General features: G+C 40.5%; 4 protein-coding genes across 11 annotated transcripts; 3 read left to right on the plus strand and 1 right to left on the minus strand.

Moving 5' to 3' along the window:
• Positions 1-16,564: 16,564 nt before the first annotated feature.
• ecel1 (endothelin converting enzyme-like 1) lies at positions 16,565-71,511 on the plus strand. 5 transcript variants are annotated; one of them, XM_026192231.2, is made up of 19 exons: positions 16,571-16,782; positions 24,605-24,839; positions 24,938-25,810; positions 26,755-26,823; positions 27,311-27,421; positions 27,531-27,623; positions 31,081-31,205; positions 47,463-47,685; positions 51,235-51,333; positions 51,929-52,003; positions 55,078-55,181; positions 56,166-56,224; positions 60,947-60,998; positions 63,965-64,032; positions 64,525-64,673; positions 65,815-65,880; positions 66,468-66,563; positions 69,648-69,724; positions 69,964-71,511. In XM_026192231.2, exons 3-19 carry the CDS (start codon positions 24,953-24,955, stop codon positions 70,061-70,063), a joined length of 2,424 nt encoding a protein of 807 aa, XP_026048016.2. In that variant the 5' UTR covers positions 16,571-16,782; positions 24,605-24,839; positions 24,938-24,952; the 3' UTR covers positions 70,064-71,511. The 5 variants fall into 5 exon arrangements, with proteins under 5 accessions (XP_080144769.1, XP_026048016.2, XP_026048017.2 ...); XM_026192232.2 differs by having other exon boundaries at positions 24,605-24,815; XM_026192234.2 differs by having other exon boundaries at positions 16,574-16,782; positions 64,549-64,673.
• Positions 71,512-82,606: 11,095 nt separating this feature from the next.
• On the plus strand, positions 82,607-88,085 carry xaf1 (XIAP associated factor 1). Of its 2 annotated transcripts, none has more exons than XM_026193473.2 (7): positions 82,607-82,767; positions 83,577-83,712; positions 84,536-84,592; positions 85,114-85,339; positions 85,435-85,499; positions 86,543-86,824; positions 86,915-88,085. In XM_026193473.2, the coding sequence occupies exons 1-7, from the start codon at positions 82,730-82,732 to the stop codon at positions 86,945-86,947; spliced, it is 837 nt and encodes a 278-aa protein (XP_026049258.2). In that variant the 5' UTR covers positions 82,607-82,729; the 3' UTR covers positions 86,948-88,085. The 2 variants fall into 2 exon arrangements, with proteins under 2 accessions (XP_026049258.2, XP_026049257.2); XM_026193472.2 differs by having other exon boundaries at positions 82,609-82,767; positions 85,432-85,499.
• An 85-nt stretch (positions 88,086-88,170) lies between these two features.
• On the minus strand, positions 88,171-93,214 carry tekt1 (tektin 1). Of its 3 annotated transcripts, none has more exons than XM_026193469.2 (8): positions 92,934-93,214; positions 91,303-91,477; positions 91,045-91,210; positions 90,750-90,878; positions 90,496-90,642; positions 90,100-90,325; positions 88,637-88,833; positions 88,171-88,500 (listed from the first exon to the last, which is right to left on the minus strand). In XM_026193469.2, exons 1-8 carry the CDS (start codon positions 93,003-93,005, stop codon positions 88,341-88,343), a joined length of 1,272 nt encoding a protein of 423 aa, XP_026049254.2. In that variant the 5' UTR covers positions 93,006-93,214; the 3' UTR covers positions 88,171-88,340. The 3 variants fall into 3 exon arrangements, with proteins under 3 accessions (XP_026049254.2, XP_026049256.2, XP_026049255.2); XM_026193471.2 differs by lacking the exon at positions 92,934-93,214 and adding an exon at positions 92,203-92,308; XM_026193470.2 differs by lacking the exon at positions 92,934-93,214 and adding an exon at positions 92,150-92,290.
• Positions 93,215-97,609: 4,395 nt separating this feature from the next.
• Positions 97,610-100,066, plus strand: LOC113036591 (uncharacterized). Its single transcript, XM_026193003.2, has 3 exons — positions 97,610-98,317; positions 98,931-99,095; positions 99,595-100,066. Exons 1-3 carry the CDS (start codon positions 97,744-97,746, stop codon positions 99,777-99,779), a joined length of 924 nt encoding a protein of 307 aa, XP_026048788.2. The 5' UTR covers positions 97,610-97,743; the 3' UTR covers positions 99,780-100,066.
• Positions 100,067-144,179: the final 44,113 nt, after the last annotated feature.

Below are 144,179 nucleotides of genomic sequence, written 5' to 3' on the forward strand. Positions count from 1 at the left end.
TTTTGCACATGTCTCAACTCTGTATATTTTTATATATTTTATTTATTGTTTACTCTATTTAATTTGTAAAATATGTGTACACACACACACACACACACACACACACACGTGTAGAAAAATATTTAGTATACACATCCAGAAATGCATATACTATTATATATTGTACATATATTTATTAGTTTCAGATGTAGCCATTCTTGTATTTTGCTTGTTTACATTATTGTATTTTGCACAACTCTGTTGCTTGTGAAGCTCGCACACAAGAATTTCACTCACATGTGCTGTACCAATGTACCTGCACATGTGATGTGACAATAAAAGTGATTTGATTTGATTTGATTTGATTAAATAATAAATAAAAAGTACAATGTAGTTATAGTGCTGAGCAACTGTCACAAAACATTCAGTAAAGCAGCAGTACAGCTTTTTTTCTCAGAGCTTTCAACTTCAGCTCATATTTCTTATCAGTAGATGGATTGTGATGACTTGTTTCCATTTATTTATCTTATAAAGCTGTTTGTTTTTGCTCTTCGTTAACTTTATTAAGGTATGACAGTATTTAACACAATATAATACCATTTGCAAATTAACTGTGGGTACCCTTACCAATTCATCTCAAAAAGTTGGAGCGAAACCAAGGCACAGTGAAGACGGGTACATTCTTGTTTTGTGCTATAAAGCCATTGAGCGGTGTTTGGTGTAAAAATGCAGAAGCTGGAGGAGCCTGCCAGTCATCTGGAAAATAATATTGTTTGTTTGTGCTAATTACAGCAGCATCTCCAAGGTAATGTGTTGCTGATTTCTTTAAGTTAGAAAAAACGGCTCCATGTACACCTAAGAGTTACTTGCTGTGATTTTCTTCCCAGTTTACTTTCCTCCTCCACGCTCCTCAATCCACCACTTATTCTCTCCCTCTCCTCATCTCTCCTTAGAGCTGTTGAGCTCTCTCAATCCATCTCTTTCCTTCCCACCATATCTCTCCCCCTCCATGCGTCTCTCGCTCCCTGGCTGTTTGAACGAGAGCTCTTTGAGGGTCCACTGACTTAATTACTGTAATGGGGTTTCTGACACTTGAGACTAAAGAAGTAAAAAAAAGATGGAGAAGAGGGACTGGGGAGGGGGCAAATGAAAGGACATTGTTATTAGTTTTATATAGAAGCCTTGGTCCATGAGCATAACATAAAGCACTCCAGGCCTCCACAGAGACACGTTCTTTTTGCAGCAGTTTGCTGCACTCTTCATCAGTCCTTCATTATTGCTGGTCTGTAATTGCATGTTTGCATATGTGTATGTGTGTTTTGTGAACATTTTCATAGAACTTCATCATTGTTCAGAAGAGTTTCTCAGAAAAACTATTAATTAAGCAACTATTCAACATTGCAGCCCTGTCTCACGGGAAATGTGGCAGCAGGTTATTTGAGGTTCTTGGTTTTCAGGTTGATTCTGGCAGCTGTTTTCATAGTTCCTAAAGGTCCTCGTGAAGATCAACTGGGATTTGTGCAAAAAATTTTAAAAAGTTTCTATTTTTTGCTATTATACCAGAAGTTAGCTCAACATTATGGGCATTAATGGGAATACTCCCCACAGAAGTCAACCTTTTAAATATCATATTTGGCTTATATCCTTAGCATAATGACGTTTTACACATCTCTGGTTGATTAACTGAATCAAACACATAGATTTCCTCTGAAATCTGGTTTTATATGTTTGACAGGAAAATGAAAGTGACCCATGTTGTCACCAGCCTCACAATCTGGCTTTCAAACTGAGATGAAGGCAGAAGAAATCGGGGGGGGGGGGGGGGAGACAGAAGGATCCAGCCAAAAAAAAAAAACATCAGGAAGAAGAAATGAGGAGGGGGAGGAGGAGGAAATGAGAGCCAACTTCTTGTCCATCTTCATTACGGTTCATTTCATTTTTTATCAGTCACAGAGACATCTCAGACGTCTGGCTCGATATACTGACACGAACACACAAACAAGGATGAGCACACAGATATTTAGAGGAGGCTCAATTCAGTTTCAGTTTAATTAAATCAGAAAAGGAAATTTCCTCAGGATTTTAAAAAGCACAAAACTTTCACCATGGAAAGCTTATTTGAATTTATAATTCCACAACAAGAAGAATGAATTCTCTGCCAGAAGTCTAAAATGCACATTCAAACTCCATTTTAAATTCAATGAACTCAAGAAACCCACACAAACAGATATTTACGGTCACGTTTTACAAATGCTGCATGTAAATATGCTAACACGTGGGCCCTTTCAAACCCATTTACTGCTCTTTCAAATCCCCCTGGTAGCATGAATGTGCTCTCCAGGTCTCATGGTAAATATCAGATAATTCTGTTATGTGTGATACTGTATGTTATACAACTTTACAATACAACTTTATTTATATAGCACATTTAAAAACCAACGGTATACCAAAGTGCTTCACAATAAAACAGCAGGTTAAAACATGAATAATATAAGATGATTAACAAAGTACTGAATATGCTAACAGGTCAATGGCAATAATTACACAAGAATAAAAGTTATATAGAAGATATATAGAAAGATAAAATTGGAATTGAGTATAAAATACAGGCATTAACTAACCAGGAAAGAAAGATTAAATAAGTGAAATCACATACTGTATGTTATGTGATAAGTGTTACTTTTAGGCCCATCTTATAATACAATTGAATCTGGCGCTCCATGGAACAGCACAAGAACAACCATTTAAATGCAAGGATGCAGTTTTAAAGACATGCTGTCATCTAAAGAACTGCTTAAGTTTCGATAGTGGGCCTCAGAAAGAAAAAGTTACTGGTTCTCCAAAGTCTATCCTCCTCTAGACGATATAGATGTCGATAGGGCTGGGCCATATCAGTTCACTGTAATACCGGTATAATGTTGGGCAACGATAAGAAAATGAAATATCGCGATAGAATATGGGTAAAACACACATGCGCAGTGCCTTTGTTTTCATACGCACATGGCAGCGACAGAGAATGAGAAGGGCGAAAGCGGATCGTTGAATGAAACGGATGAACCAGAATTGGTTTGTAAAAATGCTGCAACTTCAGTGGTGTGGAACTGGTTTAACTTTTGGTCAAAGGAGCTTGCAAAGAAAAGCGTCTGGACTTCTTTAAGTTGCTTGAAGACGTTTCACCTCTCATCCGAGAAGCTTCTTCAGTTCTAAGGTCAAATGGTGGAGAGTCCCAGATATAAACCTAGTGGGAGTGACCCCCCACAGAGGGACAAAAGGACCCCCTGATGATCCTCTAATCGCCTGAGCCAAGGTGGGAAACTGGGCGTGGGTCCCAATCAGCCAGAGTTTCGGGTGTGTTCATTGTGAAACCTGGCCCCACCTTATCATGCGAATTCCTGAGGTCAGATGGCCCAGGATGTGAGTGGGCGTTAAGGCGTCTGGGAAGGGATCTCAAAACTGGATTATAGATGGCAGAGACTTGGTGTCGTAAACCCCCGCCTCTGTTCAAAGATGGTCGCTCACAGTGGACATAGATGGCTTCTTTCACTCCTCTTTCAAACCATCTGTCCTCTCTGTCCAAAATGTGAACATTGGCATCCTCGAAAGAGTGTCCTTTATCCTTAAGATGCAGATGGACTGCTGAGTCTTGTCCTGTGGAGGTGGCTCTTCTGTGTTGTGCCATGCGCTTGTGAAGTGGCTGTTTGGTCTCTCCAATGTAGAGCATTCCTCGCTGCACTGTACAGCATACACCACATTGTTAAGTCTGTGTTTTGGCGTTTTGTCTTTCGGGTGGCTCAGACCTCTACATTGTTAGCAGCCTGAAGCGCATGCTCCGCGCTGTTTTCTCATAATGGCGGAGTATTCAGGAAACGGCAAGCCACGTCTCCCTGTCTGATCATTTCTCTCCTGTTTACAGGTTCGTATCGTGCCCGAAATAGAATATAATAGCAATCACATCCATTATATAGCATAGACTAACCATTACGGTTGGAAAGTGAAAGCGTACAACATTGTGTAGTACAGTAAATTACACTTTTGTAGGTATTTGTTTACGGCTTTAGCAGCATGCTAAGGTTAGCATGTTAGTTTGGGTCGCACACCTCCTATGCTCTGTGATGTTAGTGATCGGCTCCACCGTTATTCTGTATTGTTTTAGTATCTTGTTTCTGCCATAAAGTGTTTCCGTGAATTCAGTGCACATGTCAAGATGGTGCTGATTATACCATTCTTTCAAGCTAGTTGAGATTTATAGATTTGTCTTGTTGGAATTCATTTTGAACCAAGTCTTACAAGAAAATTGGTCATGTTTATAACATTTTAATGTGTTATGGAGAATGTGTGTGTGAGCTATGTTAAGAATAAGTAAATACACAGTTGTAATACTGTAAAAGTAATGAAAGGAGTGCATAATTGTGAATTTGAATAAATAATGGCGGAGTATTCAGGAAACGGCAAGCCACGTCTCCCTGTCTGATCATTTCTCTCCTGTTTACAGGACACATATATAGCTGCCTACAGGTGCTGCCACCCGGTACCTGTAACACATGCTAGCGGGCCGTCGTTATTACCGTGTTTTTGGAAAATACGGCACACTTAAAATCAATCCTTTGATTCTTCTGAAAATCGACAGTGCCCCTTATAATCCCGTGTGCCTTATGTATGAATTCTGGTTGTGTTTACGGACCTCAAAACTATTTTATGTGGGTACATGGCGCTCGAACATCGGTCAAATGTTTTAGTACGACTTTGCTAAGCTACGAAGCTGCACCGCTTGATGGATTGTCTGAGCATTACGACTGTCATAGGCAGGAGCCTCGCGGAGTGATACGTACTGTGCTTCAACATAATATTACCGTATTGTGTGTGTGTGTATAACCTCTTTTTGAGTTTTGTGGATATTATACATGGTTATGCTGAGGATATGTCGGCCAATTTCCACTGGAAACGCCTTTTGGTTAAACTGTCAGCAAGGAATTCGCATTTGCACAGTTAAATTTTTATATAACTTTAATGCACATAAAAAATAGCTGCTTGTTTAAGTGAAAATACATTGATGGTTTTTTTGCACTAATAAAGTTGTGGAGTTGTGAAGTATTTTGTCTAGTGTCAATTATATCGTCAGTTATATCGTTATCGCAAATTTTCAAATGTATATCGTGATAAATATTTTTGGTCATATCGCCCTGCTCTAGATGTCGATATGACATTTAATGTACTGGATTGTATGTATTGTGCTTTGAGACCTGGTTTCTAATTTTTGAAGGTTTTTTACAAGCACATGTAAAGGATGAGGACTCAGCCCAACACACATTGTTTATTTGTAGCTAATGATCCATTGCTGAAGGCCCTCACAAGGTCCCAATTTCACAATTTAGTTTGGGTTACTTTTTTTAATGAATGGTGAGCTTTATTCTTGTCAAGTTAGAATAGAATAGAATTCAACTTTATTGTCATTGCACATGCACAGGTACAGGGCAACGAAATGCAGTTTGCATCCATCCAGAAGTGCTTTAGTGATATAGATATATTACAATATATATTAGCAATAATATAGATATGTGAGTATATTACAGAAATGGGTCTATTATGGTATGTTATAATGTACACGGTATGAAGTATGTTGTGAATATTCTATAACTATAAGTATGTACAGGCTGTAGTGAGTACAAGCTATGTACAGGATATGAACAGGATATAAATATGAAAAACTATACAGAATATGAAATAAATAACTTTACAGAATCTGGGATATACAGCTATACAGAAATGGGAACTATGCAAGTTGTAAACAGTTGTAGGATTAAAGATTATCGAATGTACAGAATGATTATTTACACAGAGCTATACAGTAGTGCAGTTAAGATAAGTGAGGGTGTAGATAGTTTCTACAGAGGCTATATAAAGTGCTAGTGGTTGTGAGTGGTGGTTCAGTCCATGTTATTATTGTGTTTGAGGGTACAGTTGTCCATTGTGGGTGTGTGTATGTTCAGTCCATGAGTTTAACGTGGGTCAGATGTCAGGAGGCAGAGTTCAGGAGTCTGACAGCTGTGGGGAAGAAGCTGTTCCGGTACCTGGTGGTCTTAGTCCGGAGGCTCCTGTGGCGCCTCCCAGAGGGCAGGAGGGTGAAGAGTCCATGTGATGGGTGACTGGGGTCTTTGATGATTTTCCCAGCCCTTTTCAGACACCGCTTCCTGTAGATGTCTTTTATGGCAGGAAGTGGTGCTCCGGCGATGCGCTGGGCAGTTTTCACGACCCTCTGCAACGCCTTCCGGTCCGAGGCAGAGCAGTTCCCGTACCAGACTGTTATACAGTTGGTCAGGATGCTCTCGATGGTGCAGCGATAGAAGTTCACCAGGGTGTCTGAGGACAGGTGGTTCTTCCTCAGAGTCCTCAAGAAGAAGAGGCGCTGGTGAGCCTTCTTGACCAGCTTGGAGCAGTTGGTCGTCCAGGTGAGATCCTCGGAGATGTGGACTCCCAGGAACTTGAAGCTGCTCACACGCTCCACAGCCGTCCCCTTAATGTGGATGGGTGGATGTGGGTCAGCATTCCTCCTGTAGTCCACGATGAGCTCCTTGGTCTTCTCGGTGTTAAGCAGCAGGTTGTTTCTGTCGCACCACTCAGCCAGACGATCCACCTCCTCCCTGTAGGCAGCCTCATCGTTGTCACTGATGAGGCCAATCACCGTGGTGTCATCTGCAAACTTAATGATGGTGTTGGAACCATCAGCAGGTCTGCAGTCGTGGGTGAAGAGGGAGTAGAAGAAAGGGCTCATCACACAGCCTTGTGGTACACCGGTGTTCATTGTGATGGTAGATGAGCAGCGGTTATCCAGCCGGACATGTTGGGGGCGGTTGGTCAGGAAGTCCAGTAACCATTTGCAGATGAGGGAACTGATACCCAGGTCTGTCAGTTTCCTGATGAGTTGTGAGGGGTGGATTGTATTGAATGCTGAACTGAAGTCTATAAACAGCATTCTGGCGTAGGTGTTGTTGTTGTCCAGGTGTGAGAGGACAGAGTGCATTGCGATGGAGACTGCATCCTCTGTGCTCCTGTTCCGGCGGTATGCGAATTGGTGGGGGTCCAGGGTGGGGGGGAGACAGGATTTGAAGTGTGCTAGGACCAGTCGCTCTAAGCACTTAGTGATGATGGGGGTGAGTGCTACTGGGCGGTAATCATTGAGGCAAGATGGGTTGGAGTTTTTGGGTATCGGGACGATGGAGGTGGATTTGAAGCAGGCCGGTACCACAGCGTGGGCCAAGGACAGATTGAATATGTCTGTGAGCACTCCTGCAAGCTCCCCAGAACACGCTCTGAGAACACGCCCGGGGATGCCATCAGGGCCTGCAGCCTTGTGGACATTGATCCTGCTCAGCACCGCTCCTACATCGGTGGGGGAGAGAGTCATAGGTTGGTGGTCTGGCGTCATGTCTGCTTTGGTTGTGGTTGTGGGGTTCCCTCGCTCAAAACGAGCATAAAAGTTGTTGAGCTCGTTGAGGAAGGAGACATCAGAGGATGCGGGGGAGGGTTTGGTGGTCCTGTAGTCTGTGATGGTCTGGAGTCCTTGCCACATGCGTCGGGGGTTGGAGTTGGAGAAGTGTTCTTCTACCTTCTTTTTGTAATGGTGTTTGGCTTTTTTGATGCCCTTCTTTAGATTAGCCCTGGCTGTACTGTAGGCGTGTGCATCTCCTGACCTAAAGGCAGTGTTGCGGGCCTTCAGGAGGAGACGAACATCCCGGTTCATCCAAGGCTTCTGGTTGGGGTACATGGTGATCCGTTTCTGGGTGGTGACACTGTCTGTGGTTTTGGAGATGTAATCCAGTACAGATGAGGCGTACTGGTCCAGGTCTGTGTGGGTGAACATATTCCAGTCTGTGTTTTTAAATCTGTCCTGGAGCACTGCGTCTGTCCCCTCTGGCCACACTTTAATTGTCCTCACAGCAGGTTTCACACGTTGGATGAGTGGTGAATACCGAGGTGTGAGGAACAGGGAGAGATGGTCCGATTGTCCAATGTGGGGGAGGGGTGTGGCTTTGTAGGCTCCAGCCAGGTTGGAATACACATGGTCTAAAGTCTTGTCTCCTCTGGTGTGGCAGGAGACATGTTGGTGGAATCTGGGGAGGACTGTCTTTAAGTTGGTGTGGTTGTATGGCAGTAGGAAATTTTAGATGGGAAGTCATCATGACATTTGCAAAAATTACTGTCAGTCAACAGAAAGCTAAATCTACAGTTCTTGTGTGACCATTACGCTTACATATTTGCTAAAGTGAAATTCCAAAAAAAAAAAGATTATTTTCTAGAATTGATTAGCTTATAGCTCCCAGAGTATCTGCAGATAGCTAAGTTCTGCAAGAGTAGCAGGAGTACAGTATACCTGGCTAACTTGATCATTTCAGATGATCATTGCTGTATTGGAATTAATCAAAAATAGAATAAAAAGTGCTCCCTTTTAAATTAAAAATACATACATAATATTTTTCAAGAGGCACATTTTATTAATTGTCAGCTTGTCAAAGTTTTTTTTCTTATTTTCTTGTTCAAGGAGCTACATTTATGATTTCCAGACATTTCCCAGTCCTCAAATTAGCTACCTAGCATGTTGAGCTATTTCATATGTGGCAGAAGCTCGCTGGCCACCATTGACATGTAACATATTCGTTACATAAAAGCTAACCTACAAAAAATACAATAAAGAATCTTAAAATCAGGCTAAAAATGTTACTTTGATGGTGAAGCCTACCTGCTTAACATTTCATTGTGTGGCATTTTGATTTGTCATTGCCAGCATATAAATGTGTTCTAGTAGTTTTGAAAAAGGGTTAGGCTGAATAACCAAATACCACTTATAATGTGCCTTTGTGCTGAGGAGTTTTTGTTTTCTCTTCTCATACTGATCCCCTATCAGGAGCTCAGTCTGAGTAGAGTTCTCTCTTTCTCTCCTCCACTGCCCTATTGTGTTGTACATTTCATTGTTTTTCTTTACGCTACCTGTTCTGACCTGTCTCCCCAATGTGATGTTTGTGTGATGTATGTATGGTTGGAAGAGGTCCACTTTTGCTGCAGGCAACTAGGGCTGCCACGATTAGTCGACTAGTCACGATTACGTCGACTATCAAAATCGTCGACGACTAATTTAATAGTCGATGCGTCGTTTGAAGCTTTGTAAGATCCCAAAAGACGCAGGAATAAGTAGTAGGATTTAAGAGTGTAATAACGGACTGAAACAGAAGATGGCAGCACTGCATGTACAAGGATGTCAGCTGCCGTTAAACCCCGAAGAAGAAGAAGCTGTGTCCCAGAATTCATAGCGCGGCCGTGCTCAGTTTCCAACAATGGCGGCAGCTAGTTAGTTTTAATATGACTCTTATTATTCTTTCTGGGTCACAATAAACATTTAACAAAATTTCAGGCGAAATTGTAGCTGTGTAAACCTCAAATATCTGCTCAGTTTATCAAGACACCACATATTTTCAAAAGCGCTCCGACGTTTTCGGAGATGTCTGTTACCCACCAGCTCAATAGCTAGCCGGGGTTCAAGGCTCACTAGAGCCCGTGAGAACACCAGACTCCCGGCAAATCGTTTTCAAACCCACCGCAGTCTTTCACTGCTCAGGTTAAACATGACATATAAGTCACTTAGATAACTTAAAAATGTTATTGTTTGGCTTTTTTCATATTTTATTTGTTCCTGAGTAAATCGGTTTGGCTGAGATTAAAGTTATAGTTTTTGCACAGCTGAACAAACATCAAGGAGACAACTGATTATCAGAAGTGTGAGATGCTCGAGAATATACTCCAGTGTCCTGTTATATTTTAGATAGCAAGGAGCAGACGGCTGAGTTTATGCCCCCAACTTCAACAAACAATCTGCAAATTTCATTTAAATTCAATAAACTATCATCTTGTCTTTATTTTTAGTTAGCACATACCTTAAACACTTAAAGCTGTAAGCTAATGATAGTTATATATGAGCAGATGCATGCTGGTGCAATAAGCTGTACGTTGTACATCCAATGGATGCATGATGTGATTAGTCGACTAATCACAAAAATAATCGGTGACTAGTCGACTATCAAAATAATCGTTAGTGGCAGCCCTACAGGCAATTGCAAGTGACAAATAAAGGCTTCATCAATCAATTAATCAAGCTTATCTCTACACCGTGACAATGGTATTAATATACTGCATGTGGGAAATAAGTGCAGCAGTTGTTTGAAATATACAAACATACATGGAATTACAAAAAAAAAAGTTGGTGTAATTCTAATGAGCTTCCGAGTCAATATTTGGTATAACCACCTTTTAGACAAGCTCTCTTTTAATTTCAAGTACTCTTCTGGAATATTTCTCCAAGCTTCTTGATCTGCCAGTGCATGAAATTAATTTTGTAGTTTTTCTTTACCAAATTCTATAAAATAATGACCATGAAGATCACAGAAATACCTTATTTATCTGTGTACAGTATCATTGGGTGAATTATTATTTCCTGTCTTTTCACTAGCAAGAAAATATGCCACTACTACTATTCACCACTTCATGTTAATCTGATAATTACTTAGTCTTTTTGCAGTCCCTAAGCATCATCATTTTAAAAAATTAATTAATTAAATAAAAATAACAAGCACATGAAGGACTTTAACCGAATACTTTACAATCAGCCAAGCAAAAAGGTGTAATTATGAAAATGATCATTATTACTTATGAATAAAGTGATTGTTATTCTGTTTCATGGATACTGAAGAACTAATTATAACTTCATGAGTCATTAAAAGAGCTTCTCCAAGTCAACTCCAGTAACTCATCGTTGTTTATTATATAGTCCTTGATTCAGACGAATAAGATTAATAGATTTATTCCTGACCATCATAGTTACTCACTGTGTAACATATTGTAAAGTGGTATCTGAAACTTGTTTCTTATTAGAACAAAAGTACAAAACCACAGATACACACAGACACACTTCTATTTAACTCCAGGGGGTAAAATCGGCCTATAAGACAGCTGAGGTAAGGTGCCACTAGGGGGGTGAGGAATATAAATGGGACTCCCAGCTCCCCATTAGTCTGTCTGAGAGGATGATGTAGGGGGTGGACACATAGGGTGGGGTCAGGCTCAGGTGCTGAGCAGACAGGAGAAAAAACATCCCCTCATCCTCCTCCCGTTTCCTCTTATCTAAGTTGTTGTACCTTTTAGGCAAACTGCCTCCATCCATCTTAAGTCTGCTAAAGCTCTAAGCTACCTGGAGGCTAACTCGCTAATTCTATTACAGGCATCCCAGAAGAGGGTGGAGTATATATCATTGGTCATACAGGCTAATATGGTGTTGTAAAAATCAGCTGACTTTCCACTGTATATTATCATTTGTGTTTCTGACTTACTTTCCTTTGTGAAATGTCTGCTTCATGAGGGACCTTAATGAATCAAGTGAACCAGGACATAAGGGATATTTTTAGTCACTGGAAAAAATAGATTTGCAGTCTGCACCTCTTATAAACTCTTCAATTATTGTCAAGAGGAAGTGTTTGGGGAACACACACAGATGTGTGCATTCACTTGCCATCTTGTTGTTTGTATGTGTGTGAAGTAGAGCCAGAAGCGGCTGGGTTTTCTTGCCTATCCCCGTGGCAGCAGGTGTGTAAATAACACCCTAATATAAAATGAGGTTGAATCAAAGTGCTGAGGGACCAGAACGCCGCTCATCCACACACACACACCCTCCCCTCTCCTCCTCAGACTCCTGACACTGATCCCAGCTCATCTGCTCATCATCAGTGTCCCCCGGCTGCACTGCACTACCTCCCTTCCTCTCTAGTCTACTGGGGCACTTGTTATAATTCTGGGTCTGTAGGCCGCGAGTGTTGTGGCATAATTTTGCCAAGTGTTCTGCTTCTGGGCCGACAGCTGAACCCAAATCCACTGCTTCACTAAGCCGAATTATAGGCCAGTTTGCCTCGTTTCCCTCACTGTTGTTACCTGGTATTGAAATGTGCACGGGAACTGGTGGGGACGGTGGGATAAAATGGCCTCGAGCTAAAAGTAATCTGAATTAGAAAATCGCATCAATAAGAGCAAGGAGGGATGCACTGTGTACAAAGTGATTAGCAATTAAGGTAAATGAAAATGTAGGCAAAGCATCAGGGAATGTCTGTCTTTTCTGCAAATGTTAAAATATTATAGAAACTAATTAGCTCAGTATCAGCATCTCACATTAAGTGAACATGCAGTCAGTCATCTGTAATTAGCCAGCTCCAAACATATACACACACACATATTTGAATATATATATATGTATATATATATATATATATATATATATATATATATATATATATATATATATATATATATATATATATATATATATGTATATATATATATGTATATATATATATATATATATATATATATATATATATATATATATATATATATATATATACACACACAATCTGATGAAGATGGTTCATCAGACCAGGCTACCTTCTGCCATTGCTTTGTGGTCCAGTTCTGATGCCGTGCCCATTGGTGGTGCTTTCGGTGGTAGATAAGGGTCAGCATGGGCACCCTGACTGGTCTGTAGCTATGCAGATTCATATGATGCAAATTGCAAAGTACTGTGTGTATTCTGACACTTTCCTATCAGAACCAGCATTAACTTTGTCATAAGTTTGAGCTACAGTAGCTTGTCTGTTGGTTGGTCACTCCGCATGTGCATCAATGAGCCTTAGACTCCCATGACCCTGCCACTGGTTCATCACTGTTCCTTCTTTGGACCACTTTTGATACATGCTGACCACTGCAGTTTTGGAGATGCTCTTACCCAGTCGTCTAGCTATCACAGTTTGGTCCATGTCTAACTCGCTCAAATCCTTACCGTTGTCCTTCGTTCCTGCCTCTAACATCAACTTTGAGAATAAACTGTTCACTTGCTCCTTAACAGGTTCCACAATAAAGATAATCAGTGATACATACTTCACCTGTCAGTTGTCATAATGTTTTGCCTCATCACTGTGTTATGTATGTAATAATCCTATAAGTGGTGTTTCATAATAAACCAAAATTTCTATATGGCTGAAATTTTAAGTGCTGTTAATCCTATGAGTTTAAAAGCTCCCTTGTTTAAGGCAGTTTTTTCTACTCTTGGTACTATATGATGTCAACAAGGGGGTCATCTTAGACAGCACAGACAACCCACTTGCTTTTTAAAGCTTTTTATTCCTACAAGGCACAGCCAATCAGAATAAAGAAAGGCAGGCTCCAAAAGAAAGAAGCTTTGAATAATGCAAAGCTACCACTTGTTAGGTTCTTGCTTGTCAAAGTCTTTTTGCTCTCTCATTTCAAAATATTATGTAAGCTTTAAAGTCATTTTGCTTTATTATGTGCTAATGTGTTTGGGTACATACATAGTGCAAAACATCTGGAAAGAGTACCTTGGTCTTCTTATTGGCAGCCACCCCTCTCACACTGCCTCCTTAATGTTGATTTATTCAGTGTTTTCCGTGTCCAGTATTTAACCTGTCAGGTTAAATATTGGACACCTAATGTATATCTTAGAGATGCCTGATGTTTCCTCAAAGATGCAATTCTTGACACCCTGGGAAAACAGGTTCAAATATGTATAAATTTAGCACATTTTATTCATGGCCATCTGTCTTGTATTCTCTCTTTTAAGTCTGTTCATCAGAACTGGTGGAGCAGCTAACTTACACTAGCGTTTTTCTGCTCTCCTGTTGCTGGGTAGGGTACAGTGGCTTTATCAAAGTCTTTTCAAAGGAAATGCCTGCTCTAGATAAGAGAATTAACCAAAGCCACAGACTATGAGTCAAGGTCACAGTGAATAGTCGGTGCCATCTTTTCAGGCTTGAGGAGAGGCTGAAACTTGATCAGCACATAGGCAAGTGCAAGGTATCATATGTATGTGAGCAAAAGACCAAGGTGCATCGTACATGTCCTACTCAAGTCTCAAAATGTATCTAAAGTGCTTTAAAATTGTACATTTTTTGATTAAAAATAAAGAAACAACTGTCATTGCTCAACTTTATTATACTGCTGTGACTCAAATTGTAAATGGCCCTCCTAGCCTGACTCACTAGAACAGCTTGTTAATCACTCCAGATCAGGAATTGCAATCAAGCCAGACACATACCCAAACATACCTGCCTTTCAGACCTATTAACTACTTGATTGCTATAAGAGTGAATTTGAATAATGGTATCATAAGCAGACAAGGAAAAATGAAATGACTCAGTAGCCCAACACCTACTGGCCATCTCCCCTACTGCTCACTAGTTTACTTCCACTGGTTTAAAGTTCAACACATGGTACTTTAGGTTAATCAAAACAATAACGTTCAGAGCCATAAAACCAAAATGACTTTAATTAAATATTACAATAATATAGAAAATAATATTACAAAAATATTACAAAGAGGGAGATGAAAGGATAGTTTTTTGTCAATTTGTCACCATAAATTAACATTTATATGAAGGCTATCCCTTGGCACATCACTGGCAACTAAATGCTCGTGATGTTTTTAGGATTAATGAAGTTTGCTAGTTGACATCTGATAGTCAGCTACCTCATGGCCGACTAATGTAAACACATTAGCACCAAGAAGATGAAGGAGGAAGATTAGAAATATACTGATGTACCCCAATTGCTAGCATATTAGAGTACAAAGAAACAGACAAAACTTGAGAAATCTTCATCCAAGGTCAGTGATTACATGTTATTAAATGGGTAATGTAAAAAATATGAATTGTGCTAAAAAAAACCCCCACACACAACAATTAAGAGACTAAATAATTTTGCTACGCTCATGTCTGTTGAAAAAACAAGAGATAAAGCTTTGCAGACCATAAAAAAGACAACTTCTTTTACGTACATGCATTGTCATCACTTAACAAGCAACTATTCAATTTTATTTGTAAAGCATCAAATCACAACAGCAGTCTTTATAGGTACTTTATACTGTAAAGTAAAGCCCCAACAATGCAGAGAAAACCCAACAATCAAACGACCCCCTATGACCAAGCACTTGGTGACAGTGGCAAGGAAAAACTCCAGGAAGAAAACAGGAAGAAACCTCCAGCAGAACCACTCAGGGTTGGACAGCCATCTGCCATGACTGGCTGGTGGTGAGGGGAGTGTAGAGTGGTGCAAAAGGCAAAACGTTCAGCAAAAAGGGAATCAAACTGGGACTTCACTGCTGACTGTGTATGTAAGTAATGCTTATCTTATTGCATAATCTGAGTGTTACTTACAAAGTGTCTGAATGAAAGAAAATTGATTGGTGCACCTTTAAATCTGCCACTAATCAAAAATCAGTCTTTCCAGGATTTGTCATCCCACACCTGCTCAGCAGATGCTTTCAGAGTTTCCACTGTTGGCACACTTGGCTCTCATTAACAATTAATAATAAATAATAAATAATAAAACAGCAATTTCGATTCATGCTGTTCTATAAACTGGCTTTCTGCCCTCTGTTGTTTTTAGGGCTTTCCTGCTTAAGCCTTTTGGATTTCTCTGACTGTTTGGCCTTTCCCTCCATTGGCAAATGTAAATCTGTTCATTTACCTTTGACTTCAGTAGCAATTCTAAACTTCTAAACATAAACTCATCTGCTTTGGTGTCATTTTTAATTCACATTTAAACCATATCATATTTAGAGTCAAAGCAATTTTTAATACTGTTTTTGCTCATTATTAAAATATATTGAGAATTTTCTCCTGGGTTAATAAGTCAGGGACAAAATAATGAAATTAGGGTTCCAATCTCCAAAATCAACCATAAACCAGTGCTCCTCCCTTCCTCTCGCTGAACAATCACTGCAAGTGAACCGGACACTCAGTTACTCAGCTGATTTACATTATAATATTAGTGGAGCTTTTGGTTTGATTACTTTGGTTAGTGTGACTTTGAGGCCACGTGGAGATGAATGTTTCTGTAGCTCATGGTTTTAGTGGTTGTTTAGACCACAAGATTTATTCAAATAGACTTGGAGGCTCCGCTCAGCCTGATGGTATCAATCAGTGGAATAGGCTCCCTCATTTGGGAATGAGCTGATGTTCCCTCTCTGGGCTGGTAGAATCGGCGATTTTAATTGAAAACTCCTTCAACGCTGTGTGAGGGAAAGTTGAAAAGCGATTAATATTACAGCAAAGTGAACGGGAGGTCTGATGTTGTTTTGAGCAGGTTTCAGGTTATTTTAATGTGCGTGGAACTGCGCGCTACTGCATGAGTCAGCAGTGGCTGCTTTTTCTAATGAAATGAGAATTTTGTGACGCTCACTGAGTCTCAAAAGTCCATCTTCTTACATAAGAGATCAGAATTAACGGTAATTACTGAGCCAGTATATTAAGTTAAAGCATTTGCACCAGCATGAAAATGTACCGAGTGTGCTTCTGGTTTTATAATCACTCACCGGAGTAGTGATTATTTAAAAGTAGCGCCAATTAGAGAAAATGTTAAGTGGACTAAAGGAGGAACATCTGTTTGTGCCTAAGTGTTGATGTGTGTGTCTGTGTGGACCTTTTCTCGTTAATGGACCCCCTCCTCTTTCTCTTCTCTCTCTCCTCTCTCTCTCTCTCTCTTTCCTCCATACATCGGAGGCTGTGAGCTGCAGCGGCAGCAGAACGCGGTGCGGATCCCGGTGTGTGCCGATGTCCGGAGGAGGAGTTGGGGGGGGGAGTCGGATAATCTAGCCAGATCCTTCAGAGGAGTGGATCTCTTCCCTTCACACACACACATGCAGTAGCGTGTTTTTTTTTTTTTACACTCCCAGCAGGGATTTTAATTGACTCACCACAGGTAAGATCTTTTCTTGCACAAGTTTCCATCAGTCTGCGGATATCCACACCTCTAATGAGCGTTCTGAAACTGCTCCTCCCTCAAAGAGCCAGCCAGGGCGCACCGTATGTGTATGTGACGGCAGGCTGGGACCAGGGGGCTGGGTGGTTCTTATGATTCCAAATCTGATCATTTTGTGTGTTTTCTGAATTACGGAGAGCGAGGATAGGGCGGGAAAGTGCCACAGATTGACTTGGGAATCACGTCCAAGTAAGACACCCTTTCAGTGAGAAGTCTGCGCTTTCGCCATGCACGTGCGCTCCTAGTTCGCGGTGTGTCTGTGCGAACGTGGCCAGAAGTTTTGGTGGGCAAAAGTAAAAAGAGAGAAATTGATGCGCGAGATGCTGCGCGTGGAAGAGACTTTAATTGGCTGCTGACTGAGTGCGTTATTTTCCGGTCGAACGACGTGCGCTGGTCCGACAGGTCCGCGTGCCTCGCTGGCTCTAAATGCTGCCCGTATTTCCGGCTGAAATTAACAACGTGCACAAACTTACTAAGGAATAAACTTGGGAATAAATGACATGTGTATGCGTTCTCCTCGCGCACTCACAGCAGTTCATTCTGTGTCTTTACGCACTTTTTACTCACTTTTCGCAACGCCAGAAAGTTTTATTTGAATTAGCGCCTCTGTGCCAACAGCCACCCTGCAGACAGAGGTCTATACATGAGAGAAACTGCTCTGCTCTGGTCAGAATTTTCCATCTAAAATCATAAAAAACATTTAAAAAAAATCGTTTTTCTATAATGAAAATCTGGCACCATGAAGCACGATTTAATTTATTTGTTTATTTATTGTAGTTTAATTCTTTAAAAATATTGGTTCTTGGTTCTTTTCAGCGAAATCCACCAAAACTGCCTAACTAATAAAATAAAGCAGATCAAATAAATGTTTGCCTAGATCAAATTAAAACTGTAATAATCCTGATGTTTGAACTGTAGTTTGGCACAGTGCTGGAAAAGGAGAGCCTGGGGACTCATTAAAGATAATAGAGTTACAGTATGTGAGCACTTCATTCCTGCCAATGTGTATGTGTGAGAGAGAGAGAGAGAGCAGGGGGTGGGGTGGGGGCTACTTAATTTTTCTTCAGGATGACTCAAACTCATCTGTTTTAATAATAAAATAAGAATAAGGAGCCCAGTGTGTTCCTTAAAAAAAAAAGTTCTCCAGTAAGTCTGATGTGGGACATTTACTCCGTATACACAACACACATAGTTTTTAAAAGCAGCACAAAGGAGGCTTTGCTTGGGTACATGTCTAAGTCCCGTTACACTGCAGGACCCTTGAGCTGTGTGTCCAAATCTGTAGCCCATACAAACGCACCGCAGCACTATACCCTTGCCTCTGGCGACCGGCGATAAGGCTGGCTTCCACGCTGAACCTTCAGAGCACCGTGAAGCTTTTGGGGCAGGCTCTGTGACCACTTTGATTAAGGGATAATAAGTCCATTTATAGAATGCTTTCAGGTGACGTAACTTTCCCGAGCAGAGATAAAAGTGGCGGGGAGAGGAGAGGGTGCCGCTAAGCTGTTATTTCTGGGCAACACTAAATATCCTCACAAACTACAGTGAAGGTGCGGCAGGAAGTTTGTTCTGTGTCAATTTGTATTAATATGAAGGCAAGGTGGGTAAAAAGCAGCATCCGGAGTATGGTTTAGTTTTGTGGAAGACAAGTATCTCAAAATCCTGTGCCAAAAAAAAGTTTTCAGCTAGGAAATGAATATGAGGGTGTAGCTCTTTATGTATTTGTCGGTGGGGTCACTATTTTGCTGCCATTTGTTAATGGGTGAATGCATAACACTGGCAGAGCCGGTATTTATGGTTTTAATCTTGATGGTCTTCCTAGCAATCGTTTAAGCAACTTCGCAGCTCTGATGCCAGCCGATGTTTGCCCCAGGTGACATTCCATCTCGCTAGCAGCAAATCTGTCTGCCTCCTTGGACCACGGGGAACACTTTAGATCTGTTGATGTGTTAGTACAGCTCATGCTGATACACAATGAGCATTTGATATGCTCGTTTTAGGAAATGAGGAGTAAATAAATCTACACCAGTAAAATTGCCTGTCCACATTACTGAAATCAGTTAACTCACACCAGTAACTCCACATTCCAAGCCCAGTAGTACTTTGATCCATCTACAGTGGTGTGAACCTGACCCTGATATGATTGGAAGCCTCTGCTTATTGATTATGCATTGAGCTCCTCTCAAGGATTTATTATTAGCGGTGAGAAAAGCAATGGGAAGGTCCATGCAACCTTCTGAGTCTGCAGTTTGCTTAAAGGACAACTTCATAACTTTAAAATTGGCTCCGTGGTCCTGACAGTTCACCCATGAGGGCATTCACGGAACCGCAGTTTTATATGTAAACACTAGCACCTATACAAAAGCAGTTTTTTGTGCACACATCACTGAAGCATCTTTCTTACCAGCAAAACCTGGAATCAGAAATGGATCCACCTAAGCGCCGGGATATACTCAGTCAGAGTTAGTTTGTACAGCATGTTGCCTGGACACAGTGGAAATCAAATGTGTTCACAGCTGGCTCAAATCACCCTCAAAAAGAAGGAATAGACACTTAAAACAGACCTATTATGCTCGATTTAAACACCATGGTTTTATTCCTGGACTGTTAGAATTGCAAGATTCTGTCCTTTCTTATAAAAGACGTGCTTTTTTTTTTTTTTTGGCCTTTTTTGGCCCCTCAGTTCCCAGTCAGTTACAGTAGGTCGCTGCCCCACCCTTAGCCTCAAAAAGGGATTTCTTCATCCCCACCACTGCAAAGTGCATGCTTCTAGAGGACAACAAGATAGTTGATGTGCTCTCTTTAATGTATCGTCTTTACTTTATATTATGAAGTGCCTTGGGACGAATGCTGTTACCTAAATGGAACTAGATTGAATTAAAGTTCAGATTAATCTTCAGCAATTTCATACTGGGCCTTGGTACATCCCCACAGTTCATCTACTCTCTGAAACACGCCATTTCTCAGACTGCTGGTTTACTTGTGGTTCCTAAGATATTTAAAAGTAGAATGGGAGGCTGTGATTTGCTGTGATTTGGCTCTTTACAAAAACTGAATTGAATTGAATTTTATCCCCTCTATCTTGAAGCTAAGAGTTGGAAGGAAGGTGGGTGTGACTTCTGTGCTCGTAGTTAGAGCTGTGTGCCTTAGATGGCCATATTAAGAAAAACCTCTCTCTGTGATGTCATAAAGGTCCAAGTGAAGAAAAAACTGTCTGAAATGAGTGTTTTATAGAAAGTTGTAGAAATAGCTGTTTGGCAAATTTTGAAAACTAGAACTATAGTAGTTCTGACAGAATAAGCGTGTGTTAGCTTAATGTCCCCTTAAGTAAGATCCCAGTACTAGAAATGGTACCAGATCACTCTTAGAGAACCACAGCTATCAGAAAACAAAAGGCTATATTTTCCTTATAAGATTTAAGGGAAATATTTGACCAGTGACATGGTGCTATGCATCTGCATGGGTGTGCTTTTGTTACATGGATGGAAAGTGTGTGAGTGAGGAAAAAGAAAGGGTGTTTGTGTGTGTGTGTGTGTGTGTGTGTGTCTGCTGCTGTGTTAGTATACCTCTCAGATATTAGGCCCTGTCATGTTCGATAAATAGCCATTTATCACACATGCCTTTCTCTGCGATGGTACCCGCAAGATCCAATCCATTAGCCATAAGCTGGATGTCCACTCAGTGTGTGATGGTGTGTGTGCACATGTGAGTGTGTGTGTCATAATTTATTATAACGCGCAAGGAATTGTGACACAAAGAAGATGTGTATGTGTGTTCGTGTCTGTAGCTGAAAGAGAGAAGGGGAGAACTTGCAGGAGGAGATTGTGTGGTGTATAATTTTAACAATAATTTGATTTTATTTACATTATAATAAATTATGTGCATGAAGTGCAAGAGGGTAATAGTGATCAGTTACAGTTTTATAGATCCAGCATGTTTATGGTGTGCGTGTGTGTGTGTGACAAAGCAGAAGGTTGATGGATGATAAGTTACATTGATAGTGACACTGCACAGAGACACACAATACTTGGCTTTCACTTTCACCCTGTTTTTTCTCCTCTTTCAGCTCACTCTAGTTTGTTCACATCTCTGTGCACTGCACTAACCACCTGCCAGCTTTGCGCTGCACTAGAAAGATGTAAAGGCTGAGAGGTTGATGATATCCCCTCCAGCCCCCAGACAAGCTTTAGGGGTCATCTTTACCTTAGTAATATTTTCTGGAAATATTAGATTCAATTTCACTGTTATGCAGATGACACACAGCTCTATTTCTCTTCCCACTTCTGCTCACCCATCCACATCCATTTCTGAACATTTAAATGCAAGTAAAGTTTGGTTTACACACAATTTTCTTAAACTTAATGGTAATAAAACTGAACACCAATTTTGCACCGTCTAAGTCTTATAACTTTTTTAAATGTCTATTGATACCTCTGTCGTCATACCTTCCCCTCGGGTTAAGAGTTTGGGTATCATCCTTGACAGTAGTCTTTCCATCACGGCACATAAACAATATCACCTGGTCTGCCTACCTTCATCTTCACAATAATAACCCCTTTGTTCCTCACTTATTCTCCACAGCCATACCTGTCAATGCTCTTGTCACATCTCATCCTGGTTACTGTAATTCTCTTCTCCACAGTCTTTCTCATGAATCTCTCCATAAACTGCAGTTGGTTCAGAATTCAGCTGCCCACATTATATCCCGAACCAGAGTCACTGAACACATAACGTCTGTTCTTAAACAGCTCCATTGGCTTCCAGTTCACCTACACATTAACTTCAAGATCCTCCTTCTCACTTTCAAAGCCCTTCATAACCTTACTCCTCTATACTTATCTGATCTTGCTAATACTTACTCTCTAGCACACTCTGGTCCTCTTCAGCTTCTCTTTTGTCTGTTCCTTCTGCTGCATCTGACTGCCATGAGACTTAGAGCCTTTAGTTGCTCTGCCCCAAGATTTGAAACACACTTCTTCCAGATCTCCAAACCATAAACTGCCTCTATTTTTAAATCTCATCTCAGAACCTGTTCAGACTTGCATAGCCTTCATTGTAGCATGGCCTTTGTTACTGTGATCAGTTTTTTTTTTTTTTAAATAATTTTGCTTTGTGATTTTATTTATTTGGTTATTATAATTGTATATATGGCTTTAAATGCTGTATGTATACAAGTTTACCTTGAGATGTTTGAAAGGCACGTACACATGAAATGAATCCTAATTATTAAATTGTTAGAAAACCAAAACATTTATGATTTTAAAAAATGTAAAAAAAAACATTTATTTACCATCATGCACGTCAGACCAGCCACCAACCTTACATACAAGCTTTCAGAGTCAGGCTGTGCTGCAGGTAAAGCAGTTATAAAATAGGAAGTGTTCACAGCCACACTCAAAGGCAAAAGAAAAACGCTGTCAATCATAACGAGAGATATCATTGGGCGAATGACGCGCAACAACTCTGCTTCATTTTTCACAGCTTTTCAGCATCAATGTGAAGTGGATGTACACTTGTGCAAAAATTGTTAGACAGAAAAATGTTGGACAGGAGGATATTCACCTATTGAACATTTCTGATAAAGTACAATGTCCAATGTCGACTTTAGACCATCCCAGTAAACATTTTTCAAAACAATGTGTAAAACCAATCACAGGCTTTTGTCGTCACCAGTCAGTAGACAGAGGAGTGTAGCCAGATATTTTCCTCATGAGTTGGTACAGAAAAACAATGCTAAAAGAGAGTACTGGACAAAAGTTCCAAAATATGACTCCAAATAAATTAACCCTTAACTCTGGACACTGTGGACACTATGACCACATGTAAGGCTTTGTTTAGTCTTTGCTTTCCATTTTGCTATTTGGTGCTTGCTCCGATATCTTGCTGCTTCCTGCTACTGTCCCAAAGCATGAATCATACCTTTATTTAGAGTTATCCTGAATGCAGGCATAATCAGAAGTTAAGAGTAGATACCCTTCCAATAAAGATGGCTGTATTTGTTCAAACATGCAATTACTGAGACCGAAAGTCCACATCTCTGCAGTGATAGACAATAATGTTATCCCTGCACCGCGCATGCACACTTTCTACAGTATTGGGTTTTTTTTAGGCTGCCCTTTTCCCACTAAAACTCAACATTTGAACCAACTCATCATCCATCTGCCACAGAATGGGGAAAGCTATACACCTGTTTACCTATAAAGTCTTCTTTAGTTTATTTAAAAAATTTTGTCCTTCTTCCTTTTCTTGCTTTTTCTTTTCTTCTTGTCTACATACAGCATTCTTATAAGGAGAGCTGTTTAAAGTAATCAGTGCTGAAGTTTGCTATCCTCAGTGGAGATAACAGGGATCAATATTTACAGATAGCGTTCACAGCTTTCAGCAGGTCCATTGTGCCTAGCCACTAAAAAACAACCTCTGTCTCACTCTCACTCTCTCTCACACACACACACAGACTTGGGCACGCTTACAAGCTCCGATTGGGACACCATCCAAAAAACAATCAGTCAGTGTATCTTTCTAAAGACCGGTGATATAACTTAAAGGCTACATGTAGAACATAGCCAAAAGTGAAAAAGAATACATTTTAATGTGTTACAGAAATGCATGTTAAGAGCTTTATGAGTGTTTGTGTTAAAATTCAAATGCAGCTGCTCATCGTGTGAGAACTTGGTGTTCTTTTAAGTTCTCTGCAAAGGGTCTACCTTTTTTTCATAAACAGGAAGGCAGATTCAACACAAACATATATGATATCTGAAGTAACATTAAGAAAGAAAAAGACCTTAAAAGAAAATACCCTTCACTTTTACTTAGAATGACAAGAAACACTGGTCCACTCTTTGCTGGCGTATTAGCTCGGTCCACAGCAAGTCAGCTTGGCATGTGTGTGTGTCATCAGGTGATCAACTGTCCTTCTGCAGTAATAAATGTTTTGTGTCAAACTGGACTGACTCACCTATCTTTGTCCATCTGATGCTTAAATCTTTGTTCCAAGTCTTCTCCATTGATGTGTCACAAGTCGGTGGGGGGACATAGTTTCCCTGTGCGTTTACCATCACCAATCAATTCAACAACTTCAGCTGAAAAACCGACAGAGACAAAGTGGGGGAAAGTGTTGCGAAGCAGATGCTGTTTCTGTCATTCTCTGCTTTTGTACTTATAGATTCAATTTTCCGTTTTTCTGTCACCTTGTGTTTTACATTAACAAACAGGGAGTTGGCAGGCGTGTAAGTAAAAAAGTGACATGGAAACTGCATTTCTGCAGCTATATTAAGGAGGAAGGCATTTCCAATTCAGTTTTACTTCTTCAAAATGATCAGAAACATTGGTCTGCTCTTGGCAGGTGTATTATGATGGTCCACTCATATACGTTCGGCAAAACAGAGGTAATACATTTTATCTACCCATCTGCAATATAGTAAAATTTTACATCAATTCGGACTGAGATGGGCTACGTTATGGTGATTGCCACACCTATCTTTGCCCAGCTGATGCTCAAGTCTTTGCTCTCACTCGCCATTGATCTGTCCAAAGCCATAATTCAGTTTGGGAGGGGGGGCATCGTCTCCTTGTGGGTTGACTATCACCAATCAATCCAACAGCTTTACCTGACAAACAGACGGAGACAAAGTGGGGGGAAATGTGGCAAAACAGATGCTGTTTTGTCATCCTGTGCGGCTGTTATCATGGATTCAATTTCCCATCTTTCTGTCGACTTACAGCCCTGCTCTGTCTCATTTCTTTTTTATTTTTTTATCGACAGGTGACCTGTAACTGGTTGGAGAGAGAGAGAGAGAGAGCGGGGAGAGGAAAACAAATGGAAAGGGAGCAGAGGGGAGGAGAATGAGCGAGAGAGAGCGGGACCCGAGAGATTCCTTGTTAACAATGGAAGTCTCTTGCTCTGCTGGCTTTTGATTTAAAAAGAATAAAGGGGACTTTTCCTAAAGAAGGCCAACAGGATTATTTTGACATCAGTTGAGTGTTTTGCCCCATACAAGGTATTTATGCTTCTGCCTCGGTAGGAGCGGTCATAAAAGTACTCTGAACACAAAAATAACTCCAATTCCATCCCTTCCTCTTTCTCTTTGTTGACTAGAAACTCTACTTTAAGATGGAGAAGACGTACTCACTAACAGCCCACTATGATGAGTTCCAGGAAATTAAATATGGCGGTCGCTACAGCAGTGATATCCTCAGTAATGGTATGACTCTTCATTTGGGGGGCAGCTTGGACCGTCACATGGGACGAAGTCGGGGAGGGACCTGGTCAGGTGGTCGAAACAAAGATCCAGGGAGCACCGGCAACAGTGGGGGCCTCCCTCGATGGAGCCGGAGGGAAATCTGCCTCCTCTCTGCACTGGTCTTTGCTGCAGGCATGTGTGTCATCCTGGGAAGCATGCTGGCACTCAAGTACATTTCACTGGACGTCCACCAGGACATGCAGTGCCGTCAGGACTGCCAGCGGAAACGCTCCCTCCTGCGGGCTGCTCGTTTTGTTCAGGCCAATATCGACCCAACCATCCAGCCATGCCAGGATTTCTATTCCTTCGCCTGTGGTGGTTGGCTGAGGCGCCATGGCATCCCAGAGGACAAGCTCAGCTACGGCATCATTACTGCCATAGGAGAACATAATGAGGAGAAACTACAGCGCCTTCTGCTGGAGCCAATTCGGAGGCGTGGGCCCAACTCAGCAGAGCGTAAAGTCAAGGAGTTCTATCGATCTTGCATCAACATCCAGGAGATTGACAAGCTGGGGTCTGACCCCATGATGGAGGTAATAGACAGCTGTGGAGGGTGGGACCTGGTGGGGGCTCCCCCTGGTGCTGCAGGGTGGGAAAGGGAGGGTGCACCACAGAGACCGGACTTTAATGAGCTGCTCTATAGGACGCAGGGAGAGTACAGCACTGCTGTCTTCTTCTCCCTCACCGTCAATGTGGATGACAAAAACTCCTCAAGGAATGCTATCAGGGTGAGAACTTATGAGAAAACTCAGTCCATTTGAAAATGCTTGTTGTGTGAGTTTTTAATGGTATTAAAAAAATGTGGGGTTTTTTCCAAATACAGTGCAACAATGGCACAAAAGGTCCAATGGAAGTCTAAATTAGAGCTGAACTTGCCTCTTTACAGACATATTATTATCATTAGTGCTGTCGAAACTGGCCAAAGTCATATTAAATTATTTATTTATTAAAAAAAAAACTCTCATGGAATAAAACAATTTAATATTACATTATGTACACATGAGGGCAAACTAATAGAGCCAGGGATTAAACTACTCTCTTTCTCACCAATGGTGTGTTTTAAGGTAGCTGGATCTCGGCCCACAGCAAACAGCTGTTTCTACTTTGGCGCCCAGTATGGGGTAGATAGAACAGAAATCCAGTTTTACCTGTCAGACAGAGAGCCTCCAGCAGTGCTGCTTTTTTCTTTTCTTTTCTTTGGTTAATAATATTTTTTTTAGTATAATTTATAATTTTCACTTTCAAATGTCTAATTCTTTATTCTATTTGAAGTTTTTGGAAGCCCCTATTTTGACCCAGGATTCATGCATAGGTCACATGTTTAGATTTTAGTCAGAAGACTATAAGTGTGTGGAGAGTTTTGTTTAGTTTTTTTAAAACCAAAACTTCTGGATAGGATTTTCACAAAACCCAGTAATATTAGATGTCAAACATGTGCAGTTTAATAAAAGATGAATTACTCTGTGTGAATTATTCATTAAATGTTATAAATGATTAATGTTTAGCATACAGTGTGGAGAATAGTTTGTAAATGTTACCATTTTTTCAGAGTATCAAATATTAATCAACCCTTTGAATATGTACCAGTGGGGTGCTTAGTAAAACATATGACTACATGGCAGATAAAAACTCTCCTGAGCTTTTGACTGTATGTGTGCATATGTTGGTGCAGATTGATCAGGAAGGGCTCACACTGCCTGAAAGAAGTCTCTATCTGGGCCAGGATGAAGATAGTACAAAGGTGAGCTTTCTCCCTCTATTACCACCCACCAGTATCCCTCCACTTTTCCTCCTCCATTCCTTCTCCCTTCCTCTCATTACTTCCCTGATTCTTCTTCCTTTCACTGGCCTAAATTTCATCATCATTTCATCCCACCTCCTGTTTGACCCCAACCATTGCCTGCCTTCTCGCTTCTCTCTTCTCTCCTTCCTACATCATCTTTTTCTTTTGCTTTCTTTTCCACTTCTCTTTGCCACCCTCCCTTCCTCTTTCCCCTCTTTCCCCCATCTTCTCTCCCTCAGTCCTTTCCTCCTTCTCTCCTCCTCCCATCTGCCCTATTGACTCTTCATTCGCTCTTCTTCATCCATCCACCTGTTTTCCTCTGTCACCCACTGTGGTGTTGTTGTGCTGTCCACTTTGCCACATGTCACCGCCGTCTCCGGACATTATTGACGATGTCTCAGCAGCACCTCCTGTCTATTAGCGCTGATATCACTCTGCTTCTCAGATCCTGACGGCATACAAGGGTCTGATGGAGCGCTTGCTGAGCATGCTGGGAGCTCACAACGCCACACAGAAGTCCACGGAGATTATACAGCTGGAGACCCGTCTGGCCAATGTAAGCTGATTATGTGTGTGTGTGTGCGTGTGTGCGTGTGTGCGTGTATGTGTTTCTTTTTTCACATGAGTGTGTGCGCAGTGCTGAGTAAAATTTCCTCTCTTTCCAGATCACTGTGTCAGAATATGACGACCAAAGAAAGGACATCAGCACCATGTATAACCGCATCACCCTTAGGCAGCTGCAGCGTATTGCTCCCAGCGTGAGTAGTGCACGTGCATGTACAACCAGAACACATACATATACATATATATATGTAGATATATATATATATATATATATATATATATATATATATGTATATATATATGTATATTCTGGGTCGAAGCAGACGTGATGGATTAAGATTTGAACTCCAACTGTGTCACGGGCTGCGACGGCAGACCGTGGAGTTGTAGTGAAAGTAGGGCCCAAACGCGAGACTTTTAGTGAAGGGCAGTGGATTTATTGACAGGGGGTGGAAAACACACAACTATATACAAAATCCAGGCATTGTGGTCCCGTGGCGATTCTCCCTGAATCCCACACAGTGCAGACGTCCGTGAAAGGTGAAAAGTGGCGACTCCAAAAAACTCCTATTCCCACACCGTGACTTCAAAACACACTCCGCTCCAGATTCCTGGTAACACAAACACATTAAGGTTAGCAGGACATCTATTATCTCGAAGGTTTATACAAAAGTCCACGGCTGTACTGACGAGTTCTGACTCAAGGATCCAGCGTCGGCCTCCGCTCCCTTGACGAGCGTAATCTGCTGCAGCTGGCAGAGGAGGGCGAGCGGCAGGTGTAGCTGTCTCTAGAGCAGAAACACTTCCGGGTTCGCAGTCTCCTCAGCGAACCAAAACATCCAGAAGCTCACACGGAGAAACCAGGAGAAAAAAGGAGAGAAAACCAAAACACCACACAGAAAATATAAACATAAACATACACTAAAATACATGAGCCCTGGGTCCCTAGACCCAGGCCATGACAAACTGAGCATTTTAAGTAGTGTGGCGAGTGTGTGACTGTGCAGCCAGAGTGTGTGTGTGTGCTTGGGGAGGGTCGGTGCAGTGAAGCACTACATACACACAGATGTACACATACACACTTAGACACACACGTACATAGACACACCGAGGCCTAAGTGACTCACAAAAGCTGTCCCCCCAGCAGGGGTAGACGAGCAGATTGAGGGACACAACGAAAGAAGAAGGTAGAAAGAAAAGGAGAAAACCGGGTGGTGTTTTGGGGTTGAAGTGAGGGAGGGAGGTGAGAGGAAAGGGAAAGACACTGGAGACAGCGGGAAAGATGGAGAAAGAGAAGGAGGAAGCTCTTCTGTGAAGCAGCGTGTACAGTGACAGAGAATCCTCACTATGTTTCATGGCTGAGGGATGGCTGAAGGGGGAAGCTGGAGAGATGGAAACTGGACATATACTGAGAGGGAGATGAGCAGTTTGAGTTTTAGTTTCTCAGCCAAAAAAAAGAAAGAAAGAAACTCCACACACAGTTTGAACTTGAATGTGGATAAAAGGGGTGTGAGAGATGCTGAGGAGAAAAAAGAGGGACACATAGGAAGAAGCATATTAGAGGCTTGAGATTCGATCAGAGGCTGCTGCTAAATCACTTCAGTGTTTTGTAAGAAAAAATATTTGCTTTTGACTGGATCTGGAGTCCAGTCTTATGTTTCTTCAGTTTTGCTGCAGACATGCAATGCAACATTACACATTATTCAACAGCTGACAATAGTGATGGCAAGAAAAAAGTGAATGATGGGCGATGGGGATACTGCATTTTATCTTCACAATCTTAAATCCCTGGACCGCCAGAGTGCCCCATGTTTTATGTATGTTTTACATCTGTTGCCACAGTAAACTTTTTGGTTAGTGACCTCATCTGTGATGTTGCAATAGTGAATGGAGTCTAGAATTCCATCCGTCCATTCATTTCACCACTCCAAGAAAGGGTCGCAAAGACAGCCAGGCCTCCCTCTGCCTTACTGCCACCTCTAGCTCCTCTGGGATACCACGGCATTCCTGAGCCAGGCAAGAGAAATAATCTCTCCAGGTGTCTAACTGGGGTCTGCTCCCAGCTGGACATGCCTGAAACACCTTAATTTTCAGAGGTATCCTAGTCAGATTCCTCACCTCAAGTGGCTCTGTGTGATGCAGAGCAGCAGCAGCTCTTCCTTGAGCCCCTTCCAAGTCACTGAGCTCATCACACCACCTCTAAGGGTTTGCATATATCTGCACTGTTTTTCTTTTAGTCACTACTCGCAGCTTCCAGCCATAGGTGAAGGTAGGTATGTATACCGAGCATTGGACCAGGACTAGGTTTTACTTAGAGAACTGTGTTCAGTGTTGGTGTTTGGTTATGTGCTAGGTATGGGCTTCCCAAACTTACATCCTATTAGTATGAACTAAATAAGGTTTTTTTTTTCATATATTTTATTGCCAAAAGTATTCACTCACCCATCCAAATCATTGAATGTGTTCCAATCACTTCCATGGCCACAGGTGTATAAAGTCAAGCACCTAAGCATGCAGACTGCTTCTGCAAACATTTGTGAAAGACTGGGTCAGTCTCAGGAGATCAGTGAATTCCAGCGTGGTACTCTGATAGGATGCCACCTGTGCAACAAATCTAGTTGTGAAAATCCCTACCACTGTTATTGGTATAAATAGAAGCAACTGGGAATGACAGCATCTCAAAGTGGTAGGCCATGTAAAATTATAGAGTCAATGACTAGAGACCTCCAAACTTAATGTGGCCTTCAGATTCTCCCAAGAACAGTGCATAGAGAACTTCATGGAATGTGGTTCCATAACTATGGATTAAGAAAAGGATGTCACTCAAGTTTATATGTGTATGAATGCAGACAATCGAATACTTTTCATAGGTATAGTTTAGCAGTTAGCCGTTATAAAGTAGTCAAGTGGCCTCTTTTCAATTTGTTTGGTTTGGACATGGTCAGTAATTCCCCAAAACAACACTTAAATTTATTAACAATGTTTCACCATGTTTGAAACATTAGTCAGTGTTTAAAGCACTTGGTTGGAGCAATACTTTATTGCTGTACTTTTACTGTACATTCATGATGGATGCTTGATCGCATTTGACAGTTATACCTCATTTGAAAGAAACTGTTTACAGATAGAGAAGCATTTTCATCTTAGCTTCACTACCTGCACCAGAAGGCCCAGATTCCCTTTGAAATTCCACCTTGTTTGCTTGGTACTGCTCAGTCTGGAGCTTGCTGAACTGGGCGTCAGTTTGGTCAGCTTGGAAATGTTCAGTAACCACCAAAATACATTTCATTGCAATGTTGACCCTGTGCTAACTTGCATATGACAAATAAAACTGAAAACTGAAAACAGTCACCAAGCAACTTCTTTTCTTCTTTTTGCCTAAACCTAAATATTTACCATTAACCATTTACCTACAGCATATATCCAGTTACCAGTATAGGTTCTAAGAATAGGAACAAATTATTTAGATGGTTGTTTAGGTTGACTGGACTGAGTTGCTGATACAGGCCTACTTTGATTTTGAATAGCAATAGTCCCGTAGATCATACTATGTATTTATGCATAGTATGATCCATTTATCCAATTTTTTGTCTCTTAAAAGGTTAAACTGTATGATTACATACAATCTAAACCACCCTCTTGTTATTGCAGCTTCATTGGAAACGTTTGCTGGACAGAATTTTCCATGACAACTTTTCAGAAGATGAAGAGATCGTGGTGCTCGCCACCGATTACATGCAGAAAGTCTCTGAAATCATCAAGACCACTTCGAAGAGGTAAAGAAATCAGAGGCATTGGTGCAGGGTGAAGGTTGAGCGTGTGGAGCAGGTAGAGAAAGATGAAGGTGCTGAAATGTATGGAAAATCAATGAGATTAGACGCATGCATTTTAGAAGTGGTACTTTGAGAGTATGAGTAAGCGTTTTAGTTTGAGGTAGTTCTAAGTGTGTGTGTATATGTGTGTGTGTGTGTGTGTGTGTGTGTGTGTGTGTGTGTGTGTGTGTGTGTGTGTGTGTGTGTGTGTGTGTGTGTGTGTGTGCGTGTGTGTATCTGTGTGTGGGTTGCCTTTATTTGAGTGTTGTCACTATAGTTTGGGCTACAATGCAGTGTCACAAGGTGTATGGATTGGTTTTTGAGTGCTGCTGTGCATGTATTTGTGTACACATTAATGTGTGTGTGTGTGTGTGTGTGTGTGTGTGTGTGTGTGTGTGTGTGTGTGTGTGTGTGTGTGTGTGTGTGTGTGTGTGTGTGGAGAGTCACTGTTGAGTGAACTTCCAGTTCTACTGCAGCTGATTATTATTGATCTACCCCCACACCTTTCTACCTCCTGCAGTCTCAGACAGACGCAGACGCACATGGATGGACACAAACACACATAAGCACACACACACACACATATATATATATATATACAGAAACACACACTCTTTCCTTTCCCTTCTTCTTCCTGACAGACTCCAGGGGAGGCCTTAGAGGGCTGCTGTACGTCAGGATGTGTGTTACAGCCACTGACAGCTCGCCAATAGTCTCTGTGCTCTACACAAATACACAACAGCTCCCAGCCCTCATGCACAGCTGAATGGCTGGATGACTGGCGGGTGGATTACTTGCTTGTCATTTATGTCTGATACAGGATGCATGTCTGTCTGTCCAGCAACATAAATGTCTGAGTAAGTGGCAACGTAACTTACTCAGACATTTTGGTAATTTAATGACTCACCACTTCATGAAGTTGCGAGGACATTCAGTGCTGCTCCTTTATTACCACTGTTCACTGTTTCAGATTTACAAACTTTGTGACATTGTATTGTGAAACCTTTGATTGATTTTGTGCAAGTCATGGGCTTCACGCTGGTGTAATATTGATCAGTCTCACACAAGATTTGTAATCAATTGAAAAGTCAGACTGTAACATGTCTACTTTATTAGAGGTCATGGAGTGACATTGAAATAGTAACAAAAGTCAGCATTTCCACAGGGGTTGTGTTGGTCACAATGTCATATTGTCATATTGTCATACTATTCATGAAGCTCACAGATCATAATGTGCAATATTGACACTATGGTGGAAATGACTGATTGCTTTTGTTTTCTCAATTACGTCCCACTCAGTGTAGGTTTATTACCCAATTAATAGATTTTCTTTGCTTGTTAATCGGAATGAGAACAATACAATTCAGCATGAGTGTTTTTCAAAGTGAAGACCAAATTTCCTACAAGCCACACTTTGAATATCTGAGTAATTCCTCTGAATAACAGAGAGCTTGATCTAGTTGACTGTCCAGCTTTACGTAGATCTGAATTTCTCTGTCACACAAAGCTTTTTAGTTCTAGTCTGTATTAAGGCTCATTTGCTAATGATTGTGTGATTTGTCATTAAAAAAAAGAAATGCTGAAATAACTGACTGTGGTACAGTTTCAACCCACCCAGCTTTGTTACCTTCAACAGAAAACTTTTGCCCCCTGGAAGAATTTATAACAGATCTTAGGATATATTACATAAAAAATTCAACACAAAGTGCAACTCTACAAACAAGTAATTAGCTATCTGACATCCTGCAGCTTGGTATAATTATTAAAGTTTGCAATTACAAATCAGAATTGGTATGTATAAGGGGAATTAACCAATGCAAATTTGTCAGAATGTTATATGATGTTATAATGCCTAAAAGAACTGCTAGTGTTAGTATAGTTACTGAATAATAGTTATTCTTCAGTGACTTCAGCTCTTTAAGTGTTTTTAAACAGCAATATATACCAATCACTCATTTTACTGTAATCTGAAAAAATCACATTTTAATATTCAGACTGTACAGAACATTCTGGACACACCCGGCTGAAGGTACAGATGAAGCGCAGATGTTTGACAGATGGCAACTGCCTACATTAAACAGACTGAAAGGAAAGCCTGAGTTTCACTGTGAGCTTTGTATCACTCAGCACTGGTGATTTTTCAGTGGGCTAAAGCAGTCAGTTAGACGAGTGATGAAACATTTCTCCCACTGAAAACGTGACATCCAGATGAACAGAATCAACTTCCTGGGATTTCCTTACTTGGATGATTGAGCACGTATCAAGACATTTTGCTTCACTTTGGCAAGGACTGCCTAAAGCTGGTACATGAGTATGAGCATACGGCATGTAAGACGGCAGACTATAGCTACCACCTGAGATCCAGTCTCAGATGCAGACAGTGTGGGATTGCTCCTAAAAGTCTACACTGAGATCATCTGTCAAGGGCCACCAAGCTAACAAAGTCCTCCAGAAGGCACAGAGTCAGCTGCTAAATGAGCAGGTGAGACTAACTAATTTCTCCATTGATCAGGTGATGTGTTCAATTGAAAGAGAAACAGATCCATCAAAGACTTATATTACTCTTCAACAGGTGCTCAAATTTACCAGGAAGGGTCATTTAGCACAGAAGGAAAAGTGTAAGACCGGGCAGGATCTAGCTGTTGGGCACCAGAAACATCAGCATAGAGTAGAGAGTTTCCTTAACAACAAGCCACAGGGGTAGTGGACAAGTGGGTGAAGAATTTGTCTGACAGCAACTCACTCAGGTAGAGAAAGACATTATTCCTAAGGGGTCGAACTTTGCTCTCATGTAGAGGCAAATATGCTAGTAGAACTGATCACAGCCACAGAATCAAATATAACAAATAACAACACTGTAGATGCAGATACGAATGTTAAAGTAGAGCGATGGCGACAACTGCAACTGTGGATGAAAGCTTTAGCCTGTCCCAGTTATACAAAGCCTCCAGTGTCCAATATCAGCATCAAGAAGGCACTCACATCACACCAAAACATGGGTGCGCCATGGGTTCCCCAGTATCACACATTGTGGTTAACAGTATATGGAGACAGTGGGGAAAAGGCTCTGTTACCCCACCGAGTGATCGGTTCAGGTATGTTGATGGCACCTGGGTAACAATCAAATCTATGGATTGGGTGTACCACAATTCAAGGTTCACATTAACTTATGAGCAAACACATCAAGTTCACCACAGAAGATATGAAAAATGACAGGCTAGCATTCTTGGACTGTGAAATTTCCATCGGTAATGGGGGACAAACTCAACCTGTAAGATAATGCATTGCATAAACATCAGTATTTACCGTTTAACTCTCACCATCCACTGGAACACAACTGTGTGTCATCAGAACACAAACACCATCCCCACAGACACAGCAGCCATATTAAAAAAGGCCCTGAATTCATGTAGCTAATCCAGCTAAACATTTATCAAAGCTGCGAAGGCACCTAAAGTATGCTCCAGGCAACCCAGAAGAGAATAAGGACAATTGCTGTCTAGGCAAAAACCACTGGTGATCCCTTATGTGTCAGGTGTACAGCTGAGACACTTTTTTTTTTTTAAAACACTGCATCTCGGTGGCTTTCAAACCCCAAAACACACTGCGCCAAAATTTGGTCCACCTCAAGGATCGAGTCCCCTGGGACAAACAGAGTTGCCTGGAGGATAGCCGTGAATTATACATCAGGGAACCCATACAACCTCTGGGAGCTACAGAAGAGCTACCACAGTGGGCTGGGACTCTGTGGTCTATTTAAACCTCCAGGCCAGTGGCCACTTGTTTAATAATGAGCATGTGCACATCCTGGAGGGGAAGGAACACTGGTTTAAATGAGGAGTCAAGGAGGCCATTTATGTGAAAATAGAATGACCATTCCTGAATCGAAGAAGATCTTACACCATGTTACATTGCTGTGATTGCAGCCATTCCCTAACTCTGTGAGAACAATACCATGGATGGTCGTGACAATTTACATATTAATGATCATGAAGCTGAGCTCACAGCTAATCGTATCCATTATGCAACTGCACCATTTATGAGGCTGGGGAAACCTGCAGCTGAGGCTGAGTGATGAAATGTTTAACATACCGAAAGCACTACGTCCTGATGAACAGAATCAACTTTCTGGGGTCAGTGTGCTAATGTTTTCCTGTTTTTCACAGCAAAATACAACCATCATTTAAACAAAAATGCAAGTTTGTTTTATTTTGGGGACTTCTTCAATGTAACAGCTACAGAAGAAATCTTCTGATAAGTGATTATCACAGAAGAATTTTACTCAATTCCTAAAGAGTATTTTGGGATCTCCCACTGCATCCAGACATTAGTGTTCTGACATGCACCTAGGTCGGGTGATTTCTAGACAAGTACAAACACCATGATGTATTTTTTGCTAGACTGTGCTGCAAAAGCGTAGTGTAGCTTGAGGTAAGACACAGAGTACAAAAGATGAATGATTGCTGGGCATTTTTTAAATGCTTTTACTTAAGTTATTGCTGGCTTTTAATTCCCTTTTCATCCATTTTAAAGGATTTAAATAAAGGTGATTGTTCACTTTTGTGTTATCCCTGCTTACTTTCATTAGCTTCTACGAATGACAGGATGTGTTGCTGTGATTTAGTCCAAGTGCCATCAGTGAAAGCATCTCCTCCATATCACATTTTGTCAATTCATCTGTTTTTGCTCCACTTTTTAAACAGGTTCTTTCCTATTATTTCACAAAGTCTTCTCTTTGTGAAATAATCACAAGACTGTAAGCTTTATATCTTTAAGGGATTCCTAACCCTTACCATTACCATTGCCACCATCACATCCATTAGCACCACCAATTCATGTCTCTTCGGGTTGCAGACTCCAGGTTTGATGCTCTGTCTCTTCCCTTGTTGTTTACCAATCTTCTCTTGTAGTGGTACGTCCATCTATCCCCCCGATGGCTTTAGTAACAGATTCTGCACAATGTTTCAATCATCCTCTCCTTCTGTCTTTTGTTCTCTCCACCAGTGACTATCTGACAGCCTGTGTTTTCTCTCTTTTATCACTCATGCACGCAGTCAGCTATAACAATCGGCAGATATAGGCTTTAGTGTGGAGCTGCACACCTTATACTCAATACATGCAGTATTTATCCCGGTAAACCTGCCTGCAGTTCATCCTCTGCTTGTTAAACTGACTGGTGTTTGGGAACACTGTGTGTAAAGGGACCCATTATGCTCATTTCTTACTGTAGCTTTTTTATTCTCGAACCACATTTGAGAAGCATGGTTCACAGTTCAAAAAAATACTATTTTACGTTACACTGGCTTGTATGTGGCCCGTCAGTATACCCGCTGTCTGACAAGAAGTTTTAGCTCCTCTTTTCTTTAAACTCAGCCTAATACCTAAACCTACTCAGTAACACTGATTTTAAAATGGGGGCATCGTGGTGATATAGTGGTAGCACTACTGCCTCAGTGCTAACCACTCTGGCACCTTCTCACAGCAAAAAGGTCCTGGGATCGAAACTACCTACTGGCTGATTGCTTTCTGTGTGGAGTTTGTATGTTCTCCCAGTATGGTAGATGGGATAGGCTCCAGCCATCCAACAACCCTGAACTGGATAAGAAGAAAAAGATAGAATCTGAAATGTTAACTTTTCAGTTCCATTTGTACGCGTGAAAAGAAATTTTGATATGCTGTTCTCACTTTGCCACAAAGGAGAAACAACCTTCGGATTCAAAGCAGTCTGAACTGCTTCCATTTAAAACCAAAGATTAAAACCTCTCACACATGTGGCCTAGCCCTAGATGACACGCTCACTCCAGTCCTCCACCTCACCACAAGTGCCATTTATTAGACTGCATTGAAGTCAAACTAATATTTCTAAACTGTACTAGTGAATTTTGCCCATTTTGCACACTGATGACCTTTAAAACACTGCAGTCTGTTTCTGATAGGGAAATAGATGTTAGATAAGCATAAAACCTATGAAATAAATATGTATCAATGGGAATTATTCAACTAACTTGGGTTTGTTTTTGTTTTTTAGACATTTGACTTACGAAGGTTTTCGGTTTTAAATAAAAAGCAATAGTAAGATTTCCTAAATCAATCAAACTTTATTGTAACAAGGCAGTTTAGCATTGCTCTTTCACTGAGTTTTATGCTTGATTGCAGCCAATATTTATATTTCATTTGAAAGGTAAAAGCTTCAGTCTCAGATGAAGCAACGTTTTTATCTGTCCAGTAAGTTTAGTGTACCCTATTTAAAAAAACAAATCCTTTTTTTAAATTAATTTCATTAATTTCATTTAATACAATAGCATGGAGCTGCAGATGGACTCAAATATCATAGAGCCATCCTGACGAATTGTCAAAGTTATTGTCACAGATTTTAGAACACCTATTTGAGCATTTATTGACGGGTTTTAACTAAAAGTGTAAAGAGAAGTGTGACGCAATATCCCATATATATATTTCCTTAAACGTAAACGTTTTTCTGTATTTGCGTCATGATACTGGCTTACAAAAGATTTTACTCTTTCCATTCGTAATAGTTATTTCATATATTCTTTTCTTTTCTTGGCAGATATAGCCTTCCTTGCACCAACAGTGGTAAAAATTTGAACTCTTCCGTTTCCCCCTCTCCCTCATTGTGTCAGATATTCTTCTTGTTTCTTCTCCCTCAACAAACTTGTTTCTTTCTCCCAACTCTCGTCATCTTTCTCCATCTCCTCCTCTCTCACTGTATCTGTCTATCCCACAGCTCAGTTTCAATCCATCAACACCTCTCGCTCTCTTTTCTCTCCATCTGCACGTCATCCATGGTCCTCGAATGATCCTACCTGTACCACCAAGTCTCTCACTATCTTTCTTTCTTTCTTGTCATCTTCCTCCCACCTTCAGTCCATCTCAGGTTCTGTCTCACAGGAAATTCATTATTAGGTTTTAAACAAAGGTGGATGGTGAGCTATTCGATTTCTTGAGGGATGTTGCTCATTAGCATAACTTATGAAGACTTGCTTCCACATCAAGAGGTCTTTCCAGTTTTGCACACATGCTTCAAAATAAAAATTACCGATAACATGAAGGTGAAGCTAAACTTCCAATAATTCAATTCAATTCAATTGAATTTTATTTATATAACGCCAAATCACAACAAAAGTCGCCTCAAGGCGCTTTATATTGTACAGTAGATACAGAGAAAAACCCAACAATCAGATGACCCCCTATGAGCAAGCACTTTGGCGACAGTGAGAAGGAAAAACTCCCTTTTAACAGGAAGAAACCGCCGGCAGAACCAGGCTCAGGGAGGGGCGGGGCCATCTGCTGCAACCGGTTGGGGTGATACCAGTGATGTCACAATAACCAAAGGTGCCTATTAACCAATTAATATAGGAGTCATCGTCCTTGCTAGCAGAGCTATGTAGGTTTACCTTAAATACGCATATTAGCATGTTTTGCAAAATACTATCATAAGAAAACAGCGCTGCTTGACATTGCAAACTGAATACTTCTAAATGATGGAATTTTAACATAAACTATCATACGGCTAGTTTACAGTGTTCTAGAGGAACTTTGTAATGTAATGTTATTAGCTGACCACTGCTAAGTGCTAAGTAACAGGCTAATAAAATGTCCTAATTTTATTCACCTTTCCCGCACAGTCTGTACCAGACAACATGTAATATTTTTGAGATACTTACATTAAATTTCCCATAAATTGATCCAAAAGGTACCAACTGTACTAAGGCTGTCGAGAGGCCCACTTCACTCTCCAGGAATTAACAGAAGCAAGGCCTCAGCTGTCTGGGTCAGCATGTTCCCAGTCAGAGTGACCCTAAATTAAAGTCTTAATAAAGTTGGATCAGCTGCATCATACAGAAGGGCCAGTCTATTCATTAGTGATGGGTCGGTCGCGAACGAAATGGCTCTTAGAGCCAGATCTTTGACGTGAACTAGGCGAGCCGGCTCCTTATCGCGAGCCGGGGGGGGGGTTGTTTTTTTTTTCTTTCTCTCACCCTCTCTCTCTCGCACTTTTTTTCCGCTTCACTCAGCATGCGAGCCTTGTGCTTTACGCTGGGAAGAGGGGGGAGAGGCGGTAGTTACACTCAGTAGCACAGGAACAGAGCAGGAGGGAGAAAGAGAGCCAGGGACAACAGCGTAGAAAGGTATAGTTATCATCCACAACTATTTTCAGTTGCAGATGATAAAGGATGTTCAGTTCATGCTAGAAATGTGTTTTGGAGTTTGTACGTGTTTTGTCTCTAGGGGCCACCGCATATATTTATATTAGAGATGGCACGATACCACTTTTTTATGTCCGATACCGATACCGATATCACAAATTTGGATATCTGCCGATACCGATATGAATCCGATATAGTGTGTTTTTTAATCAATAAAACGTTTTTTTTAATATGCATTTTGTATAAGTTTATACTCAAGTTTAAATAAATAACAACACTAAAGCTATTCTGTTATACCTGTATGTAAAAAATACACTGCACCCAAAATATTTCATAGTTCAGCAACACTGATCAATCTAATAAACTTAAACCTACTCCATCCTCCCTATTCTGGTATTTTAAAGAGTACTTAGCATAAATATTAAGCAACCTAACTAATAGGGTTGCAAACTCCCAGCAAAAAAAAATAAGGAACCACCCTCCACCTCCTGATGCTTAATCGATGTAATCAAATTTAATTTGATGCAGGGGGAAAATGCACAGAAATAAATTATTTTTCAAGAATAATTAAATAGATTCAACATCTTTCTTCAACAGAATTGCAGACTGCACAGATGGTACCTTCCTAAAGGAAAAAGTACTATAGCTTACTAGGGTATATTAGACTTAATAGTTACTATGTACAGTAATGGACTTCTATATATCTTACATCAGATTAAAACTTTCAGATAATTATTTATTAAAAGCTCGACATTTTAAATGAGAATAAGAAAGAAAAGTATGTCTTTGTGCCCCCTTTTCCCTGTTCATGCCCTATCGGCCCCCCTGGCTAAACTTTGCTAGATCCGCCCCTGCACAGTTACCAGCCGTCAGCTACGTAGAAAAAGATCCTGGTTTAGAAAGTAATATTAAATAAATTCTAACAACAGCTTATCAAGCTTAAACGTGCTGCTGTTGTTCAGCTGCTGGTTTCCTCTTTCTGGTGAGAAGTGGGCCAAAAACAAAGAAGAGAGACGGACTCCCGACAGAAAAGCCGATCAGCTGATCATTAAGCAGTTTCATGATTGAAGTAGCAGCAAGAAGAGGCAGTCGCTCCATATATCGGTTGTTAAGCTTAACGCAGGAATGCTTTACAAACATTCAGAGATGAACTTACACAGTTGCTTTACTTCTCTCTGGGATAACTTCCTCGGAGATGAAATGCTGGTGAGGCTACAAATACACACAGCCGCTCTATCACGTGATGCATACTGCTGCAATGTGCTACGTTTATGAGCCGAGTTACGCCGTGTAGCAAGTTTTGTGAGGTGCTTTTTTGATATTTAATGGATCGGAATACAGTTTTTTATTTCTCGCCGATATTCGATCCAGTAATTTGGGTCAGTATCAGACCGATACTGATACGTAATATCGGATCGGTCCATCTCTAATTTATATATAAACATATATAAATAAAACCACTTTTTTCTTTACATTAGTAAAGAAAAAAGTGCATGATTTTATATTATTGTTAATAATAAATTAATTAAAGCAACAAAACAACCTGAAGAGCCGGTTCGTAGCCGAAAGAGCTGGCTCTTTTTAGTGAGCCGAACCGAAAGAGCCAGTTCTCTAAAAAGAGCCGGAAATCCCATCACTACTATTCATAGAGACCAAATAAACATGCTTTTTATTGCTGTTAATTCTGTGATTTTAACATGTCAGTGGTTGGGGATTGACTTGCTTTTGGAGCCAGCCTTAAGTGGCTGCTCCAGACAGAAACTGCAGTTTTTGGCACCTCTTTGTTGGCTGCATTCTCAGGCAAGAGGGGTGCCTTTTATGTACAACACACATTTTCCACCTGCTTTCTGTGTGAAGTGCTTGATGCAAAAAAAAAAAGAAAAAAGTATAGACTAGTTCTGGATGTGTATTCTTTCTATCAGCATGTATTGACGCTATCCTACAAAATTAAGGTTAAGGTTTGCATGAACAGGGTGATTCCCATTGCAGAATTAGTGTTTCAGTCCATCTCAGAATTCAAATAAGTACCATAATGCATAATGTGGGAAAAGAAAACAGAAATATAACCTTTTTCATCGCAGTTGTAGTAAGAAACTTCTCCCTCCAAACATGTGTTTCCTGTCAACTACCACAGAGTGAAATAGGTTAGCTCCACACAGCAGGAGTAAGAGGTCATGGCGGAGGTGCTGGGCAGTTGTCATCATCCTGTAGAGCAGATGGAGGGCAGGTTTGGTTTCTCGCAAGGCCACTAATGGATCACTTAAAAAAACAGAAACTATTTTGTTCTCTACTGGATTCTATCACTTACTAACACACAGACACACACACAAAGGAAGAGCACAGGCTGACATTCATACAAATACAAAAAAAAACCAAGCAGGATAGTTTGGATTCTTGTTAAAGTCAAGGAACTGAAAAAAATACATTGAGAGGTGAAAAGGTCACAGGCGAAGAAGGAGATGGCACAGACAGGTGCTTGAGCCGCCTGTAGGATGACAGGATGGCTGGTTAAAAATTAATGAGTCACCCTTTCTTCGTTTTAACACCCTGCTTTCTTTTTGTTCCTCGCTCTCTTCCTTCCATTTTATTCCTACTTTCTGTTTCCACCACTGCTTCTTTCCTTCATCAATTATTTTTTATCTCTGACTTTGATTCCTTTTCTTTTGCTTCATTTACTTCCAGACAGTTTCCTTTTTTATACTGTCTCCAAAGTTGTTGTTTTTTTAAGTTGCATCTGCCTGTCACTCTTTACCTTCCTTCCCAGGTGTTTCCATCTTGCATACTTCCTTTATTGCTCTTTTTCCCTTCCTCCTCTTCACCTTAGTGGTTTCAGGTTGCTACTGACAGCTCTCACTCTCTCTTTTTTTTGTCCACTGCCAGTTTTGCAAGCCCTCCATCTTTACAGGCAGCTACAGCCAAGGTCCTTCTCTTTATTCTTCTTCTCTTCCATGTTCTCACATTCAAGTCTTTCTCATCATACAAATCTACTGACAAGAGCAATCACACTTGCATGTCTCCTCATCCTTCATCCACCCTTCTCTTCTTCTTCATACTCCCTCCATTGCATGTGTGTATGTGGTCCCCACGCACAGTGGCAACTGCAGCCAATCCCATTAGCCAGATGAGCAGGCCTCCAATGAAGGGGAAAGCATAATGACAACACCAGCGTCTCTCTCTCTCACACACACACACACTCCTCCCTTGCGGCTCCCTCTGTCTGCTCCGTCTGTTCATCTGTCACTCTTGAGGGCGTGTGTGTGGGAATCCGGTTTTGTTTGGGATGTGCAATTCGAAGGCGAGCGGGAGAATCTGTCATTTTTTTGTGCGTTTCAGCACACAGAAGTGGGGCAGCAGCAGTGGAGGGTTTACTTCCTGCTGGGTGGGATGCCATTAAAAATGTACAGTACGCTCAGTGTAGCCGTAAAGCATTTTGCGAATAAGTGGTTTACCAAACAGTAGATTTTATGGCGCTATAGCTTTCAGCAGGCATGATTTGAGTCCTAGTTTAGCTGAAATTTATGTGCAGTTAGGCTACACTCAGGTAATTTGGGTAAGTCCCCACTAAAAGGTATAAATATATGTGATTTGTTGTCTCTGTTGTGCTTTGGTTTTGCAACCTAAAGCCTTGTGCCCGAATCCCATTATTCCACTTTAATTTTATGATTTAACAAAATAATCAAACGCAAGACGTTTCTCCTGTCAGGCCAAAATTATAGTTTACCTCTAGTGAAGCCTGGAAGAGAGGTGGCCCTCCCTCCTCCATTACCGTCAGGGTCATTACCTGCAGTAATGCGCTGATGCAGTGCAAGGGGACAGTGTCTTTTCATCTCCCTAACTAGCCCCATTAAAATCCATTCAGCTAATGAGCCTTCACTCAGTCCTCTGGTGATTAAGACTTGATCTGTGCAGCGCTCTCACTGACACTGCTTTCATTTAACTCTGTGCAGTAATGGAATCGCAGCAAAGTACACACACATGTGCCTGTCAGTATGGATGAGGGTGCCGAAAACACTCTTATCAAGTGTTACATTTTACGTGTTTGAAAGAGTTTATTAATCATGTGATGCAATGTTTATAAAGTCTGAAGTTTTTATCTCGGGGGGGAAAGTTTGCTGATTTATGCTAAACATTAAATTCAACTTTAACCTTTAAAGTTTCTAAATGTGTTATTTTATGTCCCTGTCTTAATGTGAGAAAGACAGACATGATGTCCATTTTTTATACACAGCCTATGGCTACAATACTAAAATGTTGCTTAGCGCAGTAATATCAGTATTAGTAATCTAATACTGATATTACTCATATAACCAATCTATGATTAGATTGGTTATAGAACCAACTGCTGTTACTTATGATAAAATAAAGTAATTTTTCTGATTAAAAAAAGTACTTTTACTTCAGTGCATTAAAGCAGACTTTCATTTTTAGGCACAGAGTAGGTGGTGTGGATAACAAACAACCTGCTAAGCTAACTAAGACGTTAAAATAAATGGTACTGACAGCATCTAATAGTTTCACACAACATGTAGTGAAGTAGAGGTAAAATTGGCACAACAGAAACACAAGTATAAGAAGTACAAGAACATTAAAACTTTATTTTAATAAAGTACTTGAATAAAGTACCAAGGTACATTACATGTTCTCACCTGATGGTCATGTAAGAGACAATGTAATTAACAGTACTCTAAACCAGTGGTGCCGGGTGGTGCATGTGTTATCCCATTCCTGCAACCTGAACATTCCCCTGGAAAGCAAACAGATACAACTGATATCTACACTAGCACATTAATTAAACTGTACCCTAAAAGTGTCTGTTCTTGTAAATATATGTTTTAGATTCTTTGAGAATTTAAAAAGTTTTTGTGTGATGGATGTGCCTCCCTTTGTTGTTTTTGTTTTGTTACCTACAAAACCTTTTCCAGAAGCCTCCTAAAACAAAATTATGAGCCTGTAAATGAGCAAACTTTAGATGCGAGTTTGGGTTTCAGTAACCGCACTTACTCTTAGAGATTACAGTCATTACTGTTCCTCAAAGATGCCTCGAGTAAAACAGCTCACGCATCGCTCCCACACAAACAGCAGAGACGCTGTACTTTTACTATTATCATATAGATGACTTCCACACATGTGGCTGCCCTGCTGGGCACCCTGTGCCAAACGCACACATACACACACACATACACACACATACACAGATACTCAAATGCATTTAAAAAAATAAACTCACACCTGTCCATGTTCAGTAATGTGGAACAAATATTTGACAACAAAACCAGCTAATGAAACAAAGAAGCCCCACCTGTAACTCGTGCTGATTAGATGATACCACCTGAGTCTCTCCTTTTTTGTTTTTTTTTACCCTCCCTCCCTCCACTTCCTGCCTTCCTCTTCCTTTTCCCGTCAATTAAATTCACTTCAGAAGTGCTTTGCTGGCAAGACCTCAGGGTGCTGTTGCCAAGGCGCTTTTGATTTAATATCTGTCACGCAAAGGGAATTTTTTTTTTATGTATAAAAATGAGGAAAACAACAACAATATGCCTCGAGGTTTGCATGGAGCTTCACAGTAGGAGGAGAGGGCATTTGTCCCCGCAGGGCAGAGTAGATGCTTGCTCCCAGTGGGGGCACGAGGACACACCAGCACTTCATCGAAGAAGACACAGCTTGAATACATAAATGAATGATCCATTTTCTTTCCTCCCGCTCGACATTTTCGTCACCCCTCTGCTGTGAGTCAGTCTGGATTGGAGGGAGTTGTTCTTTAACTGTTGGGCCCTCTTGACTCCTCACTATTCACTGCTCACTATTCTCTTCGATCACTGTCTCCCTCTTGTTTTCTCTCTGACTTTTCTGACTCTTAAATGGCTTTGAGGGCAGATGGAAAAACAGCAGTTTGGGCCAGATGGGACTAGATTACTGTTAGATATAGTGGATGTCACTTTACAAAGAGAACACAGGCGTAACTGTGCTAGAAAGCAATGCTATTTAGGTTTTGAAAGTAACACAGCCTTGTTCTTAGAAGTAAAAATCATTATTCAAAAGGAATATGAATACACTCTGGTATAGTTCAGGATTTTCACTGCTACCCGTTAACTAGCAGTTTTTAGTTAAAATTAGCTAATGTTAGGTAATTTGCTTAAAACTGACACAAGGGAGTATTTGACTTTTCTCTTTTTATGCTTTTGTTTTAGTATTTACCAGTATCCTATAAAATACAGTTCAGCTTGTTTCTGTTTGTCATTAAAAGTGTGTCATAGCAACAGGACTGAATTTGGTGGTAGTTATGTGACTGTAATGCTCTTTGGTATTTAAATGTTGTTTTAATAATGTCTCATTAGATCAGAATCAGAATCGTGTTTATTGGCCAAGTATATGTGCAGACACATACAGGGAATTTGGTTCCGGTAGATGGCGGCTCTCAAGCACAGCAATATAAACCACACACACACACACACACACACACACACACACACACACACACGTGTCTATATACACACATTACACATGCATACACAAAGCTGTGTAAACCAACTATAAATAACTAATCTAAACTTGTATACATAAAATACAGAAATGAATGAGGTAGAATGAATACTACAGAATGTACATAAGGTGCAGCTGCAGTCTGGCAGTGGGAGCAGTGTGACAGGTCAACTGTTAAGAAGGGAGATGGCAAGGGGAAAGAAACTGTTCCTGTGTCGGGTGGTCCTGGTCTGCAGGCTTCTGTACCGTCTGCCAGAGGGCAGCAGATCAAAAAGTCTGTGTCCAGGGTGTGAGGGGTCTGTGATGATTTTCCCTGCCCGTTTCCTGGTTCTTGAGAGGTACAGATCCTGGATGGAGGGCAGGGGGGCGCCGATGATCCTTTCTGCTGCCCGTACAGTCCGCTGCAGTCTGCTCCTGTCCTGTTTAGTGGCTGCTCCATACCAGACTGTGATGGAGGAGCACAGGACAGACTCAATGACTGCAGTGTAGAACTGGATCAGCAGCTCCTGTGGAAGACTGTACTTCCCCAGTTGTCTCAGGAAGTACATCCTCTGCTGGGTCTTTTTGAGGATGGAGTTGATGTTGGTCTCCCACTTCAGGTCCTGGGAGATGGTTATACCCATGAACTTGAAGGTCTTCACAGTTGACACAGGGCTGTCTGATATGGTGAGGGGGAGCAGAGTTGAGGGATGTCTCCTGAAGTCCACTGTCATCTCTACAGTTTTAAGAGTGTTCAGCTCCAGATTGTGCTGACTGCACCAGAGTACCAGCCGCTCAACTTCCTGCCGGTATGCAGACTCATCACCATCCTGAATGAGGCCAATGACAGTGGTGTCATCTGCAAACTTTAGGAGTTTAACAGCCGAGTTCTTGGAGGTGCAGTCGTTAGTGTAGAGGGAGAACAGTAGTGGTGAGAGGACACATCCTTGAGGGGCACCAATACTGAGGGACCGAGTTTCAGAGGTGATCTCCCCCAGCCTCACTTGCTGCTTTCTGTCTGTCAGGAAGCTGGTGATCCACTGACAGGTAGCTGGTGACACGCTGAGCTGGGAGAGTTTGGAGGAGAGAAGTTCAGGCACAATGGTGTTAAAAGCCGAACTAAAGTCCACAAACAGGACCCTGGCATACGTTCCCGGGCGGTCAAGGTGTTGCAGGATGTAATGCAGCCGATGGATGGACACCATACTAGTGATTCGCACTTCCTGCTTGTAATGTCAGCTCCACAAACCATCAGTCTGTTATACTGACACTAAAAACATGTTACAACTTTGCTAGATGTCATGGCGGTATGATTCTGTCATTTTTGAGATTTAAAATCTCATCCTTGGCAACAACTTCTAATTACCACGGGCCACTTGAAGTATTTTATCCTTTTCCTGTAATGTTAAACACAATCACATGACGCTGGAGTCTTATTTATAGAAGTCTGCACTGTTTTCCTTGAGGTCATTTTATATCTAATCTAAGTAAGGTTCTCTGCTAGAAACGTATGTCTCAAAAACATTTTTGCAAAGTATATTTTTTCCTTAAACTACATAATGTAACTAGCTACTTCTTGTGCCCTCTGTCTTAGGGTTCTTCATAACTACATGCTGTGGCGTATTGTGGCAGCACTGAGTGAACATCTGTCCACGGCCTTCCGCAGCACCATCCATGAGTTTTCCCGAGAGATTGACGGCACTGAGCAGCAGCTGGAACTAGGCAGGCTCTGCCTCACCCAGACAAACAAACACTTCGGCATGGCCCTGGGAGCCCTGTTCGTCCAGCAACACTTCTCCTCAGAGAGCCGGGCTAAGGTCTGGAATCTGGGTGGACTGGTGGTAGGGGGCGCTGTAGTGGTAAAGATGGTAAAGTAGTAAAGAGGCTGTTTTCAAAGGAAATCAGCCTCAGACTTGAATCCACTTTTTTAACATTAGAAACTCGACAGATATTACATCAGTTTGAATGTATTAGCAGTTTAGGCTCTTAACAGAGACCCAGCCTTGCTGAACTACGTTTATAAGTTTATTAATTCATACACCCAAAACTGTAATGTTTTAACCAAACTTGGGGTCATTATTTTTCAAGAAAAGAAGTCATAAAATAATCTGGGTGACTCACAAGTGATTGTGAAAAATTACAAAGTTTAATTTTTGCATTCTACTAGAGCCACTGTGCATGATCTTATACAGGGTCAAGGTGCAGCACCTCAGTTCATACACTGTCTGAAATAAACTTCCCAACCCCGTGAACCACGGTCACCCCACTGTGTAGCTATGAGTTTCACCATTGCACCATTTACTCCATGATGCATTATTAGCACAAAACATGAAACCCCTGTTTCTGTTCCTACATGCAATTCCAGTGTTTCCAAATCGCTGTGCTGTGGCACAGAGGTGTGCCGTGGAAGAATGTCTGGTTTCACCTGATTGGTACTCTAAGCAACCGGCAGTGAGTAACGGACAGAACAATTACATTCTCTTCCACTAGAGGGCAGTACAACTTCTTGCTCCAATTAAATGTATTGCTAACTGCTGGTGAAACAGAAGATGAAGAAGAAATTATATAGTCATGCGCGAGTGAGACAACGCAGTGCAAAATAGCAATAGATTAAAAAAAAGAATTTTAAAGTAGTCATTCTAACCTGGGTGCTGGAGAAAATTTCGAGCCAGATTGTTGTTTGATGGTGTGCCATGTGATTTGACATTGTTTTATGGTGTGGGATCTGAAAATCCTGGATTCTAGTCTCTACTTCTCATGCGCTATTTTGCTTTCTGCCTAGGTCAGTCATTACTAAACCCCTCACCTCTGCCCTCTGGTCCCGTTCGCTTTCAGCTTAAATTAATCTTTCCCCATACATAGTCTCATCTCAGTCCCATGTCTACTCTGGGACATGGGGATATGGTTCCCAATGGGATTTCTAACCTCTGTAACCCTATGCTCTATCTTTAAGCTCTCCATCATCTCCCTTTCATCATCTTCTTATACTCTCACTGTCCACTGTACATGCTTCATCCCTCATCAGCTATCTGTCTTGCAACCTTTTAAAACTCTACCAAAGCTCTATAACACATAAAGAAAGTTGGCCCAACTGGATAAGTTATGGGTGCTGAATACTTTCTTTACACTTTGCAATTAATTTAAATTTAAATTCCATTCAAGATTCTAATAAGATACTAAGTGTAAATCTCAAAAATGCTTCAAGCTAGTGGAGCCTTTCTGATTAATAAAAGACCAGAGAGGAAGGATTTATATGATCAAGCATACAGTAGGGAAAGTTCTCATCAGATGAAGTGGTGCTAATCCCATGAGCATCTCTAAGTCATTTAAAAAAATCACTCAAAACATCATCTTCCTCTTTCTTGCAGATGTGGAGGGAAGCCTTGAACGAGGTTATTGCCTTTTGGGTTTTTTTAACCTCACTCTTTTCCACACCGGTCATATCTCACGCTGCTCACAGACGTCGCTGTGTATGATCATGCCACGTCCACACAGGTTGGAGCCCTCATTATCAACACAAGAGCATTACCGGATGCAAAGCCGGTGGCGATGTGCGATGCCTTGACTGACTCACCAATCCTGCTTATCTCAGCACCAACAAGAATTAATGAGTCTCGGGAGCTGACGCTGAAAGACAGAAGACAGAGGGGGAAAGACGAGCCTCCTTGTTATCCTGAATCACCAATGTGGAGCGAACTGAAGGACACAATATGTCCCGGTGTCGTCTAGGAATAGCATTTCTGCTTAGAGCAGTTCCAGAAAGCACAAGTTGTAATCCGGAGAAGTTTTGGACAGTCGATGCCAAAAACGTCAAGATTAGTGTTATATTAGTGGCACTAAGTAGGTACTTGATCTTCAATTACAGGTTAAGATGAAAATGTTTTAGAAGGTTTCTTCTGCGGTATGAAATTTAAAAATAAAAACAAAAGTCTGCAAGTTTTATCACCCTGCGTGCAGAGCTGGGGCTTAAAAGTGTCCAATTTCAGTTGCTTGAGCTGGAAAACGGAGAAAGCGATGTAAGCGCTTGAGTGCTGGTTTGAACACTTTTCAGCAACACAGTTTAGGTAATTACATATCAGACAATAAAGTTTGCTTTCCACTCTTGTGACATTAAAAACTGCACTAATGGAGCTACAAAAACTTGCAGCCTAACCTAATTAAAATCTAATTAGTTATAGACACACCAGCACAAACAACACTACATCTGCAGTTTGTAGCTTGACCTTCCATTTATTTAATTATTTGGATTTGTTGCGTTCTAAATACAAGCCCTTGAAAACAGTTTATCTAACAGAGGTTTAGACACTGGTAGAAGATGGAGGAGGAGGTATGGAAAGAAACACCTGAGGCATGAGAATCTGCATCAGAAATTGCGTCTCTTTTTGAAGTCACAACCCAGTCAACATGGTTGAATCAGCACTGGTATACTATGAATCTGTCAATTATGGCATTTCCATACATCTATATGGTAGTTCAGGCAGTAGGGAGTAAAGACGTTACTGTCACCTCACAGCAAGCAAGTATAGGTTCAAATCTCGGGTTGGCGTCCCCACTGTAGAGGTTTTTACAGTGTTCTCTTACCTTATAGCAGCTGGGGTAGGCTGGTCTAACCCCGAATTGGATAAGAAAGAAAATGGAAGGATGAATGGACACATTTAAATTTCATCTCATTTGTCACATGGTAAACTTCCTTGTCTGGGCTGGTCACAGCTGTTGTTTCTCTGCCTGCTGATATCAGCACTATAAACCTGCAGTTCAAGTCCCTTTGGCTTGATCAGTTTGCCCAGTGGGATAAAAAAAACAGCCATTAAATCGAAAGGTCACCAGTCACCAAAAATACTCCAACCTTTTAGAGTTGTTTTAGATTCTTTCTTAATTTAGGACCTTGTAGATCATGTTTATTAGCAGCCTCGCCATGACCAAACAAGTTTTTCACGGCTCGTTTTAGTATTATTTAATTTTTTCATTTGTGTGAAAGACCAAGACATTTTGTAATCAGTTTAGTAGTGGACAGTCCCCTCACAGTTCAGTTGTTTACCTTGCTTCTCCAAGTAGTTTGTCAAACTGTAGTCAGTAACTACAATCCAGCGTGCTACAGATGGAGCACAGGATGACAGGCTCACTGCAGATGCAGCTATTACTTATTTGCCACAAAGTATTTGACAGTGGAAATATATTTAAAGGGAGTGGAGCTAAAACAGTTTATTTCAGATAGGATGACTAAAGGAGCTGCACCAACACCCAGTTGTAAATAAGGATTATTTTTAAATGTGAATCATGCAAAGCTACTCTAGAATAGAGTACAAGAACACTTATGTGGGGCTTAAAATGAACACGTAATGAATTGCGGGATGATCTCTCTACAGGTACAGGAGCTGGTAGAGGACATAAAGCACTCTCTGGACCTCCGGCTGCAGGAACTTGACTGGATGGATGAAGCCACCAAGGATGCTGCTAGAGCAAAGGTTTGGAGCACTAACTGAGCCTCTGCATCACAAACACGACTTCTGCTAGATCCAATTAGTTTTTGAAAAGGATTCAATTATTTCTTTGCGATTCTTTTCTTTCCGGGACTTTGACTGATTGCTTGTTAGATAGAAGTGTGTGATAGAATACATCTAGGGCTTGACATTGAGAAGTGAGGATTGCCTAATCCGGATCTCTCTGTAGTGCTGATTTAGGGTCTGCACTGGAAGATATCCCTTCTAATACTTTTACAATCTGAAGTTATAATCCTTTTAGAGGGCCATGCTGAATATAAAGAGCTTCCCTGTAATCCTATTACATTGGGTTTGCTTGATTAGCAGATGCTTTTGTGTGTGTGTGTGTGTGTGTGTGTGTGTGTGTGTGTGTGTGTGTGTGTGTGTGTGTGTGTGTGTGCGTGCGTGCGTGCGTGCGTGCGTGCGTGTAGATGTGTGTGTGTGTGCTTGCGTGCTCTGTCAGGGCCTGTGTCCTAAACTAAGTGTGTATGGGTGCTTATTAGTTGCTGTGGGGTGTTTGGTTGTTTGCTCCCCACTTTTTCTTCCCTTCAGCTGTCATTTTCTTTCTCTTCTCACCCAGCTGAAGCACATGATAGTGATGACAGGATACCCAGACTTCCTGCTCGAACCTGAGCTCATTGATCAAGAATATGAAGTGAGTCATCATCATCATCTTTTTCACTCTGCAGCATGCGGTCATCCTTACCACACTTATGCTAATCCAGTTGCCCGGCAGCCTGCTCTACCTCACTCTGTCTTTGTCTTTACAGTTGTTTTTCTATGACACATTATTATGGTATAATTTAGCATAGTAAAGTGCATGTTTATCTTTTTATTTAACATGCAAAATTTCGGTTATTTACTAAATAACAACATAATTTTTAGTTTCAAATAAGTTTTTGACAGGATTCTAAAATATTAACCCTTCTTTTTTTATAACATGCGGTCTGATAAATTTGTTAAGCACTTTGTTAAGCATTATTTTTTATACCAGACTGTAATTATGGATTGTATTGTTGTTTATTTAGATACGTTAACACGGGAGTCTATGGGGACTCGCTCCGTTGAAGTGTCCTTTTAGAGAAACTGCAGTTTTTGGCTTCAGTGTTGGCTTCATTTTTCAGCCCCAGAGTTTTTGAGTTCCTCATCACTTCACATGTGTGAAAGACTTTGTCCACACTATTGTGTGTTCACTTAAAGTAACATCGCTAATGCAAAAATAAAAATAAAAATTAAGCTTTTGAAGAATTCCTTCCTTAAGTAATGTGTTACAATTTAGGATGTCATCAGCAGATAGTGAGCTTAGCATAGGCAACAGCAAGGGGAATAGGAAAGAGCTAGCCTGCTTAATCCAAAGGTAACCAAACTGATTGTCTCCTTTAACGCTCATTAGTATGGTTTATCTTTGTTTTTGTATAGACTAAAACACCAAAATATATGTCAACAATTTCATCCATTATTGAAGTAAGTGAAAGTTCTGTTCCTCAGTCTGCTACCATCATTTTCAACAGATGTGCATTTTTGTCACAAACTCACAGAAGCTCATCTAGCCCTGTGAGACTCAACAAGCAAAAAAAGCAAGCATGAGCAATGGTGTGTTTATTGCCAGTGTAAAGGATGGAGATGTTACAAAGCAAGATACATTACATTTTTTTGCCAAGCGAACAGAATCGGTCTGTGTACAATAAACTACTGCAAGTGCATTTTAATGTCAGGACTGAGGCGCCACTGCAGGAGGAGCAGTACTGCCATGTACTGGAACAAAAATAAGATCCTCCTAGTCAACGCAGACTACCACTATTTATTCATTTTATTTGCCACTATTCGTACAACTTAATTACCCCACAGCATGGCAGACTTTCACAAACAATATAGAAATATTTTACAAATGAAGTTCGGCACAAAGACTGGACTCAGGAAGGAAGAGCACATCTGAAGCTTTAATTAGCAAGTTGCAGTTGAAATGTTTAATCTTTAGAAAACAGCCATTTCCTGGCATCTGGGACATAAAATGGGACTGTGTAATTTTTACGTTTTTGTTGTTGTTTTTTGCCAAATTCAATAATGTAAAACATTTTTATTGACTGAAGTGTTATAGTGTTCGTAGAAAAGCTTGACCTGTTGCATAAAGCTATAGACAGGTGACAAAGGACACGAAGGAAACTGGCCCACAAAATGCTGCCATGTTGGTTCTTTAGAGCTAGAATTGACCATATTTGTGTGCGTATGTGTATGCAAGCTACAACCACAAACTGAATCACAAAAACAAATAAACAAATAGAATTTTATTCACCACAGTGAGAGAACTAATTAATCCCATTAAAATGTTACTAAAGTCTTCAACAGCTTAAAGTGGAGAGGTTTGGGTTTGCAACTGAATAGTTAAATTTGCATGGGACACTTCCTACATAATAATAATAATAACAATAATAATAAAAATAAATAAATAAATAATACATCTTATTCATAGGCACATTTCGGGACACTCAACGACACTTTATAAGTAATGAAATACCAAAAACCAAAATGACAGCTAGAAAACACCTTAGAAATAAAAGTTGATACATCTCAGAATTGAATAGTCAATAATTCATTAAAAAATAGAATACGCAAACTTAAAATGATGTGTTTTAGAGTTAAGGAGAGAATCAATATTGCAAATGTGAGTTCCAAAGACGAGAGGCCACTCGGCTGAAATCTGTTTGGCCCATGGAAGTCAGAAGGAGTCAGGTGGCATAATGAGAGGTTATATAACAGAGGGGGAGGATATCAGAAACATAAAGGAGTGGTGATGATTAGGTCAGATCAGCGAGATACAGAAGTGCAAGATTATGGAAAAACGTGAAGGTAAGGCATGGAATCGCAGCATTAATTTCGGTATTTTATAGGTGAAGCTGTTGGAGGACAGAGGTAATAATGGTCTGTGGAATTGGTTCTGGTAATGACAAAAGCAGCTGAACCAATGTTCATCCTGTTAAAGTATATGTAGAAGTTTGTGTGGCAAACTAGAGAGGATACAATTACAGTAATCAATACAAGATGTAACCAGCACATATACGAAAATAGCAGTACTGTTAGCTATAAGGGATGATACTTGATTAATATTATGCATGTGCTATTGAAAACAACACCTAAACTCTTAACCGATTGAAGAATTTGAACATTTTATTGTCAGTGCTCAACCGGTCCTTCTCTGGATGCACAGCATCTGGACATTTATATGATTTTCAGATCTGTCTCATACTTTTTTGAGCTTGTTATCAGCTGCTAACTCACAAATTTTCCCCTTCTAACGGTACGTTTTGATTGCCACTGGTGAACAGCTGCACAGTCATGACTGTGTTTGATAGACCCTGTATTTCATCATAGAAATACAAGTGATCAGTGGCCATTTTCTCTAAAGAGACGAGATTTCAGCTTTCTTCTTCAGCTATTTGTCTAAAAAGGGCTTAATAGACTAGTGGTTTACACATTCACCTAACACTGCCTGATTCAACCGTGGGAAGAGACACAAATTCTTTAGGGTTTGCATCAGAAAGGGCACCTGGCATTATAGTCAAACCTGTAGCACTGCCCACTGTGGAAACCCAAAAGTAGCTTTTGTGTCTTATGTCACAAATGGTAAAAGATGGAAGAATCTGATGGGCATGTTTCCAAAAATGTGATTTTATTATTGATTCATAATGTAATGAAAGTGTTCTCATTCTGACTCATATGTTTGCTGTGCAGTTCGACGTGGACGAGAAGGCCTACTTCAAGAACATCCTCAACAGCATCAAGTTCAACATCAAGCTGTCTGTCAGGAAAATTCACGAAAAAGTGGACAAAACAGCGTGAGTGTCACAATTTCACTAGCACAGACACTGAGCTGCACCGGTTCACTGACAAGCACTGCGAGCAATTAAACAAGGCTCTCAGTGGATGCTGCAGTTCACCGACCGAGAGTGTGTTTCCGACATGGCAGACATCCTGTACATGTGTCCCCATGAATCCCTTTCTAGTTGGACACATTTGTTGACGTGCCTGTAAATTAAAGCAACAGATACCAGTCGACACACACAGCTGCAGAAAATCCATTTGATTTACTTATCTGCAGCAGCCAGGCAGGAGAAAAGTGCTGTGGGACATGCAACTCATTTTTCTAAAATACAGCCCCGTATGCCTGAATTGAATGCCTCTCTGCTATGACAACACATTACAGTCACATTAGTATTCCAAGGTGCTCAAAACAACTGTATCATTAGCCAACACTCAACACCCTGAAGAGTTAAATCACACACTCCCTCCTCGCCTTATCATCCAAAAAGTGAACCTTTCATCACTCACTCGGTTTTGTCGCGGTGAAATAAAAAAGGAAGAAAGAAAGAAATACTACTTATTTTCATTGTGTTTGTCTCCCCTCAATCTCACGCAGCCATCATTCTCTCACTCCTAGAACAAGGGCATCTCACACTTTCAGCGTTAGTCATTTGTGGGATTTCGTGACAATCGATTGGACTGGCTTTAAGTGGATTACCATAAAGGAACTGTCCGTGTTTTCATATGCAGAAAGGAGCTTTAGCCGTGGGACCCCACACACTGAATACTTCTCACCAGGGGGTTTAGAGAGAGACACACACACACAGAGGTGTTTTTGGATTCTGTTCCAGATCTGGGTGTGTTTTCAGTGGTGATTTCAGTGTGTGTGTGTGTGTGTGTGTGTGTGTGTGTGTGTGTGTGTGTGTGTGTGTGTGTGTGTGTGTGTGTGTGAGAGAGAGAGAGAGAGAGGAATCCCTTCTGTAAAACCCTGTTTGTTTGACTGTTTTTTTTCTCCTCAGGTGGCTTCTCCCCCCACAGGCGCTTAATGCCTACTACCTCCCTAACAAGAACCAAATGGGTGAGTGTGTGCCTTAACAGTGTATGTGCTGATATTTCTGTATTCTCTGTCATCTGTTTCCTCACACACACACACACACACACAGACAAACGCAATCCTTCCTCCATTTCCATTCTGCACCACGACGTGGACTGCGCATTAGTTACACACAATTACACCATGTTGCCGTCTGTTTCCAACAAGCCAAATACGATGGCCGCGAGAAGAAGGGAGGGGGGAAAAAATCCACCTCCTCATATCATATTCCCTCTCATCGCTCACTTTCTACTTCGATCTCCACCTCACATACCTAATACCCCCCTGGAGGAAAAACAAGCAGTAACACCTTCCCGAGTTTTAACAAATCTAGCCTTGCCGTGTCACCCCTCCCTCCCCCTCATTTTCTCCCAAGATTGGCCCGCTGCTGGCGTCTGCCTGCCTGCTGGATTAAATCTCTTGCAGAAAAATCAATGGCCCGCTCGCAAGCTGATGCTGGAGGACAGGAGGATTCAGACAAACACAGTCATCAGGACCTAGACAAATTTTTGATTTCTCTTTCTTATTGCTCCGCTTAATCCAGTCCGCCGTCAGCTCTTCCTCTTCTTCCCCAGTATTTCTTTTCATCCAGTTTGCTCTTCTATCAAAAATAACGTTGGCCTTTTTAATTGCACGTGTGACTCTTTGGCTTCCTTTACGCCGCATGGAGACAGATCAGCGGTTTAATTAAAAGTTCCTATTTAACACTCGTATATACACTGGTGTTCAAAGAAAATTGTAATTGCCATCCTAAGTGTATGCTAATGTTTCTCACAGATTGCATCAGATAAGATTGACATACGTAGGTGATGATGTAATATTGCATCAGCTGCTTCTTTGAGCCACATAAGCTCACAAAGGGTTGCAGTCATCGGCAGTGAACTTTTCATTTTGTTTTCCATTAACCACAGCAGTTTGGGAGCTTCTGACACCACTTCAGTTGTATTGACGTGGAAATGTTATGCTTAGCAAAACTGTTGTGTAAAGGTTGTAAAACTGATTAATTGCAAGATATATTTAAGAACACTGTTTATAGGGCCTGTTATTGAATTCAATAAGTCTTTTGTTTAAAGTACTATTTTGGTGCTAGTCAAAAACGTATAACTTACTCTCCAGAAAGGTGGTGATAGTGTTCCACGCAATCAAGGTTGACTGACCATCGTTTCTTGGTTGATCGAAAGGTCCAAAATGAAAGTTATGCTCATGTACCACCAGCACCTGCTTGATGTCTTTCTTGAACTTTCTGAGCAAAGGATTTTTTTTGATGCAAGAATTGCACATCTTTTTAATGTTTGAACAAAATAAATCAAACAAATGTTATTGCTTAAGAAAAGATTCCACAGCCTACCAGTCTCTACTAGGTCATAAGGATGGCAGTTACTGGATGTAATCATGATAAATAAGATACCAAAAAATTATTCAAATAATGATGATAAACTACATGAAGACTGCTCTGTCTGCACACTGCTGAGAAAGGATATGCAGAGTTGTTTGAATCTGATCCTCATGCGGAAATGTGCCTAAAAACCTGAAAGTTCCATTCTGCCTGGTTTTAATTAAATACTAGATTATTATTGAAGAGCAGGGACTAATCCAACCACATCCAACCACCAGCTGAAGAGTTTCAGGACGGACCCAAAGTTTTGGCACAGTTTTGGCTCATCCACCCATCTCAATGACACATTCTTTCAATCCAAATAAATAAATGTTCCAACAATCACAAATCCCACAGCCAAAATACGTTTTTCAGCATTAAATTTTGCATTCAACTTCATAATGCAAACCTTAGCATTTGTAGGACTTTTTTAAATATTCTCCAAAATTTTGTGCTGTGAAAGAGGAACAATACACATCCAATAAGGCCAGCCACAAAAAATATTAATGTCCCCAGCTTTCAGTCTCAAAACTCACACTTTGCCTCTTCATTAAATGCTGACAGTGGCCTTTTCACACTAAAAGAGATTCTGGTTCTGGTGTAGAGCGTTAGTAAATCTGGCCCGTGAACTTTTTTTTCAGTTGACTTCTTTAAATATTTGTAGGGAGCCACCCATGCAGCCAAGACACATGCAGCCAATCAAGATATTTTTAAAGTGAGCCAATAGATTAGCAGCATTTAAGAGTGTTAGCCAAATTATAGAATTGAACACAAGCTGTGGAGCTCCACAAATCACTTTGATGTAGTTTTGCTTTTCCTCTCACAGATTTGTACTGTAAAAAATCCAATCTCTGGCAAAATGCAGCAATTAAACTTTGTAAGTGTGTAAAATTAATGTCTGGCTCTTAAACTGCAATTTATTAATGTTGACTTTAATAAATAGCAAGCAATACATGGTATACAGAAACCTTTAAACATGTGACACAGTTATTAAGTTCAATACGCAGATAGGTCGGGCTCTCATGGTAAATAATGTTTTGTGTTATTCTGCTCATAGTACAAGTCAACTGTAACACAGATTTCAGGTTTACACAGTGGAGTAGTTTATAATAACGCAGCCCACCTCGGGAGGAATCCTGCACTCATCCTGAGCTGTCAGATAGATTTGTAGCTCTGACGTTAACTCTGTGAAAAGCTGTAGGAGTCCAGACCAGTGAGTGTGTAAGGGAGAGAGATGGCATCAAAGTTAAAGAAAGAGCAGGAAACTATAGGAAACTATCCTACAGGAAAAAATGAGAAAGAGAGAGAAGACAGTGCCAGGGAGGAGAGAGGTGTAAGCAGTATGTAACTGAAGAAGATGGTAAATCGGATTACTTCATGTTCTCAACTAAGTCTGTAATTAAACAAATAGCACTACACCTGTGGCTGTGATATATTAACTGGCATCTGCAGACTACTTGTTTATCTAGGAGAGACAGTTGTCTTTATGCACAAAATAACAATATTGTTGTCGAGAGTAATACTAAAAATAAAATGTTTTGGAATCCAGGGTTCCTGCTGCTTTGTGGGGATTTTGAACAATAAAATTGAGAAAGATATTGTTTATTAGGTGGGCAAACCTAACCTTAAAAGTAACCTTGTTAACAAAACAACTTTTCTTAATAGGTTTATATTTAGAAAGGGATCTATTTTTAGCTTATCCTTCTAAAGGACCAATAGCTTATGGTGATTGTGCACCCATCAATAGTTCACAAGAATCGTTACTCCTCCTACAGTATTGGTCAGATTTGCACACAGTGATCACCTGGTCATCACCCAAATTGTCCTCAATGCCAGGGACATATTTTCTCTTCTACAGGTGCTTTTTCATTTTCACAAGAATCAATACTCTTCATACAGTATTGGTCAGATTTTTGTAAAGTCAGATGAAGTAGTCCTGGATATGATTGTTTGCGAGCCTTTGACCACTCAGTGGATTAACGCTCTCTCCAGCCAATGACAACAACGCTTATCACTTTCTTTTTGTACTTTCAGGACCTTTAGAGAACACAGACAACATGACGCTTAACATCCTGTAAACAGCCTGTCAAACACAATCTGATACATCAAGATTTAAGGCTGGATTAAATTCAAAGATTGACAGCTCCAAAGGGCGCCAGGAGCTGCCATTTGAAATCTCTTTTGGACTTCTAGAGATGACAGTGTTTTTAACAAACTGAATGTTTTTTGAAGAGTGTATGAAAATGTGGAAAAGTTCAAGAGATTAGAGACTTTGGTGAATCCAGTTTATTTTCTGGTAGAGGCAACAACTTGCTTCTAATGAGACTGGTTTCTACATTGCTTCTGCGGGTTTGCTCAGATTTTACAGCTGTGGTCAGATGTTTACATGCATTCATCACAGGCATAAATATCCTGTGTCCTCTGTGGATTAGAGAAAATCCTAAATAAATGCAAACTTGTGCATCCAAATCTTGTTTTTTGAAGCCATCTGTGTTCTACAGTTAATAATGATTTTATGCAAACTTATTATCACAGCTGTACATTTGGGCAAATAGAGGTAGTTTCTGTAACTGTCCTCTGCATCAACTGTATTATTAGGTTCTAGATCAGGGCTGTCAAACTCACTTTACATCGTGAGCAACATCTACCTCACTTTGATCTTTAACGGGGCAGATCCATGAAATTGCCCTTTCTGTCAGCGTAAAGAAGTTTAACCACACACTTGGGCCCTGGGATATTTTAATGTAAGAACAAGAAAAAGGCACAAGTCTTTGGGTTTAAATTGTAGAAATAAAGGTGTAAAATTACAAAAAAATCAGATAATTATTGTACACAGTAATTGTTATTGAATTACAATAATAATTTTTTAATTCACAGAAAATATCTTGTTTGTTTTGTTTTATTTTTTTTTACTGTCGACACATTGTTAAAAATAGACATTTCAATAGCAAATTGTGAAAAAAGGAACTCTCAATTGTTCATTTTTTACTCAGTTACTTTAGTGTTGTATGAATGTTCACGGAGGACAAATCAGTATGAAAAGTTGTAAAACTTATGGACATGTATGACTGTCGAGGAAGCTGTTGAGAGTGGCAAATTAGAGTTTCTGCTGTTCTAGATAGTTCTGTGTATTGACATATTTATATTAATACCCTGGGCATGGCAGGTATAAAGGTTCAGTGTTTTCCATTTCCTTCAAGCAGTTTTTCTTTCTAAACGAGTCTCTATTCTATCAAGTGGCTAATTAGCACATTTTAGGGTTTAGCTTTTGGTGTTAGCATATCAGAATTTTAAATGACTGCCTTCGTGTTGCTTTTTTTTATCTCTTACAGTCTTTCCTGCTGGAATCCTTCAACCCACTCTTTACAACCCAGAGTTTCCACAGTAAGTAGCTCTCTTATGCTTTCTGCCTTTTCCCTGCTGCTGTCTGCAGGGAGCCAACAACATCCCCACGGCCACAACAAGGTCATTGAAGCCTGCGTTACTCCGGGAAGCCTCTGCTTCCCCTCCAGTCCCACCACACCTGATTAAACCAATTTAACTACCCACCAAGAGCTCAATTACTGAACAAGGTCCCGCTAATGGAACAGGTGTCATTTAGAGGTCACCTAAATTTGAGCCCATTGAGTAATATGATGGTGCATGAAAGCAGACAGCCTCCCCGTCTCTCTCTATAAGTCCTTTTTTCTCAGTTGTTTTTAAAATTATGAAGTTGCATTTTTCTTAAAGGATCAGGCAGTTTTGTATGTTTTAGACAGTTAAAAATTAATACTGTATATTTAATGATTTTCGGCTTTTCAAATGTATCTTGCTGCAGATAGTTTATCAGAACATACCAAGAGTTCATGGAATACCTCACTTCCTTTCGAGCCACCACTTTTTTTCTACTCTACTGTAGGATAATCTATTTAAAGCTTTAGTCACACAGATGTTAACAGATCGTTCGAAACATAATGAGTTGTTATGGCCACAAGGTAAAGCAGGTTTTCGTGATTTATAGCAGAAATGTTAAGCTTTATTTCCCGTGTACCCTTATACTGTGACACATACTTTTGACCATGCAGGGAATCAAGAAAATCCAAAATAAATTCAGATTTGGTTTCGAAGTTTTATTTTTTGAAGTCACTAAATATGTGTGCTGCATAATAATCATTCCACCTCCACCAAAGAGATCAAAGAAATCATTAAAATCCCCAAATTACATTGATGTCCATGATGAATTTAAACATGTGACCACAACTGTTCTGACCACAACTCTGCGCATATTAAACATGGCCAAAGTATGAAAAAGTAATGTGTGTTTAGGCGTCATACTGCTCTAAATAGTAAGTTTTCGCCCTTTCTTCTATTCTTGGCTCTGTATGATGTCAGACAAAGCAGCTATCATTGACTGTGGTCAGACACACAACTCCTTCTATGAGCATTTAAGCCCCAGCCACCTCCTGGTCTGTCTTTTGTTCAGCCAATCAGAAGAAAATCTATTTTAAAGTTGGAGACACTACAATAGCTTATTACAGTCAGTGGATGGTGTAAAGGCCTGTGGCGGTTTTGAGACAAACAGGAATTACTTTGAACTGCTATTTTAAGCTATTTTACAGACCAAGAATAAAAGCTGAAATGAACATAACAGAATCTAAGTTTGATTTGTTTGGATTAACTAACCAATTAGAAAAAGTTTTGGAATTAAAGAAATATAATTGTTCACGGTGGTGGCAAAGCAGTCAAAAGTAAGCTTTAACTCTCCACAAGTAGTTTTTCATACAGTACTCATGTGAATTAGAACTAAACTATTGCCTGGAAGGAGGGAAATCAATCCAGAGAGTTTCAGTGTGGTCATAAAGAAAGCATTGCAGTGCGGCACTGAGGCAAGAGTGGGTAAACAGCTATTTTTCCACTCAACACTCAACTCTCTTTGTTAACCAAAGCAGCAACTCACTGCCGCCACTACTGAGCAGCATTTCGAGCAGATACATACAATACAGTCCAAGTAGCTACACCTGCTGCATTCATACAGCTCCTCTGAATAAACACACACACACACACTCACAAATATGGGCTAATTGGACCTAACGGTTGGTGTGCCCAACATTAGCTAACATTTCTATGTCTTCATTAGGGGTGATCACTACTACTTCCACTACCTGCTCCCATGCATGCTAATCAATATTAATTAATGATTGTAGGAGAGCGAGCGTGTGAGTGTGTGTGCACCTGTCGCCGTGAAGTTATTACTGCAGTAGCCCTAACCTCCCATAAACTCTCCCTATTTCTCTCACACACACACTTACACACACACACACACCGCTCTCCACTATCACGTCAAGTATAATGAAGCTTCAATCAGCCAGTTAGTTTAGCGAGGGAGTTGAGCCCAGTGTGAGGCAGCGTATCGACTAGCTGTCAGAAAGTCATTTTCAGATGTAGCCATGTGAATAGCCCCGAGTCTGCCCTCTCATCGCTCTCCATTTCTGCATGTGCTGCAAAGACACCTCACCCCAGCCAAGGGTGAGGGTGAAGGAGAGGTGAAGCGACCTGCTGCCTTCTGGGAGCAGGGGGCGACAAGAGAGAAATGTATACGAGTTGTGGGCATGTCCCTGTTTTACTTGGTGCTGAATTTTTAAAAATGATGATTTACGTTCACAGTGCAGCTAAAGGTCCCAGCGCTTATTGTTTCCTCACGTCAAGCTAAAATTTGATGTTTTCTAATCAATTGAGCAAGGCAAATGTGATAGATAGCAATCTGAACCAAATTAGATCTCAAGTGCATCTGTTTTTCTTTTTTTACCTAGCTTGGCTGAGCAGATTTCCTAAGGAGGACAACGGGACAAGGGAACAGAGAGAAAGGGCTAAATAGCTGACTTTAATGAGACTTTAAATCAATCAAAAGGCACAAAGCCTTGTTCTAAAGTCGCGGGAATGTACATACTGTCCAGACTTTGGACATCTGTAATACCAAGTTCAAACTAGAACATTTTCACCCAAGATTTAGCTTCCAGTAGCTTCACACTAAGCTAGGTTTTTCAGGTTTACCACTTATTTAAAAAACAGATATAAAACTACCATCTTCAGCCAAAACAGTATACTTTCCAAAAGACCCACCAACTTTGGTGAGCACCGTTCTCACAATTCAGCTGGAGAACAATAGTGACTACAAAAACAGTGGATGAAGTCAGCAAAATGACAGCAAATCTTAAGTTTTCTACCATTTATCAGTTTGGATTGTGTTCAGTTGCAAACAGTCCGATAAAGAATGTTTATACATATACAGTGTACAGTGTAATATCCAGGGAGCTGTCAATATCAAGAAAGTTTGAGTTTGTGTAAGGTTCATCTTTCTCCTTCCAACTCAGGTCTCTGAATTATGGAGGAATAGGAGCAATTATCGGTCATGAGCTGACACATGGATACGATGACTGGGGTAAGAATCACAAACCTTTCACCCATTACCCACTGCAATAAGATCTGAACATCTATAGTTTTTTTCCCCATTTGTGTTACCATCATTGCATTGATAAGTTCAATTTTACTGAAAAAGGTTCTGTGATTTATTTTTATATATATAATTTATTACATTTCTATTGGGCAGATGTGCAGCAAAGACTATTTTGAGGCACAATCTTTAACTTTGGTTTCCAGTCAAATGCGCTGCCCTGTGAGATCCACAGAAAAAAAAAGCAAAGCTCCTCTTCCAGATTGTCCACCATCAATTGTAAAAGTACAAATGTAATTTGGCAGGACCGTTTGTTCTGTTGGCTCATGAACAGGATACATCAACCACTATCAACTCCACATCTTTCAGTGTTTTGCCACTAATGGCTTGGGCATGCTGGGCAGATCTTTGGACTGTGAAGGAAAGTTGCAGGTTGTGTTGTCTTCATGCTAACACTCGCCCTTTTGCCCCTCATCTTAGTGATGCAATGGTTCATGTCCCTAGGGGGCCAGTACGACCGCCATGGTAACCTCAAACAGTGGTGGACCGAAGAGTCCTACAAAAAGTTCCAGAAGAAGGCCGAATGTATTGTCAAGCTCTACGATAACTTCACTGTTTATAGTCAGAGGGTGGGCTTTCACACACACACTTTTCGAGTCGCTACTTGTGCATACAATTTTTACAGTAGTACGACATATGTGTTTTTGATTTTAGGTTTATATAGAAAGTTAGTGTCCTTCTGTGATTTGATGCACCTTGATTTGTTAACTCTGATCAATGCTACTTTTGTTGTCTGAGCAGAGCTATGATTACTGTATCTAAAGAAGTGCTCTGCCAATTTTAGAGACAGTATGAATCTGTAACTGACCTAAGTCAGGTCTAAGAAAATAATCTAGAGCCAGTGTATAAGGATTTACAAGTTTTGAATAAAAAAACATCACTAACTATTGAAATGGTAGCAAGACAGTTGACATAAGATTAATGATATCTCAGATGTCAAAAAGTCAAAAACTTGGTTTCTGCTACTTCACTTTTGACCATTTTATTTTTAATCCATGTCTCTCCAGCCTATCAGCTTTAAAGAATACGAACTTTAATGGTCTCGTAACATGTTACTAGGTATATTGCCTTGTGAAACACCTAATATTAATAGCACTTTATTTATGTACTTTTTTCAAATGTAAAGAATCAGACTGACATTTTGAAAACTGCATTTATCCATTTTAACGCGAAGAGTTAAAGATTGATACCACTTTAACATCTGTAATTTAAATATGAAGTTTGGCCTAGCGGATGATTAGCTTACAGTATGTGGCTTAGTTCAAGCTAAGCAAAGGGAAAGAACTGGGTTCATGACTCTCCACACATGTAGGCCACGTAGGAACCAAACAATTATAAAATAACCAAATTAGTGCTCTTTAGAGCTCCTGCATGGGTATTTTTTTTAGTTAGGGATAGCATGACGCTAGCTGCTACCCCACCTTTTTCCAGACATTTGGCTAAGCTTAGCTCAGTTTCCTGGGTTCCTGGAGCCTATAGATACATGCAAAGATATGACAGATAAGATTTATTTTTAATCTCAAGTGATGTAATTGGAACAAAAAATTTACTTCCTAAAAGCAAATATGTTTCTGTGAAATGGTACAAGCTGTAAAAACAAAACCAAAAAAATAAAAAAAAATAAAAAACTGTATTTCTACAGCTGAATAACTGCATCCCTTATGTACATGACATACTGTGAAGTGTTTTACGACTTACCTTTGTGTGTAGGTGAACGGCCGTCTGACACTGGGAGAAAACATAGCAGATATGGGAGGGCTGAAACTGTCATACTATGTAAGTTCCGACTGATACGATCATTCTTCAAATTTGGTCACTGTGTGGCTCCGAGAAATCTAGAAATTAGAATTCACTCTTTTAGTAGGCAACCCATGAGTCTCTGCTCTGTCTCAAAATCCGCCTCTCTTTATTCTTCATAACCACTGTGCTTTGTTTGCATTAAAATAAAGAGCAGAAGTGCCCCTGAATCACGATAAAAGACAAACAATTTGATTTGAATTCCTTTTTACTTGAATACTTGCATGTGTGTTTTCTCAGATAGTGGAAAATCCAGGGTGCGGCATAATTAATTTTCATTTTGAGCAGCCCACATTGAAATAAGGAGTGTTTTGTGCACACAGATACAAAAGTTAAAAGGAAGCACATGAAGGCTTTTAAAATAAGTAAATGGTGATACTGAATGCACCAGTAGGGTCATAATTCCTGTTAGTTGAGTCAGCTGGTTAGACTGATGGAAGTAAACATAATGACTGTTTTATTAGAGGTCCTGTTTGGTTTTGGTTCATATTTAAACTTAAAAATATATACTGTTTAAGACACAAGTTGAGCAGCTACCATCACACTCTCCTTCTCTCTCTGCCCAGGCATATCAGAAGTGGGTGAGGGAACATGGTCCAGAGAGACCCCTGCCTGGCCTCAAATACACCCATGAACAGCTGCTCTTTATTGCCTTTGCACAGGTACACCAAAGTCCTCTCCACAGAATTCACACCAGCGTATTTCATTACATTTACATATTAAATCCTTCCGCTGCCCTCCTCAGCTGGAGCTGCAGATCACAGAGGGCAGGTAGGAGCTAATGCTTCTAACATTAGCTGATGGCAGCATTAACTTTTGGAGGGATCCAAAACAGCAAAAGTGTTGACGACAGTACAGTGTCTCTGAGCGCCATACCACCCATGTTCCTCGTAACTGTTATGACTCATCGTTGAAATTCATGGATTAATGTAACAGAGGCAAAATCTAGACACGCTTAATAACGCAACATGCAGTGTTTTAGGACATTTTTCAAAAGCTCTTGCCACAGGGAAGTGATTTGAAAGTCGTGTTATGGGTTTAGATTTGTTTGAAATGTCGTGTGTGTGTGTGTGTGTGTGTGTGTGTCTGTGTGTGTGTGTGTCTGTGTGTGTGTCTGGAGTGAATAACAGGCATAATTTTTCGCCTGAGGCAATTCAACCACCTCAACCAAAATGAATGTGGTCAAGTTTTTGAATCTGCACAGCAGGCCAACAAACAAGCTTTTTCACTTATCAAAGAACTTGTAGCAAATATCAGGCTGCATATATTATGTATTTTTAAGGGTTGCTTCTACTTTTTGGTAAACAAAATGACAAAATTATGTTTGTTTCACTCAAAGTGATGTCCTTAAATTGAGTTGCTTAAAAAATTGGATTTGTTTAATTTCATGTGTGTTTAAATAGGACATATAGACCTCACCTCTATACTATCCAGTATTGTCTGATCAGTTCAAATTTTGGCAAGGATTCATTTTATTACCAGTTCTTTGCCAGAAATTGTTAATATTTGACATTACAATATGCTGCCAGATCCCTATAGTAAGTAAAGGATGAATGTAGAACTTCAGTAACCTATTTCATTTAAAGTAAGTATTATAAAATTAACTTGAATTATTGAAAGTTGCTTAGCAGGGTAACGATTCCTCAAGAATCCCACAGGGCCAAATATTTAAAAACATTTCCATGACTATATATTCATTGTATACATTTACGTTTGTATGCATTGCAAAAGCATGAAGATTTGTTAATTTGGGATTCTAAATTGCGATAGGTCTAGTGATGAGTGTTAATCTTTTGTCTGTTTAGCTGTGTTGTCTAACACATGGACTGGCAAGTTGCTCAGGATAGACTAGAGGAAGAAGAGAAGTATTTATGCAGTCGAGCTGGAACTGACTTTAACCACAATGGATACAGCTGAGACATTTAATTTAGAGTTCATAACTTGACACGGAGCTCTGGGTAATTTTACCTCATCTGGGTATTTTAATAAAACTGTCTAAGATGCAATGCTCCCTCTAATTTTTCATGTGTCTGAGTGAACACACAAACTCCCTGAGCGGTCCCTTGGACCACTGTGAGCAACATTAGACGTGTGCACTGTGGTCACGCCAGCATCGAATCCATCCAAGTTACATCGTTTATTTAAATAATCAAATTACAGCATTTATGTTAGACTACTTTTAATTAACTGCTTTAGCCCACTTACAATGAAAATTGAAAAAAAATCCTGTTCATGACCTGTGTAGTATGTTAACACTATTGGAAGTAAAATTAACTTGAAATCCAAATTTGAAAACACAACTTTCTTTCTTTTTTCTTTTTTTTTTTATAAAGCTCTGACTTGTATTATGAGTATGAGTCTGTGGTCTGGGAGAGAGTCCTGTAACTCTGTCTGCAAAATACATTATATAATGACCAATGTTGTGCAATTACTTATATATTTACTTCTTCAAAAAAGTAACTGAGTTATGCTAACAACAAAAAAGTAACTGCTTTATGCTAACAACAAAGTATTTTGCAGCTGTTTACCTAAAAATGCAGCCAAGGCGTTTTCTTTTTTGTTTGTTTTTTAAATAAACATTTCAAACTATTTACAGAACAACCAGGTGTTCTGCATCAAATTTGATGCCACACAAATCATTTGTGCCACTCCAAAAATAATTTCTGTCCACTATGAGATAAAGGAGAACATCACAAGCCTGATACCTGCAGGCCTGACAACAGGAGATGTATCACTGCTGTAACACCTGTAACACCTGTAACATTCATTGTTCTGACACACACAACAAAACTATTGACTACACTGCACACTAACTACACAAGATTTGCGCTAAACATCACAAATCCCTCACATCTCAAAACACCACCGTCACTCCTAAAACTTCCCCCTTTCCTAAACAGCTAAATGCCATGTTGCCATATAATTTTTTGATTGGTCGACATGGTACTTTTTTCGACGAATAGGAAAGGGTGGGGTTTTTTGGTTTTGTTAACATAACTCTGGTTTTACGTATAAAATCCACACTTTTTCTGTCAATTGTTCCGTCTGTCCTGTTCACATCTCCAATGGTTGTACACGCTGTCGTTAACGTGGCTTCGCTCCACATCAGCCACGCCGCTTTGCTAGCTAAAACACCGGCACATAAAGACGCTGTCATAGCCTGTCAGCCCGTTAGCTGCGTATATACGAATGTGAATCGCATTATTGGCTGGACTATGGGATAAGGTGGCATCGTTCTAATCCCATATGGGAGCAGCCAGTCACTTAATGACTAACACTGCAAAACAGAATTGTTAAAGTTTTAATTTTAATTTCATTTCAGGTTAGATTTTTTTTTTGAGCGCAACACAGATTTTCTGTGCGCAGAGACCGTGCCAGCAGTGCACAGTTGCGCGCGCAGCTTAGAGGGAACATTGCTCAGATGTGTTGAAGGGAATTATTCTCGTAAAACTGCTAACAGCTCCAATTAACTACAGGGAGCTCCAGCTGCTTTTTATAAGGGCTCCTGAAAAGATCAGGAAGTAGACGTTCATCTGAAAAGTACCTGCTTTAGCTCTTAAAACAAAAAGCACTGCACTTCCCTCTGAAACGTTTTGTGGTAGAAGTATTTAGTATTTTTTTAAAAAAAGAAATAATAGGTAACTCAAAATAGTATTTAATGCAAGTCACTTCCTCAAATGGGAGAAAGAGAATATATTCAGCACAGGCTGTCCCACTTCAACTAAAGTGCAATGTTCTCTTTTCAGAATTGGTGTATGAAGAGAAGATCTCAGTCCATCTACTTGCAACTGCTAACTGACAAACATGCACCAGAGCACTACAGGTACTGTGAAACACACCTGGATGCTGGGGTGGTGGAGGGGCCACTGACATACCAGAGGGAGAGATGAGGAATGTTGGTGTGGGTAATGTGGGTACGATGCAGTGCAGCTCAACTTGCCAGTTTGAACTACCTCAGAATAGGCACAATGAGGCTGGTTACATTACCTTTCTTAAGCTTTTCTTCATTTTTTTTATTCTCTGCATCACTACTAGCGCTTCCTGTGTTTCCTCCTTCTGTAGAGTGATCGGCAGCGTCTCTCAGTTTGATGAGTTTGCCCGTGTTTTCCACTGTCCGAAGAGTTCCCCAATGAATCCCACACACAAATGCTCCGTTTGGTGACCTCTCCATCTGGCATGGGATGACCTTCATGTTTAAACTCCAATCCAAACACCCACTCCCCTCCTACATCACCAGATCCAAAAGGATGGTACAGTGTTCAGCCCTTTCATGACTATGAAAGACACAGGAAGGAAATATATATTTTCAACATTATCATCATATATGTTGAGTTCTTATATTGATTGTCCATTAATAACTGTACTAATCGAACAAAGCATGGGTCACGTGACCATTTATTGTGTATGTGCGTGCATGTGTGTGTGAGTGTGCGTGTGAGTGTGTGTATTATATGATTATGTATGTATACACTGTATCATTTGATTACATATATTTTTCTATGTTTACATTTATTTTCAAATCATCTATTTTTGTATTTAGCTCACACACAAAGATCTCCCAGTTATTAGATTTTTAATCAAGCAACATGTTTTCTCACTTGTTTCTCTCCTTTGTAGCATCAACTAGAAAAATTAATGCTCAGTGAAGATTAAAAATTCACAACTCATGTGATTTCAGTCCAGAATGTAAACTGACCGATTTACAAGAAAGCTGAGATGAGTAGCATCCTCGTGCCTGTCAGATCATCAGTGTTCTCTCTGTTTGGTATTGGATTTGTGTCATACTGCTGCACTCTTGTGGCTGCAGAGAGCAATGGTCAGTGTTCAATCGTCATGACTGTATCGTCTGGCATGCATTGGTCTCTTGTTATTGTGAGCGTTTGTAAAGTTTTTTAAATTTGTTGATTTTTTTTTTCTTTTTAAAAAAAAACCACACAAAAAGAAGAAAGTAGACTCGTGTTTTTCTCAGGATGTGTAGCAAAGTGAAACGCCAAATGGATCTCTCCATTCAGCCTACATCTCAAAGGAGCCAGTATATCAATCAGTCAAACATCAGACAAAAGAAAAAAAAGATTGAGTTCCCTCACCAGAATTGAAAGCACATGGAACAACATGAGCTCTTTCTTTTCTCCTGGAGAACTTCTGCTATTGGACACTTCACATTTCCCATGTTTCCTCATGAACTCTGAGCAATTTCACACAACCTGGGACTCATCATACATTCACAGTAACTGAATGTATGATGAGTACATATAACGCAAGCCAACATACTGTACATTAAAGTGCAGCAATGATAGATGGAGAATCGTGCGTTTGTACAGTGTTACTTTAAAAAAACAACAAAAAAAACTTTTTGTATAAGGAATCTGTTGGTACAAAAAATTGAGACTTTTTGTACAGTAGAGGATTAAATAAGATGTTATGGGTGTACAGTTTGTTTTGAAGAGAGTGCATGTTTCCATACTGATCGACATTCTAACTCTGATCTATAAACATGGAGGACATCGCCCACACACTTCTGACTCTACAGCTGCTAGTTCACACATGGCTGCTGTCTCTTCCTCTCTGTTGGTTGCTGTTTAATGTCTGAATAAACACAAAGGATCGGTGTGAGGCTGTCTGTGTGGGTCTGTGTGTGTGAGAGAGAAACATTACTCCTCTGTGTGTCAGGCTTTAGCACTGTGAGTGTGTTACCTTGCGGGCTTGTGTCCTCCTAAGATGAGAGCCAGCTCGCTTGGCCTCCCAGCACTGGCTAGTAGAAGTCCACCTCTGCCACTCTGCCTGCTGTTTGATTATAACCTGCACAGCCTGGCTGGATTTATGGAAGCATGTGCACAGCAGAGGATAAACAAGCTGAGCAAACCACAAGGCTGTTTCAAGTGAGGAGGTTATCAGAGAAACCTGTGTTTCAATCAGTCTGGCACACTCAAATACCCAGTGCTCTTTCCAGAGTTCCTCCTTTAAGATTTCTCTTTACTGCTGCACTGTAAACAAGAAACTGTGCAGCATGGGCTCCACTTTTCGTGCATTTAAGATGTGTGCCCATAAAAAGGACCGGTTAAAGGTTTTTCACTCAATATGAGCAATAAGACTTTTATTAAGAGAATTTCTCTTGCTTCCAACCACTGAGGTGAAAACACCACCTATCACCCATACGGTCCAGTTTTTTGTTCAAATCTTTGCAATTTATCCTACTTAGATGTCATTCTCAATTAAATCTATTTTGTTTGTGTGACATCTCCAAATCTAACAATCCAATGTATGAATGCATATATACAAGGCAGTGCTGGCTTCACCTGTGCAAAGCCAAACCACACTAACTTTAAATCTGCCCACTGTCCTCTCTGGACCACTTGTTCACTCTGTAGTAGCTCTGACCACATCTGTGCTCTGTGATTTCCCCACAGATCAAACAGCAAATCCCAAAATTTGTGTGGCAAACTGATCCAACCTTCACTCTGAAGATCATCACTGGTGATAGACACACACAGCAGTTCTCAGTGGAAGAGCGCATATGTCCAAGCCCAAAGGTGGCACATGGGGTTAAATGCACTCAATATTCTTTCCAGCATTGGCTTGTGCACCTTGAATTTGTACCCCAAGCTGATTGTGAGCAGGGAGTACGAGTTTAAAGTCTCGAGGCTTCCGAGTGAGAACATTTGCTGCAAATGATCAGCACCGTGGTGTGTGCTATTGAGCTAAATGAAAAAAACCAAGATCCAAACCAACAAAATCTTTGCTCGGCACCTGCCCTACTTGCCAGTTTCCGCTCCCTGTGATTTTTTTCCTCTTCCCCCAAATGAAATTCAGACACAGCGGAGAACAGGAGTGCTGGAAGCAGCGCAGCACTCCTGACTTGATCTGCCACACTGCATCCAGATGCTGCAGTCGAGCTCCTTGTTGACAGTCTGGCTCTGGGGCACAAATTTATGATGCACAACCTCATTGTTGAATTTGTTGGTTTTTTAACTGTAGAGTGTCCTTATGCTGATACTTGTGACTGGGTGCTCCACCTGTGGGCTTGGAACTGTGGACACTTCCACTGACAACTGCTGTTCGGTCTTTAAGTTCACCAGGCGATGATCCTCAGCATAAAAATTGAGTCATTTTAATGCAGAAGTCGAGGTTTCCTCTGTGAACAAGTTTGAAGTCAGTGGTGAGATCATAGAGAGGGAGCCGTTCAAATGTTGCAGGAACACTGGAAGCGGAGCAGCACTTCCTAATGACTTAAATCAGATACTGTTTTTGATTTCGGTGGGCAGAGAAGCAGAACTTTTTGGCTGGACTTTGTATAAGAGAATAAAACAAAAGGATGTCTCAATGTTTAGACTCAAAACCATTTAGATATTTCTAGACGCATGGATGGGAAGGACGTTTTTCATTTGAAGGGACATTTTTGTCCATTTTAAACAAATCAAGAGACTGTGTTTTTCATGTTGATTGTGACTCTGAAGATTTAAAGAGAACATCACCAAAGACTGAAAATATCCCCCACACATACATCAAAAGGCCCAAACCTTTAGCCAGCAGTGCTTTAAAAGATCAGTGTGGTTCTCTGAAAGACTTTGGGGATTTAATAATGAAAAAGAAGATAAAGACACTTAGAGGCTTATTCCCACACATCAAATCAGGAGTTCCACGTGACTATTTTGCAAAGCACAAGTTGCAGAAGGTTTTGCTAACTAGCCTCAAGGTTTCAGTGGCTTCAAAGAGCAGCATCATTTATTTAAAGGAATAGCTGAAGCTTCACCTTGAACCAACAGGCAGCTGAGACAACAAACCTTTTAATGTCAATAAAAAGAAAATGAAAAAACAGGCTCAGCTGTACACATTTCACATGGAGTTTGCTGTGACCCTCCTCCTCCTCCTCATGCAGCTTCCCAATCCCATATCCTCCTATAAAGATCTCAGTCCAGAAGTGGATACTAATATCTAGTGTGGCTAGAACAAACATCAGTGCTGCAATCTCAATTTAAAAGAAACGCCATCAAAAGCTGTTTTGTTCTAATAATAATAATAATAATAATGGATTGGATTTATATAGCGCTTTACAATGCCACTATTCATTCACTCTCGCATTCATACACTGTTGGAGGCAAGCTACGGTTGTAGCCACAGCTGCCCTGGGGCAGACTGACACTCTATCATAACTCGAGATTGTAACTGTTAATATTCAGTCCAGTGTCTCCTTCAGAGTTTCAATTAGATCAGGTTGGAGACATTTATTTTTATATTAGAAAACAAATTATATCATTTTAGATTATATAATTCATTGTGTTTCATAAGTTGCTTAAAGGCAGCTTGAAAAAAGGGGAGATGCTAACTAAAAATGGCCCTAGCCTAATTCTTTATTCTGTTCAATTCTGTTTTATTTATATGAAGCAACAGTCGCCTCAAGGTGCTTTATATCGTAAGGCAACGATCCTATAATAATATAGATAAACCCCAACTATCAGATAACTCCCTATGAGCAAGCATTTGGCAAAAGTAGGAAGGGAAAACTATCTTTTAACAAGAAGAGGGCTCAGGGAGGGTCCAGCCCTCTGTTGCAAAAAATTGTGAGAGGAGGAAGTCGGGAAAAAGACACACTGTAAAGAGCAGCAGAGATTATTAATAAGTAATTATTAAATGCAGAGTGGTGTATAAGCACATAGTGGGTAAAAAAAAAAAGTGAGTGAAGAAGAAACACTCAGTGCATCATGGGAGCCCCCGGCAGTCTAGTTCTATTTCCCTTTAACTAAGGGAGGATTCAGAGTCACCTGATCCAGCCCTAACTACAAGCTTGATCTAAAAGAAAAGTTTTAAGTTTAATCTTAAAAGTAGAAAAAGGGGTTTTGTGTCACAAATCAAAACTAGCAGTCAACTAGCAGTCTGAGAGCAAAGCGCTCTATAGAGCTGATATGATATTATGAGGCCTTTAAGATAAGACGGGGCCTGATTATTCCAGACCTTGCATGCAAGGAGAAGGATTTTAAATTTGTTTTTGTTTTTAACAGAAGAGAATGAAGAGAAGCCAGTATAGGAGAAATCTGCTCCCTCTTTCTAGTCCCTGTCACTGTAGTGAATCAACTGAAGGCTTTCCAGTTACTTTGTAGGACATCTTGATAATAACAAATGACAGTAATCCTGCCATGAAGTAATAAATGTATGGACTTTTTTGTTTTTAGGTTAGGTTTATCACCTCAGCTTCCTGTAAATCGCTGCTATTGTTGCTGGCTCCTCTGCCCTCTGATACGAGCCCTCTGTCGGGTAACCTGCTGTTTGAGTCTGTGCAGCTCATGGTGTCTCTGGGACAGAACGCCTGACTTTTCTGATAATAAACTGTTATTTTTAGCTAGAAAAGGTTTAAAAGAAAAAGAAAAGCCTGAGGTATAAGAAGAAGGCTCTGTGTTTACTTCTGTTACTTGATTGTTTACTTCTACTACATTGATGACCCATTAGCTACTTTATTTTGAGTGAAGCAGCACTGCAGTCAACAAAACAAAAACGTGATGAGAATTCTGTCAGCCTACACAGTTTAGTGCATCGCATCAAAGCAAAGCGCAGAGTCAGAGGTGAGCGTTTTTAATAAGGATTATGAGGACCCACATATATTTTCGTATCCACCTGAATTTATCAGCAGTTTTTCTGTTCTTTTGGTTTTGTTTTTTCGTTTTTTGGGGGGGGGTTTTGGAAGACTGAGATGGTGTTTAATCAGAGGTATGAACGGAGTGCTCATCAGGAGTACTTTGGATCACTTTGGGTCCACACATCAGTCTGATTCACCTGCACACACACTTATAACAGTTCTAGAAGTCATATAGTAAAATAGTCAATCATAGAAAAAGGGAGGAGAGAGGAGAATAAAGTATGCAAATGTTCTGCTTGTTTCATACTGTTCTAGCACATGTTCATGAAGCATAAGTAACAGAGAATGTTTATGTGTGAAGCGGTTTCACATGAGATTTCTCTGGATGTTTGAGTATAAACACCCTGCAGCTATTGTTGTGGGTGTCTGGCCTCTTACATCTGTATGTGCTGGATATGAATGCTGTATTGCTGGTGCACTCATAGAAGCAGTACACAACTGAGTGTACAGATAGGCTAGCTAGTAAGTCCCAAACTGTTGGATTTTTAATCTAAATAACTTTGAGGTGGCATAGTAGTTGCTGTCCCTGTGTTTTACTATTTAAATCTACTATTGATCTTCTAATAATAATAGGCATAATATCACTTATTTCTGTATTTTTACATACAGTTATGGTTACAGACTGCCCAGGCAGTTGTCTTTAAAGTATAAATTTGATAAAAAATAAACAAACCCATAGTTATGGCAGTATTATCAGTGAACATGATTCTTCTGGCCATGACAAATTCAGCAGTCATTTGTTTTGTGATAGTGGTTTAGGACAGAGTCCAAATTCCCTCCCTGTATTACTGCTTCAGCCCATCCCTCCCCAGAGACTTCATAAGCTGTGATCAGTAGCAGTGGAGTACTTTGTACCTGCATATAAATTATAACTGAAAGCACAGTGATTATTTTTGCCAAACAAAATGAAAGGTTTACACTTTACCTCTTTTCAATGCAGCTTCTTCATTACAATTCAAAGTCTCCCTTACAGTGTCGCTTCTCAGCGCTTAGCTCTGCAGACAGATGATGAATCTTTGTCCAAGCTTTACATAACTCACTGTCTCTGCACCATGTAATGACAGCACGCCAGAGTCACTTGGGCTCACATCAGGCTCAGTGTGATGGGAGCAGGTGACTCTGGTCCTGAGACTGCTCCAGTTTCCTGTTGCTGATCAACACAGCCTGCTCCAGACTGTGGGCCAGACTACAAATGTCCTCAATGACTGTAACCGAGGCCATTTGTAAGCATTCCAGTTGGAGGATTTACATGCACACGGTATATACACAGCTTTCACTAGACAAATATTTTGTAAACTTAACTGAATTTACTCACTAGAGGGACCCATGGCAAAAAGGACTTGCTACCCTCCCTCTCTTCAGCATCCTGATCATTTTCAGTTCCTGTAAGATACATGGGAACCTACATGTTATGGGACTGTTTTGTGTGTGTTTGTTGCGTTTTGTTTTGGGGGGTTTTGCCCAAAGCCCAGTACTCCTAACCTACAAAACAACATGCTCCCAACAACTTCATTAATCTGCAGCTTAGTTAGGAGTGTAAGAGGAATGGGTTTTAATTCCTTAAAACCCATTCCTCTTACACTCCTAACTAAGCTGCAGATTAATGAAGTTGTTGGGAGCATGTTGTTAAATAATTCACTTTTGATGCTGAGACTCAGCTGCAGCTAGTAGATAGTGGCCAATAACTGGACTGTTTGAAAGGTGTAGACCAAAGATAAAAATATAGAAGTGATGCTAAATGGATTCTGTTTTTTTCTCTGTGCCACACTAGTTTGTTGCATCTGTTTGCCTTTCCAAAGAAAAGAAAGGCAAAGGAATGAATGAGTGCAAAGGCGACATTACAGCTCTGGTGCGCAGGAGATCCTGGTGTTTCCTGACGTCCCTCTGAACCTGCACCCAGGAAGTTAATTCTGTTCACCACACTGTGTTTTTCATCTTATGTGCTGGTTGTTCATACTCATGTACCAGCTTTGGCAGTTTTTGCCAAAGTGAGTTGAAGTGTTTCACTCCAGGTAAGGACGAGCATGGTCATCTGGTTTTCAGAGGGAGAAAACTCAACGTCCAAATCAACGCCCTGAAACAACTTTCTGTGATTTCATCACCTGGATGATTGAGCCTCCATCAAGATAACACAAAATATTACCTATTAACTTTAACTGTAACTTAAACAAGCACATTCTTATGTAAAAAATGTCTGTGTGTGAAAATGAATAAATAAATGAAACAAGGTTTAAATTGAAGTCAGTATAAGCCATAATACACAGCTCACACTTTGAAAACACATCAGATCTCAGTGAGAAAAAAAATGCTGTCAACTCAAAAATGTGCTTGTATGCATGCCTGACAACTGATGTTGCTCTGGGGGAATCTTCTGCGTGCATATGCATAATCTGCGTGCGTGCAGAGTCCTGTCTGTGCCCCTCAACAATAATATTTAACTATTAATCACAGTTTTGCTAAATAAAAGGATCTGGCTTGCACCAATCACATGATCACTATTAACCAATGATCGCCCTTTACGGCAGAACGCGCTGGTTACGAGCCGGGAACGAGCTCACAAAGAGCACGCGCATTTTTAGCGGTCCGGAGCTGCAGGAGAAACACAAGTTAACTCAGAGACACAGACTGATGCGACAAAACCAGTAAGTAGGTGTACAGCGCACACTGTAGTGTGTAGCACACAGGAGTATTAGCTTATTACGTACACGTTGGTAAGTTGTCTTGTTGCAACTGACGAACTGTATTTATTTAGTATTTATTTATTTATTGTCATTGTCAAGAACAATGAAATTGCGTTTGGGGCTTCCATACAACCCAAAAAAAGAGAAGAAAATAATAAATACCCCTTAAAACCCAAGTGTACATATTTAACCCAGTGTGACTCCAATGCAATAAGACAATCCTTAGCAATAACGTTCGTAGAAATTCAGACAAAGACCTGAGAAACATGACAAAATACAACAATGCAACCCATTCAATATTATTGTACTGTGAGATATGATATCAGATATTTAAGAAAGGGGGGGGGGGGGGGGGGCAGGAGGGGGAAGAGAATAAAGATATGATGCACCAATGCAGACCAGTTCATTGCTATTAAGAAGTTGGATATGGTTATTGTCCGTGAGAGGGGGGCAGAGAGTTCAGGAGACTCACAGCCTGTGGATACAGGCTGTTGGCCAGTCTGGATGTTCTGGCCTGTATAGACCTGTACCTTCTCCCTGAGGGCAGCAGATGGAAAAGGTGGCGCGCAGGGTGATGTTGGTCCCGCAGGATACTGTGCACCCTCCTCAGACAGCGAGTGGGGAAGATATTACTGATCTCTGGCAGACTTGTTCCAATAATTCTGCCAGCTTCTTTCACCACCCGCTGGAGTGCTTGCTGATCGGCCTTGGTGCAGCTGGGGAACCACACTAGAAATCCATACGTCAGAACGCTGCTGATGGCACAGTTGTAGAAGTTCAACATCAGAGATCTGGGAATGTGTGCGCTCCGCAGTCTCCTCAGGTAGTAGAGGCGCTGTTGGGCCTTCCGTACAACTGAGGTGATATGGTTGCCCCAGGACAGGTCCTCGGTCACAGTTACCCCCAAGAATTTAAAACTGCTCACCCTCTCCACCGCCTCACTGCCAATGAAGAGAGGCAGATGGTTGTTATGACCCCTCTTCCGGAAATCTACAATGATCTCCTTGGTCTTTTTGGTGTTTAAGACCAAGTTATTGTCGTGGCACCGTGAGTATCATTTATTAAAATAAGAAGACAACACTGATCTCTACTGAGGGTTTGTGTTTGTGTTCCCTTTCCTCACAGGCCTGCTGGTTCTTGTCAGTCGCGTCCTCCATTGTCTGATCCTCCTGCACAAAGAATCTAAATACCTGTGCCCTCTGAACAGCCTCTGAAATACACAGTTTCAATACATTAAATTACTTCTATACATAAAACTGATGAGAATATTGGTGATTGCCTCTTATCTGTTGCTGTTCTCATTCTCCTAGTTTCTCAGGGCAAAGCTCCTGCTGTCTATCACAATGGCCCCAAAACAGAGAGAAGTCAATGCCATGATTAACAGATGAATAAATATGATGAATGAGATGAGTTCCTACCCTGACCTCTTTTAGCTGAGTGTCCAGATCACTCCTTTCACCTGCCGTGTCAGTGAGAACCAGATATAACTGATAATCAGAAAGACAGGAAAACATAGGACTGTTTGAGTTCTTGGTGTAACTTTACCCAACACACAAATTCAAATACTGTTTTGGGAAGCCTCCAGGTCTTTCCTCAGTGCTGTCTCTTCTTTTCCAGCTGTGCTCAGCTCAGCCTGCAGTTTTTCAGCACTTCTCTCCAGCAGCTGCTTCCCTACTGACCGCTCTCCCATGTGTGATGGAGGAGCTCCGCAGGAGGCGACCACAGTCCCCTTTGAGCCTCCACCTGACGAAAGAATTCCAGAATGGCTCATTGGTGTTGAGTGTCAGTGTCATTCAAGTGTGTGGCTAAAGAGTGCAGAGCACAGCCTGAGGACTCACAGCTTTTCCTGCAACTAAAACTTGTCTGTTAGCGTCACCTGCAGCTCACTGCTTCTCTGCACACTCTCAGCCTCAAACACATGGAGAGATGGAAATCATGTGTTTGTGTCTGTGTGCGTGCAGTTCCTGTACATTCTCTTCTGTCAGTCAGCACAGGGCATAAATTACCAGGATCAATGACTTTGCATCTAACACAGGAGGATCAGACTGTTAAATTGTTAGTGTCGGTGCTCCCACACTGATAGTTCAATTTTTTTTTTCACTCAGTCCATCTCTGATCACTCATATTTGGAAAAATGTTCAACTAATTTCCCCCGTTCAAATCTTTTATTTGGGTAAGATACCACACATGCTTACGGATTTTCCTGCTAACTAAATGCAACAGTTGCTACTAAAAAACGCTATCAAAAAAGGTTCCCTGATGGTAAAATGGACTTTCATTTGATCAGTGCTGGAAAGGATGGACTGAGTTTATTAAATTGTTTAAATCAGGCTCCTGGTAAAAGAAACGAATTGCAGAATAAGTACGTCATATCTTGGCTGCACACACTTCCTTGAACTTTGTGTGATTTGTTTTGCTTTGTATCTCATCAGCTTTTTTTCCCCTCCTTTTTGTCTGCTTTGGTGTGAAGTGCTTGGATTTGTACGGTCTAATAGAACTAGTGGAGTGTTGTATGTCTTTTACTGATATGCTTTTTTCTTTAATAACAGGGATAAAAGGAATGGGCTTGGTGTAAATAACTGGTTTTAGTCATAAATCCATCCATGAAGCCAAGCATGGAAAAACTTAATGCAACTTTAAGTTTATTTGAATTTTGAATGTATAAAGTTTTATACAATTATTCCATGAAACATAGATGAAGCCTTGACTCTAACTGTCACTGTGATGGTCATGGCCTGCACTCAGCACCAGCTCCTTTCTGCCCTCTTTCAGCAATTTCAGGTGGACCTATTGTGCTCTCTCTCTCTAATCTCTACTGTTCTGTCAAATATACGGTGTTACAATAGTGGATTGTCAGATTAATTATGACGAAATTCCTGTGATCCATTACTCCAGGCTTCAGACCAATCTAAATAGTCAGTAACCATGTTTTTTTCCTACTTTTGACTCTGTGTAATGACGGAGATTACGGATGTCCTTAATATGGTCATAAAGCTGAAGCTGATATATATATATATATATAGATAGATAGATAGATAGATAGATAGATAGATAGATAGATAGATAGATAGATAGATAGATAGATAGATAGATAGATAGATAGATAGATAGATAGATAGATAGATAGATAGATGTGAATACATGAAGGCAAGCTTAAAAGAATATTTTCATTCTGCCGCTTTACTAAAACTCGTACTAAAAACTGTTAAATTTGTATATATTTTTTCAAACTTTTGGAAAGAGCACCATTTCTCAAGCAGCACTGGCATCAGTTAATTAGCATTAATTACAAACGTTCAATCAAATGGCCCCATCACCAGTAAAAACACAAACATGAACAGCTTGTCCTGTCATTGCAGTATTGTAGTATTATTGTCCCCAGTGCCCCAACCCTCCCACCCATCCCCTGCACCTCTGTTTGAGCTCGGTCTCTTGTTAAGCCTTCTGGAGCTGGTTCCGGAGCCTAATCACCTCCTCACTGGAGGCCCGCTGCTCTTCTTCTCTCTCTTACATCAGTGCTGCCAGCTGCCACAGCAGAGGAGCTGCACAGGGAAAAACTGAGAGAAGAAAAAAATAAAAACATCTGGTTCAAACAAGAGCCAAATTCCAGCTCTTGTTTCTTTTAGAAAACAGCCATTGTTGTAACAAATCAATAAATTCCACCTTGTCTCATTTAACAGGATTACCTCTATTACCTGAGTGAGAATGACGCCGTTTTCTCTCAGTGTCCAAGTGGAAAATGGTGAGATTTAGGATGTGCAGCAGACTCCGAGTGTCACATACCACACTCACTAAAGAGAGCGATTTTTTCCGCAACATGGTCTCCTCTCAGAAAGCCCAGCACTTCCTCTGGGGGCACTTACAGGTGCTGAGTGGGATTGATCCTCTTTGGGAATCCCTGGGTTTGGTCCCTAGATATGATCAGTTTGGATGTGTTTGTAACAAGAGCTGCAGACTCTTCCTCAGCAAACAACAGGTGCTGCTACAGAAGAACCAGAATCTATGTCTGTGGGCCCAACATCAAGGGACACTGCAAAATATGAATTTGCTTACTTTAGAACTATGTATCACTTTTTAAAAAAGAGTAAACCGATATGTGAAATTTTGGAGAGAGTATGATCAGATATCATTATGCATGCATATATAGGGGGGGGGGGGGGGGGGGAGAGAGAGAGAGAGAGAGAGAGAGAATTTTTCAGTACATGTTTTTAAGGTGGTAAATGTTAAAATATTCATAAAATGTGAACAAAAACACGTCCCTAAATAAGTGAGGAGCAATATCGAAACAAAGCGTTGAAATTCAATACGTTTCCAGTTCAGTCCTGCATTAAACTGAAGAACTGAAACGGCCACTGAAGACGTATTTAGAACTCGCGCTCGCCCCTCTGTGGCAGGTGTCCGCAATAGCAATCTGTACACAACTGCTAGATGTTTTCACTTTCTATTTTGGGGAAGCAGTACCAAAGTTGTGAGAGCAGTCAGGCATTTCAGATTAATCTTCCACACTCGGATCATTTTTATGGAAGACAAGGAGGCAACACGCACCTGCGGCCAGTGGTGAGTTCGTGACATGTGACAGCGTTGTTTGAAGTGAAACTTCGATTTAAAAGTACTTTTAAATGATTGATTACAGTTAATTTGATAACCGGAAAGTGAACGTGAATAAACCACCACGTAAGGTGAATAGATCGGTCGGAGTCAAAAAACTGAACAGAATGAGTGTCAGAATGGCAATTATGTCTGAAAGAAACAGGCACATTGTCCTGATCTGCTCATATATAAAAGTCTTTGTTAGAAGTTTGCAAACCAAGTATGGTTTCGGTGACTGAAAATTGATATGGAACGGTAAAATGCTTTAAATCTGTTTTCTAAAGAGGGCCCAGTCTCAAAAAGCTAGAGTCAGTCCACTCTTTCACTGTGTATTAAGCCCATACTGTGCTCTGCTTCAATTAAGCTGCTGCTTAATGGAAACTGCGTGAGTCTGACAGTTTACGTGAATCAAAAGCAGTCTTAGTTTCGTTTTCAGGAAGGCTCTCCCTAATAAAGATATTTTCGTGTTACTGCTTCACTGAATAAGGTGTGTCTCATCTCTAACTGATTGTTAGCAATAATAAATCTGCAATTTTTCTCCTCTCTCCTCGCTGCCTGTGCTTTTACTGTGTTAACACGTAGCAGCACAGTCCAAAAAAGAGAGTCCAGCTGTATTACAGGCAGGGCATACCTGTCACTTCCTATAGTACCATTCAGTAGGACAGCTGAACAAAAAATGTGGTTCTCGGGTACATACTTTATTTCTGTGTTTGTTTTTGAATGTGACTTCCCTCACTACAAAATGACATACGTCTTTCCTTCTATTGTTGTTTAAGCCACAAAGAGGTCGCTGAAGCCAACTTTGCTCTACATGAGACGCACTGCAGCCGATTCCTATGTCTCTGTCCGGACTGCAATGAATCAGTTCCCAGGGATCAGCTGGAGGATCACAGAGAGGAACAGCATGCAGAGGTACAAACACGGTGAAGCTGTTTATTCACACAGATCCACTTCATGGAGATCATTTCAGAATTTCAGCACAAGCCACAGAGTGCTGTCATTCCCTGCGCGTTGGTACACCTTTCTACCTTTTGAGTATCAGCATGTGTCTGTGTAGTGAGCAATTTGCATATTTACCAAACAAGTGACTGCTCCCAGATTCAGTCCTGGGAGGAGATATGAATGCTTTTGGGGGGCATGTCAGGAAGATCATCCGGTGTAAAAAAAAAACAAAAACACCCCATATGGAAAAGAAATAGAAAAAACTTATAAAAGACTTGCATCAGATGTGGCCTACTTCATATAGTGAATCATATAAGGCTTATATGATTTACTCATGAAAGTGGCCAATGTCATATATTGTTTTAGTAAGAATCTAAAACATACAGGTTTCATTTATATAATTTTTCTAGGGATCTTATATCTGTTTTAACTCTTGCATGCTTTTCATACAAGTTTCACACAAGACAGATACAAACTTTATAAGATTTATATATCTTTTCCATATGGGACTCCCTGGAGCTCCCTGCTGTGGTGACCCCTGGTGAATAAAAGGAAGCAGCTGAGAGTAGTTTTGTGTATCAGAATATGATGGATCCCTCAATTATTGGGCAAAATGTAGGTAACAACTCAACATGAAGGCAGTGAGATTTATGAGCTATTCCAGTGTTTACTTTGTTTTACTTTGTTTTAAAAAGAGTTGGTGTTCTCACAATGTGAAAAAGTAAAACACGTACACGACACACAGACACAGCACAGCACATCTATGTAAATCTGCAAATTTCTTTGTTATCAGGTGAGGTGCTCCAAGTGCAACAAGAAGATGGAACGTTCTCAGCTGATGGATCATGAGGTGAAACCAAAACCACCATTTAGGTAGACATTCAGACACATTAGAACAACATAGTGCAGCTGTGGTCAGAAGGTTACATTCACTCATCATCATGGGCATGGATGTCAAGGTGATTTGGGGCTTTTAATTATTTATTAAATCTATTTTGGATTTTCTCAAAGCCACACAGGATCAAGACATATACAGACTCAAATATATACATGCACCCCAGTAATATTTGATTAAATGTGCCTTAGTAAGTAGCACTTTGCATTCACTTTACTTTACTTTGAGTAAGTGGAGCTGAAGGTTGCACGATGTCCTTTAAATTTGACAAGTTTAAGCTCTAGCTTGCCATGAACTGGAAAGTGCTGGAATACCACCATCACTGTCCCCAGTGAAGACAGTCGCCATAGACTGAGAGGGTTATGACCAAAACAGAATCCACACCTTCATGCTCAAGTTAAACTTGCAGCTGCCCACATGGACGAGCCCTAGTTATCCTAGTTATCAGGCTAACTGTACTTTTCGCTGTCTCACAGGCTGATGAATGTGTGGAACGTCTGCAGGCATGCCAGTTTTGTGACCTAGAAGTGCCATCGAAGGAGCTGGACGGACACAGCTTGGTGTGTGGGAGCCGCACTGAGCTCTGCAGAGACTGCGGCTGTTACGTCAGACTGAGAGACCAGCCCAATCATGGCTTGACCTGCTCAGTCACTGAGAAGTCATCAAGTCCCCTACAAGCGACCAGCAGGGCACTCAAAGAGAGTAAGAGAATAATAGATTCAGCGAAAATCTCAGTAAACCTCAGTGTAATTTTATTTCCTGCTATTTAACACTTGCCGTGCTTCTCTTAACAGCAGAAATGTCAGTAAATTGTACCAGATGTATGGCATCATTTCCAGTTGCTGATATAGAAGAGCACGAGGTATTTAAAAGCATTATTTTACATATAATAATCACAGTTTGTCAAGCTAAGCAGGCTGCTTGTTAGCAGAAAATTGAAAGGATACATGTGGATTAAAGTCACACACATACACACAACAAAAAGACTAAAAATAAACAGATATGACACTGGAGGAAAATATAGGAAGCCAAGTAAAAGATGAAAATGATCAGATAGAAGACATCACGTGTAGCAGAATCACTTAAAAACAAGTCTATAGAAATGAGTTTTAAGAGGTGATCCAAAGGAAGTCATTGGTTCTTCTGGTCTGATCTCCTCAGGCTTCCTCGTGCCCAAGAGAAGGGAGCTGCAAATACAGTAAATATGTGTATGATTGTCTCCAGATCAGAGCATGAAAGTCTAGGTGCTCTAGCCTGTTCTATTTCATAGAGAGGAAGAATGTGAGGCTCAGAGTTAAGGACCAAATCAAACTGAGCTCACAGGTGTTGAGCAACAAGTTTAACATTTGTGTGCAGAGGGTCACATATCTCTCAGTAATGTTTATGTCCTTTGAACAACACCTCATATTACTGTATCACCCCAATAATACACTTTGCTCTCAGACTGCAGGCTTACTTGTGGTTCCTAGGGCATTTAAAAATAGAATGGGACACAGAGCCTTCAGCTTTCAGGCCCCCTTTCTGTGGAACCAGATCCCAGTTTGGATTGTGGAGACAGACACCTTCTTTTAAGATTAGGCTTAAAACTTTTTGATAAATCTTATAGTTAAGTTAGGATCAAAATCCTCCCTTAGTTATGCTGCCAAAGACCTAGGCTGGTTCTGCCAGAAGTTTTTTCCTGTTAAAAGGGGGATTTTCTTTGCCACTGTCACCAAGTGCTTGCTCATAGGGGGTTGTTTGATTGTTGGGGTTTTCTTTGTATTATTGTTGGGTCTTGACCTTACTAGTGTATTTTTTTTTTTGCTCTTTATAAATAAAACTGAATTCAATTGAAGGAAATTATTTTGTTTTTACACTGTAAAGAGTCACTGTATAATATCTTTTTCTGTATTCCCCACAAAACAGATGGCATGTATTACAACAACCAGGTGGGAATATGAAGTGGAAAAGCAGTCAAAGGGAGCATCAGAGGAGGAGTTGGAGGAGGAGTCAGAGGAGGAGTTGGAGGATCAGGTTGATTTCTCAAAAAAGGGGGGCATTCCCCAGCTGATGACCACCAACAAGGAATTAAACTTCTCAGACAGACCCAGCCGTGGCCCCTGGATCAATGGAGGCGACCCAGATCAAATCCGTGCATGCCCACATTGTCATCTGGCTCTGCCCGTCTCCACACTGCAGTGGCACGAGGTAATGTTTCTGAAGCACCAAGGATTTAACTGAAAATCGCTGAAATTTACCAATGATAAGATGTTCCCCTCTCCTCCTGTGTGTCTGTAGGTGAAGTGCAGACGTCACATACGCTTCAACTAGAGGCAGAGCTTCTCAGAATGGAAAAGCTGCCCCCAAGAGCTTTGACCAACACCGTAGGAGAGCATAAAGGCTTAGCAAGTGCACGTTTCAAACAGATCTTTAGGGTTTCTTCTGATGCTTTTATTAATGTTTACATTTTTTGTTTGTTTTTGAATTAAAGTACTTTACTCTGGATCTAAGTAAATTTCACACTCCTGATACTTACAGTCTATTAATTACAAGCATGGCCACTTAACTTTTATGCTAACCACTTATCCATCATATTCACAGTTTCCACTGCTGTGTGTGTAAAACTGGATCAGTTGTTGCAAAAAATTCTCATGATAACTCTAAAATGTTTTTATGCTCATATCATGTTAATATTCCGGCAGTGACGATCACCTCATCTTTTGTTAGATGTGCACAAAGCAGAGGAAGAGGGGACTGATGGGAAACGTGTGCTAGAAGGTGCAGAGTTCTGTATTCATGGCCCATGAATCACTAACATGCTTCCACAGCTACAGTGTGATGTTTTTACTGACCTTTCCACGCCGAAGGATATTTACATGTATGTGAGTCTTAGTCTATCGCTGACACCCAGAGCTCTGTGCACACTTTTGTCTGTTACCCTGTTAAAACTGCAAACCTGAGGACTTTGAGTTGCGTGTTTGAAGTACTTCCATGAATACCAATTGTTGAACTGATATGATATATAATTTTAAAAAAAACCACTTCTTTACAAATGAATATACACTTAATGTGTAACCTACATGATCTTCCACTGTGAGATTTTTAAAGTTTATCCTCACATTTAAACCAAAGGTTTCCTAAACAGGGCTACACCGCTAGTTCTGTTTTGGCAAGTGCAGAGCAGAGTGCCAAGACCTGGAAGCTAAGTATGTTTGACTTCTGGTCATTTAGGCAAACGCTACTGACATATGTGCTAATATGTGCCATTTGGTTCCGTGAGCTTTCGTGTTAATAATGCCCAGATAATGTAGCTGACATTAAAGGGTCATCAGCAAATGCAGTTCATCTGGGGATTCAGGCTATACAAGCTGGTGAAGGTGATCATTAAATCTCTTTTACCTTAAATCAATCTTCTTTAGAGGTTAAATTTAAATATTGCTTTTAGGTCTAATAAATTCAGTTTTTATTATCCTGTGTGTGGGCTTCATTCTTGGAACACTTTGCTGTAAAAAAAAAAGCTATTATATAGTTTGCAAATAAAAATAATCACAAGATTCTATGTGAGGTCAATTTTAATATTTTAGTGAGGGAAAAAAGAGATTCAAACAGTTGTAAAAGAAAAATGATGCCAACCAACTACTTAAAAGACAAACAGGATCACAGTTATTGTAAAGAAAATGTTATATGACTGCATTTTGAAATACATCTGAAGTGCATATAATGGTCAGAATGTATGTATCCTGACAGGCTCCCTCAGCTGAGTGCAGATGACTTCGTCAATGTAAAGAGAGCTGGCCTTCATATCGACATCCTCCTCCATCCTCAGCTTGCAGCGCACTACCGCCCTCTGCTGCTCCTGTGACTGAGTTGTTTCCTCACGCAGTCTGACAACACAGAGACAAAAAGACATTGCATAATGATGTGTGTCCCCTGCAGTAATATCCCCAAATACTGCACACGGTCATGAGGTTTGAGCTGTGCAGCACAAACATTTTACATCTGTTTTGTTGCAGGCCATACTTCTTGATGTGAGAGGTGAGGTGCTGGATTTCAGTGAGGAGCTGAGCCTGGGCTAGATCGTAGCACTGCTCCTTGCCGGGCCTTTGGAGACGCATAGCCAGCCGGGTATTTGCCAGATTCAGGGAATGCTCATTCTCTGTGATGGCCACTTGCAGATCCTCTCTGAGCCTCTCCTGGCTGAATATCTCAGACAGAATCTAGAGGGAATACAGGTGTCACACCAGGGGCAGCCAAGATTCACAATCTGCAGTGAAATTATTTCAAACTAATTCTACTATGAAGTTAACATTCTAACGGTGTGTTCACACCGTAACATTTCATTAGTCTGTTCCTCTGTTGTAACAAGCAGATATATGTGTCTTTGCACTGCACACATAAGGTTAGCTTGCTAATACACTTTGATAGCATTAGCTGTTTACATTGCACTCTATCCTCTCATCAAAATATGGTCACCTCTGGGACCAAAATACTAAGGTACTGTGCAAGGTGCTACTCTTGAGGCCTCAAAAATGCAAATCCAATGATGACACCACAGTTGCTATGTCTGTTTTTTTAATGTACACTCTATAATTCAGTTCCTCTGCACTCTGAATCTTTGATCTACTGGGGACAAAGTTTGATGTGATTCACATCTTTTTGGCACTCTGACTAGAGGAGAGCCCTCTGGTTACATGCAGACACATTTTGCTCTGCACATGTTGATTCTCCTGGAAATGAAAACTAAAGTGAGAGGTTTGTTTAGCAGTGTACCTGCAAATGTGGACTTTCAGCGACACTCTGACTGAAACAGAGTTTTGAAGTCAGGGAGTAACCACAATTATCTGAGGCCAACAATATCAACAATGTATGCATGCTTTTAGTCTACAAGAGGATGGGCCATTATATTTTAATAATCATTTTGCTGATGCAATGACATAAAAAAAAGACTTCATGCTTCTTCATGCTTACACTTACTGCAGGGTCAGTTTGAAAACAATGCATGGCCCCTGAATGCATCATATGAAGTCAATCATACAGTTACTGTTTTGAAACGATATGAGGTATAAGGACACAGTCCATGAGTGTGTATGCACACACAAGGACAGACTGTTGTAGAGAACAGCAGATTGCACAGGCAACTTTCTTGGAAACCACACCTTCAAACTATGTGAGTAATGTGTTACAGGAAACCAAAGACAATAAATAGACAAAATGAAGTAGGAACTTGTGAGGCTATCTATGAAAGAACCAGTAGGAGTTTTAGACCATCAGAGTGACGTTTGGCAGGCCATCATTCTTCCTAACTATATAAATATAAAGGCCTGACTTAGGTCACCACAACACGTGCTAACTTTAAAGCAGAACAGAAAATGATGTGAAACCAGTCGTTAATTTAATACCTGGCAGAATGATAAACACAGCATTACATCTGCTTCCTTGTATATTACAACAAGCATGCAGTCTAACAAACCTCCCTGCCCTACCTCCGGCAGTTTCTCTTCCATCTGGCTCTTGGCAGACTTGATTTCCTGGATATGTGTCTGGAAGGCAGTTGTTGTTGCCTGGAACTGCTTCTGCATGTCAGCAGCTGTCTGCTCCAGGACAGACTGCACCAGGGCCCTCATGGACTCAGAGTTGGTCTTCTGGTGCTCTGCTTTAGCTATGTTGATATCTGAAATGTTCTCCCACTGCTTTGGAGTCACTGTCAAGCTAAGAAAAACCAAATGACGCAACTATCTTTTTAACATTTCTTGACTTTCCTTTTATGCAGAAAACTTAAGGAAATTAATCACAGCATAAGTTTAGACCTCAAGTAGGAAAAAACTAATTCATGTCTGAAAACTGTTTCTACATGTTTCTGTGTTAAACAAGAGGTTCACCTCGGCAGACTGGTGCTCTTGGTTGTGGACAGCTGCAGGTTACTGATGGAATGGGTGGTCATTACAACACAGGAGTTGTCAATGTGCTGAGCCTCAGATTTCTCCTTCAGATCCTTCTCTAAATGGTACTTGGCAGATCGGTTCAGTCTGGAACAAAACAGCAGACTTTCACTTTGGTTGGCTAGGTAGCAAACCCAAAGCCTCTGTGTGCTTTTATGATGCCCTCGAAATCAAATTGAACCCAATTTTCTTACCGAATTTGTTCACTCATCTGCTCCACTGTACGCTCCAGGAGGGAAGCCACTCCTTTGAGAACCTCCTGCTCCTTCAGCAGCTCTCTTTCCACTTCATCCTCCACCCTCTCAGCCGGGAAGCGTTTCATCCTGCAGATCATGAGCCTAATGTTACTAGGAGGTGCATCTTTACACAGAATTAGGGCTCACATTAGCTTCTTTAAAATGTATGCTTCAATCATTTCCTGGACTCTTTGGTACCATTATTATTATAAACTTGTAAACGTTTATAATAATTAAAAAAATATTGCCTCACCTCTCCTCCAGACAGAGAACAGTGACTCTCAGAGGCTCTTTGGTGCCCTCCAGAGCCTTCACAACACTGCTCTGTAAAGTCATAAGAGCATCAGTCTCCAGAATGACCTCCTCCAGCTTTAGCTGCAATTCTTTTATCAGAAACTGGATATCTCTGACCCGCTGATCTGGACAGCAGAATTTTTAAAAAAAAAGGAAGAACCATTACAATTCACCTCCATAGTCTTTCATTCTGTGTTAAATATTCATTTTTGCTTACCGAGTCTCTTTTGATCATCATTTTGCATGCGCCGCCATGCTTTGTCAGTCTCCTGGATCAGCCCTTTACACTCTGCCCTGAAGAGCTCAGAGTGATTCAGCATAACTTCAATGTTTTTCAAATCGGGTCCCACACCCAGCAGGGAGCTGTGGTCCGGGAACGACATCGTTCTCCACTTGGTAGTGAGTATGAGCAGGAAGGAGGAACATTAACAAGGAAGTGGAAAGAACTGTGGCTGATGATTGTTACAGAGAAATTAAAAAATAACACCAGAGGAAAGTGCCCATGACACTCTGCTGGGTCTACTGAACACCAGCTGATCGCCTCTACTGGAATACCAAACACTTAATATCACCCTGTACAACTGCACTGCTGTGAAAAGGAGTCTTGGCCAGCCCTGAGTAATCTAACACTCATCATGTCTGAACCACCAGTGTTCTGCTTCAGAGAAGTCTTGTGTTAATGCAGCCTGAGACTGTGTCCTAAACAATGATGCAAATGCATACAGCCCGTTTTCTGTCCTGTCTCCCTCCCCTCTGCATTAGCAGATGGATTTTCATAGTCAGCCGGCCATTAAAAAGTGAAAGAACAGAAACACAGTCAAAATTAAAATAACAGCTTCCGTTACCCCCCCCCCCTCTCCCAAACACACACACACCCTCCCACCGGACAATTCAAAACATACCAGTAAAAGAGTAAAACGACATGGCAAATTTCCATTTGAAACAACACAGGGTGTATGCCAACCCCAAAATTACTTGCCCGCTGTTCAAACTTCAATCTGATATCACAGTTTCCGACGGGTTAACTTAACAAACGACAGGAGCCTAGCGTTTATGATATATACCTTCTTTGGTACAGCAGAAAACCACCAGAAGAGTACGTTTCAATGTCCTGTACCTTATGCAGGAGTTAGGCGAAACAAGTGGTTACCATAGCAACGGCTAATAAAGCCTCATCAGACGCCGCCACCGGAGTACTGTTACATAACAACACTCAACTATGGAGAACCGGAAGAGTCACACACATCGAAATAAAGCGTTTTAAAAATGTACTGTGCAATTAAGATTATACATCAGTAAAATAGATTTTAAAATAGATCAGATTCAGTTTCATTTACAAATTCAGTTTTAATTTCGTATTTTTGTTTAGGCATTAACAAAATAAATTATTGTTTAACTAATAAAATATAAGAGTAAATAATATAAATATTTCAAATTTAACGGATGTTATGATTTAATAACGAATTGTGCCATAAAACTAATTGTGCAAAAAAAATCGAAATCCTAATTTTAATAAACATTTTTGAATTCCAATTTTTTTAAAAAAAAATTCAAAATATTTTAAAGATGTAATTTATTAAATAAGTGGACTTAAGGACTTAATTAGGAATACAGATGTTTGTTTGTTTTTCTGACATTTTAAAGGGTGATCCCACTCCTTATCGATCCCTTTCCTCTTAGCTATCGGATTAACTATCATGATTCAGCTTTAAGATTAACTACAGGACTAGCTACGTAATTCACTAATAAAACTCATTAAGGCAATGGTGTGTGGTATATGTGGCAAACGTACAGACATTCTTTACTTTAAAATTAGGTCTTTAAAGGATGTGTGTATCAGATACTCACAATAACTTCTGTTGAGAGCTCCAGACGATTTTCTGTGTACAGGCTGTAATCAGCCTGTACACAGAAAATCATGTGCTGCTACTCTTCGGAAGTTTCCTGCTCTTTGTGGATTTCCAAAACTGAATTTAACAGAATGTAACCTAAAATTTAACAAGCTAACCTGGCTGATTTCCATTATAGTGTTTATCCTAACTTTATACTAGGCACTAAACAGGTACAAAGGTAAAAATCAGTAAATAAAACTAAGCATTATCGGTGTAAATTCAGAATATCTCTGCTATATGTGACAGGTGAGACCTGAGTCTGGGAACTGCCCCTGGTGGGCGGAGCTGGTCTTTGCTCCTTTCATAAGCTCAGGTGTGGGCAGCAAACCTGAAGCTGCCAGTGCTTGGTCCAAGTTGGGCAAGTTGGTGTTTTTAATTTCTTTCCATGAAAGCTTGATGCGGGTCCCCCTAAACTTCTGTCAGAACAGTAGGTTACACAACAATGTACCACTTAAGCTCTGGTTGTTGTGGCCGAGGTTTACAGTTATTTGCACCCTTGTAGGTGGGAAACATTGCGTTCCCGTGAGAACAGTGTAGTGGACTTCACCGCCACTGAGGGGCTTGAGCACCCGCCCCTTTCCTGATGTGTGCCCTTCTGTTGAGGCAACTTTAAAAAAAAATGTTTTATGTGTGTGGGCGTGCGGAGTCCTGTCTGTGCCCCTCAACAATAATATATACTATTAATCACAGTTTTGCTAAATAAAAGGATCTGGCTTGCATCAGTCACATGATCACTATTAACCAATGATCGCCCTTTACGGCAGAACGCGCTGGTTACGAGCCGGGAACGAGCTCACAAAGAGCACGCGCATTTTTTGCAGTCCGGAGCTGTAGGAGAAACACAAGTTAACTCAGAGACACAGACTGATGCGACAAAACCAGTAAGTAGGTGTACAGCGTACACTGTAGTGTGTAGCACACAGGAGTATTGGCTTATTACGTACACGTTGGTGAGCTGTCTTGTGGCAACTGACGAACTGAAAGAAATGAGCGTGCTGTGTGTGCAACAGCGCGACAAACATTACCTGTCCTTTTATTAACTGCACAGGTAGTGCTGGTCATAGCTGCTGGCTACCTGGGTAAGGCTGTCATGGGTCTGTAGCTCTGTCACCGTTTTAGGGAACATATTTAGTTTTAAAGTATTTAGAAACGTATTTAGTTTTAAAAAATAATGTAAGGATTCTCGATCAGCACTGTGATGCCCATAATATATACAATATTCTGAAGAAGGTCTAAAATGTCACTGTGTGTGTGTGCATGTGTGTGTTTTATGTATATGGATGGATGGATGGATGGATTTTTTTAAAATTATTACTCATGATATAACATTGTCCAGACATGAGGAGGAAACAGTAGGAGCTGTGTGAGGCTACTAAAGGCAGTGCTATTGTCAGGCTCAGGAGAGACTCGGAGGCAGACCGTCACTTAAGTTCACAATTTATTTACACACAGACACCAGGTGCGGATATATACAGGTGAGGGGGCACAGGAAGAGGGTCTCCGGGGAACACAGGCACGGGGAGGGGACGGCTATGTACACAATCCTTCACTGAAGCTCAGGTAGCTCGACTCCGGCTTTTTAGCTCACCAAACGGCGGTCCTCAGGCTGGCGAGAAATCTGGCACAGGAAGGAAGAACAGGTAAGTTGCGGCACGAAAGAAACTCGGGAAAAAGCTCAGATTTGCAAGGACACTAACGAGTGTTACACAATAATCCAGCGAAGAAGCACTCTCAGCAGCCGCCTTAAGAAGTGAATGAGATGAGACGATTGTTTGCAGGTGTCCGAGCCAGGGGCTGGAGCCGTCACGAAAGTTGCTATACACTTTGATCCTTAATCCACTCTAACCCTACAGCACTACAGATTGTAGAGGAAATATCTTTTTACTGCTTTCATTTTTGTGTGTGTGTGTAATAATCACTGGTCACACTATAAGATTGTCATTGGTCACCTCCATTAGATTGATATAAGTTTGTTGTTTAAAGACTGGTAAATAAAGGCTTCCATCTAATGTGTTAAACCCAAAGTAATGAACCCATTTTTAAAATGTAAGGAAATTACAGTAAAAGTACAAATATTTTGTCAAGGGCTGGAAGAAGCCAACACAACACAGATCTCACCCAGAGTTTGGCCATTAGACGGCCTTCTCCTCTCGGACTTCTCCTGCCCAAAAAAGGCTCTCGATCAAAACATAAACAGACCATCCGTAGTAAAGGCAAAAGAAGCTGTCCTCAAAAAAGAAAAATTCCATCTGCTACTCTGGAGTTGTCACCTCTATTGTATACACTGCTCGAACACAGTAAAGCTGCAGGTTGTGGGAATGACCCATCATTTTTTATATAGGAGGTCTAGATTTATGCCAGAAGTGCATTGCCATGCAAATAATTTGTATTTACTCAATATGTACTTACTAAGTACTACTGTTAAAAAGTAAAAAAAAAAAATGTTTGCCTTTTTTAAAATTAAAACCACTTTATAGAGAATCACAACAGTTACAGTGTAGAATCAATGTCATTTATAGTGACAAATGACAAAATGTTTTGAAAAGAATCTCACTATATATACAGCACAAGACTTTTAAGAGTATTTAACAAAAGCACGTTTAATTTTTCACAGGTTGTACAACCACAATGGGGCACATGTTCACCAAAACGCAGCAAAGCTTCACTATCTTATCCAGAAGGGTCATCTCTTCAACCTCACATGGAAGAAGTAATATGATTGGCATGGTGGTATATTTGAGGCAGGGATTTTGGAGTGCCCCATGTGTAGCGTTGGAATCCAGTCAGAATTTGTATCGTCAATTTCACAGGCTGGTTTGCCTGCAATAATGCCAAATAATTATCAACTCTATAAATAGAACATAGTTCTGCAAAATCACTCACTAGGGTGTTTGTTCTAATTTGCTATGACCTCAGAGCGCATCGAAAATAAAACTAATACACTATAAAGAGTAATATGAACCTTTTAGAACTTACCCGAATGAAAATGTCTAGAACACACCAACAGATATCTGGGGATGGTAGTGAACTTGATATCAGCTCGTCTCACAGCTGCTGTACAGGATGGATGCCTTTTTTCCAGGTGGGAAAACAATGAAAAGATTGAAAGTTTATTCTCTTGCCGATCGTGCAATCTAACATTACAGCCGACCACACAGCAAGTATGAACCATAGCTAATGTTATTCAATTCAATTTTATTTATATAACTATGCATATTTACTACATGAACGCATTTTCATCAAGTCATGGATTGCAGAATGTTCTGCTACTGGAGGGGGAGTTACATTCTAGCTATTAATAAATACAAAGGTGCTTTTTCTCCATTTTCGTTCAGGTCTCTACTGATGAATTCTCAGATTGTACGGATTATGAAGATAAAGACTATGTCCCAGATTCATGTGGCAGTTCCTCTGACACAAGTCTCCATAGTGTGGACATGAAAATCACAGAATCTGTGGTTCCCCAAAATATGTTAAATGACATGGCATTGGAGACGGCTTCAGGACACAGTGGGAAGATCACCAGTTCAGAGAAACCTACAACATTTAGTTCGTCACTGAGAAGTAGCAGTCACAGTACTTTGGTAACAAGCCGCAGTTTTGATTCATCAGGGGTCACATCACCTAAAGACAGCTCCATAAAAGTCACATCTTTGCCAAACACGGAAAGACAAAGCAAGTACAACAAGAAGCAATACTGTCTATATTGTAAAAAGGCCATTGCTAAATTGGCAAGACACCTTGAATCTGCCCACGGTAATGTGCCAGAAGTTGCAAGCGCCTTCAGTTATGATAAAAGATCCCGCGAAAGAAGAGATTTGTTGCGCTCTATTAAGAAGAGGGGAAACTTTAACCATAATACTACTGTGGGAAACTCGGGTGCTGGAGAAATGGTTGCTTGTCGAAGACCCACTACTGCAACAGGATCTGAGGACTACCGTCATTGCAAATTTTGTCAAGAAATTGCCTATATGCAAGAAATTGCCTTTGGAGGCATGTGAGAAGGTGCCCTCAGAGGTTTAATGAGGAAGCTCCCTCTGGGCAAAGACGGATGCATCTGCAATTACCGAAACCTGATCAAGTTCATCAAGCTGTATGGAAGATTGCATGTGAAATGAATCAGGATGACATCTCCTTGGTAGTAACGAGTGAAAGAGAGTGAAAGATTCTTAGCCTTGGTGAGTCACTGTACAATGGCAGGAAACCAAATGAGAGAAGGAATGATTACATACGCCAAAAAATGAGACAGATCGCAAGGTTATTGATAACCGCCAGAGCTATAACACCTTTGAAGAGCACAGAAGACCTTGTTATGCCTAGTAACTTTCCCCATGTCATACAGGCAGTCAGAGCTGTTGCTGGTTATGAGCTGGAGAGCAAATCATATAAAACCCCATCCTTGGCTTTGAAATTGGGACACAGTTTGGCTAAAGTTGCAATCATTGTGCAGTGTAAAGCCATCATTGCAAATCGCTATGATGTTGCAGAGTCAGCCAAGCAGTTTGCCACTCTGTATGAAAAAAAGTGGTCAGAGTCCATTTCAGCTGCTGCATTGGGCACACTTCAACAAGCCAAATGGAATAAACCACAGATTTTGCCATTTACACAGGATGTGTCACTGCTGCACAAGTTTCTTGCTACTAAGTCTGCAATGTACATGAAGGACCTTGAGGAAAAACCCAACAGCACAACCTTTGGAAATCTTGCTCAAGTGACTTAACAGGGTAGTGCTATTTAACAGAAAAAGGCAAAGAGAAGTTTCAAAAATGGAGCTCCAGGTTTTTACATCCTGGAATCGCACAGAGTTGCATCCTGATATCATGATCGGCCTAACTGAGTTTGAAAGGAAACTTGCAAAGCACTTTGACAGAGTTGAGATTCGTGGTAAAAGGTCAAGAATGGTACCTGTGCTTCTCACACCTGACATGATCGCTGCAATGGAGCTCCTCGCAAAAGCCAGAAGTGAGTGTCAAGTCCGCACAGAGAATGTGTACTTGTTTGCACGCCCAGGTGTCCTTTCCCATTACAGAGGCTCTGACTGCTTTCGCAAGTATGCAAATAAATGTGGTGCAAAGTACCCAGAGGCCCTTACCTCAACAAGATTGCGGAAACAAGTTGCCACTTTGTCCACAGTACTAAATCTAAAAGAAAATGAAATGGATCAACTTGCCACCTTTCTCGGACACGACATCCGTGTCCATCGAGAATTCTACCGGCTTCCAGAGCCAGAGAGTACCCTGCGGCTTGCAAAAGTCAGCAAACTGTTGATTGCAATTGAGAAAGGAAAACTGTCTGACCTGCAGGGGAAAGGGTTGGATGACATCACAATCAATCCTGATGGTGAATTCTTTTTTTTTTTAAACATAGTTAGCTTTGAATATAACATTTGTGAATGTTCAGCAGATTCTAATATAAATATTTTGTCTTGACTATTTTTCCCCAACAAGATGAAGTAGTTACAAGTGATGATGATTCCAGTGGAGAAACCATCACTGGTATCTTGACTTGTCCAGTGTGTGACAATATCTTTAAGTTATGAGACTGGAGACAGCTAATAGGTTCCTGATAGTCATGTTAGATGGGCTTAAGGGACAGCAGTATATACATTAGACAGAATGGTAGACACCATTCATTAATATGGTACTAAAAGATCTGGATACATTGAAGTCTGGCAAAATGCATAAATAAGCAATACAAAGGCAAATATTAAATATAAGGATTAGGAGGTCCACTTCTGTGAGATTAGGCACACAAGTTGAGAGGTAGTGCATGCAAGTAATGTGTTGCTAGGGAGATGCCTGAGTATTGATGAGTATTATTAGTAGATTATGTTCACATGTAAAATATTCATATCAAATGTAAAATTACACACTGCCCAATGCTGACTTTGCCTACAATGCAAACAAACCAATTGCATGCATTAATTCTCATATTTCACTGTTACTTTTCAAAGGCTCAAGGACCAAGAATTCTGGGAACCAAAGCCGCACACTTTACTCAGCTTCCCTGGACAATATGGAGGTTTCTTCTGCCTCAACCACCCTGGACAATATGGAGGGCGCTTCTGCCTCATCCACCCTGGACAGCAAAAACATCAGCAACACTGCACCAAGAAAGGGTAAAGGCACCCATATACAAAATGTTTTAAGTGAATATACTTGTTATCAATGGACATGTTTATTCTTTTCAGGCATGACACTATTAAGAGCTTTTATCATAATCCGTTTCATCTTCTTTGATTCCCAGCAGAACACAGCACTTCAAATGGTTCATCCCAAGCATCCTTAAAGGAGCATTAAGCAATATCTTTTCACTGCTAGGTGTGCCGTTGTGCACTGCCTGCAAACCAAACCAAAGTCTATGGCTGAAGATCAACACAGAGAGAGGGATTGTGACTTCATGCTGTACTCCAGATTAAATTACACCTCTAATTCTTCACATAGCCATTTTTAATTCCTTCAACCTAAGTGTGATGAATTGTGCTTATTGCTCCTTTAAAGTGCTCCAGTAGAAAGCAAGGTTTAAGAACATTTTGTATTCACATTATAAACTAGAATGTTTTCTCTCTTATCTTACATTCGCATTAAGATATTTTATTTTGTTTCCATTTATGACAGCTGGGAAGGCAAGGTGCAAGTGGACAAATGATGTGATGAAGTCAAGCTGCAAAGTACCTGGCAAAAAGGAATGTGACTCCTGCATCCAAGCAGAACCGGCAGCTCTGAAAGGCAGAGACTGGGTTGCCGTAAAGTATTACATTCACAACAGGATCATAACATTGAAAAGAAAGATGAATAAATAAAATTATAAAATGCAGGTTCAGGAATGCTGCATCAGTTAAAATTAACTTTATTTTCATTTTATTTTTTGACTTTATGTCTGTTGGGTTAGCAATGACTAAGTTACTCAGTCCTTTCTCCTGGTTTTTGCCATCATAAGTTCATACTCTGTTTTCAGTTTAAACAAGCAAGGGAGATAGTTTGTTACTCTCACAGTTATTTCAGTATTGCAGGTCTCTGCATTGCATTGTTCTTACCCATAAATCTGTTTATTATGGGTGCATTTTGTAATTAAAAAATAAGAAAGGCAGATAATGTTCCATGTTTTTATTCACATAAACATTCACTGCAAAATGAATTAATGCAATACAATATTAAGACTTAAAAAGTAGACTGACCACATTTTTGAGCTATGTCTCTTTTTAAGTCTCTATACAGCTCAGATTTACTGCGTTGTATTAACACATGAATGTCTGATATTTCTGTCAGAAGTTACCTGACTGGACATCATTACTATTGTACATCTATGCCTATTATATTGTAATTTCAAAAACCTGTAACAAGAGCCAAGCTGAAAATACAGACTCTAGCCTTACCTGGTCCTTATAAGTCATGTATACTTGAAAAAATTATGTGTGTATCCATGGGCTTCACAATTCACCTAAACATGAAATATCAGTGTGTGACCTTACGGTACTCATAAGTCACATAAACCTGACAGTGTCCTCACAAGTAGCAGTAAATTCAGGTTTGACCAAAATGTAGCCCTAGCCAAAATCTCAACAGATGGGCGTGTTCCTGGAAGCATGGGTCAAACTTTCTGTGATTCCCATGCCTGTAGGACCTTTGGAAAGGCACATTCCCATTTGTCAAATTTTTGTCATACGTACTGATATATCACGAAAACACGTGTGTGTGTGTGTGTGAGAGAGAGAGAGAGAGAGAGAGAGAGAGCTGTGCATGAAGTGTGATTTTATCATGGTGGAAGCAAAACAGCAAAAGTAAGAGGGAATTCATGACGTAGTTTGGATCTTCTTTTGCTGCTGGTTCGGCCAATATTGTTTGGAGAGAGATAAAACTAACAGCTCTAGAATCAGCGCAAAAAGGACGTAAACACAAAGCGCGGACCTGCCGAAACATCAGAATCAGCGAGCTGTCGGCTTTCAGCGTGTCCGTGCCGTCGGGTGAGAAAGGCGACATCTCACTGATTCTGATCTGTCGGCAGGTCCGCGCTTTGTGTTTACGTCTTTGTGCAGAATCCGTGTTCCTGCTCTCATTTACTGTTTTAGCTGTTTGGTGGTTGTCGAAATTTTGTGAGGTTTAACGAGATTCTGGCGTTTTGGGCAAAATAAATTTATATAAAAAATCGATTCAGGATTTTAATGAATCGATATCACGTTATCCAAGCCAGAATCGATTTTAATCAATATATCGATTATCAAAACCCACCCATACTTGAAAGCCAGAAATTCCACTACCTTTTCTTTCTGCTCCCATATCTTTTAAAGGTAATGTAGGGAGTAAAAGTTAAAATTTGTCAGAAAAAAATAAATACTCATGCAAAATTATTAAAGTTTTCTGATTCTGAAAATACAGATGCCTGAAAATTAAGTACAGTAACTAAGTATTTTTACTTTGGTACTTCCTACCTCTACTCTCTGCTAAGGTATTAGGATCACAGTGGAAAGTTTAGAATTGTTACCTTGTTTTAAGGAATGAATACAATGATCAAAAGTGCTCAAATACAACAACTCAGACTTAATAAACAAAAAGAAAATCAGTTCAGCCCAATAAATTTTATTTGCAAAGTGCCAGTTCATAAGAAGCTGCTTCAAGGCACTTTATATTGTAAGGTAAAGAAACTACAATATTACAGAGAAACCCCAACAGGGGTCAGAAATGTCAGAAATGTCACAGACATACTGCATTAGTATTATTGATCTGAAATCACACAAAGAACGTAAAAGCCCAGTAGTATTTTTTTACTGTAAAAAAAACCCCACAGACATGTTGAGTAAATTTTTATAACTTGAAATGCAAATATCAATTGTACATTTTGTAAACATATACAACTATTTATATAAAAATGCAGCCAGTACACCTGCCGTTTTTTGTTTTTGTTTTTCCATTTTGTACAACCATTAAAAAATATTACTAAAACTAAAATGAGAGGACAATCAGGTGTGGCAATAAGATGCCCCACAAATATTGTGTGCCAGTAAAAAAAAAAGTTTGTCCACCAAAAGACAGAGGAGAACAGCACAGGGATTAACCTGCAGGCCTGACAACAGAAGGTGCATCACTCCGTTGGTTTTCTACTTCTTGACAGAGTTTACATTGCAAATGTGCCTTTGTGATCATTAGTGCCCTCACTGACACACAAAACAAAACGACTACACAACAGAACAACTACACAAGACAACACAACACACTAACTATACACTCCACACTAAACGTCACAAATCTCCCACATCTAAAAGCTCTCTCACTCGCTCACTCTGTCTCGCTGCCGTTACCGTCACCCCTAAACTTTCCCCTCTTCCTAAACAACCAAATACCCACATGTTGACTTTTTTTTAATTGGTCGATATGGTACATTTTTCCACCGATAGGAAAGAGGTGGCTTTTTTTCCCTTTCTTTACTGTTTTCGCGCTGTCCTTAAAAAATGCTTAAAACATACACACACAAAAATGTGGCGACAGTATTTATCATAACTCTGGATTTACTGGCCTGTAATTAAAATTTAAAAACTTTGAAGTCCAAACTTTCAATGTGGGCTGAAATAGAGACTCAGCGTGGCTGCAGCTTGTTGCTATGTCAGCTTAAATTAGTCATGTGATTTGGAGGTGCACCTTCCTTCCATTTCCAGAGTGTAACCACCTGTGTAAAATCCGAAATTCCCATGGTGTTGCTCAAAATATGCTCTGGCACAATCATAAGCATCGCTTGCTACTGAAAACAAGAAAAAAAGCAAATGAAAGCAGGTACACGGATTCCACACAAAGACATAAACACAGAGCGTGGATCCGACGCATCAGAATCATCATAAATGTCGTCATGAATTCCCTTTTTACTTTTGCTGTTTTGCTTTCACCACGATAAAAATCAGACGTCATGCACAGCTCTCTTTCTCTCTCTCTGTACTTCAAGAACAGTTTCCCATCTCAAATCTGTTTTCTGCATTATTCATTCGCTTATGACCCACCAGTCTACCATTTTATACAGCGCTGTCGGCCACTGTCTTTTTCTTTTCTTTTGTTTACGCTTACGCTTTCAGACAAGAAAGCGTAATTTGTGCTGTTCAATACTGAAGAAATTTAAACTTTTTAAAATTGTGCAAAACTGCAGAATATTTTTAAGGTTATCTGCTATAAAAATCCAGGCCAGGAAAATCTCCTTCATGTTTTTCTGTGTTTTACTCTCAGTTACTTTCACGCAAAGGCATCTGCTGTGATGTTCACAATTCTGATGAAGTCTCACATGTATCAGTACTGATAAATGATCAGAATTATACTCAGCCCTAGTGAGTAGCCTAGGCCCGACAGAAGTGGATGTAGCTGTGGGTAATAAGAAAAGATGTAAAGAACTATTAACAACTTTTTTAAGTTAAGGCCTGATCCATCTGAAATTCATAGGCAGTGCTCTGACACAGTGCCATCAATCTTTGAACACTGAAAAAGCACAGTGTATTCAGAATACACATTATATGCTGCAATAAATGCACTGCCCAAGTGTCCCCTCTCCTCACTGCCTTTCAGCAAGAGACAGCTGCAAACATGTCGTCAGAGGACTCAGAGATGATGATTAAGTTTAACATTTTCTACAATATTGCCAAAGCACTTTAAGTACAAGATCGTTAGTTAATCATTCACAAATGAATATTGTCTGTATGGACTGCAATCCCCCCCACCCCCAAAAAAAGTGCGCATGTAAAACTGTGGTGTTAAGGGATGCGGTTGAAAAATTTGAGTGCGCCTAAGTTTTGTGCCGCACCGGTGCAACTGTGGCAAAAAGTTAGTCTAGAGCCCTGTAATGTAAATATAACCTGGTTTTATTTTGTATATAGGTTTTATTTACATTATAAAACATATACATATATATATATATATATATATATATATATATATATATATATATATATATATATATATAAATATATATGGTGGCCCCTAGAGACAAAGCATGTACAAACTCCAAAACACATGCAAACTAGGGATGGACCGATCCGATATTACGTATCGGTATCGGCCCGATACTGACCTAAATTACTGGATCGGATTTCGAAGAGAAATAAAAAATGTAATCCAATCCATTAATTATCACAAAGAGCATAAAGCACAAAGACATACTTTTCTTTCTCATTTAAAATGTCTAGCATTTAATAAATAATTATCTGAATCTTACACCCAAAGTTTTAATCTGATGTAAAATGTATAGAATTACTGTATATAGTAACTATTAAGTCTAACATATATAGTAAGCTATAGTACTTTTTCTTTTGGGAAGATACCATCTGTGCAGTCTGCAATTCTGTTGGTAAAGATGTTGAATCTATTTAATTATTGTAGAAAAAGAATTTATTTCTGTGTTTTTTGTTTTGTTTTTTTACACGTGCATTAAATTAAAGTAGATTACATCGATTAAGCATCAGGAGGCGGAGGGTGGGCGGGTTGTTCCCTATTTTTTTGCTGGGAGTTGACAATAGAGATTGACAGACCACGTGACTTTTGCGCATTGCTTTGTGGATACCCGTGGCAACAAAATCAAAACGCTGCATCAAGCGCTAGTATTTCCAGCACCAGTAATCATTAATTCTGGCTTTTTTCAGTGTTTTATTTGTTCGTGAGTAAATCTGTTTGGCTGAGATTAAAGTTATTAGATTAGATTCGATTAGATAAAATAAAACTTTAATCCCCTGGGTGGGTTCCTCCTTGGTTTTCATACAGCTGACTAAACGTCAAACAGAAAACTGATTAAACAGAAGTGTGAGATGGTCGAGAATTTATGCCAGTGTCCTGTTATATTTTAGATAGCACGAAGCAGACGGCCGAGTTTATTAAACTCCATCGAGACAGCGGTGACGCTAATCAGAAGGCTAGACCGTCCAATTTCCCCAGCCGTTTACTTCCGGCCTACCCGACCTTCTGAGGACCCGGCCCACGTAGACCGCGAAGGCCGGGTCCTCAGGAGGATGCAGCCCATGAATTTGGACACGACCTATTTGTCGTTTCAGGTTGTAGTATTACACAACATTTTCAGATCTAATAGAAATGTGTTTCGTAATTCATTCAATTTATTGTCTTTATTTATAACTGGCATTATTGTTTTATTCTATTATAGAATCTTGCAAGAAAGAGGTAAAATTGTAAAAATCCATCGTGCTTTATTAGCTGCTTCGGTAAAAAACAAATCAACAATGCAAAAAAAACAAAAACATTGCAAAACAACATACTGGAAAACAGTCATTCATCACTTGATTGCTTCAATACAACCCTTGGGTACATATATGCGGGACGTTTCGTGGCTGTTTTGATATCGCTCTCTCTCTTATCAAATCTCGCTGTGGTAGCAGCTTTAAACTCGGTATGACCCAGGTTGATAGAGGGTGCCCAGTCTGGATCGCATTCCAGCATTTTGTAGGCTGGTTTTCCTACAAAACACAACAAACATTAGCCCGCAAAGCCACAGTGAACAAAGCAGCATTGCGCAACGACTTCAATTCAAATCAATTTAAGACTTATTTGTAACCTACATCAACAATTATGTTATGATAAATTACATAATAACTACAACAGAAGACTTGCCTTTGTAGAAATGCTTGGAGCAGACTAACATGTGAGCTGGAGTGACGTAATCTGACAAATTACAGATTTTTCAAACAAAAATTTACCAAATTCACCTGAAATGTTCACACTCATGAAAATCTTACTGGTGAAATCTTACTCACCAGTATAAGGTGTATTTGTTTGTTTAAATATTCTATTATACTTATTAGCTTACTAGGCTTTACCATAGCGCTCATCAAGAACATGGGTGACGCCAATGGAGAGCAGGTACTGCTCACGTTGTAATCCACGGGAGCTCATTTTTGGGTTCTTGTGTGGTGTTTCATCGAAGCTATAAAATTTTCAAAGTCGTTCGCAAAATTTAGCAAACAAGTTTTTACAAGAAACTACCTGGTACCAGACCCTCCTGGCCTTTTTGATGGCCACATGTGGCCCATGTACCTGAAACATAAGAAAGAGCTCCTGCTAGCACTCTCATGTGAATACCAAATTCGATTGTTGGCTTCTGCTTTTTTAATTAGTATTTTAATTATTGTATTATTCTTATATGTAATGTGTTTATACATTAATTTGTCACTTTATAAACAATAAGTATCAATAGCTGAAAGCCATAACAAAAGTAAATAAATAAATGAATAAAAATGATTATATAAACAAACAAAACGTGTATAATAAAGTTGTACAGAGTGAAATTTCCCTGAACTGTGTTACAAACGCTTGTGTACTGTGATTTATGCGCAACTTGTGAAGACTCTGACGACACTTTAAACAATTTTACAAACACGAATTTCAAACTTGAATAAACAGCAATCCGTTGTGCATTTACAATAACCTATAAAGGTAGTATTAAAACTAAATACTAACCTTAAGCCACGATGGGGCGATCGTGGCTAAAGAGTTGGGAGTTCGCCTTGTAATCGGAAGGTTGCCGGTTCGAGCCCCGGCTTGGACAGTCTTGCTTGTTGTGTCCTTGGGCAAGACACTTCACCCGTTGCCTGCTGGTCAGAGTCAGTGTCCAGCAGCCTCGCATCTGTCCGTGCGCCCCAGGGTGGCTGTGGCTACAATGTAGCTTGCCATCACCAGTGTGTGTGAATGGGTGGATGACTGGTTGTGTAAAGCGCTTTGGGGTCCTTAGGGACTAGTAAAGCGCTATACAAATACAGGCCATTTAAATGAGCTGCTGCATTTATAACATTTTTATGGAAAATTTCTCTCCGTAAATGTTGTTAAGTCAAGTAAAACTGGCAAATCAAAGTAACGCCTCTTTTATACATTATAGCCTCATAAAATCAGACAGACAAAAACACCAAGATGTACCAGAATAACGGGAAGAGTATAAAGAAGGATAGAAACAGCTCATAATCCAAAGCCTATTCCACATTATCTGTCAAACATGATGGAAGCAATGGTATAGTGTGGGACTGCCTGCACGTCACTGGTTTCTCTCAGATGATGTGACTGCTGATAGAAGCAGTAGGGTGAACTCAGAAGTGTGCAGTGCAGTACTATAGTCTCTGCTCAGATTCAGAGATTTGGCTGGCGTAGGTTGATTGGACTGCATTTAACAGTACAACTCCATAAGGACCCAAAATGCACTGCAAAAACAACTCAAAATATCCCAAGGCAAAGAAATGGGATATTGTTGTCAAACCAATCACATGATTGAAAAATAACACTCAAAAAAATAACTAAAGCTGATTTACTAAACCAGGATATGTCAACAATTTCCACACAGTAGGGCTGGGCGATATGGCCTAAAATCCATATCACGGTATAATTTGAAGAATGTGTGGTAACGATATATATCGCGATATATTCTTTTCTTCTGTATAACGTATTTTACACACTATAAGGTACACTTAAAATCCTTTAATTTTCATAAAGGTCGACAGTGTGCCTGATGTATGAATTCTGGCTGTGCTTACTGACCTCGAACCGATTTTATGTGGTACACGGCGCATAAAATCTGTCAAAAATGTTTTAGTACGACCTTGGTAAGCTATGAAGGCGCAACGCTTGATGGATTGCCGGAAGCATTACGGCTGCCATAATCAGGAGCCTCACAGAGTAATCTGGGTCCAAAACTCTGTTTGACTTTGGGACCTGAAGCAGACAAACACTGCAGCATCACTGAGAGTTAAAAACTGTCTAAATTCTTTCATTATTAATAAAATAATAACCCCTTAAAACCCAACACACTTGGGTTTTAAGGGGTATTTATTATTTTCTTCATTATTTTATTTACGGGTTGTACGGAAGCCCCAAATGCAATTTCATTGTTCTCTGACAATGACAATAAATAAATAAATACTAAAAATGATCAGCGTTGCTGCTTCACCAGGTGTAATAATTAAGTTTAACATCCAGGCAGAACTAGCTGGTATGTTAGCATAACATTAGCACAGTGAAGCTGAAGGATGAACGCCAACTTTTTTCCACTCAACAAAAGTTAACGTGAGTGTTTCTGGTGGTCAGGGACAAATGCAATGGCAGGATGCTATAAACAGACCAGACTTCAGTCAGGGTCAGGAGAACAACTGAGATAATCCATCCACAATACGAGGTTAGTCATTAATATACTGCAACAACATGGGAATAGAGCAGCTGCGAGAGAATTCAGAATTAATGAATCAATGGTACAGAAGTGGAGGAAGCGCAGTTTTTGGCTTTCCCCATATTCCAAAAGTGCTTCATCTCTTTGCTATTACTGTCGCCTGGCATAATTTGCAGATGATGTTGTTTGCATCCGCTGCGATGCTTTCAACCAGAACAAGCGCCGCTTGATGACACCATCAACGTGCACTATTGCGGTAGAGCGGTATAGTCAAAATCTCTACCGTTGCCCAAATTTATATAGCTTCTACCATATACCGTTTATGCCGCCCACCCCTACCACACAGTGTAGTTAAGTTACAGCACTTTAGTTACGTGGAACAAACATTTATCACCAACGGAACACAGATATCCAACCCTCTCAGTATCAATAAACATAACTCATTCCTTTTTCTTTATTGGGCGTAATGTTTAACAGTTTTCGCTAAAGAGCAAATAAGAAGGAAAAGTGGTCCTATTTCATTCTTACATTAATAAGATTATAACTAGTGATTTTCTATGCTCTCAAATCCTATTTACAAAGCAAACCAACAGCAAATGGACTCTGTAGCAGTAGCCTGTACAAGTGTTCTGCAGTTCCATTTCAAGGTTACACTAAACCAGCGGTTCCCAATCTTTTTTTGCTAGGCCGCCCTTCATTTTACAAGAAAAATATCCCCAACTACCCCCACCCCCTCACCCGCTGCACGCGCATGCACAGACACATCCTCCAACCACACACACCCATATTTTGCTCCATTGAGGTTTATTTCACACCTCAAACATTTAGTAAACAATTAAGCAAATACAAGTAATCTGTAATAAATTACAGGTAGTAAGAAACTAACTACCTAACTCAACTAACTCTTTTAAGCTACGTCCGCACCTACATGGGTATTTTTGAAAACGCAGCTGTCTTGTCCACACATAAACGGTGTTTTGAATCACGGAAAACTGAGATTTTTTAAAAATTCATTTTTTGCGTTATGTGTGGACGAGGAATACAGAGTTCGTCACGCAACAAAGGTATGTGCCTTTTTTCACGTCATGCTGTGCGCCATGTTATTGTTTACATGAGATGAATTGCAGAATGGAAGATAGATAGATAGATAATCACTGAAAAGTCCAAAATAACTGAAATTTTTGATAGTTTCTGCAGCTGAAAGTAGCAGTTTAAACAGTTTAAATCTTAATTTAGGGAGATTCTTCAAAATCGACTTTCTATGCCAGAAGTTGTAGCACAGTTGCATTCACACAATAATAATAGAATTAACCGCCTAAGACCCAAACTCTTTCATGCATGCAATTTCTCTTTGCTATTTGGGCTGATTGGGACCTGATGAATGTAAAAACAAAGAATTACCCGGGTTTTCTTTTTTTTTTTACTGATTTTTGTTTTGAGAAAAATAAGCTCCACATATGAGGACATTCGTTTTAAATTTTGATAGAACAGTGGCTGTATAATGTCCTCGTCAGTGGATGTCAGGCCCTTGTAGATCAAAATGTAATATTTTGGTCTAGACAACCCAAAATGTGATGTCCACATATGTGGACACCACGTCCTTGGAGGTTAATTGACTACACAAATATATTTTTTGTCACGAAGCTCCTCTTTTCCTTCTGAAGGAAAGAAGGAAAATGTTTGTGCTAAATGGGCTGACTGACAAAAAGGTTACATATAGACACCATACATAACTAATATACTGGCATTGCTACAAGTTTACTACTGTGTTGTAAGTTTACTACATCCTTACATTTACTTTGCAATAGCTAATAATAAGCTAGACTGTTGCATTTTGTGTTTTCCCTACCCGCAGGCTTGCTGGCTCTAAGCAGAACAACAACCAGCAGCTGTTAGGTTTATATTTTTGGATTGTCATTTATGCTTAGAAATGTATACTCATATATGCTTAGAGTTATATAATCGATTGCATATTGATAGAATGTCTGATCCCTAGCAGTCTGCAAAGACTCTGTGTGCCTTCCAGAGGGTTCTGGCATGCACACACATCCTACGGTCAAATTCAAATTTTATTTGTCACGTACACAGTCATACACAGTACGATATGTAGTGAAATGCTTGGACAACTGCTCGTGACCTAAAGAAAACAAAAAAGGAAAGGCTATGAATAAGATAGGAAATAAATATGAAAAATTAAAAAGGGTAAATTTAACTAGGAAGGAATAAAATATAAATTAAGGTTAAAAATGAAATAACTGTACAACACAAATTAGAATGAAGGGTAAATTTAACTGGGAAGAATAAGATAAAATATATAAATTAAAGTTGAAAATAAAATAACTGTACAACAAAATACACAATACACAATATAGAACTATATAAGAATGTATGAAGAAATCTAAATATAAATAAATATATACACAATAACAGCAGCTGTACAAGTATTAACTGGAAATGAAGAATATAGTGACCAGTGTTGTGCAAAAACAATGTCCAGAAAGTCCAGTGTGTGTGTAAGAACTGTATGTGTGGGTCAGTACTGTGTGGTGGTGTGATTGAGAGACCGTATCGCCTGCGGGAAGAAGCTCCTCCTCAGTCTCTCTGTGTTGGTTTTCAGGGAGCGGAATCGCTTTCCTGACCTCAACAGAGAGAACAGTCTGTTGTTGGGATGGCTGAGGTCCTTCACGATCTTCCTGGCCTTGGTCCAGCACCGCCTGCTGTAGATTGAGTGCAGGTCAGGGAGCTCGGAGCAGATGGTGCGCTCAGCTGACCGCACAACCCTCGGTCATGAGAGAGGTCGTACTTTCTCTTACTGATTTATACTATGAGAGGACACCTATTCTGTATCTGTTTAAGTATAAGAACCCTTTGTTTAGGTGGACCGCTGGGCTCCTAGCACCAGCTTCGGGGAGTCGTTTACAGCATCACATCTTGACACACACACACACACACCTATGCCTATACGTGCACACAGACAAGGTACTCCTTGTTCACATGTATGCCTATGTAAGACATCATATGTTAATGAGACTATGCATATTCATGTAACCGCAATAAAGAGCTGTGCTACGGGGGAGCTAACTGAGAGTGACTGGTGTTCGAGCGAAGAGCACGAGCAACACGAAGAGCTCTGGTGACTTGCGTCTTGCTTTTGCTGTTGTAGTAGAATTGTCTTGGCGTTCCAGCAGTAGGCCTGTGCTACACAGACCTATCAGCAGCTGCAGTCCAAGAAAATGGGCTTACTGAAGACAGCTAATGACTTATTCACTTATTTATTTTATTTTTATTTTAAGCTAATATTATTTACTTAAGAATTAGCAAGCATAGCTCATCACATTTCATAGGCTACTGTAAGGTATGAATTACACAAGAAAGTGAAGTTTTCTTGTCATTGGTTCACAATACTGCACAAACTAATTACATGTATCCATTAAGAATGACAAATGTGACCTTTGCCACAATTTGGATGAAGAACACAAAAAGCTGACCAATACTGCAGGAGCAGTGTCAGTGTTGTAACAAATAGGAAACTGACATTAAGCAATCCAAACAGATGAAAGGGGCTACACTTCCTGAATTTCTAGCCAATCTAAAATGATTCTTTTCAGTATTAGAGTATAAATGAAAGTCTTCCTTTAAGTCAGTACGTTATGATATATTCACAAAAAAAATTTAACCATTTTAACCAGAACACATACAGATGAGTGGCTAAGTGTAAGAACATGGATGGATATTAATAAAATTATGTTCATACAAAATCCATGAGTGACAACCTCATCAGCTGTCCAAATCAAACTAACTGGACACATAGACCTGGATTCCTTCAAGCCAATCCAAACAGATGAAGGAGATGTACTTACGAAAGATTCCTTGGACATTGGCTACCAGGCTGGGTGGACATGGTCTTCTCAGAGAAATCGCATGAGTACAGGACATTATCCACTGTGGTGCCATGCTCGCTATAGTTAAGAAATGGTAAATGGCCTGTATTTATATAGCGCTTTACTAGTCCCTAAGGACCCCAAAGCGCTTTACATATCCAGTCATCCACCCATTCACGCACACTGGTGATGGCAAGCTACATTGTAGCCACAGCCACCCTGGGGCGCACTGACAGAGGCGAGGCTGCCGGACACTGGCGCCACCGGGCCCTCTGACCACCACCAGTAGGCAACGGGTGAAGTGTCTTGCCCAAGGACACAACGACCGAGACTGTCCAAGCCGGGGCTCGAACCGGCAACCTTCCGATTACAAGGCGAACTCCCAACTCTTGAGCCACGATCGCCCTTAATGCTTGGTATTGTGAAGGACGACAAGCACACACACAATTTACATCTTGGTCACTAACAACAACAGGAGTGCTCTGCAGAGTGATGTAGTTTAAAGGCCTCACCTCATCATAGAAAATACCGGCATGTTTCCCTGATGTGTAGTTGCAGTGGCCCTAGTTTGTAAGGTACACATCAATGTCAGCACCTTAAAAAACATTTAAAGACTTAAACACCCCTTCCCACAACACAAGGAACAAAGATTTGCAACATGGATTTTTTTTTTTTTGTCTTTTTTCTGTAATATTGATGTGTCAAAATGTATTTGAATGACCCTGCACTCCAATGTGACATATTGTGTTTTTGTTCAATAGTTTTTATTCCACATTCTGTGTCACAGTCAAAGGTTTACATATTAAGACAAAATAAAAATCATCTGGATCTTAGCGGGTCTTGAAATTAAGTCTTGAAATACAACCTCAGATGAACTATAAAATATGACATTACACTGTCACGTATTTGACAAAAACTAAGCCAAAATGCAGAATTAGTGTATGAAACACTAAGCAAACCCTTACTGCTTCCATAGAAATAAAGATGGTATCAAGTGTCAGGTACATACGAATCATAATCATAATCAAATGCAATTGATTAACTGATTAATTGCATGAGTGACGACCTCTATAAACTCAGAAGATTTGGCAGTTTGCTGCTCTGGAGCATTCTGGTGTGTGTCAACATAATGCCAAAGAGGAAATAATCATGACAAAGATTATTTACTATTCAAGTAGAAAACATTCAAGTTGCAAAATATTCCCAGGAGTAAAAGTTTTTTAAAAAATCACCTACTATCAGGCAGTGCAGTGACTCCAAGCACATCAGAAAATTTAGAAAAGGCTATCTGGAGGTTCTGCAAGCTAAGAAATCATGGGGTGTTGTTGGTTTTTCCACACATTGCTTCTGCATCACTTCCAAACCAAGGGCCCTGGTGTACATGCTATGTTGGCAGCTTTGCGTGTCACCAGTAATGCCATCACACAGTTATATCTATGATATATGCTAGCTGTTACGGTGCATGTACATGCTGTAGTATTCTTCTGAACAATAGGTATTTCCAGTCCTCCAAATCAGCATTGGTATAGAAGGAGAAGAAGTCGAAGTTGGAAGCCAAGGAATTTTAAAGTTTTTGCCAAGTTTCAAAGTTTCAACATCTCCCTCTGCATAACCTGTGAATCTCTAAACTTCTGTACTGATATGATGTTTGAATGCCATTAAAAACAGACTTTAACCCAGCTGCAGCAGGAATGGAACAAAGCACCAGATTATTTAAATGGAGAAGATTATGACCAGCAGAGATGACAGCTTTTGCTGTACAGTGACATTTGCCAGGCACCACACAGCAGGTATAATGGGGACCAACCTATGCTCTACTTCTGTCTTGCTAAACTTTAGTCACAAGGCAAGAATATGACCTAACATGCTTAACTGGACTGTGGTGAACTGGTATGATTTTTAAAAAAGTACATCAGACCAGCTTTAATTGTATTCTCCTATGTGAACCTTTCCCCATCAAAGGTGAAACCTAAGAGTGATTCAGAGCACAGAATGCAGGAGGATCCATCAGTGCAGGAGCAGCCTTTATGTCTGAGGGAAAGTGAAAAAAATTGGGGGGGAAAATCATTTAACACATTTCAAAGAGTTGTAAGGACTCTTTGCAACATTATTTCATCTCTTTTAACTATCATCAACTATTTACTGTGCCCTTTAATACACCTGACACTGCTCTGATGTCAAATACTAAGTCAGAGCAGTCCGTATAAAATGCTGTATTTTGTCTTAGTTTTAATAAACTAAATAAATAATTCACTGAGCAAACAACATCGAATCTGATACTTTTGCATCTGCTGGTTAAAGAAACTGATCTGATATCAGTGTTGAGTTAATTAGGTTCATTTCTCTCTTTGACTAAGACACTAGGCATCAGCTAATTATGCATAACATGAAGTAAAAGTACGACTAGAAAAAAAAACTGGTTTTGATAGTTCACTATACAGGAAAAAAGCGCACAGGAACTATTACTGATCTCAGTAGTTAAGCAAGTTATATCTGCTTCTTTTTTTCTTCATAACTCAATAACTGAAAATAAAATGAGCTCTTAGATGATTATGTATCAAGAAAACTGTTAGCACAACAGATTATGTTAGCAATTGAGTATTCAATCAATATCAATAGTAAATATTCAAAAGAGAGAAAACACAACTCTTTTAAAATGAACTTCTCATTTGTTTCCACTTTAGAAATGACAATGTTTTGATAATTTAACTAACAGTATCTGCCAAAAGAGCTCAACTCTTTCATTGTATTTGCATCCTATATCAAAATCTAATTTTCCACTTTGTTGAAGAAACATTCTCCTAAAGACAAAAAACTGATAAATTATTAAAAGTAGAAATAACAGAATTACAATTTTAAGTGACCTGCCAAATAAAATAAAATTGCCTTCTTCCTATCTTATTGGAATGCTTTCTTACATTGTAAGGGGGGAAAGAGTTCTGACAGTATTGCGTCTTCTAGATGAAGTAAAGTTGATCAGTGTGCATGTGTGTTAAAGTGTGCTAGTGAATGTTTGCAAGCCTTCAAACAAGCATGGAATGAATTTGAAACACTCATTCCTTTTCATACATTGGTTAAAAAGGCCCAGCAGGGTCTCCACTTTCTGAGAGTGCTCAGGAGGAACAACCTGGAGGAGAGGCTGCTGGTGACATTTTACAGAGCCACCATAGAGAGCATCCTAAAGTACGGCATAACAACATGGTATGCAGGGTGCTCAGCTGCAGACAGGAAAGAACTGCAGAGGGTCATCAACACAGCCCAGAAGATCACTGGCTGCTCTCTGCCCAGCCTGGAGGTCACTGCAAACTCTCGGTACCTCAGCAGAGCTGGCAATATCATCAAGGACCACTCTCACCCCAGCAACCAACTGTTTGAACTATTACCGTCAGGCCGACGGTACAGGTCACATAAAACCAGGACAAACAGATTCAGGGATAGCTTCTTTCCCAGAGCTATCACTGTAGTAAATAAGCGCAAAAACAATTGAACCTGCTTAGCTATACCATACCGTCACTGTCATTATATTATGCTGCTATTCATACTGTCATTATATTAATGCTGCTATCCTGTATATATTGTACATACTATTGTTTGAGTACTTACGATTGTTTTTTTGTACTTTTTATATTTTACATTTATATTTATTATTGAATCTTGCACTAAGGGAGTGGCACTCCAATTTCATTGTACTCTGTACAATGACAATAAAGGCTATTCTATTCTATTCTATTCTATTCTATTGAAAGAAATAATCAGTTTTTAGACTGGTCAACAAACATAAATCGACTTTTTATAAAATAAAAATCAATCACTAAGGGATATGGTTAAAACATTACTTAAAATACACTGAGGCAGTTACACCTCTAACCCAGGAGGGCCTTGTTAAGGTTCACAATTGAGGAGGGAGAGTACAAACCACCCATGGTCCAGAAGCTCTTGGTCCAACAATGATTTTAATGAACACACGTGTGGGAAGACACTCTGTACGCAGACAGCCAGTAGTCCTCAACTTAATCAAAGCATGAACAGATATTTTATAGCATCAGGGTTTGATTTACTGACGCCCCTTCATGCGTCACAGATACATTTTATACATAGATCAGATCAACACTACAATGACTTTTACCCCAGAAGATCATCTTCTATTTTCATGGCTGGTACTTTCCGTTCTTGTCTTAAAGTGAATTGTTCCTCTTTCTTGCCGAGACAACAAGGACGGTTCCTCTTTTACCGAGACACTTTTGCAGTTACAACCAGACATGACTAATCTCTCCTCTAAATAAATTTAACTCATGTGTGTGTGTGTGTTGACCTCACATGCTCTTTCTCAATTCACCTGTTGCACTTCTGACCTTTTACCAGAAGCTCACTGAGACTATGTGTATGTCTTCTACTAAATAAATGTTTTAATCAAGAACCCCTACTAAAACCTTAATATAAAATGACCTGATATATAAGTGTTTTGTAAGCATGTACTGCAATTCCTTCTATGTTCTAGTTTTCCCTCAGCATGGATCATCTAGACACTCTCACTAGATGAAGCTTAAGACCATTAATGAACCTGAACATCAACTCAAATAAGCACAGATATGCATTGTGTATAAAATAGTCATAACTGCTTAAGGCCTTCTTAAAGCTATCTGTTACATTGTTAAAGCCTCGTCTTAGCCTGCTGCTCAAAATAACTTCCACTTCTGCAAAACTCTCCAAGCCTGTTTCCTGTCCTGTTACTTTTAGCCTTTCTGAAAGACACTGTTCAACCCCTGAATGCAATATAAACTCCAGATTATATTATTAATGCAATGGTAATGATGACAATTATTTAACAATAGCAGTAAAATAATTTCCCTGCTCCACAGCCTGTATTTACCGTAACTCCAAAAAATATCAGACAACAATAAGTACTAACATCTGTTTGCTGTGAGGAAGTGACATGACCACACCACTGAGCCCTGCTCTTAAAAACTGCCATAGATGTAACTCTCTCTATAAAGTTGGATTTAAAAAATAACTGCTTAAAGTTAAAGTTCCTTCTGTCAGCACGGGACATGAAGTCATGTGGTTGGTTGGCTAATAGACTTACATTAGTTTATGTTTGAAACTATTGACACAATCAATAACTCAGAGGAGGAAAATAAGAACACTAAAACTAAAAATCAGAGGATCACTGCGTGGGAGCAGCGGCTTTGCGCATGCGCAATTCATTTGCAGCGAACATCTCGCTCTGACAGCAGCTGGAAGTAGTGATGTGCGATACCACTGATTTCCTTTCCGATCCGATACCAAGTAAAATTCAGGGTGGTATCGGCGATACTGATCCGATACCGATACTCTGTACAAAAACTTAATGTTTCATTGCATTTCATAATACAATATATAATTGTATTATGTAATTCTAATAATAACATAACCATACTGCTTCATAATGATTAGAGGACATCAGACAACTTGTTTTTATTGCTTAATAATGCAGAATAATCATATAGAAATTTAAAAAAAAAACTGACGTTGTGCGTCTGTCTCGCCCTAGCAGCACCTGTCCCTCTCCTCCTCTTCAGTTCGCCTCAACATAAGCTCATCATATTCTGTAATGTGATTTACTCCGAGGTGTTTGACGAGGTCAGTGGTGTGTTGCCACAACACCTCACTGTCTTGCCACATATATCACAAACCGCATCTGGGCTGTTTGTGGAGGTAAAACGCGTCCACAAATGACTCTGTTTGCACTCAGCCATTGTTGTGAGTGTGCACGCCAGGGGCTGCGACACATTTATACAGCCGTATTTCGCTTATGACTATGAAAGGCGTAAGAGGAAGTAGTTCCAAATCTGACTCATTAGGCAAAATCAGAACCGCCTGGGAGCGTGAATTAGGTGTTGAACTTTTTGAATCATGGTGGGATAAGGTGAATCTCACTTTTGTTATTGGGCTGCTAACATAAGATGTCCAGTGTTCTGTTTCTACCACACTCGGAGTGGCTGTCCTGACTCGGTGACTATCGAACTATATAGCAACAATAGTATGTCTTTACCCGCTGCACTTTGCTCTCTACTTTCATTCTCTTTATCCAACTCATATCCATCCCTGTAGTGAAACACTCACTGAAAATATGGGTCCTGTTTAGGAAATACTTTAATCTCTGTTACTTCTCCCCTCTCAACCCCATTGTGTCTAAACTTTCTGTCCAGTATGGTGTGTTTTGGAGTGACACAGAAGTGGAATAACTTACTTTAAGGACCTTTTCACAGCCAACAAACTAGCATCACAGGGGAGGATGGTGTGTGTGTTTGGCATGATTTGAAGATTTTGAAGCCCTGTTTTGACTGATTATAGTGGGGTGCCCAGAAATGCCAGGACTATTTTTTCCCAGTCCAGCCCTGTGTCTGTGTACACAGATAGATAGAAATCCAACCTGGGCTGTAGCTCACTTTAAGGACAAAAATGTTGGTAATCTGCTGCATGATGTGTTCTGTGAGAAATGGCAAATCAAACGCACTGCTAAGAGAACAAAACATCCCAGTGACTTCAAGATGGATGGATAAAGAAGACATTGTTAAGTTCCGCATTGATTTCAAAATCCTACTGCTTACTTATAAAATCATAAATAACATCGCACCAAGCTACCTAAGTGTGTACTCCCAGTAGAACACTGAGATCGTCTGACCAATTGCTCTTGGTGCAACCTAAGTCACGGCTGAAACCAGAGGTGACCGTGCCTTTGCTTCAGTTGCACCTAACCTCTGCAATAACCTCCCTCATACTGTTCGCGCATCTGACTCGATCCAGACGTTCAAGTCTCGATTGAAAACCCACCTTTTTAGCTTAGCCTTCCCGGCCTCCTATGCATTTTAAGTGTACTTTCTTGCCCTCCCCTTTCTTCTCTTTTGCTTATATTGTTTTTATCGTTAAGTCTTGCTTGCTTATCTGCGTACTTGTATACTTGGTTAATCAATGCTCTGCTAGCTTATCTGCCTTTGTGCTTTACTGCTGTTTTATTGGATTATGTGAAGCACTTTGGCTACCTCTGTTTTACATGTGCTATACAAATAAAGTTGTATTGTATTGTATTGTGTACTCTGAGACTTCTCCTGGACTCAGACAGCTCTGCATAGCAGGAATTGACTTTTGTGATGATAAAGGTGTAAACTCTTTTTTTAAAGGAATTTGAGGCTGAGGAGGTTCAGATAACAAGGAGTAAGCATATTTCACTTCCTCTTCTTCCAAAGTGAAAGAGAGGAAATTCAGAAATTTACCAACAAAAGAATCCTTCCGTTTTTAGTTGGTTTAACTTGGATACGACCACCTGAGTATTCAGTGAAGATGATATTGAAAGTCTGGATCTTCTGCTTTATATTTATTTTTAATTACTCCAGACGTAATGAAATCATAGCTGGAGCTAGTTACAGTCCACTGGGATTCAATAAAGCAGTCAAGTATGGGATATTTGTCTGGACTTTGTTATTACAACTCTGTTGTTGTCAGGGAATACTGTATCCACAAATGTAGATATTTTAAAACCAAACAGTGGGAAACTGATTGCTTAATAAATCTCCATTCTTGAGTAAATTACTAAAGCTTGCAAGTGATAGGAAGGCCCTTACTTTAGTTACTTTACCTGACCATTTAAATTTAATTTGAGACAAATTCCTGCTTTCTGGTAGTTTATAACTTTTTTTACACATGATTTTATTTGATGAAAACTATAACTTACTTGTCTGTTTGTTTTGCTATTGTTCATTAATGATATTTTTTAAAACAAACAAACTTCTGAGTTCCTGTGCTGTGGTGGCGGTGATAAGAAGGGTCCGGACGCAGCCTCTGTGGAGCTCCACAGTAGGCGGAGACACGTCACCGCCACAGTAGGTAGAAACAGGCGACCTGCAGTGGAAGTTATCATTTTTAAACTTCTACTTTTTATCGTGCTGCATGGCAGAGAAACACGGATATGTTTCCTTCCTGGTCCTGGTTTAAGTAAGGGAGCTGGATTAAGGGCTTCTGTGGGTGACATGACAAAAAATAGTCTCTAAACTACATTTTGCATTGAAATATGATTTATTGTTGGTATCAGAGATGGAAAGTAATAAAGTAGAAATATTTTGTAACTGAAGTAGAATTTCCAGTTATCTGTACTTTACTTCACTACTATCTTGTGCCCACTTTTTACTTTTACTTCTGAGTGCCTGTACTTTCTACTCACTACATTTTTTAAATCAGGATCGTTAGATTACCCCCCACCCCCTCGGACACAAGAATATTTTATACTTTACTTTACTTTATACTTGTATACTATATTTAAGTATACTGTAAGTATAAAAATATTTTGTATTCTGAGTAAAGTATTCTGATTCTGAAAATACAGATACCTGAAAATTAACTTAAATACAGCAACTAAGTATTTTTAAATTGGTACTTCCTGCCTCTGCTCTCTGTTAAGGTTTTAGAATCACAGTGGAAAGTTTAGAATTATTACTTCGTTTCAAGGAATGAATACAATGTATAGAAGTAGATCAAAAGTGCTAAAACACAACCACTCAGACTTAATAAACAAAAGGAAAATCAGTTCAGTCCAATAATTTTTTATTTGCATAGTGCCAGTTCACAAGAAGATGCTTCAAGGCACTTGATATTGTAAGGTAAAGACCCTACAATATTACAGAAACCCCAACAATCCGAGGACCCCCTATGAGCAAGCACTTGGCGACAGTGGGGAGGAAAAACTGCCTATTAACAGGCAGAGACCTCCGGCAGAACCAGGCTCAGAAAGGGGCAGTCATCTGCCGCGACTGGTTGGGGGTGAGGTAGTGACACAGATGGAACGTGTTCATGTCACTTCCTCACAGCAAACAGATGTTATTATTTAGTGTTGTCTACTATTTTTGGTGTTAAGGGAAATACAGGTCCTCCTGGGTTAGAGAGGTAATTGCCTCAGTGTATTTTTAGCATTGTTTTTAACCATATCTCTTAGTGATTGAGTTTTAATTTTTTTAAAAGTCAGTTTGTGTTTGTTGACCAGTCTAAAAACTGATTATTTCTTTCAATGTATGAATGGGAATTATTGTTTAAAATTGTTCTTTCTGGTGTGGGAACAGGGCAGCAGGGTTCTTACTGGTGTGATGACCCGGCTGATGGGGTCTGTTACTTAATTATGGGGGTGTGTTGGTTAATCTGGAGGGTCTACTGCTTACATTCTGCAATGCCAACGTTTTGCCTACGAGAGGAGGGAGGAAATAAACCTTTTTTTCTGTCTTTTGAGGAATGCTTGAGATGAATCTGGTTGAGCGCCCAACCTCAGACTGCTGATATGATTTCGCCATAGAGTTTGGCTTGGCCTTGGTGGAAATCTGAGGTAGCGGGGCGTGCTTTGCGCTGACCTCAAGTGTCAGTTGTTTATTTTCTTCTACAAGGCTGCTGTTCTTAGCCTCATATACAGAAAGGATTCGCTGTGTTGTTACTAACTGCTTTTTGAGGTCGCGATTTTCCCACTCACATCTGTGGAGTTTCTGTATGGCATCTTTGTTTTGAAGTGCAGCCTCCTGATTCAGCGTTGGCCGCAGTTCTTTAATTTCTTTGTCCTTTTCTGTGACCAGTTGTTTATATTTGCATAACAGGCGGTCCCGGCGGCGCTGTTCAAATACTAATGCGTGACTGGACATGTGCATTTTTCTTTTAGCGTTAAGTCTGTTTGTTCGCCGCTGCGAGAAGATTTTTTCCTGTGTTTTTGCAGCGTATTTGTGCAGCTCAATGGCAACCTTTAAGGAATTCTCCTCACGCAGGTCCTTTACCTGCTTCGTCAGACGGTCAATTTCCTGTTTTTGTCCTTCAATCGTTTGTCTTTGAGTTGAACTCATTTGAATTTCAGTTTCCAGCTCTTTTATGTTTTGTTGCTGCTGAAACACAATTTCTTTGTAGTGTGTGAGCTCTTTGTCCACCTTTTCTTTGTCTGCCAAATTCTGGACCAGCCTTTTCTTAACTACCTTGCGCTCCTTGTTGACACAGGCAAGTTGTTTGGCCTGTGCCGTCTGCGCTTCTGCCTGCTTTTGTTTGATGAGCTCCAGTTGATTTTTCACAGCAAAATACCTGGTCTGAGACTTGGATAGCTCTGCTTGAATCATTTCTCGTTCACTATTCTTTTGTTCTGTGTCTTTTGTCAGTGACTCTATGGTGTCCTTAAATTGACTGATCACGGTCTTAGCCTCAGATAACTCCTTATTAAGTTTTTCATTCCAAAACTTGTCGTGGGTCATCTGTATTTTTAGTCTGTGTTCTGTTTCTTTCAGAGCATTTCTCAGACTGACAATCTCATGATCTTGGGATGTCATTTTCTTGAAGGATTCCCGCCTCTCACTTTCAAGTTTGGCTATTTGTTCATTTTTCATCTGCAGGACTTTGTGTTGCGTGTTAGAAAGCTGCTTTGAGGCTTCCTTTGTCTGACTTTCTATTTCCTCTCGTTTTCCTTTTAACTCTTTTACTAGTTTGTTATTGTCCAAGTCCTTTCCCAAAAGCAAATCTGACAGTTCATTATTTTTCATTATCAATGCGCTTTTCTCCATAATGACCCTGTCCTTTTGCTCTTCAAAATCCTCTGCTTTTTTTTGCCATGTTTTAATTTCAGCTTTTAATTTCTCTTCTAGTGCCTCCACTGTTTTAAGTCTGTCTCTACATTGAAACAGCGTGCTAGCCTCTACAAGATATTGTGATGTCCTTTTTTCAAAGTTGACCCTCTCTTCTTTGAGCTGGTCCTGGACTCTAAGCTCATTTTTTATCTGTTTTTCTTTTTCCTTCAGTTCTTTTACTTTTAGGTTTTTTTCAGTGGTCACTTGCTTTAATTCTTGCTTCAAGGCCTCATTTTCTTTGCTCAGTCTATTGACTTTGCCTTGAAGACGAGACAGAAATTCCACATCTTTTTCTTTCTGCTCCCGTCTCTTTTTTTCAGTGGCATGTTTCCTTTCCAAGTCTTTGCATTTCTTTTGAAGGTCCAGGATTTTTTTCTCATATTTCTCTGATCCTGCAGCCTTCATCTCACATTGAGCCATACGTTTTCTTAGTTGGTCTACTTGTGAGAGATGGGCGCGGGCTTCCTGTTTAAGGCTCGAAATATCATCCACACGTTCTCTACACACCTTAACAAATTTTGATATTGTCTTCTGCTGTTCCTTGTTTAAAGCCATGAGGTGTTTTTCTCTTCTCCTTAATTTTTCAATTTTTTTATGCTGTAATTCTAGTGTGGCAGCTATTTTTAAATGAATGTATTTAATTTGTATTTATATTGTTTGCGCAAAGTTATCAAGTGCAACCAGTTATCTACTCAACTAGGTAATGTGCGTTCCAAATGGAAACTCAAACTTACAGTTTCTGTCTACATGGGGTGTATTTATAGGTTTTCTTGAAACCTGACTCCGCCCCCTACAGCTATCTTCAAAGGCAATTCTGTGATGTCACAAATGGCTTTGTGACATCACAGAAAAACGTTAATGCTGTTTGTCTTATGGTAAGTGTCCTTTTTGCTCTTCTGTTCTTAATTAGTGTGAATGCTGTAAAAGCATTCAAACACCGTTAGATTGCTCTTCTTTTAGACATGACTGCTTGTATTTTTCTCATTTTTAACATTTATATTTTTTAATTTATTCAACTTTATTCAACAAAAATTTCCCATGTATTTCAATGGGGAGACCCTTCAAATTCTCCTTCAACTCACTCCTCTTTCAACTCTAACTACTTCCACATACATTGACGTAGAGCCACCATTCAAACTTTCAAACGCAGACAAGACATTCAACTATTCAACTTGTATTTATCTTTTCAATATCTATTGTACTTTTTCTTCAGTTCCAGTTTAAGTTTCATCCTTTTTTTCAGCCGTTTATAATGGGTGTGTATGGGACGGAATGTTGGCGCTAGAGTGAGACAGCTCAACTGCTAGAGTGAGAGGAGGGTGGGAATTAATCTTAAAATCTTTTCTTAAAACTGCTGCTGTGTCTGCAGCGTTTGCTCTACAGGTATGATTTTACCCTCAAAACGTAGCCATCACTGTCCTCTTTCATCCAATGTGTTTATTATTGTAATAGGTGTTATGGTTCTGTCATAAATGTCACCAATGCACAGCTTCCTCCCTCCAACTCTTCCATAGACTCTAATGTTAAAATGGCTCAGAAGGTTCGTTTGAAAATCAGAAGAGCAGGCTGTCTTTACACTGTCACCACGTCCATATAATAAACTCCACAGGCATGAAAACTGAGAATTCAGTAGACTAGACATTGCTGCCACTCACGGTGAAAGAATTTTGTCAATACGACTTGTACTTTTCATTTCAATTTGATTTGTTTCAGGCTGACGTTTCTGTTCATTTTAAGCAGCAGAAGTGAAGTGCATGTCTGTGTCGTGTGTATGGAGCCATTGGATGCAGTCACTATAGCAACCAGGCTCACACCTGCCTGCTTAGCCCTCTCTCACTCTGCCAAGATTCATCATAAACACTTCTCTTTCAACTGCTGCTGTGTCCACAGTGTTTGCTCTACAGCCATCATTTTCCCCTCAAAACGTCGCCATCGTTGTTCTCTTTCCAACACAGTGTCTTTGAAAGCTCAGAGATGTAAACTTTGTGGATCCAAGTGGAGGGATCACAATTTAGTCATTCAGTGATTCAAAGAATATGAACTTTTAATATTCATTCAGATGTTTTCTGACTCTAAATTTTCTTTTCTCATTTCTTAGTTTTTTTAAATTTACATTTAAAACATTTTCAGCTATTTTCCAACTTCTTTTGTGCAAATGTCAGCTTTTAGCAGTTCAGCACTTTTGCTTTCAGGCGAAAATTTCTGTATTTTTCATCTAATTCGAAGTTTTTAACTTAAATTCAGCAATTAATTCATTTCACTGCATAGATTCAGGTATCACACATACACACACACATACATACACACACACACACACACATACACACACACACACACACACACACACACACACACACACACACACACACACAGGCAAGGTACTCTTTGTGTGTATGTAGACGTCATATGTTAATGAACCGATGCATATTCATGTAACCTCAATAAAAGAACAGTGTTACGGGAGAACGAAGAGAGCAACTGGGGTCAAGCGAAGGAACGGCGCCTGTCCGGTTCTCTCCCGTGCACGAGAAACATGAAGAACTTTGCCTACTTGTGTCTTGCTTTGCTGTGTAATTATATTGTCTTCAACGTTCCAGCGAATAGGTTCAAGCTACAAACCTATCACTCTGCTCTCTGCTAAGGTTTTAGAATCACAGTGGAAAGTTTAGAATTATTACTTCGTTTCAAGGAATGAATACAATGTATAGAAGTAGATCAAAAGTGCTAAAACACAACCACTCAGACTTAATAAACAAAAGGAAAATCAGTTCAGTCCAATAATTTTTTATTTGCATAGTGCCAGTTCACAAGAAGATGCTTCAAGGCACTTAATATTGTAAGGTAAAGACCCTACAATATTACAGAAACCCCAACAATCCGAGGACCCCCTATGAGCAAGCACTTGGCGACAGTGGGGAGGAAAAACTGCCTATTAACAGGCAGAGACCTCCGGCAGAACCAGGCTCAGAAAGGGGCAGTCATCTGCCGCGACTGGTTGGGGGTGAGGTAGTGACACAGATGGAACGTGTTCATGTCACTTCCTCACAGCAAACAGATGTTATTATTTAGTGTTGTCTACTATTTTTGGTGTTAAGGGAAATACAGGTCCTCCTGGGTTAGAGAGGTAATTGCCTCAGTGTATTTTTAGCATTGTTTTTAACCATATCTCTTAGTGATTGAGTTTTAATTTTTTAAAAAGTCAGTTTGTGTTTGTTGACCAGTCTAAAAACTGATTATTTCTTTCAATGTATGAATGGGAATTATTGTTTAAAATTGTTCTTTCTGGTGTGGGAACAGGGCAGCAGGGTTCTTACTGGTGTGATGACCCGGCTGATGGGGTCTGTTACTTAATTATGGGGGTGTGTTGGTTAATCTGGAGGGTCTACTGCTTACATTCTGCAATGCCAACGTTTTGCCTACGAGAGGAGGGAGGAAATAAACCTTTTTTTCTGTCTTTTGAGGAATGCTTGAGATGAATCTGGTTGAGCGCCCAACCTCAGACTGCTGATATGATTTCGCCATAGAGTTTGGCTTGGCCTTGGTGGAAATCTGAGGTAGCGGGGCGTGCTTTGCGCTGACCTCAAGTGTCAGTTGTTTATTTTCTTCTACAAGGCTGCTGTTCTTAGCCTCATATACAGAAAGGATTCGCTGTGTTGTTACTAACTGCTTTTTGAGGTCGCGATTTTCCCACTCACATCTGTGGAGTTTCTGTATGGCATCTTTGTTTTGAAGTGCAGCCTCCTGATTCAGCGTTGGCCGCAGTTCTTTAATTTCTTTGTCCTTTTCTGTGACCAGTTGTTTATATTTGCATAACAGGCGGTCCCGGCGGCGCTGTTCAAATATTAATGCGTGACTGGACATGTGCATTTTTCTTTTAGCGTTAAGTCTGTTTGTTCGCCGCTGCGAGAAGATTTTTTCCTGTGTTTTTGCAGCGTATTTGTGCAGCTCAATGGCAACCTTTAAGGAATTCTCCTCACGCAGGTCCTTTACCTGCTTCGTCAGACGGTCAATTTCCTGTTTTTGTCCTTCAATCGTTTGTCTTTGAGTTGAACTCATTTGAATTTCAGTTTCCAGCTCTTTTATGTTTTGTTGCTGCTGAAACACAATTTCTTTGTAGTGTGTGAGCTCTTTGTCCACCTTTTCTTTGTCTGCCAAATTCTGGACCAGCCTTTTCTTAACTACCTTGCGCTCCTTGTTGACACAGGCAAGTTGTTTGGCCTGTGCCGTCTGCGCTTCTGCCTGCTTTTGTTTGATGAGCTCCAGTTGATTTTTCACAGCAAAATACCTGGTCTGAGACTTGGATAGCTCTGCTTGAATCATTTCTCGTTCACTATTCTTTTGTTCTGTGTCTTTTGTCAGTGACTCTATGGTGTCCTTAAATTGACTGATCACGGTCTTAGCCTCAGATAACTCCTTATTAAGTTTTTCATTCCAAAACTTGTCGTGGGTCATCTGTATTTTTAGTCTGTGTTCTGTTTCTTTCAGAGCATTTCTCAGACTGACAATCTCATGATCTTGGGATGTCATTTTCTTGAAGGATTCCCGCCTCTCACTTTCAAGTTTGGCTATTTGTTCATTTTTCATCTGCAGGACTTTGTGTTGCGTGTTAGAAAGCTGCTTTGAGGCTTCCTTTGTCTGACTTTCTATTTCCTCTCGTTTTCCTTTTAACTCTTTTACTAGTTTGTTATTGTCCAAGTCCTTTCCCAAAAGCAAATCTGACAGTTCATTATTTTTCATTATCAATGCGCTTTTCTCCATAATGACCCTGTCCTTTTGCTCTTCAAAATCCTCTGCTTTTTTTTGCCATGTTTTAATTTCAGCTTTTAATTTCTCTTCTAGTGCCTCCACTGTTTTAAGTCTGTCTCTACATTGAAACAGCGTGCTAGCCTCTACAAGATATTGTGATGTCCTTTTTTCAAAGTTGACCCTCTCTTCTTTGAGCTGGTCCTGGACTCTAAGCTCATTTTTTATCTGTTTTTCTTTTTCCTTCAGTTCTTTTACTTTTAGGTTTTTTTCAGTGGTCACTTGCTTTAATTCTTGCTTCAAGGCCTCATTTTCTTTGCTCAGTCTATTGACTTTGCCTTGAAGACGAGACAGAAATTCCACATCTTTTTCTTTCTGCTCCCGTCTCTTTTTTTCAGTGGCATGTTTCCTTTCCAAGTCTTTGCATTTCTTTTGAAGGTCCAGGATTTTTTTCTCATATTTCTCTGATCCTGCAGCCTTCATCTCACATTGAGCCATACGTTTTCTTAGTTGGTCTACTTGTGAGAGATGGGCGCGGGCTTCCTGTTTAAGGCTCGAAATATCATCCACACGTTCTCTACACACCTTAACAAATTTTGATATTGTCTTCTGCTGTTCCTTGTTTAAAGCCATGAGGTGTTTTTCTCTTCTCCTTAATTTTTCAATTTTTTTATGCTGTAATTCTAGTGTGGCAGCTATTTTTAAATGAATGTATTTAATTTGTATTTATATTGTTTGCGCAAAGTTATCAAGTGCAACCAGTTATCTACTCAACTAGGTAATGTGCGTTCCAAATGGAAACTCAAACTTACAGTTTCTGTCTACATGGGGTGTATTTATAGGTTTTCTTGAAACCTGACTCCGCCCCCTACAGCTATCTTCAAAGGCAATTCTGTGATGTCACAAATGGCTTTGTGACATCACAGAAAAACGTTAATGCTGTTTGTCTTATGGTAAGTGTCCTTTTTGCTCTTCTGTTCTTAATTAGTGTGAATGCTGTAAAAGCATTCAAACACCGTTAGATTGCTCTTCTTTTAGACATGACTGCTTGTATTTTTCTCATTTTTAACATTTATATTTTTTAATTTATTCAACTTTATTCAACAAAAATTTCCCATGTATTTCAATGGGGAGACCCTTCAAATTCTCCTTCAACTCACTCCTCTTTCAACTCTAACTACTTCCACATACATTGACGTAGAGCCACCATTCAAACTTTCAAACGCAGACAAGACATTCAACTATTCAACTTGTATTTATCTTTTCAATATCTATTGTACTTTTTCTTCAGTTCCAGTTTAAGTTTCATCCTTTTTTTCAGCCGTTTATAATGGGTGTGTATGGGACGGAATGTTGGCGCTAGAGTGAGACAGCTCAACTGCTAGAGTGAGAGGAGGGTGGGAATTAATCTTAAAATCTTTTCTTAAAACTGCTGCTGTGTCTGCAGCGTTTGCTCTACAGGTATGATTTTACCCTCAAAACGTAGCCATCACTGTCCTCTTTCATCCAATGTGTTTATTATTGTAATAGGTGTTATGGTTCTGTCATAAATGTCACCAATGCACAGCTTCCTCCCTCCAACTCTTCCATAGACTCTAATGTTAAAATGGCTCAGAAGGTTCGTTTGAAAATCAGAAGAGCAGGCTGTCTTTACACTGTCACCACGTCCATATAATAAACTCCACAGGCATGAAAACTGAGAATTCAGTAGACTAGACATTGCTGCCACTCACGGTGAAAGAATTTTGTCAATACGACTTGTACTTTTCATTTCAATTTGATTTGTTTCAGGCTGACGTTTCTGTTCATTTTAAGCAGCAGAAGTGAGGTGCATGTCTGTGTCGTGTGTATGGAGCCATTGGATGCAGTCACTATAGCAACCAGGCTCACACCTGCCTGCTTAGCCCTCTCTCACTCTGCCAAGATTCATCATAAACACTTCTCTTTCAACTGCTGCTGTGTCCACAGTGTTTGCTCTACAGCCATCATTTTCCCCTCAAAACGTCGCCATCGTTGTTCTCTTTCCAACACAGTGTCTTTGAAAGCTCAGAGATGTAAACTTTGTGGATCCAAGTGGAGGGATCACAATTTAGTCATTCAGTGATTCAAAGAATATGAACTTTTAATATTCATTCAGATGTTTTCTGACTCTAAATTTTCTTTTCTCATTTCTTAGTTTTTTTAAATTTACATTTAAAACATTTTCAGCTATTTTCCAACTTCTTTTGTGCAAATGTCAGCTTTTAGCAGTTCAGCACTTTTGCTTTCAGGCGAAAATTTCTGTATTTTTCATCTAATTCGAAGTTTTTAACTTAAATTCAGCAATTAATTCATTTCACTGCATAGATTCAGGTATCACACATACACACACACATACACACACACACACACACACACATACACACACACACACACACACACAGGCAAGGTACTCTTTGTGTGTATGTAGACGTCATATGTTAATGAACCGATGCATATTCATGTAACCTCAATAAAAGAACAGTGTTACGGGAGAACGAAGAGAGCAACTGGGGTCAAGCGAAGGAACGGCGCCTGTCCGGTTCTCTCCCGTGCACGAGAAACATGAAGAACTTTGCCTACTTGTGTCTTGCTTTGCTGTGTAATTATATTGTCTTCAACGTTCCAGCGAATAGGTTCAAGCTACAAACCTATCACTCTGCTCTCTGCTAAGGTTTTAGAATCACAGTGGAAAGTTTAGAATTATTACTTCGTTTCAAGGAATGAATACAATGTATAGAAGTAGATCAAAAGTGCTAAAACACAACCACTCAGACTTAATAAACAAAAGGAAAATCAGTTCAGTCCAATAATTTTTTATTTGCATAGTGCCAGTTCACAAGAAGATGCTTCAAGGCACTTAATATTGTAAGGTAAAGACCCTACAATATTACAGAAACCCCAACAATCCGAGGACCCCCTATGAGCAAGCACTTGGCGACAGTGGGGAGGAAAAACTGCCTATTAACAGGCAGAGACCTCCGGCAGAACCAGGCTCAGAAAGGGGCAGTCATCTGCCGCGACTGGTTGGGGGTGAGGTAGTGACACAGATGGAACGTGTTCATGTCACTTCCTCACAGCAAACAGATGTTATTATTTAGTGTTGTCTACTATTTTTGGTGTTAAGGGAAATACAGGTCCTCCTGGGTTAGAGAGGTAATTGCCTCAGTGTATTTTTAGCATTGTTTTTAACCATATCTCTTAGTGATTGAGTTTTAATTTTTTAAAAAGTCAGTTTGTGTTTGTTGACCAGTCTAAAAACTGATTATTTCTTTCAATGTATGAATGGGAATTATTGTTTAAAATTGTTCTTTCTGGTGTGGGAACAGGGCAGCAGGGTTCTTACTGGTGTGATGACCCGGCTGATGGGGTCTGTTACTTAATTATGGGGGTGTGTTGGTTAATCTGGAGGGTCTACTGCTTACATTCTGCAATGCCAACGTTTTGCCTACGAGAGGAGGGAGGAAATAAACCTTTTTTTCTGTCTTTTGAGGAATGCTTGAGATGAATCTGGTTGAGCGCCCAACCTCAGACTGCTGATATGATTTCGCCATAGAGTTTGGCTTGGCCTTGGTGGAAATCTGAGGTAGCGGGGCGTGCTTTGCGCTGACCTCAAGTGTCAGTTGTTTATTTTCTTCTACAAGGCTGCTGTTCTTAGCCTCATATACAGAAAGGATTCGCTGTGTTGTTACTAACTGCTTTTTGAGGTCGCGATTTTCCCACTCACATCTGTGGAGTTTCTGTATGGCATCTTTGTTTTGAAGTGCAGCCTCCTGATTCAGCGTTGGCCGCAGTTCTTTAATTTCTTTGTCCTTTTCTGTGACCAGTTGTTTATATTTGCATAACAGGCGGTCCCGGCGGCGCTGTTCAAATACTAATGCGTGACTGGACATGTGCATTTTTCTTTTAGCGTTAAGTCTGTTTGTTCGCCGCTGCGAGAAGATTTTTTCCTGTGTTTTTGCAGCGTATTTGTGCAGCTCAATGGCAACCTTTAAGGAATTCTCCTCACGCAGGTCCTTTACCTGCTTCGTCAGACGGTCAATTTCCTGTTTTTGTCCTTCAATCGTTTGTCTTTGAGTTGAACTCATTTGAATTTCAGTTTCCAGCTCTTTTATGTTTTGTTGCTGCTGAAACACAATTTCTTTGTAGTGTGTGAGCTCTTTGTCCACCTTTTCTTTGTCTGCCAAATTCTGGACCAGCCTTTTCTTAACTACCTTGCGCTCCTTGTTGACACAGGCAAGTTGTTTGGCCTGTGCCGTCTGCGCTTCTGCCTGCTTTTGTTTGATGAGCTCCAGTTGATTTTTCACAGCAAAATACCTGGTCTGAGACTTGGATAGCTCTGCTTGAATCATTTCTCGTTCACTATTCTTTTGTTCTGTGTCTTTTGTCAGTGACTCTATGGTGTCCTTAAATTGACTGATCACGGTCTTAGCCTCAGATAACTCCTTATTAAGTTTTTCATTCCAAAACTTGTCGTGGGTCATCTGTATTTTTAGTCTGTGTTCTGTTTCTTTCAGAGCATTTCTCAGACTGACAATCTCATGATCTTGGGATGTCATTTTCTTGAAGGATTCCCGCCTCTCACTTTCAAGTTTGGCTATTTGTTCATTTTTCATCTGCAGGACTTTGTGTTGCGTGTTAGAAAGCTGCTTTGAGGCTTCCTTTGTCTGACTTTCTATTTCCTCTCGTTTTCCTTTTAACTCTTTTACTAGTTTGTTATTGTCCAAGTCCTTTCCCAAAAGCAAATCTGACAGTTCATTATTTTTCATTATCAATGCGCTTTTCTCCATAATGACCCTGTCCTTTTGCTCTTCAAAATCCTCTGCTTTTTTTTGCCATGTTTTAATTTCAGCTTTTAATTTCTCTTCTAGTGCCTCCACTGTTTTAAGTCTGTCTCTACATTGAAACAGCGTGCTAGCCTCTACAAGATATTGTGATGTCCTTTTTTCAAAGTTGACCCTCTCTTCTTTGAGCTGGTCCTGGACTCTAAGCTCATTTTTTATCTGTTTTTCTTTTTCCTTCAGTTCTTTTACTTTTAGGTTTTTTTCAGTGGTCACTTGCTTTAATTCTTGCTTCAAGGCCTCATTTTCTTTGCTCAGTCTATTGACTTTGCCTTGAAGACGAGACAGAAATTCCACATCTTTTTCTTTCTGCTCCCGTCTCTTTTTTTCAGTGGCATGTTTCCTTTCCAAGTCTTTGCATTTCTTTTGAAGGTCCAGGATTTTTTTCTCATATTTCTCTGATCCTGCAGCCTTCATCTCACATTGAGCCATACGTTTTCTTAGTTGGTCTACTTGTGAGAGATGGGCGCGGGCTTCCTGTTTAAGGCTCGAAATATCATCCACACGTTCTCTACACACCTTAACAAATTTTGATATTGTCTTCTGCTGTTCCTTGTTTAAAGCCATGAGGTGTTTTTCTCTTCTCCTTAATTTTTCAATTTTTTTATGCTGTAATTCTAGTGTGGCAGCTATTTTTAAATGAATGTATTTAATTTGTATTTATATTGTTTGCGCAAAGTTATCAAGTGCAACCAGTTATCTACTCAACTAGGTAATGTGCGTTCCAAATGGAAACTCAAACTTACAGTTTCTGTCTACATGGGGTGTATTTATAGGTTTTCTTGAAACCTGACTCCGCCCCCTACAGCTATCTTCAAAGGCAATTCTGTGATGTCACAAATGGCTTTGTGACATCACAGAAAAACGTTAATGCTGTTTGTCTTATGGTAAGTGTCCTTTTTGCTCTTCTGTTCTTAATTAGTGTGAATGCTGTAAAAGCATTCAAACACCGTTAGATTGCTCTTCTTTTAGACATGACTGCTTGTATTTTTCTCATTTTTAACATTTATATTTTTTAATTTATTCAACTTTATTCAACAAAAATTTCCCATGTATTTCAATGGGGAGACCCTTCAAATTCTCCTTCAACTCACTCCTCTTTCAACTCTAACTACTTCCACATACATTGACGTAGAGCCACCATTCAAACTTTCAAACGCAGACAAGACATTCAACTATTCAACTTGTATTTATCTTTTCAATATCTATTGTACTTTTTCTTCAGTTCCAGTTTAAGTTTCATCCTTTTTTTCAGCCGTTTATAATGGGTGTGTATGGGACGGAATGTTGGCGCTAGAGTGAGACAGCTCAACTGCTAGAGTGAGAGGAGGGTGGGAATTAATCTTAAAATCTTTTCTTAAAACTGCTGCTGTGTCTGCAGCGTTTGCTCTACAGGTATGATTTTACCCTCAAAACGTAGCCATCACTGTCCTCTTTCATCCAATGTGTTTATTATTGTAATAGGTGTTATGGTTCTGTCATAAATGTCACCAATGCACAGCTTCCTCCCTCCAACTCTTCCATAGACTCTAATGTTAAAATGGCTCAGAAGGTTCGTTTGAAAATCAGAAGAGCAGGCTGTCTTTACACTGTCACCACGTCCATATAATAAACTCCACAGGCATGAAAACTGAGAATTCAGTAGACTAGACATTGCTGCCACTCACGGTGAAAGAATTTTGTCAATACGACTTGTACTTTTCATTTCAATTTGATTTGTTTCAGGCTGACGTTTCTGTTCATTTTAAGCAGCAGAAGTGAGGTGCATGTCTGTGTCGTGTGTATGGAGCCATTGGATGCAGTCACTATAGCAACCAGGCTCACACCTGCCTGCTTAGCCCTCTCTCACTCTGCCAAGATTCATCATAAACACTTCTCTTTCAACTGCTGCTGTGTCCACAGTGTTTGCTTTACAGCCATCATTTTCCCCTCAAAACGTCGCCATCGTTGTTCTCTTTCCAACACAGTGTCTTTGAAAGCTCAGAGATGTAAACTTTGTGGATCCAAGTGGAGGGATCACAATTTAGTCATTCAGTGATTCAAAGAATATGAACTTTTAATATTCATTCAGATGTTTTCTGACTCTAAATTTTCTTTTCTCATTTCTTAGTTTTTTTAAATTTACATTTAAAACATTTTCAGCTATTTTCCAACTTCTTTTGTGCAAATGTCAGCTTTTAGCAGTTCAGCACTTTTGCTTTCAGGCGAAAATTTCTGTATTTTTCATCTAATTCGAAGTTTTTAACTTAAATTCAGCAATTAATTCATTTCACTGCATAGATTCAGGTATCACACATACACACACACACACACACACACACACATACACACACACACACACACACACACAGGCAAGGTACTCTTTGTGTGTATGTAGACGTCATATGTTAATGAACCGATGCATATTCATGTAACCTCAATAAAAGAACAGTGTTACGGGAGAACGAAGAGAGCAACTGGGGTCAAGCGAAGGAACGGCGCCTGTCCGGTTCTCTCCCGTGCACGAGAAACATGAAGAACTTTGCCTACTTGTGTCTTGCTTTGCTGTGTAATTATATTGTCTTCAACGTTCCAGCGAATAGGTTCAAGCTACAAACCTATCACTCTGCTCTCTGCTAAGGTTTTAGAATCACAGTGGAAAGTTTAGAATTATTACTTCGTTTCAAGGAATGAATACAATGTATAGAAGTAGATCAAAAGTGCTAAAACACAACCACTCAGACTTAATAAACAAAAGGAAAATCAGTTCAGTCCAATAATTTTTTATTTGCATAGTGCCAGTTCACAAGAAGATGCTTCAAGGCACTTAATATTGTAAGGTAAAGACCCTACAATATTACAGAAACCCCAACAATCCGAGGACCCCCTATGAGCAAGCACTTGGCGACAGTGGGGAGGAAAAACTGCCTATTAACAGGCAGAGACCTCCGGCAGAACCAGGCTCAGAAAGGGGCAGTCATCTGCCGCGACTGGTTGGGGGTGAGGTAGTGACACAGATGGAACGTGTTCATGTCACTTCCTCACAGCAAACAGATGTTATTATTTAGTGTTGTCTACTATTTTTGGTGTTAAGGGAAATACAGGTCCTCCTGGGTTAGAGAGGTAATTGCCTCAGTGTATTTTTAGCATTGTTTTTAACCATATCTCTTAGTGATTGAGTTTTAATTTTTTAAAAAGTCAGTTTGTGTTTGTTGACCAGTCTAAAAACTGATTATTTCTTTCAATGTATGAATGGGAATTATTGTTTAAAATTGTTCTTTCTGGTGTGGGAACAGGGCAGCAGGGTTCTTACTGGTGTGATGACCCGGCTGATGGGGTCTGTTACTTAATTATGGGGGTGTGTTGGTTAATCTGGAGGGTCTACTGCTTACATTCTGCAATGCCAACGTTTTGCCTACGAGAGGAGGGAGGAAATAAACCTTTTTTTCTGTCTTTTGAGGAATGCTTGAGATGAATCTGGTTGAGCGCCCAACCTCAGACTGCTGATATGATTTCGCCATAGAGTTTGGCTTGGCCTTGGTGGAAATCTGAGGTAGCGGGGCGTGCTTTGCGCTGACCTCAAGTGTCAGTTGTTTATTTTCTTCTACAAGGCTGCTGTTCTTAGCCTCATATACAGAAAGGATTCGCTGTGTTGTTACTAACTGCTTTTTGAGGTCGCGATTTTCCCACTCACATCTGTGGAGTTTCTGTATGGCATCTTTGTTTTGAAGTGCAGCCTCCTGATTCAGCGTTGGCCGCAGTTCTTTAATTTCTTTGTCCTTTTCTGTGACCAGTTGTTTATATTTGCATAACAGGCGGTCCCGGCGGCGCTGTTCAAATACTAATGCGTGACTGGACATGTGCATTTTTCTTTTAGCGTTAAGTCTGTTTGTTCGCCGCTGCGAGAAGATTTTTTCCTGTGTTTTTGCAGCGTATTTGTGCAGCTCAATGGCAACCTTTAAGGAATTCTCCTCACGCAGGTCCTTTACCTGCTTCGTCAGACGGTCAATTTCCTGTTTTTGTCCTTCAATCGTTTGTCTTTGAGTTGAACTCATTTGAATTTCAGTTTCCAGCTCTTTTATGTTTTGTTGCTGCTGAAACACAATTTCTTTGTAGTGTGTGAGCTCTTTGTCCACCTTTTCTTTGTCTGCCAAATTCTGGACCAGCCTTTTCTTAACTACCTTGCGCTCCTTGTTGACACAGGCAAGTTGTTTGGCCTGTGCCGTCTGCGCTTCTGCCTGCTTTTGTTTGATGAGCTCCAGTTGATTTTTCACAGCAAAATACCTGGTCTGAGACTTGGATAGCTCTGCTTGAATCATTTCTCGTTCACTATTCTTTTGTTCTGTGTCTTTTGTCAGTGACTCTATGGTGTCCTTAAATTGACTGATCACGGTCTTAGCCTCAGATAACTCCTTATTAAGTGTTTCATTCCAAAACTTGTCGTGCGTCATCTGTATTTTTAGTCTGTGTTCTGTTTCTTTCAGAGCATTTCTCAGACTGACAATCTCATGATCTTGGGATGTCATTTTCTTGAAGGATTCCCGCCTCTCACTTTCAAGTTTGGCTATTTGTTCATTTTTCATCTGCAGGACTTTGTGTTGCGTGTTAGAAAGCTGCTTTGAGGCTTCCTTTGTCTGACTTTCTATTTCCTCTCGTTTTCCTTTTAACTCTTTTACTAGTTTGTTATTGTCCAAGTCCTTTCCCAAAAGCAAATCTGACAGTTCATTATTTTTCATTATCAATGCACTTTTCTCCATAATGACCCTGTCCTTTTGCTCTTCAAAATCCTCTGCTTTTTTTTGCCATGTTTTAATTTCAGCTTTTAATTTCTCTTCTAGTGCCTCCACTGTTTTAAGTCTGTCTCTACATTGAAACAGCGTGCTAGCCTCTACAAGATATTGTGATGTCCTTTTTTCAAAGTTGACCCTCTCTTCTTTGAGCTGGTCCTGGACTCTAAGCTCATTTTTTATCTGTTTTTCTTTTTCCTTCAGTTCTTTTACTTTTAGGTTTTTTTCAGTGGTCACTTGCTTTAATTCTTGCTTCAAGGCCTCATTTTCTTTGCTCAGTCTATTGACTTTGCCTTGAAGACGAGACAGAAATTCCACATCTTTTTCTTTCTGCTCCCGTCTCTTTTTTTCAGTGGCATGTTTCCTTTCCAAGTCTTTGCATTTCTTTTGAAGGTCCAGGATTTTTTTCTCATATTTCTCTGATCCTGCAGCCTTCATCTCACATTGAGCCATACGTTTTCTTAGTTGGTCTACTTGTGAGAGATGGGCGCGGGCTTCCTGTTTAAGGCTCGAAATATCATCCACACGTTCTCTACACACCTTAACAAATTTTGATATTGTCTTCTGCTGTTCCTTGTTTAAAGCCATGAGGTGTTTTTCTCTTCTCCTTAATTTTTCAATTTTTTTATGCTGTAATTCTAGTGTGGCAGCTATTTTTAAATGAATGTATTTAATTTGTATTTATATTGTTTGCGCAAAGTTATCAAGTGCAACCAGTTATCTACTCAACTAGGTAATGTGCGTTCCAAATGGAAACTCAAACTTACAGTTTCTGTCTACATGGGGTGTATTTATAGGTTTTCTTGAAACCTGACTCCGCCCCCTACAGCTATCTTCAAAGGCAATTCTGTGATGTCACAAATGGCTTTGTGACATCACAGAAAAACGTTAATGCTGTTTGTCTTATGGTAAGTGTCCTTTTTGCTCTTCTGTTCTTAATTAGTGTGAATGCTGTAAAAGCATTCAAACACCGTTAGATTGCTCTTCTTTTAGACATGACTGCTTGTATTTTTCTCATTTTTAACATTTATATTTTTTAATTTATTCAACTTTATTCAACAAAAATTTCCCATGTATTTCAATGGGGAGACCCTTCAAATTCTCCTTCAACTCACTCCTCTTTCAACTCTAACTACTTCCACATACATTGACGTAGAGCCACCATTCAAACTTTCAAACGCAGACAAGACATTCAACTATTCAACTTGTATTTATCTTTTCAATATCTATTGTACTTTTTCTTCAGTTCCAGTTTAAGTTTCATCCTTTTTTTCAGCCGTTTATAATGGGTGTGTATGGGACGGAATGTTGGCGCTAGAGTGAGACAGCTCAACTGCTAGAGTGAGAGGAGGGTGGGAATTAATCTTAAAATCTTTTCTTAAAACTGCTGCTGTGTCTGCAGCGTTTGCTCTACAGGTATGATTTTACCCTCAAAACGTAGCCATCACTGTCCTCTTTCATCCAATGTGTTTATTATTGTAATAGGTGTTATGGTTCTGTCATAAATGTCACCAATGCACAGCTTCCTCCCTCCAACTCTTCCATAGACTCTAATGTTAAAATGGCTCAGAAGGTTCGTTTGAAAATCAGAAGAGCAGGCTGTCTTTACACTGTCACCACGTCCATATAATAAACTCCACAGGCATGAAAACTGAGAATTCAGTAGACTAGACATTGCTGCCACTCACGGTGAAAGAATTTTGTCAATACGACTTGTACTCCTCCTTGAATCGCTACCTTATCGTGGTGGAGGGGTTTGTGTGTCCCAGGGATCCCAGGGGCTATGTTGTCTGGGGGCTTTTGCCCCCTGGTAGGGTCTCCCATGGCAAACTGGTCCTGGGTGAGGGACCAGACAAAGAGCGATTCAGAAGACCCCCATGAAAAGAATATCGAGGGAACAGTTTACCCTGCCCGGGATAGGGTTACCGGGGCCCCGCCCTGGAGCCAGGCCCGGGGAGGGTGCCCGAGGGCGAGCGTCTGGTGGCCGGGCCTTAGTCCATGGGGCCCGGCCGGGCACAGCCCGAAGAGGAGACATGGGCCCATCCTCCCGCAGGCCCACCACCCGCAGGAGGCGCCATAGGGGTCGGGTGCATTGTGAGCCGGGTGGCGGCCAGGAGCGGAGGCCCTGGCGGACCGACCCCCGGCTGCCAAGACTGGCAATAGGGACATGGAATGTCACCTCTCTGGTGGGGAAGGAGCCTGAGTTGGTGCGTGAGGTTGAGAGGTACCGGCTAGATATAGTTGGGCTCACCTCTACGCATTGTCTGGGCTCTGGAACCAGTCTCCTGGAGAGGGGCTGGACTCTGTCTCAGTCTGGAGTTGCCCCTGGTGAGAGGCGGCGGGCTGGGGTGGGTATTCTTATATCCCCTCGGCTTGCTGCCGGTACGTTGGGGTTTTTCCCGGTGGACGAGAGGGTTTGTTCCCTGCGCCTTAGGGTCGGGGAACGGGTCCTGACTGTCATCTGCGCTTATGCGCCGAGTGGCAGTTCGGAGTACCCAGCCTTCTTAGAGTCCCTGGGGGGGGTGCTGGAAGGTGCTCCACCTGGAGACTCTGTTGTCCTGCTGGGAGACTTCAATGCTCACGTGGGTAACGACAGCGAGACCTGGAGGGGCGTGATTGGGAGGAACGGCCTCCCTGATCTGAACCCGAGCGGTGCTTTGTTATTGGACTTCTGTGCTAATCACAGTTTGGCCATAACGAACACCCTGTTCGAACATAAGAGTGTCCATAAGTGCACGTGGCACCAGGATGCTCTAGGCCGTAGGTCGATGATCGATTTTGTAATCGTATCACCAGACCTGCGACCATATGTTCTGGACACTCGGGTAAAGAGAGGGGCTGAGCTGTCAACTGATCACCACCTGGTGGTGAGTTGGATCAGGTGGCGGGGGAGGACGCTGGACAGACCTGGTGCACCTAAACGCGTAGTGAGGGTGTGCTGGGAACGTCTAGCAGAGGCCCCAGTCCGCGAGATCTTCAACGCACACCTCCGGCAGAGCTTCAACAGCATTCCGAGGGAGACTGGGGACATTGAGTCCGAATGGACCATGTTCAGCGTCTCCATTGCCGAAGCTGCTGCATTGAGCTGCGGCCGCAAGGTGGTTGGTGCCTGCCGTGGTGGTAATCCCCGAACCAAATGGTGGACACCAGAGGTGAAGGGAGCCACCAGGCTGAAGAAGGAGGCCTATCAGGCTTGGTTAGCCTGTGGGACTCCGGAGGCAGCCGACAGGTATCGACAGGCCAAGCGGAATGCGGCTCGGGCAGTGGCTGAAGCAAAAACTCGGGTGTGGGAGGAGTTCGGAGAGGCCATGGAAAAAGACTTTCGGACTGCCTCGAAGAGATTCTGGCAAACCGTCAGGCGTCTCAGGAGGGGAAAGCGGTGCTCTACCTGCACTGTGTATAGTGCTGGCGGAGCGCTGTTGACGTCGACTGAGAAAATTGTCGGGCGGTGGAAGGAATACTTCGAGGACCTCCTTAATCCCACTGACACGTCTTCCGGGGAGGAAGCAGAGTCTGGGGATGAGGGGTGTGACCCACCGATTTCCGGGGGCGAGGTCACTGAGGCAGTTAAACAACTCCTTGCTCTAGGCCCTGGTGTCGATGAGGTCCGCCCCGAGTTCCTGAAGGCTCTGGACGTTGTAGGGCTGTCTTGGTTGACACGTCTCTGCAATGTTGCGTGGAGATCAGGGGCAGTACCTGTGGACTGGCAGACCGGGGTGGTGGTCCCCATCTTCAAGAAGGGGGACCGGAGGGTGTGTTCCAACTACAGGGGGATCACACTCCTCAGCCTCCCCGGGAAAGTCTATGCCAGGGTGCTGGAGAGGAGGGTTCGTCCGCTAGTCGAACCTCGGATACAGGAGGAACAATGCGGTTTTCGTCCTGGTCGCGGAACACTGGACCAGCTCTTTGTCCTCTCGAGGATACTTGAGGGTGCATGGGAGTTTGCCCAACCAGTCTACATGTGTTTTGTGGACCTGGAGAAGGCATTCGACCGTGTCCCTCGGGGCGTCCTGTGGGAGGTGTTGCGCGAGTATGGGGTGTCTGGCCCATTGCTACGGGCCATTCAATCCCTATACAACCGTTGCAAGAGCTTGGTTCGCATTGCCGGCAATAAGTCGGACTCATTCCCGGTGGGTGATGGGCTCCGCCAAGGCTGCCCTTTGTCTCCGGTTCTGTTCATAATTTTTATGGACAGGATTTCTAGGCGCAGCCAAGTGGCGGAGGGCTTTCGCTTTGGTGGCCTCAGAATCTCATCTCTGATTTTTGCGGATGATGTGGTTCTGTTGGCTTCATCGGGTGAGGGCCTCCAGCTCGCACTGGAGCGGTTCGCAGCCGAGTGTAACGCAGCGGGAATGAGGATCAGCACCTCCAAATCTGAGGCCATGGTTCTCAGCCGGAAAAGGGTGGAGTGCCCACTCCGGGTCGGGGATGAGTTCCTGCCCCAAGTGGAGGAGTTCAAGTATCTCGGGGTCTTGTTCGCGAGTGATGGGAGAAGGGAGCTGGAGATCGACAGACGGATTGGGGCTGCGGCTGCAGTAATGCGGACGCTGCACCGGTCAGTCGTGGTGAAGAGGGAGCTGAGTGTAAAAGCGAAGCTCTCAATTTACCGGTCGATCTACGTCCCTACCCTCACCTATGGCCACGAGCTGTGGGTAGTGACCGAAAGAACGAGATCGCGGATACAAGCGGCGGAAATGAGCTTCCTCCGAAGGGTGGCTGGCCTCTCCCTTAGAGATAGGGTGAGAAGTTCGGCCATCCGGGAGGGGCTTAGAGTAGAGCAGCTGCTGCTCCACATCGAAAGGAGCCAGTTGAGGTGGTTCGGGCATCTGGCAAGGATGCCCCCTGGGCGCCTCCTGGGAGAGGTGTTCCAGGCATGTCCCACCGGGAGGAGGCCCCGGGGCAGACCCAGGACACGCTGGAGAGATTATATCTCTCGGCTGGCCTGGGAACGCCTTGGTATTCCCCCGGACAAGCTGGAGGAGGTGGCTGGGGAGAGGGAGGTCTGGACCTCTTTGCTTAGGCTGCTACCCCCGCGACCCGACCTCGGATAAGCGGATGAAGATGGATGGATGGATGGATGGACTTGTACTTTTCATTTCAATTTGATTTGTTTCAGGCTGACGTTTCTGTTCATTTTAAGCAGCAGAAGTGAGGTGCATGTCTGTGTCGTGTGTATGGAGCCATTGGATGCAGTCACTATAGCAACCAGGCTCACACCTGCCTGCTTAGCCCTCTCTCACTCTGCCAAGATTCATCATAAACACTTCTCTTTCAACTGCTGCTGTGTCCACAGTGTTTGCTCTACAGCCATCATTTTCCCCTCAAAACGTCGCCATCGTTGTTCTCTTTCCAACACAGTGTCTTTGAAAGCTCAGAGATGTAAACTTTGTGGATCCAAGTGGAGGGATCACAATTTAGTCATTCAGTGATTCAAAGAATATGAACTTTTAATATTCATTCAGATGTTTTCTGACTCTAAATTTTCTTTTCTCATTTCTTAGTTTTTTTAAATTTACATTTAAAACATTTTCAGCTATTTTCCAACTTCTTTTGTGCAAATGTCAGCTTTTAGCAGTTCAGCACTTTTGCTTTCAGGCGAAAATTTCTGTATTTTTCATCTAATTCGAAGTTTTTAACTTAAATTCAGCAATTAATTCATTTCACTGCATAGATTCAGGTATCACACATACACACACACATACACACACACACACACACACACATACACACACACACACACACACACAGGCAAGGTACTCTTTGTGTGTATGTAGACGTCATATGTTAATGAACCGATGCATATTCATGTAACCTCAATAAAAGAACAGTGTTACGGGAGAACGAAGAGAGCAACTGGGGTCAAGCGAAGGAACGGCGCCTGTCCGGTTCTCTCCCGTGCACGAGAAACATGAAGAACTTTGCCTACTTGTGTCTTGCTTTGCTGTGTAATTATATTGTCTTCAACGTTCCAGCGAATAGGTTCAAGCTACAAACCTATCACTCTGCTCTCTGCTAAGGTTTTAGAATCACAGTGGAAAGTTTAGAATTATTACTTCGTTTCAAGGAATGAATACAATGTATAGAAGTAGATCAAAAGTGCTAAAACACAACCACTCAGACTTAATAAACAAAAGGAAAATCAGTTCAGTCCAATAATTTTTTATTTGCATAGTGCCAGTTCACAAGAAGATGCTTCAAGGCACTTAATATTGTAAGGTAAAGACCCTACAATATTACAGAAACCCCAACAATCCGAGGACCCCCTATGAGCAAGCACTTGGCGACAGTGGGGAGGAAAAACTGCCTATTAACAGGCAGAGACCTCCGGCAGAACCAGGCTCAGAAAGGGGCAGTCATCTGCCGCGACTGGTTGGGGGTGAGGTAGTGACACAGATGGAACGTGTTCATGTCACTTCCTCACAGCAAACAGATGTTATTATTTAGTGTTGTCTACTATTTTTGGTGTTAAGGGAAATACAGGTCCTCCTGGGTTAGAGAGGTAATTGCCTCAGTGTATTTTTAGCATTGTTTTTAACCATATCTCTTAGTGATTGAGTTTTAATTTTTTAAAAAGTCAGTTTGTGTTTGTTGACCAGTCTAAAAACTGATTATTTCTTTCAATGTATGAATGGGAATTATTGTTTAAAATTGTTCTTTCTGGTGTGGGAACAGGGCAGCAGGGTTCTTACTGGTGTGATGACCCGGCTGATGGGGTCTGTTACTTAATTATGGGGGTGTGTTGGTTAATCTGGAGGGTCTACTGCTTACATTCTGCAATGCCAACGTTTTGCCTACGAGAGGAGGGAGGAAATAAACCTTTTTTTCTGTCTTTTGAGGAATGCTTGAGATGAATCTGGTTGAGCGCCCAACCTCAGACTGCTGATATGATTTCGCCATAGAGTTTGGCTTGGCCTTGGTGGAAATCTGAGGTAGCGGGGCGTGCTTTGCGCTGACCTCAAGTGTCAGTTGTTTATTTTCTTCTACAAGGCTGCTGTTCTTAGCCTCATATACAGAAAGGATTCGCTGTGTTGTTACTAACTGCTTTTTGAGGTCGCGATTTTCCCACTCACATCTGTGGAGTTTCTGTATGGCATCTTTGTTTTGAAGTGCAGCCTCCTGATTCAGCGTTGGCCGCAGTTCTTTAATTTCTTTGTCCTTTTCTGTGACCAGTTGTTTATATTTGCATAACAGGCGGTCCCGGCGGCGCTGTTCAAATACTA

The sequence above is a fragment of the Astatotilapia calliptera genome, chromosome 14, assembly GCF_964374335.1.
Source record: "Astatotilapia calliptera chromosome 14, fAstCal68.1, whole genome shotgun sequence".
NCBI lineage: Eukaryota > Metazoa > Chordata > Actinopteri > Cichliformes > Cichlidae > Astatotilapia > Astatotilapia calliptera.

Excerpts from the sequence above, each read along its gene's own strand:
- ecel1 (XM_026192231.2), top strand. The coding sequence starts at position 24,953 with ATGGAGAAGACGTACTCACTAACAGCCCACTATGATGAGTTCCAGGAA. Across the intron at positions 27,422-27,530 it reads TGGAGACCCGTCTGGCCAAT|ATCACTGTGTCAGAATATGA; the intron begins GTAAGCTGATTA and ends CTCTCTTTCCAG. Across the intron at positions 55,182-56,165 it reads GAAAAAGTGGACAAAACAGC|GTGGCTTCTCCCCCCACAGG; the intron begins GTGAGTGTCACA and ends TTTTCTCCTCAG.
- xaf1 (XM_026193472.2), top strand. The coding sequence starts at position 82,730 with ATGGAAGACAAGGAGGCAACACGCACCTGCGGCCAGTG. Across the intron at positions 83,713-84,535 it reads GAGAGGAACAGCATGCAGAG|GTGAGGTGCTCCAAGTGCAA; the intron begins GTACAAACACGG and ends CTTTGTTATCAG. Across the intron at positions 85,500-86,542 it reads CTGATATAGAAGAGCACGAG|ATGGCATGTATTACAACAAC; the intron begins GTATTTAAAAGC and ends CCCACAAAACAG.
- tekt1 (XM_026193469.2), bottom strand. The coding sequence starts at position 93,005 with ATGATTTTCTGTGTACAGGCTGATTACAGCCTGTACACAGAAAATCGT. Across the intron at positions 91,478-92,933 it reads AGCTCTCAACAGAAGTTATT|TGGAGAACGATGTCGTTCCC; the intron begins GTGAGTATCTGA and ends CTCACTACCAAG. Across the intron at positions 91,211-91,302 it reads TGATGATCAAAAGAGACTCG|ATCAGCGGGTCAGAGATATC; the intron begins GTAAGCAAAAAT and ends TCTGCTGTCCAG.
- LOC113036591 (XM_026193003.2), top strand. The coding sequence starts at position 97,744 with ATGGAGCTCCAGGTTTTTACATCCTGGAATCGCACAGAGTTGCATCCT. Across the intron at positions 98,318-98,930 it reads CATCACAATCAATCCTGATG|GCTCAAGGACCAAGAATTCT; the intron begins GTGAATTCTTTT and ends TACTTTTCAAAG. Across the intron at positions 99,096-99,594 it reads CAACACTGCACCAAGAAAGG|CTGGGAAGGCAAGGTGCAAG; the intron begins GTAAAGGCACCC and ends CATTTATGACAG.